The 101,019-nt window shown below is 37.1% G+C and overlaps 12 protein-coding genes, 1 non-coding gene and 3 pseudogenes across 17 annotated transcripts in view; 2 read left to right on the top strand and 14 right to left on the bottom strand.

The window, feature by feature from the left end:
* Positions 1–8,571: 8,571 nt before the first annotated feature.
* On the bottom strand, positions 8,572–12,875 carry LOC137736232 (ABC transporter B family member 21-like; annotated as a pseudogene).
* A 5,593-nt stretch (positions 12,876–18,468) lies between these two features.
* On the bottom strand, positions 18,469–23,963 carry LOC137737717 (ABC transporter B family member 11-like). Its single transcript, XM_068477263.1, has 12 exons — positions 23,554–23,963; positions 23,277–23,331; positions 23,011–23,186; positions 22,708–22,929; positions 22,385–22,623; positions 21,724–22,249; positions 21,335–21,608; positions 20,306–21,198; positions 19,910–20,176; positions 19,515–19,778; positions 19,114–19,407; positions 18,469–18,822 (listed from the first exon to the last, which is right to left on the bottom strand). Exons 1-12 carry the CDS (start codon positions 23,872–23,874, stop codon positions 18,469–18,471), a joined length of 3,885 nt encoding a protein of 1,294 aa, XP_068333364.1. The 5' UTR covers positions 23,875–23,963.
* A 2,532-nt stretch (positions 23,964–26,495) lies between these two features.
* LOC137737501 (uncharacterized) lies at positions 26,496–31,078 on the bottom strand. Of its 3 annotated transcripts, none has more exons than XM_068477001.1 (7): positions 30,791–31,078; positions 28,592–30,097; positions 27,819–28,496; positions 27,658–27,741; positions 27,477–27,552; positions 27,033–27,349; positions 26,496–26,871 (listed from the first exon to the last, which is right to left on the bottom strand). In XM_068477001.1, exons 2-7 carry the CDS (start codon positions 29,906–29,908, stop codon positions 26,668–26,670), a joined length of 2,676 nt encoding a protein of 891 aa, XP_068333102.1. In that variant the 5' UTR covers positions 29,909–30,097; positions 30,791–31,078; the 3' UTR covers positions 26,496–26,667. The 3 variants fall into 3 exon arrangements, with proteins under 3 accessions (XP_068333102.1, XP_068333103.1, XP_068333101.1); XM_068477002.1 differs by having other exon boundaries at positions 26,496–26,894; positions 30,791–31,077; XM_068477000.1 differs by having other exon boundaries at positions 26,496–26,898; positions 30,791–31,074.
* Positions 31,079–33,325: 2,247 nt separating this feature from the next.
* LOC137736502 (pentatricopeptide repeat-containing protein At2g42920, chloroplastic-like) lies at positions 33,326–34,962 on the bottom strand (annotated as a pseudogene).
* Positions 34,963–36,897: 1,935 nt separating this feature from the next.
* On the bottom strand, positions 36,898–38,098 carry LOC137738247 (uncharacterized). The gene has a single exon (XM_068477877.1). It carries the CDS (start codon positions 37,952–37,954, stop codon positions 37,232–37,234), a length of 723 nt encoding a protein of 240 aa, XP_068333978.1. The 5' UTR covers positions 37,955–38,098; the 3' UTR covers positions 36,898–37,231.
* A 763-nt stretch (positions 38,099–38,861) lies between these two features.
* On the bottom strand, positions 38,862–42,228 carry LOC137737657 (large ribosomal subunit protein uL3m-like). The gene is made up of 5 exons (XM_068477198.1): positions 41,682–42,228; positions 40,889–41,098; positions 40,579–40,683; positions 39,607–39,720; positions 38,862–39,302 (listed from the first exon to the last, which is right to left on the bottom strand). Exons 1-5 carry the CDS (start codon positions 42,060–42,062, stop codon positions 39,129–39,131), a joined length of 984 nt encoding a protein of 327 aa, XP_068333299.1. The 5' UTR covers positions 42,063–42,228; the 3' UTR covers positions 38,862–39,128.
* A 3,333-nt stretch (positions 42,229–45,561) lies between these two features.
* LOC137736231 (phytolongin Phyl2.2-like) lies at positions 45,562–46,199 on the bottom strand (annotated as a pseudogene).
* A 296-nt stretch (positions 46,200–46,495) lies between these two features.
* On the top strand, positions 46,496–49,156 carry LOC137736703 (probable GTP diphosphokinase CRSH, chloroplastic). Its single transcript, XM_068475937.1, has 4 exons — positions 46,496–46,941; positions 47,234–48,166; positions 48,267–48,548; positions 48,768–49,156. Exons 1-4 carry the CDS (start codon positions 46,564–46,566, stop codon positions 48,921–48,923), a joined length of 1,749 nt encoding a protein of 582 aa, XP_068332038.1. The 5' UTR covers positions 46,496–46,563; the 3' UTR covers positions 48,924–49,156.
* Positions 49,157–49,857: 701 nt separating this feature from the next.
* LOC137736704 (CBL-interacting serine/threonine-protein kinase 1-like) lies at positions 49,858–55,773 on the bottom strand. 2 transcript variants are annotated; one of them, XM_068475939.1, is made up of 12 exons: positions 55,352–55,773; positions 54,928–54,990; positions 51,984–52,055; positions 51,755–51,862; positions 51,566–51,646; positions 51,295–51,474; positions 50,985–51,194; positions 50,780–50,893; positions 50,544–50,660; positions 50,344–50,406; positions 50,146–50,220; positions 49,858–50,053 (listed from the first exon to the last, which is right to left on the bottom strand). In XM_068475939.1, the coding sequence occupies exons 1-12, from the start codon at positions 55,571–55,573 to the stop codon at positions 49,991–49,993; spliced, it is 1,368 nt and encodes a 455-aa protein (XP_068332040.1). In that variant the 5' UTR covers positions 55,574–55,773; the 3' UTR covers positions 49,858–49,990. The 2 variants fall into 2 exon arrangements, with proteins under 2 accessions (XP_068332040.1, XP_068332039.1); XM_068475938.1 differs by lacking the exons at positions 54,928–54,990; positions 55,352–55,773 and adding an exon at positions 52,757–52,857.
* Positions 55,774–57,860: 2,087 nt separating this feature from the next.
* On the bottom strand, positions 57,861–57,933 carry TRNAF-GAA (transfer RNA phenylalanine (anticodon GAA)). The gene has a single exon. It is a non-coding gene; the product is annotated as a tRNA-Phe (tRNA).
* A 13,042-nt stretch (positions 57,934–70,975) lies between these two features.
* LOC137737497 (late embryogenesis abundant protein 29-like) lies at positions 70,976–72,862 on the bottom strand. Its single transcript, XM_068476996.1, has 2 exons — positions 72,438–72,862; positions 70,976–71,920 (listed from the first exon to the last, which is right to left on the bottom strand). Exons 1-2 carry the CDS (start codon positions 72,772–72,774, stop codon positions 71,151–71,153), a joined length of 1,107 nt encoding a protein of 368 aa, XP_068333097.1. The 5' UTR covers positions 72,775–72,862; the 3' UTR covers positions 70,976–71,150.
* Positions 72,863–73,717: 855 nt separating this feature from the next.
* LOC137737543 (protein FAR1-RELATED SEQUENCE 4-like) lies at positions 73,718–77,164 on the bottom strand. Of its 2 annotated transcripts, XM_068477060.1 has the most exons (3): positions 77,049–77,164; positions 76,170–76,519; positions 73,718–75,847 (listed from the first exon to the last, which is right to left on the bottom strand). In XM_068477060.1, the coding sequence occupies exons 2-3, from the start codon at positions 76,514–76,516 to the stop codon at positions 73,927–73,929; spliced, it is 2,268 nt and encodes a 755-aa protein (XP_068333161.1). In that variant the 5' UTR covers positions 76,517–76,519; positions 77,049–77,164; the 3' UTR covers positions 73,718–73,926. The 2 variants fall into 2 exon arrangements, with proteins under 2 accessions (XP_068333161.1, XP_068333162.1); XM_068477061.1 differs by lacking the exon at positions 77,049–77,164 and having other exon boundaries at positions 76,174–76,307.
* A 1,236-nt stretch (positions 77,165–78,400) lies between these two features.
* On the top strand, positions 78,401–80,614 carry LOC137737796 (uncharacterized). The gene is made up of 6 exons (XM_068477351.1): positions 78,401–78,527; positions 78,641–78,743; positions 79,413–79,552; positions 79,626–79,988; positions 80,162–80,224; positions 80,321–80,614. Exons 1-6 carry the CDS (start codon positions 78,432–78,434, stop codon positions 80,555–80,557), a joined length of 1,002 nt encoding a protein of 333 aa, XP_068333452.1. The 5' UTR covers positions 78,401–78,431; the 3' UTR covers positions 80,558–80,614.
* Positions 80,615–80,618: 4 nt separating this feature from the next.
* On the bottom strand, positions 80,619–87,631 carry LOC137736230 (MLO-like protein 12). The gene is made up of 12 exons (XM_068475542.1): positions 87,410–87,631; positions 86,837–86,953; positions 84,739–84,799; positions 84,542–84,630; positions 83,942–84,016; positions 83,754–83,842; positions 83,267–83,316; positions 83,086–83,126; positions 82,759–82,932; positions 82,219–82,254; positions 82,002–82,130; positions 80,619–81,461 (listed from the first exon to the last, which is right to left on the bottom strand). The coding sequence occupies exons 1-12, from the start codon at positions 87,629–87,631 to the stop codon at positions 80,943–80,945; spliced, it is 1,602 nt and encodes a 533-aa protein (XP_068331643.1). The 3' UTR covers positions 80,619–80,942.
* A 9,082-nt stretch (positions 87,632–96,713) lies between these two features.
* On the bottom strand, positions 96,714–99,185 carry LOC137737887 (protein TRIGALACTOSYLDIACYLGLYCEROL 4, chloroplastic-like). The gene is made up of 5 exons (XM_068477460.1): positions 98,845–99,185; positions 98,506–98,758; positions 98,063–98,417; positions 97,252–97,592; positions 96,714–97,016 (listed from the first exon to the last, which is right to left on the bottom strand). The coding sequence occupies exons 1-5, from the start codon at positions 99,105–99,107 to the stop codon at positions 96,819–96,821; spliced, it is 1,410 nt and encodes a 469-aa protein (XP_068333561.1). The 5' UTR covers positions 99,108–99,185; the 3' UTR covers positions 96,714–96,818.
* A 361-nt stretch (positions 99,186–99,546) lies between these two features.
* Positions 99,547–101,019, bottom strand: part of LOC137737698 (uncharacterized) — a 5,547-nt gene continuing 4,074 nt past the window's right edge. The window contains exons 13-17 of the mRNA XM_068477242.1: positions 100,896–101,019; positions 100,602–100,732; positions 100,445–100,507; positions 100,251–100,329; positions 99,547–99,920 (exon numbers count right to left, since the gene is read on the bottom strand). The exon at positions 100,896–101,019 is cut by the window's right edge and continues 11 nt beyond it. Of these exons, the coding sequence (XP_068333343.1) occupies positions 99,837–99,920; positions 100,251–100,329; positions 100,445–100,507; positions 100,602–100,732; positions 100,896–101,019 (481 nt within the window). The 3' untranslated portion in view covers positions 99,547–99,836. The remainder of the gene's footprint in view (positions 99,921–100,250; positions 100,330–100,444; positions 100,508–100,601; positions 100,733–100,895) is intronic.

Raw genomic sequence — 101,019 nt, 5'->3', positions numbered from 1 at the left:
AAAATTATCTAAATTCTAGACTCCTCACCTAACACATTTATTCACGAATTAAATAAAATTTTAGACTCTTGAATTTGTGAGGAAGAAACGTAGTTTTGCGTATTAGGAGGGATTTAATTATTCATAAAATTAATTTGATAGGAATATAGTCATTTCCACCACCCTATAAATACTCTCTTTTAAATTTTTAATAGCTACAAGTTAGTGATATTTTTTTTATGAACAGTGATATTTTCCTTTTATCAATTAATGCATTCAGATTTTTGTCCGTTGTGCATACTATAACTCTTGTTTTTATCAATTCAGTGTCTTATTTTTTTCCTTAGTTTATATTGACGTTAAAATTACAAAATCGTTTAACAAAGAATCACAGAAAGAGAAAATTAAAGAGAAAATTAATATTAAACTTTCGCTTATACTAAACATTATCAATAAAAACTATAAATTCTCACCGAAAAATGCTACAAACTCAAGTAAGGGTAAAGGGAATGCAACTTATTTCCACTAGAGTACAGCAGAAGATTCGGCCAAAGAAAAGAAACTTTGAAAGTGCCCCGGCCTCTTCTTTTTTTTTTTTTTTTTTTTTTTTGTTGCAATTTTCTCTGCATTTAATTTCTATATGCAGAAACGTGAATTAGCATCTTATAATATTTCCATCGTTACCTTTGGAAATCATGATGTGCCCATCATGGTGCAGGTCGTCGTGAGAAAATGATTGGATTGATGAGGATCAGTGGAGGATAATAGTAACGTAGAGGAATCTAACGGTGAATTTTTTATGCTTAAGGACCAATCATAGTGCACTACAAAATGGAAGATTTTGATTCATCATTCGAGTTACCTTCTAAGCTCAAACTGCTCCCCTCTAGATATTGTTTGTTGGTTGCAAAGTCACAATTATGGGCCATATATTGGATTGTCTTCACACACAAATTAATCCCATTGGATTAAGAACGTTATAATATTAGGGTTTGGTGCATGTTTGCCTTTCTAAATTTGATTTTAGAGCTATTTAATATTATGATCTATTGACATTTCTACAAGAAGGTTTTAAGTTTGTTTCCCGTTGATCACGAGTTTCAATACCAATTTATTATGACTAACCTAGTGTGTAGCTTATACAAAATCTTCCCCCATGATCTAAACACATAGTTGCAAATCGTGGACAGACATTTTTTTTGGCTAAAGTGACTTACTGGAAACACAACAGAAATCTTTTATGCAAAATGTCAAACTGTGAATTGTCTGCAAATTACACACTATTTTTCTTTACGTTGGCCTTCATGCATATAGCTTTTCAAATGAGTTGGGTAAGTCCTCTTTGTAGTAATGGTTAGAGTATACCATTTAAGATGTGTTTGGCCTCTCAAGGGAGTTGAACAGAGACCAGTATTGTCTTTATATAGTCATATTTCCATTTGTTTGTGCAAGAAAAGGAAATGTAGAAGAAAATGTAATTTTTATTGGGGTCCATATTCCTTTTATTCCTCAATGTCCAAATCAATATTGGGGACGGCTTAAATTAGTACATGCTCTGTCTTTATCTCCCAAGGAAAACAAAGAATATATTTACCAGATAAAATGTTTGGGGCTCGTTTGGAAATGCTTTTAAAATAGCTGAAAGTGTTTTTGACACCAATTCTTAGCAAAAATGCAAGTGAACCTTGACAAAACACTTAAGTGTTTCCTGAAAGAAGCACATTCTCGCATGAAGTACTTTAGAATCCAAAAACTTTTTTTTTTCTAAAAACGCTTATAAGCATTTTAAAAACATTTACAAACGACACCTTCAACTTTTGGACATAGACTAGCTAAAACCTGCAGTACTATCGAGGATAAAAAGATGAGAAAAAATAGTTCACAAAGACGAAAGATAAGAAAAGATGAGTGGGATTTAGAATATTTGTGGCTGGGATTTGAGTGGAAACGAAACTTGAAATTGTAAATTAGATATTGTAGTATTGGCAAAACTACACGAGCATTATGATTTGATCAAAGGATTATTTATCAAATAAGTTTGAAGCACTAATTATAAGTTACTTGCATCGAATCTTGATTTTTTATTATAATGTTGAGCGTAAAATGGGAGTCACCACTACTTTCAGCACTCTTTATCATTATTCATACTTTAGCATGGGAAGAAAAGTGCATGCAAATACAACTTGACGAAGTTTTTTAAAACACAATACGGTAGGAGAATGTATAATTTGGAGAGTATTCAACTTCCAAAATTAATCCCCAGGTAATTTCTGAATAATTAAAAACTGGGCTAGGGTAAATATTCCAGACCAAAAATTAAGCTAAGAACATCTAGGATTATTATTAATTATTCTCAAAGCAACATGCAAATCCAAACCCAAAAATTAAGCTAGGAACATCTAAGATTATTGTTAATTATTCTCAAAGCAACATGCAAATCCAAAGAGCATGGTTCCAACTTCCAACTAAATCCCACCATATATAGCTGTAGCCTATATGCTAAGATGAAGCTATGGACTAATTAGAAAACATATAGTACATGAAAAGACACAAAATTAAAGGAAAACAAATTAAAAGGACTTGAAAAGTTTGAGTTTTAACGATAATGACAAAATATATGGTAAAATGAATGGTACTATGATTGACTTTTTAGTGTAAAAATGTGATTTTTCGTTAAAGTGAACAGTATCAAGATCTTTTCATTAAAGTTTCCCAAAATTAAAGCATAAGCACATGTTGATTGCAGGAGTTAAAAGTCATAAGCACCATACCTTAATTAACCCTCAAATCAAATGCAAATCAAACTTCTACTCTTTCTCTTTGTGCTTTTCCATCATGCATAGACGAAAAGTGGCCTGCATGTGAATTATGAAACGATCTGTTTATGCCGGCCCTCTAGCTGAATGAAATGAAAAGCACTTTCAGTTTGGGGCATGCATGATATGTTCATCATATGATTCTTCTGAATCACCAAGAATCACCGCGATTCATGTGTATGCATATATGACAAAAAGTAGTTTTAAGTTCCAATGTGAATCCATGTGATGATAATATGCCTGTAAAAAGGACCGAGGCTGAATGGGCCGGCCCGAGCCCCGATCCATTTTTTGGATTGTGGGATGGCCCCACTCAATCTTAAACCATTTCCGATTTTTAGGTTAAAATTTAAAATTTTTAGCTCAGAAACAGCTTTTCTGTTTCAGCCATTTTGGCTTAAATTTTTTAGTTTGAGATTATTAAAGAATAAATTTAGGCTAATTTCTTCTTTTAAAGTAATTTTTTAAAAAAATTATGCACACTATCATAATTTAATTTTATGAACATTTTTACTTAAAAATATTTAAATTATGATAAATATTAAAAAATCACTAAATTTGGGTGAATTTTGAGTTAAATATATATTTTTAATTATTTTAGTCGTTGAATTTAAATTTGGGCCATTAGATCTTTTTTTACTGTTAGATTTGATTATATTCGATCTCAACCGTTGGATTCATTAAGTCCTGGGAGATATGCCCATGTGGGTGGGGTCCCGCTGGTGGTGTCTATACCATTTTCTGGGCTAAATCCTGAGAGGGGGGATTTGGCTTTTGTTTGGCTTTTAGCTTTTAGCTCACATATTTAGCATGGATTGGATGGGTTGGATCATTTAGCCCAGGGTTGGGTTTGGTTTTAGGTTCGGATTTCATCCCGCCCAATTTAAATAGGTAGGGCCTGGGCCTTGCATTTTAGGCCATATCCAACCCATGGGATGATTTAGGCCCGACTCTTAGGCCCAGTTCTTCGGCCCGACCCGATATGGCTTGATGTAATTTAAATACTTTTATTTTTTTTGAATATTATTAACTTTTTTTTCAATACTTAAACAATTTAATCGACTATATTAACCAAAAAAATACTTAGTTGAAATGATCATTGACAACTAATAAAAATAAAGTCTTAAGTATAATTCTCAACAACATACTATTTTTTATATTTACACAAAATGATTAAAAGGTAATAAATTGGTCGGGGTGAGCATTCTGCTCATAGCCCCGAATTTTCTTGGCCCGTCGGCTAGGCCAGGGACTTACATATTTGGCATAGGGTCAGGCCGACCAGGCCCAAGCCCATTTTACAGATCTAGATGCTAATAAGACTGGTTAGTTTTTAAGTTTGCATGTAACAAAGACTACGATGCATGATTAGTAGAATTACGTGACGGTGTACTACGAAACTTAAGAACTTTGAAGTCTTTTGGCCTAATGTGGGAGCATATAGAGACATTATAAGCCTACTACATGAAAACTCTGCTATGATATCATATTAGAAAATATATAATCCAAGTTTAATAATCATAACTTTTTAAATTTTTTTGCACTTAACTTCTAGACAATTCTTATTAGGTGATGTGAGAGAATGTTGAATGAGTCTGACACTTGAAGACTCTGCAAAATGGGTGAAGAAGTCCATTTTTAAGCAGTTACATGATAGAGTTCTATCGTTCAACGTTCCAAACTCGGATTGGAAAAATGGTATGAAAGAGGAAAAGTGATTTCTCCACATAATTTATTTTTCTATTTAATTTTTAGATTAAACAAATCAAAGAAATATTAAGAGAGATACAAAATGGGGCATCAAACATGCCCAATTAATATGTACAATCAAAGAGAACATATAGGCTTGAAATTTTGTTAATATTATGTATTAGATTGATGTGCATCACACATGCCCAATATGTACAAAATTATAAGAGCCAGCTACCAGTTGCATGCAGCACTAAATACATAGCTGACCCGTGAAACCTTTTGGAATGAAACCATACATGCAACAGTGCATGTGAGAGTGAGTAATTGTGAGCCTGTGAAGAATGGGACTAGTGCTTCTGCATGCGCTGGATTTGAAAGCCACCGCAGAGACTCAAAGGCTCAAAGACAAGAGAAAATTAAAATTCCATTGTGCACTGCATGCCCTCCATTTACTACAAAGACGTTATACTTATTTCTCAATTGCCTTAACTAGCTCATGTTTTTGTCTCCAATTGACAGTATTTGGACCACCTTAACATGGCTGATGGCCTAATAATCTTCATTGGGAATCTGGGATATTGACAAATTTTAATTTTGCACAAGGGGTAGCTAACCTTGATAAAGTTATGGCTATCTGAAAGCGTTTTTACTTCTTGCGAAGTGATTTTCGGAGACATGATTTTTCGTTATGCATATTCTTGTTTATTTTTTAATTGAGTAAAATAAAGAAAAACCAAGAAAGATACAAATAAACTGTAGCGTGCAGAAGAAGAAAAAAAATGTGCATAAATTATTTCCCTTAACAGTTCTAAGACCAACTCCAATGGTGGGCTAAAAGCCAAATTACCCCCCAAAATTTCCCACCAAACCCACTCCAACCCAAGGGGAAATTTTGGGCTAAATGCTAAATGCTAAACCAATGCCAAATTCCTCCCAAAATTTAGCTCAGAAATCGGAGTGGACTCCACTCAATATTTATCAGAATTTAAAATTTTTTAGATTAAAATGTTCATAAAATTAATTTACGATAGTCTACATATTTATTTTAAAAAAAAAAATTTTAATTTAACAAAAAAAAAAAGTCTAAATTCATTCTTTAATAATCTCGGGCTAAAATTAATTTAACAAAAAAAAAAAAATTTACGATAGTCTACATACTTAATTTAAAATTTTTTGTTAAATTAAAATTTTTTTTAAAATAAATATGTAGACCATCGTAAATTAATTTTATGAACATTTTAATCTAAAAAAATTTAAATTCCGATAAATATTGGGTAGAGTCCATCCCGATTTCTGGGCTAAATTTCGGGGGGAATTTGGCATTGGTTTAGCATTTAACATTTAGCTCAAAATTTCCCCTTAGGTTGGAGTGGGTTTGGGGGGAAATTTTGGTGAGTAATTTGACTTTTAGCCCACCATTGGAGTTGGTCTAAGAAGAGTAAATGCTTTTTCATTTTGAGGGGAGCATAAATGACTTTTTCTTGGTTGAATGATTATTAGGGATTAGACATGACCAAACTTTATTCCTTCTGATTCTACTATTATACGAGGAATGGTAGGAATAAGTTTCGTTCACGAATAATTCTTTTCAACTTTCAAGTTAGACGAAACTCCTTCATTTATTCCTTCAATATAGCCTCAATATAATGAATCATAAACACCTAACCAGCCCAGTACTGCGAAACAGCTAAACACAATGCAAAGTAGTAGTAAAAAGAGGTTTAAAATCAAAGCTTAAAGACGATGCATGAAATCTAGATTACTGCATTCAGACCAGTGTACCTGAAAGCTGTAGATCACCCCATTAGCAAATTTAAGTATGCAATTAGGCATCAATATTTGAAACGAATGATCGATCAACTTTAGCTGATTAACAAGAGGAAATTGAAGAATGAATGATCGATCATAGAGCTGGATTAGAAATAGAACTGGGGGAATGGGATTCCCTTTGAAGGGAATAATACTTGAAAAATATATGCAAAGTTCATAAGATATATAGCTCTTTGACAAAAAAAAAAAAAAAAAAAAAAAAGAAGAAAGATATATAGCTGAAAGATATATAGCTGAATAATATTATAAATTGGTTGGTCAGTTGCAATTTCACATCACAGGATGTCTGTTAACTACACTAAGGGGATAAGGGAGTGGGCTAAGCCTTACAATAGACTAGTAATAATGTGGTTCAAATTCGTCTTTGGCGAGAATCAAACTTAAGACCTCTTACTTACAAGGGAAGAAGAATACCACTAAACAGTAGTACTAAGTAACTTTTTTTTTGTTTTGAATGTGACATATATATGAGAGATGATATATCGATGCATTGTTTCGTTTTAAATTGATTAGGGATTTCTCTAATCCACTTGCTTAATCAAATCAAATCCTTAATTAGTGCTTCATGCTTGCATTTACACTGGGAAGGTTGACTGAAACGTCATTTTCTAATTTACTCCCCAGAAAAATATTTAAGCCTGAAACATGTATATATCAGTTAGTTTCACCAAATTAATGCTTGTAGCTAGAGACATTCGTGCTTCTATAAATATTGCATTTCGATGATTTTCTAGAGCATGCTTTATCATAATATCATGCTTATCGCTTGTAGCTTGAGAACCAAGCAAAAACCGACCATTTTTTTTTGTAAAGAAAGTTTGCTGAATTAGTGGGTATTTATTTTAGTGTGTGGCTCAGATTCACAGTCTTTCGATTTAAGTTCAACAAAAGAACGGTACTCATGGGTCCCAAATCATAAAATTTGTAAAAAAGATTAGGGTTTTGTATGTTCATGGGAAGGCCATTTGACCCTAACATTATTATTAGTTTCATAATATTGCATGATGGTGTGTAAAGAGCAAGTTATACTCAGTTTTTATCAAATAACAACGATCCTTAAAACGTGTCCAGAAAGTAGTTGAAAGGTGGTGAAGGTTGTAGTTGTGGGACTTCAAATATATCACATAATAATAAAAGGTCTATTTGATTACCTCATCCTCTCTATTTTTCTCTTACTTGCAACTTTTCCATGTACAGAACGCCTATAAAAACAGCAGGATTTAACCCCACTTGTGATGCCTAAAAGCAGAGAGCAATTTATTTGGAATATGGTCATTGTCACACGACGTTTTGATTTAATAATACAACATTATGGGTTGGGAAATTGTACGTGTTATTATTTAATTGGAACATGCATTATAATGGGAGTGAACTTGATCCATGTAAATGAAGATTTACCTACACCCTGGTTAGCCATTGTGGTTTCCGAATAAATGTTGTAATAGTATGTGTTTTACTTTTTTCATAAAGTAATGCATTATTAATCTGAGATGTCATGTTATCCAAGATGTAGGGAAATCTCTCTCCTAAAAGAGAAGCTGAGATCTTTGTTTAGTGGAAACGGCGGTTTGAAATAGGTGGTGGATCAGATCAGAGGTAGGTGGAAGAGTTCTGTGATGGCAATGGAAGTCTCAGTCACAGTCTCAGTCACCAAGTTAATCTTGTTTGCATGATGAGTTCATTGATGGAAAAAGAAATTTTAAGAAAGGATTTGATAAGAAATGAAATACTTACTGCTATTGGTTTTGTATAAGCTTGCAAAGCAGGTTGCAAGGCAAGAAACTTGGCTTAACTTTGTTTTCTACGATTGCTGGAGACTTTGAGTAAAGCTTAATCCACTTATGCTGTTTTGTGAATGGAAGAATTGGGTTGTTGATGGGGCACTACAAGAGAAAAAACTCACTTCGGATGACATGCTGACGGCATATTAAGTCAATCATGCACTGTTTTTATCACTTTATTATATTTAAATTTATTTATTTATTTATGTAATACATGATTGGGTTCAAATACCATCAATATAGCATTCCAGATTTAGGTAAGGTTCTCTCGCACTTCAAATGTCAAAGGCTCCAACCCTTTCAACCTTTTGAAATGGTAATTCTTGTTGAGCATGAAATCTATGCAAATCAAACTTACTTTATTTACAAAGGGTTGCATTGCTGTACTGCATAAAATTACATTACATACTTTTCTTCCTTGGAGTTTTGTTTTTTTCACTTGTAGTAGTTCAGAAGAAGAATAGAAAGGCCCTCTAAGATGAGGCACTTGCATGCAGTGCAACCAAAGAAGCATAAATGCCATCCTGGATATTGATCAAAGCTTCATGCTTTCCTTTTTCTGCAATCACTCCGTTTTTCACCACCGCGATCAAATCTGCACTCTTAATCGTGGATAACCGATGAGCAACCACCACTGTGGTTCGATCCACCTTAACTCGGTCCAATGCGTCTTGAACAACTCGTTCGGATTCAGCATCAAGAGCACTTGTGGCTTCATCTAGTAGTAATATCTTTGGTGCCTTCATTATCGCTCTTGCAATTGCCACCCTTTGCTTCTGTCCACCAGACAATTGATCCCCCCGCTCTCCTACGATTGTATTGTAACCCTGCATTGTTTTCAAAATTTAACACGTATAATCTTCAACGTTCTTAATATTGTTTGTAAGTTTTTATCAACTAGTCCTCGTCAATGCAACACACTGGTAAGGAAACATGCAAAAATAGAGAACACAGAAACCGAATTGGTAAAATTGAAACGTTTGTGACCAAAATGTGATATCAAGCTTAAGCACAGTGACCAAAATTGTGTGTTTACCCATACTTTTAATCAAAAATAAAACAGGGGAGGCACTATACCGATAATAAGTCGTATATAAACCGTTGTTTAAGTCTACCGTTATTGTCTGTTTAGTAACCCATCAGTTTCTACTTCTAATCAAAAGTTTGTGACCGGTTCTATGTGTGCATATATAGACAAAGTTGTTAAGTTAGTGCCTACCCGTTGTAAACTACAAATGAACTTGTGAGCATTTGCCAATTCTGCTGCAGTTATAATTTCAGCCTCTGTTGCAATCCCTTCCTTTCCATATGCAATGTTGGCTCGGATAGTGTCATTAAACAATACAGGCTCTTGGCTCACCAGCCCCATTTGTTGCCTCAACCACTTCAACGGTAGCTTTTGGATTTCGATTCCATCTAGTGTAATGTGACCCAAATCAGGGTCATAAAATCTCTGCAACAATGAGACTACTGTCGATTTTCCACATCCACTTTCTCCTACCAGAGCAACCGTCTGAACAATATAAGATCGTTATAAGTTCCGGTAACTTAAATTCAATTATGAGGTCCAAATCTTATGCATTGAATGAAATTGATTAATACATGGTAGTAAGTTACCTTGCCATGATGGATGGTCAAACAAAGATCCTTGAAGATTGGCACATCGGGTCTAGTTGGCTATTTGAAACTGACATGGCATAATTCAATTTCTCCCTTCAGATTTTCTATAGTTGTTCCAGAGTCATCACTGGAATCTATTTTTGATTTCCGGTCGAGAATTGCAAATATGGATGCAACAGCACTCCTTCCTTTACTAATATCGGGGGCCAGGGAATCCGACTGAGAAATTCCAACAGTTGCTATAGTGAGAGCAAAGAAAACCTACAAACCAGAAGAGCAAAAATTCAATATGTATTGCATGGAATACAAAGATTTCAATCTTAAGTAACAAAAACTTATTTAGCAGAAGCACTCTGTACTATTTTCTACTTAAAACTTGTAGCGCAAGGGAGAAAATATACCCGGAAAACATCAGCAAATGTTGTCTTGCCTTCTGCAACAAGTCGGGATCCAGCATAAAAAATACAGGCAAACACAGAAAATTGCAAAAATAATGATACACCAAATCCTATCCCACTGATTAAGCCTTGTCTTATCCCCGTCTTAATAGGGCCTTCACATTTTCTCTGGTACAATTCAACCACCTTCTCTTCGGCACAAAAGGAAGCAATTGTTCTAATACTTCCTACAGCATCGTTTGCTACTTCACTTGCCTCCTCATACATTCTCTGCAACCATTTATAATTTTCCGTATTGATAAAACTGGCTTAGTCTTATATTAAATTATGCATGTGAGACTGGATCGTGTTACAAAGTTTGGACTTCGGAGATATTACCTTTGCATTTGCACTGAATCCTTTCATGAACTTGAATTGAAAATAACCATTTACCCCTAAAAGAGGCAACAAAACAATGATTATAAGAGTGAGTTGCCAATTTGCAACAAACGCAATGTGCAAGCCAGCAATTGCAGTTGCTAAATTCTGAACCAGCAAACCAAGAGAATCTCCAACCAACCCTCGCAGGTAAGCCACATCTGCAGAAAGCCTTGCACCAATTGCACCACTTGAGTTCTCAGGATCTTCAAACCAACTTACTTCCATGTAAACCACCTTCTCAAAGCACATTGATCGGACTCGTTTTATTAACCTACTTCCCGCCACAGCGAAAAGGTATTGTCTTGATGGAAATGTTATGCAAGACCCCACACCAAGAACAATGAAGATTAATGCCCAAAACTTGGAATTGTTACGGAGTAGATGAGGTGGCTCAAATAAGGTCTTGATTACATTGCCAAACAATAGCCCAAAAATAGGGAAGACTACCCCATTGGCTATTGCAGCTATAGTAGCTAGTAATAAAACTGGGATCTCTGGCTTGTTCAGGTATGCCAGGCGGCAAAGTGAGACTTCTGGAGGTACTCTTGATGATTCTGAAGCAGGAATATCAGATTCCGCAGGTGCTACTTCAATGACACCTAGTGCAGCGGGCACATCATATGAGATTGAGAAGGAATGACGCCTGTTATTTCCTCCTCTAGATGACCCCCGACTTACAGATCGTCTGTGTGAAATTATTTGACTTTGATTCTGGGAATCCATGCTACTACGCCTTTCCTGATCATTCACAGCAGTCTTGTCTGACGTATTGTTCATTTCTTGCAACCTTATAAGCTCGCTATATGCTCCATCAGGGTCCTTAACAAGCTCAGAATGTGGACCTGCTCGGTTCAAAAAATGGGTATGTGGAGTAATTATTGACGAACATTAAACAGTAATAGCTGTCACACAAATGATTGTTGAACTACTGACAGTAAGATTTGGCACTCAAATGGTAGAACAGGACAATATGAATAACGCATTACCTTTTTCAACGATTGTCCCTCTGTGTATAACAGCAATGGTGTCAGCGTTTCTTACTGTGCTCAAACGGTGGGCTACAATGACAGTAGTGCGGTTAATCATAATTCTGTCTAATGCCTCCTGCACAACTCTCTCAGATTCTGCATCAAGAGCGCTTGTGGCTTCATCTAAAAGTAGAATTCTCGGGCCTTTCAGGATTGCTCTAGCTATAGCAACTCTTTGCTTTTGGCCCCCAGAAAGCTGAGTCCCATGCTCACCAACCATTGTGTCTAGTCCCTAAAAGCATGTCACAAAATGACGATAAAGGAAAATAAAAATATGAAAGATCACTGGATGTCTCAACGAGCCTTCATCATTGCGGAAAAACTTCATAGTAAAAATTACGAGAAACTTAGATAAAAGCAACGAATTTAACCTGAGGCAGATTGTCTATGAATTTAGCAGCATTGGCAAGCTCTGCAGCGGCCCTTATTTCTTCGTTAGTTGCACCGTCCTTCCCATAGGCAATGTTATCTTTTATACTACAAGTAAACAAAACGGGTTCCTGGCTGACGAGGCCTATTTTCTGTCGGATCCATTTCAGCTGGAACTCTTTGAGATTAATACCATCAATAAGAACTTCCCCAGCTTGGGGGTCATAAAATCTCTCAATCAAACTGATTACAGTTGATTTACCACTTCCGCTTTCTCCAACCAAAGCAGCAGTTTCACCACTAGGTATTGAGAGAGAAAATCCATTGAATATTTGTTCATCAGGCCTTGCAGGATAACTAAAATGAACATCCCTCAGTTCTATCTCTCCACGTATATCCTGTAACTGCTGCCCATTAGTGTCATAAACATCTATATCTGGCTTTCTGTTAATCGCCTCAAACATCTTATAGGCTGCAGCTTGTTCAGCAGCAAATGCACTCATGCACGGAGATGCATTCCCAAGAGACCTGAAAATACATATACATGATCATATCTTGATACTTAAACATCAAATATCTAATTTTGGAGTGAAGGGGGGAAGGGGAGTAGTCAATAAAAATTTCATTCCTACTGTGCACAATAAAACAAAGACATGTTACCAAATTTGTTCATCAAATTTTATCGAATGCAACTTACAAGGAGAAAGTCAATACCGCGAAAAGTACAGTTATTACTTCTCCTCCTGTATATCCTCTTTCAAGAATCATCTTTCCTCCAAACCATATAGCCAAAGCATAACTACACATCATAATAAGCAGAACCGAACCAATTCCACACCCAGACGCCAAACCTTCTAGCACAGCAGAGTTGTAAGCATCAATTAAGGAATTGTTGTAATTAGATATAGGTTGTTTTTCTCCTGTGAATGATGCAACCTGCATTGGGTATTCCCATCAGTTTTTGCTCTATCCAAAGACATCATTAATATTTTATGGACAAGTAGGCATACAGTTCTAATTGAAAATAAAAATATATAGTTCCTGAGCACTAAATTGACTTGCATTCCAAGGAACATATGCATATGAAACTAACAATAATAATGCAAATAACAAAACATACCACCTCAGCAGACGAGGAAGGTTATATTCACGACAAATATAACAGGTTACAAATTTTTAATAAAAAAATAGAACAGTAGGGACTCTAAACAAATAAACGGTCGCTAATATACCACTCCACGTCAGTCATGCAAAGCAGGGAAGCTATAGTTGTTGTCAGTATTGTAAATCAAAAGAACTAATTACAACCTCAGCAGAGGATACAAATGCTATCTTCCACAAAACACAATTAAAAAAGTAATTAACATTAATATCAAATGAAGCGAGAGAGAGAGAGAAACCAAGTGGGCGGTTAATGGCATAATGCATGGTAAAGGGGAGACATTTGGAGAACTGAAGAGACATCACCACATCATTTTACTTGCAACTTTCAAAGTGTTGTAAAAAAGTATTTTACAAAAGATGGCGGGAAAAAAAAAAAAAAAAAAAAAAACAATTCTGGGAAGGTTGGGTTGATTGGTTGCTCCGACCTCTGGTTGAGTTGGGTTTTTTTTATGTCCTTCGTTTTTGGAAGTATTGAAATTTAGTGGGAAGGTTGGGTTGATTTAGATGAAAAGTATAGGGAAAAATTATTGTCATTGATTAATTGAAATTAACTAATACAAGAACTACTATATATAGTGAAAACTAAAACAAAACTCTAATTCTTAACTATCAAGAAACTCTAATATCCTTAGCCTACAAAAAAACCATAAACAATAATAAAATAATAACTAATTTTCTAACCGATTTGACATTTGGGTTGTAGTGGTATTAGGATACTTGGATTCAGATGACAGATACTCCCGTTTGGCTGCTGGCAACTGGGGACGCAGACGTCCTCCTTTGGTGTCCAGCGGTCCATTTATATGCAAGGAGTCGTCGCAACGACGATTTGGCTTCATTTTACAATATAAACTTTATAATTAGACTAGTACTGTTTATTATCAAGATGATTTTTAGGAAAAAAAAATATTCAATTTGAAGGCTGTTATGGCACAAGAGTGATTTAATGAATGGTTATGATTATCGTATGTCAAAAATTCAAAAAAGAAAAATAGACGTTTAATAAAGTTTTTGATATATTGTTAATAGCATTTGTAGCAAAGTGCTTAGCGAGAGAATATACCGTATATAAAATACAATTTTATGCATTTTTTTTTTTACACAAAAGCTATTAGTAGTGGATAAAATAGTTAGTTATTAGGAGAAAGAGGAGTCGATGAAATCAAACCCACACCATGTTTTATAGACATCATTATTTTATGTTACTACGATAAAGCGTCATTTATATGCCCCTCCTAAAAAAGAAAAATCCTTCAACAATTTCATAGATTAATTAGAAAAAGAAAGAAATCAATTAGTTTTGTTCTCTAGCATTCCATTATGAATACTACTTGCATCTCCATGCAAGGTTGGGCATATTTTCTTATTTGCGAATGATGTATTTTGACTGAATAAAGCAAAGATTAGAATTGTACGATGATATCAGAGAGCTGCAAGAGACACAACTTATGATTTTGAATTAGCAACTTGTTTCTGAAAGTAAAAATATATAGTTCCTGAGCACTAAATTGACTTGCATTCCAAGGAACATATGCATATGAATGAAACGAACAATAATAATGCAAATAACAAAACATACCACCTCAGCAGACAAGGAAAGTTATATTCACGACAAATATAATAGGTTACAAACTTTTAATAAAAAAATAGAATTGAACGGACACTGAACAAATAAACCGTCGCTAATATACCGCTCCACGTCAGTCATGCAAAGCAGGGAAGCTATAGTTGTTGTCAGTCTTGTAAATCAAAAGAACAAATTACAACCTCAGCAGGGGAGAAATTTTTATTTGTGACGGAAACACAAGTGATACATCATGTGTTTTAATAATGGTAGGAAATTTTATTTTTTAAGCTATTAACTTTTTAGTACACATATCTCACCATTTGTATAGTGACACATGATGTACTATCCCGTGTACCGATCACACTGAAAAATCTCTCCATTACCACAGCATCTTAATTGCAACTTTCAAATGTCTCGTTTAGCAGCTCAGACTGTACTGACTATTTCAATAAGATATGATAAATAGTCATCGGATAGTACTGACTAAATTAGTCGGACATTTGGTGTTCAGTTGGATTAATTTGTACACCAAATAATACGTCGGAGTATAATAATTTTCTTAAAAAATTCTCAAAATAATTGTTGTTAAAATAAATAAAAAGAGAGAAAACCGTAAAATAAAAAAAAAAACTGTAAAAAGGAATTAATCATCATAAAATAAAAATTAAAGAAAAAAGGGGAAAAAACCCAGGTTGAGGTTTATCTCTCAGCTTGCCTCCTTTTCTTCATCTTCCCCACCCTCCCATACGAACCCCTTCCTAATTTCTTCAATCTCCCAAGACCCACATCGATTCATCACCAAAACAATACTACTAATTAAATTGCAGATGCAAATTGACGAAGAAAAGAAATCAATTCGTGGTACTAGTTCGAGTTAACCGAAGTCGTCGGAGTTAACATCAGCAACTTCTTTCATTGAAGGATGATTGCGCCTCTTATCATTCAAGTACGATTGTGCGAGAAATCCCAGTGCCTCATCGTCTGCAATTCTAGCTTGCCAGCTCCCTCCTCAATAACTGAATCAACAATATCCATCAACCTCTCTTCTTTTAGTACCCTCTTCATGTACAACACCAAAATCATATCTTCTTCTCCTCTGTTCAAATCGATAACTTTCTGAGAAGTCAACAACTCCAACAGAATAGCTCCGAAGCTGTAAAAGTCGATCTTATCGGTGAGTTGAAAGTTAATGCAGTGGTCAGGATCTAGATAGCCGAAGCCCCCCGCAATCCAACGCCGTTGGCTGCGGGATGATTGAGCTGCTGAGTTTGTTGTTGTTGACGATGAAGATTGGCCTTCTTGATCTGAACTACATCTTCGTCCACATCGTCGCACTTCGATGTCGACGACTGAGACGCGATAGAATAGGAAGCGGCGAACCAGACAGGTAATTGCTTGGAACTGATTGTAGAGGTGTGGCGGCCGGGGAGGAGAACTCGTCGAGGAACTGCTCGACATCCCACTTTGAGAAGTTGTTAAGGGCGGCTTCGTGAAGGTGGAGAGGATGCGGCCCGACTAATTATCCCGAGCTTTTGGGGTGTTTTAATAGTTCTGAGTCAACCGGATAAATTTGATGGACCGGATAATTAAACGAATGCTTATTTAGTACGAGGCGCACCAAACAACTGCTTCTTCCGTATCATGAATCGTATTCGATCGGTGTGTTATTTGGCGTGCCAAACAAAGCCAAAGTGTTTTACAAAAGATGGCGTAAAAAAAAAAAAAAAAAAAAAAAAAAACTGGGAAGGTTGGGTTGATTGGTTGCTCCGACCTCTGGTTGAGTTGGGTTTTTTTTGTCCTTCGATTTTGGAAGTATTGAAATGTAATGGGAAGGTTGGGTTGTAGTGGGATTAGGAAACTTGCATTCAGATACTCCGTTTGGCTGATAGCAACTGGCGACGCAGATGTCCTCCTTGGGTGTCCAGCGGTCCATTTATATGCAAGGTGTCTTTGGAACGACGATTTGGCATCATTTTACGATTTAAACTTCATAATTAGAACCAGTACTGCTTCAAGATGATTTTTAGGAAAATTTTTTATTCAATTTGAAGGCTGTTATGGCACAAAACTGATTTAATGAACGGTTATGATTATCGTACGTCAAAAATTTTAAAAAGAAAAATAGACGGTTAATAAATTTTTTGATATATTTTTGATAGCATTTGTAGCATAGTGCTTAGAGAGAGAATATACCGTGTAAAAAGTATGGTTTTATGCAATTTTCTATTTTTACAAAAGCTAGCAGTAGTGGATAAAATAGTTAGTTATTAAGAGAACGAGGAGTCGGTGGAATCGAACCCATACCATGGCGCATAAACATCATTATTTTCTGTCACTATGGTAAAGCGTCATTTATATGCTTCTGTTATTTAGTTTATATGATGTGTGCATTTACCCTCCTAAAAAAGAAAAATCCTTCAACAATTTGATAGATTGATTAGGAAGAGAAAGAAATCAATTAGTTTTGCTCTCTAGCATTCCATTATGAATGCTACTTGCATCTCTATGCAGGGATGTGTGTATTTTCTTATTTGCGAATGATGTATTTTGACTGAATAAAATCAAAGATCAGAATTGTTCAATTTCTTAATCTTCATTTGAATAACACTTTTACAAAATCATTTCAATTGGAGATCATTTAGTCATTCAAGTGTATAGAACTAATCGACGGTGTAGGTACTAAGTAACATATTCACAATGAATTATCCATTTATTTGATATGTTTTATTCATGATGAATCATCTATTTATTTGATACGTTTTATTCACGATGAACCATCCATTTATTTGACACGTTTTATTCACGATGAACCATCAATTTAATTGATACGTGTGGTTAATAAAACGATCTTCAATTTGAATGATTTTTTCTAAGAGTGATCTTCATATGAACAAATTGAATTGTTCCAATTGTTAATTTATTTAGTTAAAATACGTTATTCGCAAATAAAGACTATATGCATCCTCCACATTGGGGATGCAAGTATTATCCTTTTATTTTTATTTGCTTATGTGCTACGAAATGAGTAAAAGGAATAAGAAAAAAATCGTAGCGAAACAAAAATAATGGCATCAAATACAACTTCTTTTGTGTCGCCATCACAAGTGATCAGTGACTGATCTAGAAATTTTTCCGCAGCTCCTTATTTCCTTGCTTTAACCCTCTTGGAGGACTTCTGTCAGTTTTATATGGAAGAATGGAGACTGTGTATGAAAGAGTAATTTGATTTTCCCATTGAGGGGGCGCTTTAGATGTCTAAAAAAGTTGAAGTTCTACTGTAAAATTAATTAACGATATGAAAAGTAGTCTAATTTATTTGTAAGTCGTACTTTCTTTGAGGTGGATTCATACTCCCAACAATGTCAAAGATCACAACCCCTTCAATCCTTTAAAATTTACACAAATGAAACTAAAGGAGAAAATCACAAGGAGCTTGTAGTTCAAGCAGAAAGTCATGTATTCGAATTTCTCTGCTTAAATATTGCTTGTATGTATTAAAAAAAGGGAAATAAAAGGGAAAATTTATGTGAAGTGTAAACCTATCAAACTATAATGGGCCAAGACCTGCCACATCATCGTTTAACGAAGAATTTAAAGGCTAGACTAATGAAAGTTTGATTTTGGAAGCAAATCGTAACTTTAAGTATGAAAGAGAGACAAAAAAATAAAAACAAAGGGAAGCAAAGTACAAATTTCACGATACTTGAGGGCAGTAAAGTGAGAATCACCTAAAAAAAGTTTATGCATACTTATTTTCCTTGGAATTTCTAAGTTACTGCAGTATAATAATTGAAAAGCAGATCACTAAGATGAGGCACTTGCATGGAATGCAACCAAAGAAGCATAAATGCCATCCTTGACATTGATCAAAGTTTCATGCTTTCCTTTCTCTGCAATGACTCCATTTTTCACCACCGCGATTAAATCTGCACTCCTAATCGTGGATAACCGATGAGCAACCACCACCGCGGTTCGATCCACCATGACTCGGTCCAATGCGTCTTGAACAACTCGTTCGGATTCAGCGTCAAGAGCACTTGTGGCTTCATCTAGTAGTAAAATCTTTGGTGCCTTCATTATAGCTCTTGCGATTGCCACCCTTTGCTTCTGTCCGCCGGACAGTTGAACCCCCCGCTCTCCTACTATTGTATTGTAACCCTGCATTGGTTTCCGAAGTTAACATTCTGAATAATTTTGTAAAACTTCATTAACTAGTCATTGTCTTGTAAGCAACACCGTAAGATTTTTTCAGTGATAAGTAATACGAACATGCATCACAAACATAAAGATCGAAATCTTCATGTCTGATTTGGCTTGATCTTTATGTTTTGGTGTGGAACTTCGAAATCGTCATCTATTTGAGGTGGCTCGACCAGTATTTTCAGAGACACATGTCCTAGATTATATTGATCATAAACAAATCGACGAAGTTGTCAAGTAAGTGCCTACCTGTTGTAAACTACTAATGAACTTGTGAGCGTTTGCCAATTCTGCTGCAGCTATAATTTCAGCTTCTGTTGCATCCCCTTCCTTTCCATATGCAATGTTGGCTCGGATGGTTTCATTAAACAACACAGGCTCCTGGCTCACTAGCCCCATTTGCTGTCTCAACCACTTCAACTGTAGCTTTTGGATTTCGATTCCATCTAGTGTAATGTGACCAGAATCAGGATCATAAAATCTCTGCAACAATGAGATGACTGTCGATTTCCCACTTCCACTTTCTCCAACCAGAGCAACTGTCTGAAAACACAAAATACATTTCCAAAATCGCATATTAGACTACGAGGTTCAATCTTATGAATTAAGTGAAAACGAGTAAAAGAAGAATCAGCATGCTACTAAGTTACCTTGCCGTGACGAATGGTCAAGCAAAGGTCCTGGAAGATTAGCACGTCAGGTCGAGTTGAGTACTTAAAGTTGACATGGCGTAATTCAATTTCTCCCTTCACATTTTCTATAGTTGTTCCAGATTCGTCACTGGAGTCTATTGTTGATTTTCGATCGAGAATTGCAAATATAGAAGCAGCAGAGCTCTTTGCTTTACTTACATTAGGGGCTAAGGAACCCGACTGAGACACTCCAACAGTTGCCATAGTGAGAGCAAAGAAAACCTACAAACCAGAAGAGCAATTTTTTTTTACTTCAAGTAACAAATACTTATTTAGCAGAGTTCAGACATAGGAACCAGTTTTCTGTGCCGTTTACTACTTAGAGACTTGTAGGGCAAGGCAAAATAACTTACTTGGAAAACATCGGAGAATGTTGTCTTTCCAGCTGAAACAAGTCGGGCTCCTGCGTAAAAACTAGTGGCGTGCACGGAATACGTAAAAAAGAAGGATAGCCCAAATCCTATCCCACTGATTAACCCTTGTCTAATCCCTTTCTTAATTGGGCCTTCACATTTTTTCTGGTACAATTCAATCACCTTCTCTTCGGCACAGAAGGAAGCAATTGTTCTGATATTCCCTACAGCATCATTCGCTACTTGGCTTGCCTCCTCGTACATTTTCTGCAACCATAATGATAAAAATTAGTCTTATACATATCATGTATGTGAGATCGGATCATGTTTTGAACTGCATCGATTACAAGTTGTATACTATAATTCTTTTCCAATTTTTGGATTGCAGAGAAATACCTTCGCATCCGCACTGAATCCTTTCATGAATTTGACTTGAAAATATCCACTTACTCCTAACAGAGGCAGCAAAACAAGAACTATAAGAGATAGTTGCCAATTTGACATAAAAGCAGTCACCAAACCAGCAACTGCAGTTGCTAAGTTCTGAACAACCAAACCAAGACCATCTCCAACCAGCCCCCGCAAAGAAGCTGCATCTGCAGAAAGCCTTGCACCAATTGCACCACTTGAGTGATCAGGATCGTCAAACCAACTTACTTCCATGTAAACCACCTTCTCAAAGCACATCGATCGGACTCGTTTTATTAACCGACAACCCGCGACAGCGAAAAGGTATTGTGTTAATGGATGTGCTATGGAAGATCCCAGTCCAAGAACAATACAGATTAATGCCCAGAACTTTGAATCCTTATGGACTTCATGCGGTGGCTCAAAGAAGGTTTTGGTTACACAGGCAAATAATACCCCCAAAAAAGGTAAGAATACCCCATTGACCGCTGCAGCTATAGTACCTAGTAACAAGACTGGGATCTCTGGCTTGTTCAGGTAAGCTAAGCGGCGAAGCGAGACTTCTGGAGGCACTCTTGATGATTTTGAGTCAGGAATATCTGATCCTGCATGTGCTGCTTCAAGGACACCTACTGCAGTGGGCACACCAAATGAGATTGAGAGGGAATGACGACCACTATTTCCTCTCCCAGATGATCCCCAGCTTATGGATCGTAAGTTTGAAAATCTTGGACTTGCATGTCTCCGAGAATCCACACTACTAATTTCTGGCCTATTTTGATCATTCACAGTCGTCTTTTCTGACACTCTGCTCATTTCTTGCAACCTTATAAGCCGGCTATATGCTCCTTCAGAGTCCTTAATTAGCTCAGAATGTGGTCCTGCTCACTTGAAGAGTTCAGTATGTGCAGTACTCATTAATTAATTCAGATTATGGTAACGATACTTCAAATTTTTTTTTTTTTTGTAAAGTAAGGCTGGGAACTCAAATGGTGGAACAGAAAACAAATGTGTTACCTTTTTCAACAATTGTCCCTCTATGTATAACAGCAATGGTGTCAGCATTCCTTACTGTGCTCAAACGATGGGCTACAACGACAGTAGTGCGACTAATCATAATTCTATCCAATGCCTCCTGCACAACTCTCTCAGATTCTGCATCGAGAGCACTTGTGGCTTCGTCTAAAAGTAGAATTCTTGGGTCTTTCAAGATTGCTCTAGCTATGGCAACTCTCTGCTTTTGTCCCCCAGATAGCTGAGCTCCATGTTCACCAACCATTGTGTCTAGTCCCTGAAAAATGAATCGAATGAGCTGAATTATGCTATGTTTCCATCTTTTAATGTGTCGAAATGGTAAGATCAACAAGGAAACACCCAAACTTAGAGTAAGTATAAACGAAGTTAACCTGAGGCAGTTTGTCTATGAATTTAGCTGCATTAGCAAGTTCAACAGCAGCCCTTATTTCATCATTAGTTGCACGGTCCTTCCCATAAGCAATGTTATCTTTAATGCTACAAGTAAACAAAACGGGTTCCTGACTGACAAGGCCTATTTTCTGTCTGATCCATTTCAGCTGGAATTCTTTCAGATTAATACCATCGATAAGAACTTCACCAGCTTGGGGGTCATAAAATCTCTCAATCAAACTGATTACAGTTGATTTACCACTTCCGCTTCCTCCAACCAAAGCAGCAGTTGCACCACTAGGTATTGAGAGAGAAAATCCACGGAATATTTGTTCATCTGGTCTTGCAGGATAACTAAAATAAACATCCCTCAGTTCAATGTCTCCATGGATCTCTTGTAACTGCTCCCCATTAGTGTCATAAGTATCTATCTCAGGCTTTCTGTTAATCGTCTCAAACATTTTATAAGCTGCAGCTTTTCCAGCAGCAAATGCACTCATGCATGGAGATGCCTGCCCAAGGGACCTGAAAATTTATCACAGAGACATGTTCATATCTCGACATTCTGTAGCATCAAATATAAAATTTTGGGGTGTTAACAGTAAAATCATGCTAGGGTCACCAAATTTATTGATCAAATTTTACTAAATTGCAACTTACAGTGAGCCATTCAACACAGCAAAAACTACATTCATTACTTCTCCTCCTGTATATCCTTTTTCAACTATCATCTTTCCGCCAAACCATATCGCCAAACCATAACTACACATTACAATAAGCCTCATAGCGCCAATCCCAAACCCAGAAGCCAAACCCTCGTGAACACCCGACTTGTAAGCTTTAATTAAGGAGCTGTTGTAATTAGCTATGGCATGTTTCTCTCCTGTAAATGAGACAACCTGCAATGCGAATACTCATCATTTTGTTCTATAACAAGAGATTATAGAAAATAAAATTTTATTTTAAAGACAAAGTAGGCATACAGTTCTGATTGAACCAACTGTCTGCTCTACCACAGTTGATGCCAGTGAATAAGCAGTTTGCCCACGGGATGCCAACTTCGACATAACGATGCCCATCATGGCCCCAGAGAAGACAAGAAGGGGAATAGACAATAGCATGACAAGGGTGAGAAGCCATCCCTTAACAAATGCTATAATAAAGCCTCCGATGAATGTTGCAATTAATTGGATAAAACTTCCTACCTGCAAGAAGAACATGAAAAAAATTAGAGACTGCTAGAGAAAATGGCAATCACTTAAGGCTTTTTTGTGGCGTGTAGATACCTTCTCGCCCATGGCCTCTTGAATGAGCACAGTATCACCTGACATCCTCCCAATAATTTCCCCAGTGTTTATTTCGTTATCAAAAAAACCAACATCTTGCCTTAATATTGTTTTCAAATATAACCCTCTTATTCGTGCAGCCTGTCTCTCTCCGGTGATCATCCAGCAAGACATCTCTGACATATAGCAAAAGCAAATTGATTATCTCAGTTTCCAATAAGCCAAGTTATTTGTTCAATACTGGAAGGGAGCTCAGTAATACTTACGCAGAAATGCAGCAGCACCAGCTCCCACGGCCAAGTAAACATACTTTAGAGCTACCTGAGGATATGATCCTATTTAGCAACTAAACCGCAGACACCAGAAGCCAAATTAAAAGTTCAAAAAAGGGAAGTTCAGACACAAATTGTAATGGAACGACCGTTTGACTAGACAAGGTTTGAATCGAGTCCATGATTCCAAGTCCTATAAAGTCCTTGATTCCTAGTGAATTTGTATTCGTAAAGAAAAGTTTTTACTTGGTTTTAGCCGCAGAATATTTACCTTAGAAACTGCACCCACCACATCTTTGGTATTCCCAGTTCCACCAAAAGAATTAATCATATCTCCTATGATTACACTCATTAGAGGCAGACACAGCCCGTTTCCAATGGCGCTGATCACACCAACAGACATTAGCATGTAATCCAAGGAATCAGCAAAGGAGAAAAGCTTGTAATATGGTACTGTTTTGGTGCCATCCTCCTTGCTCTTGCTCATATCTTGCGCATTGTTTTCGGAATCCTCCGCGGTTGAATCGCCGTTTGATGCTGCCACGTCCCGCTCCTTGACTGCCTCTCCATCCACAGGATTTACCTCAGCCATGTCTTACTGTTAACTTGCTGTTTTTGACGAGCAGCAGCACTTCAGAAAGTTGGTTGCTTTGTTTTACAACACAAAGCAACTCAGACAACTTAGGTGGTGAGATCAGAGCTGCAACAGGAACTATTTATTGTATGAATTGGTCATATGAACTTGTACGGCTTTTTTAATTTGTCATGTAAACTAAAATTTTGAGAAATTTGTCATATCAACTTTCCAAAATCATTAATTTGTCATTTCATCCTAACTCTATTAAGTTTGTCACCCAAAATAAGCCATGTGCCTTGCAAATGACTTGGTTTCAAGGTTATTTCCAGCTTTTTAACTTCGCACACTCTTTCAAGATTATTTAGACATTTCAACTCCTTTTTTAAAGAACAGGTGGATCGCGTTAAATTCTCAAAGCTTGTAATTAGTTAAACTCCATGTTAATAAGCCTAATATAATTTTTTAGTAGTTCACCTTAAGTTTTTGAAACGAACGCGACATACTTTTTATTACTAGTCAAAATTTTTGGGTTCATACCAAAGAGAAGTAGCTTGTGAAAAAAGGTCAAATGTCCGAAATCAATTTCTTCCTCCACCTCCTAGTATAAATATATCCTTGTGTAAAAATAAAAAAAAAATTAAAAAAACTTGTGAAAATGAGGTCAAAAGTCTGAAATTACCCTAAACACAATTAATGTGCAATGCACCTGAATTATTTTGGATGGAAAATTTAACGGGGTTAAGATAAGATGACAAATTAAGAATTTTGAAAGATTGATATGACAAATCGTTTAAAAATTTAATTTGTATGACAAACTAAAAAAGTGTATAGGTTCATATGACATTTCAAAAAAATTCCTTAAAAAAAATATAGTTCTCCAAAGAATGGATGACAAATTTCTTGTAATATAATATAGAGTTTGATTATTCGTCCAAAAATTAAAAAATCATTCAGCCAAAAGTTTGCCATGAAATATTATTCTTAAAAAAAAATAAAAAATTCAAAAGCTTCACATGGCAACCATGCAATGCAAGGAAGCTAATTCTTGTGAGTATTATACATCAAAAGAAGAAAAAGAAAGCTACGGAGAACATATCTTTGCAACCTCACAAGACTAAATTCCATCCTCCACAACACACATGCAATTAAGCCCTAATTAACACGAAAACGAAGAATTAAATCAAAAGACAAAGCCAAGGAAAGCAAAGCTGCTAATGGAGAGAATATATGGTCTATGGATTGGAAACATACTTTACAAACATGGTAGATGCAACTTTAGTATTGAAGAAACAAGCTTTATACCACTTTTTGGGAAATGGGTAGGTGACTTTTTGCGTAAGGAGAGAAAAAAAGGTTGTTACTTTGTTGAACCTGAGTTGGAAGAAATGCAATTCAAGTTCTCTACTTATTTTTGCTTTGATGGGACGAGTTTTCTTTTTTCTTTTTTTTGGGGCTTTTTAGCCAGAACGGTCTCTGAGATTGATATAACTTCTCACTTTAGTCATTTAGATTGACAATCGATAGAAGTGGTTCTGAGTTTGTCCATCGTCAATAAATCTCAGTTAAATTGGGGTATTTTTGTCCAATCAACCCCTTCATATGCTTTTCTATTTAATGGAAATTTTTCACAAAATGATCAAAATGATTTACGGTGAACAAACTTATGGACCACTTCTATCGATTTTAAATGTAAGGGGACTAAGGTAAGGAGTTATACAAATTTCAGAGATCATTTTGGCTAAAAAGAGTGGAAATGTAATGGTAACCTTGGGTTGATTTGACATTTCAGTTATGGATGAAAGGTTTTTTTAGTCAAAATGATCATTGAGATTGACATGATCCTTACTTTGGCCTTTGACAATGAAAATAGATAGAAGTGATCTCTAAGTTTGTTCACCATAAATCATTTTGGTAATTCTGTGAAAAACCAATCAATGTCCTTGTTAAATTGTAATATGAACAACTACGTGACCACCTTTTTAAGAGTATTTTTGTCAAACTAACCGCTCCACTTATCGAGGATATTGACATATTTTTCATGGAAGAACAAAAATGATTTATAGTGGCCAAACTGACCACTTCTATCGTTTTTCATTGTTAATGACTAAAATAAAAAATTATGACAATTGGTAATCTCGTAGATCATTTTGACTAAAATAAACCTTGAATATATCATATCAGATCCTCTGTCTGGTCTACTGTTTGTAAAGGGCGACACACCCGTCCTATATCGATGTCCGGTGGTCAATTGTACTCAATCATCCTGCCCCACCAAAGTTTTGGTTTTGTTTTTTTATTTACAGGCTTTATTAATAACTTAACCAAAATATTAGAACGTCACAATGTTAAGATAATAGTGAGTAAGCTGTTTATAAACATGTGAAGTTTAAGAAAATAATAAATGAAAAAAGAAGAAACTTGTTTGGTAATTTCGGAATCGGCTTATTTTGAAATTTTCAGAAAACAATTTGAACCTCCTATATTTTGCAAGATTTTAAAATTTTAAAATTTTTTATGTATCCACCGTTTAATATTTTTTTTTTCTTCTGAATTTGTCCGATATTTGTATTCCGTTACGTGTATCTGACATAAAATCATATTAGACAACGTAAAGGCTTTGGAAATTCAAAAAGCGGTTGAGTTAGTAACATTTCAGCAAAAAGGATGAAGAATATTTACATGTAAGGACGCCCTGTTTTACTTCCATAGGTAACTTGCAAAACAAGTAAGCTGGAATATAATTACACCACTAAGGCAGAGCTTCCTTACCACCATTGCATCTTGTGTTAGTTGAAGGTCTACAACTTGCTAATCACTCAAGTCATCATGGAAAAAGTTCATCTCACCTTCCGCCCCCTCCTCCTCCTCGTCATCATCTTCGGTGGCAACGCCAGCATTGGCCGGATTGACATCTGCATCAGCCAAGGTCACCAGCTCAATGGATCCGTTCCTAGTCTCTCCATTTGCAATTCCACATTCGTAATCAACGAGATCATTCTCGTATTCATCAACCTGTTCGATTTCATTGTAAAGGACTTCCTAACAGAGAAATGATAAAGAACTTGATTTCAGAAAATGTATAAGATTTCGTGTAGTTTTGTAAGGAAGCTTTTGGTGTCAATGGCACAAAACTAAGCCACTCTGCCGCATAATAAAACCTACACTTGAAATACCTCATTTTCTAGCAAGTCATTTTCCGCAGCATCTACAATCCAGTCATCCAGCAACCGCTCTAACAGCACATTGTCGAGGGAGGTTGAATTTTCCGGCCTTCTTCGTAATTTCTGTTCTCTAAGACGTAAATTGTAATGAACGTAGATGAGGTCGTTTAACCTTTTTTGGGCTAAACGATTACTTCGCAGACAGTACAATTGATCGTATATACTCCAGTTATGCTCACACCCAAAAGAAGAGCATGTCTGACTCAATATACGCACAGCTATACGCTGCAGCTCTAAGCAACTTATCCCATGTTGTTGCCACCATGCAGCTAATAAGAAACAAGAAACAAAAATGGAGAAATGTATCAGCAAGTGGAATAACGCCCAGAGGCTCAATGCATGGGCATACATATACCGGAAATCTAAAACATGTAGCATGGCAGTCTAATGCTATACCCGGATCAAGCTCTGTTCTTGTACTGATTGCCAATTCAGTTCCAAAATCAGCTTTAGCAGAATTGTAATCAGAAATCTGAGATGTTGGGATACAGAATGGGAAAATATAATAAGACGCCATCTCAATAAATAAAACCATTCAGGATCCAAATAATGAAATCGACTACGAAAAAATTATTACCTGCATAGATGCAGAAATCCTATTTGAATGGTCTGGCTCCAGCCGAACAATGCATTCATTAAGTCCACGCATCACCTCAGTATGCTACACAAATTACCATCTGGATTAGGAAAGAACTTAACATCATGATAAAAAACACAAGCAGCCATTGTTTCTCCTACCGCCATAAAATCAGGTCGATATCTGTATGATGGATTTAAGTAGTAAGCAGCTACATATACAGGGTGGTAGAACAGTGTGTTCCAATGACTCTCTATAACGCTCCAAAATGGTTCATATTTACGGACATGAATGGTTTTTATTGCAATCTTTGCCCTGTACATGTCATTATATATAGATGACATTGACAAGCGGTCACCATTCTCAACCTTTTGAAGAATTTGCATTATTGGGTCCACTGAATTCCTAACAAACTGTAACTTCTTCCAAAATGCAGCATTTGAGACAATATTTTCCACTTCTTTTCCCTCAAATGATTTGGAGCACTGAGATGAAATCCATTTGTGTGATTGAAACATTCTTTTAAGACCAGTCTTGTGGTCCAGCAAGCTTTGTAAGGTAGCAAAGCTAGAAGCAAACCGGGTGATAGACGATCTCAAAAGCTCCTTCCCCTGTGTGAAATCACTCTTCATAAAATTTAACAACCAAACTTGGTTGTAAATGAGCTTTGTAACTTTTTGGCCCTTCTCCATGCACTCTGCTACGCATCTTATCCTCAAAAAATCTTCAAGCGTTTGATCGATACAACTGGTGGCGCATGGGGTCCAGAATAAATTCTTTCTCTTCTCCTCAAGCATCTTTCCAGCAGCTTTATAACTAGGAGTATTTGGAGTGATTACCTGGGGATTAGACGCAAAGCAAAGTTAGTAGCGTAAGACAGTTCGAGATGGGCAACTATATGAGAAACAAATAAAACCCAAATAAAATCAAATACCTGAACTACATTTTCCTCCCCCAACTCTTCAACCACTTTGTCCAGCAACATAAACAAATTCAAAGCATCTTCAACTATTTCAGTGGCATCAACTGAAGAAACAAAGTACACACCATTTGGACCGGAAGCCAACAAGTTTATCAATATTCTACCTTCTGTGTCTCTCCAACTGTCGGCCATAATAGAACAGCCAGTGGTTGCCCATGATGCCTTATACTCAGCCAGGTAGTTTCTAATGGTTGCAATTTCCTCTTGTAGAAACCGACCAGATATTATTTGGCTTGGAGGTGCAACCATACCCTGCCCATATTGGCCAACCAATTCCAGCATCTTATGAAAGTATAGGGAGTCTGCTGCTTGTAGAGGAACTCCTGCATGGTAAAAGAATTTGCAAATTCCAGAAATAACTTCCTTGTGGGGAATTTTATTTGACATTGTTCTGACCCTTGCTTGCTTGTAAGATTGTGGTGGAAAACTCTTAGGAGCTGTCAAGAACAGAGAATCGAGCCTTGATCTTTTAAATAATGGTTCAGAACCAGTGCTGGGAGGCAGCGACAAGAATGTATTTCTCAAATTTTGGCCCAATCTCCTATCACCATCGATCAAGCTTTCCTGGCTCATATGCGGTAGAACAGCTTCCATTTGGTCATCGTCTTGGTCTTCATTATCTGACAGAGGATCAAAATTTGACGTGTCCTTGGAATCGGGTTGTCTCTGTCTCCTTCCAGTACGATGCCATTTCATATTCTCCTTTATTTTAACATAGACATCATCAGGAGCATGTTTACAAGGTGCTACTTCTCCAGGAATTCTAGCTAAATGTTGTTTAAACCGATTGATACCACCACTAACTATTTTCTCACAATAATTGCATTTCACCTTTTTCTTTTTCTCATCCTGAGCAACGCCATGTTCCCACCCAGGGTCAACATACCCTAACGACCGAAGAGGAGTCAATTTCATAGTTAAATTCCTCTCACCCACCAATTGCTTTCCTTTGCTTCTATAACCAACATGCACATCTTCTTCATCATCGTTGGATTGGAAATTCAGATATGCTTGGCCAATATCTTCGGAAAGCCTAGGTTTCTTATGAGAACGACTTCCTTTCATATTTTCTTTCATACTAAAGTATACATCATCTGGAGCTTTATCACAATAAGTAACTTCTCCAGAAACTCGGGCTAAATGTTGCTTCAATCTGTATATTCCACCACTAACTATTTTTCCACAGTAATTGCATTTAACCTTTTTCTTCCTCTCATCTTGAGCAACACCATGGTCCCATCCAGGGTCAACAAGTCCAGATGAGCGCATTGTAGCTACCAATTCAATCCATTTAAGAATTTATCCAAGAAACTACCGTTATCTGATTCACACACTGTATCCTCAGCACTAACAGAAGTCAAAATCTTTGATCATGCAATGTTGCATGGTCCATTGACACTAGTAAAAGAGGACGTTGGTGTTTACTGCAGTCACAGTCAAGCAACAGGAAATAGGAACCTGCAGCAGATTTAAGAAAATGAAGGTTGTATTTTCGTGCATTAGCTTAAGGGAAACATACAGGTCAATAACAAAGCATAGCAAGCACAAACAAGAAATCCATGACGTTGAGTATGACAATGGTAAAGGCAGATAACATCAAAAAATAGCTGTCACGATTCTTAAACGTGCTTGCTACATCGATACAACATCAGAAAAAGACATCCGGGTTTTAGGAACATACAACAGGTGGTATTAAAATGTCATTTAACTGTTCAAATGAAAATTTCAACAGAAAAAAGTTCATTAAAAAAAGCTTCTCAAGCAACAAATGGGTTTCAAAACTAAATCCAAAACTTCCAAAGTAAATTTTTTTCTAAGCATTTGAAGCAGCAGAGAATTACTTGAAACAACAAAAACCTCAAGAACTGAAGTAGTTACTAAATCATGGCACAGAAAGCAAACATTGTACGTAGGTAGCTACCAGAATCATCATAAAAATAATCACACCAAAAGTTACTAAATTTGATGCAAATTACAATGAACCACCAATAAATACAGCTTAATTTTTCTAACACCAAAAATTCAAGGCTAAAAATTTCCAACACAATAATACGAAAAGGGGATAATCTGATTCCACTAAACCCAAGAAAAAAACTAGCATGCATGTCTCTGAAAACTGAAAAGTAAAAATCTTGCTCAAATTTTGCGTACCTGGGTCAGAAATTTCGACGAATCTGAAAGTTTTTGGATTTGGGTGAGAGAAATCCGGATTTGGGGATGATTGATACGTAAGAAAGAGGGGAAATCGATGGAAAGTTAGGGTTTTTGAGGGTCGGATTGGTGGGAAAAATTAAAAATTTGGGGGAAGGATGAAGAACGAGCCGGGATCGTTCGGAATCGTGAGTCGCGAGTGGGATAGGTTCGACTCGATTGCTCGACCCGCCGATTTTTAGGGTTTCTGTTCTTTATGGTAAAGATATTAATCTTCTTTTTTATTTTTCACTATTTCCTACAAATAATTGATTGGAGAAAAAAAAAAGTTAAAAGATTAAAATATGGCGCATATAACACGGCTTTTGCCCCAAAAAGTTTTTATTTTCTTTTTATTTTTTTTATTTTTCTTTTAAAATTCAAGACAAATATTTGTATTGCAGAATTTAATTGTGTGAGTTTGACTCAGTGAGTGGATAAATGTTCGTTGAATCGTCGCCAAAGGTCTTTTGTAACGGTTGCAAGTTAGGTTAATCTTTCTTTTTGCTTACTCAGGTTTTAATAGGTAATGTTATTCATATCATATTTTTAGGAAATTGTTATTTACACTCCAAAAATATCATTACACACTCCAAATTTTTTATATTTGGAAAGAAAAATACACTCGTGAGGAGTGTAGAATGAGATTTTTGGAGTGCCAATAACACTTCCCTATTTTTATAAGAAAACTAACGAAAAGAGCTTCAAATCTTTATATTTTAATGAAAAACCATACAATAACTTTATTTAATGATTAGGACAAAAAAAAAAAAAAAACATAAAAAAAATCCAAATCACGTTGAATACTGAGCGCGCATCAGATTTTTTTTTTTTTAAATTTTTTTTAATATTATAATTATGTCCTTTTCATTCAAATTTAAGTTCTTTTGTCATTTTTATTAAAATTTAAAGGCTTTTCATTAAAACTTAAAATTTTAATTAAATAAAATTATAGCATGATTTTTTATTAAAATAAACTTAGTTCAAGCCTTTTTCATGAAAGTTCCCTATTTTTAAAACACCTTATGTGGCATCTGATGTGGACAACCACATTATTTGAAAAAATTGCAAACCCAAGGAAATGAATGAGAAAGACTATTCGTATATCACAATCATCAATTAATTAACTAGTTTTTCTTGATTATTAGTTTATTAAATAATGAACTAAATTTAAAAATATAATTAATTTAAATGATGTAGCTATTTACATCAAATGTCACCTAAGATAGTATGAAAATGTGGTAGAAAACATGGTATGAATATCATTACTTGATTTTAACACTGACACATTGTACGCATTTACATAATATATACTTGGGAAATGTTATGAATTTTTTCAAAAGTGAGACTCTTTGTGGATTACCTGTCACCCTATGTTTTTGACATAATATTTTATAATATTGACACACGAATTGACATTAAATTGTAAGGTGACAGAGAGTCTATGGCCCACTTTTTTCCTTTTTTTTTTTTTTTTTTTGAGAAGCAAAATAACATTAAGAGAGGGAAAAACCCTGAGAACACCCAAGGGCCCTAGAGTCAAACAACAAGGCATTAGTAGCTGCTGGAGGCGCACAACCAATCCAAACATGGAAGTTATCTAAACCATGCCCACACGAAGTGATGACATCAGCTACAAAATTAGCTTTCCTTAAAATATGCTTCCAAGTAATAGAGTCAAAAGAAGAGGCTAACCATTTGATATCTTCAACAATAGCACAAATACGCCAAAGAATCCTACATTGATAGAGGCTCTTTATATACTTTTTAACAAAGAGGAGACATGAATTTTTAAGCACAACTATCGTCAACCCAAATGCAATCAAATTTTTGTGCAAGAAAACCACAAATTTGATTAAACTAATGAGACAATTAAGTGGGAAAAGGCTTAAAATGGGTGTTGCAAGCCATTGAAAATTTAGTTTGACTTTATGATTTGTTTACAATGGAGGATTCATGATTTTTTTTTTTTGGATGGGCGAGATATAAAAGTTTGGTAGTGTGTGGGTTGTTAAGATGGCGCCAGAGTGATTGAGGAAGGAAGTTGGGACAAAGAAATTTGAGTAGAGCGTGTGGGTAGAAAAAGGGATATGCAGCCACACCCTATATTAACCAACCATTGGATGGACAAATCCGGTCCAGTAGAGAGATTTTTCGAGGTATGTGAGCGACTTTTGCTATTGAAGGGTTACGTCCTTGTGTTTACATACTTGGAATAAGTACGTCATGAATTGATAAGTCAAAATGTGCGAGTGGGAAACTGTATGTGGGAACATCTAACACCTAACTCATCAAATTCTTGATATTTCAGGTTACGAATTGTAATATGAAACGTACCTAATGGTTTCTTCTTCTTTCAAAACAATTCACCAAAGAGCTTTACTATTCGTTAGCAATTTATACAGGTACATACATACATACATACATACATACATACATATATATATATATATATATTTTTTTTTTTTTTTCTATCAGTATATCGGTACTTAGATGAACATCCAGGCATATACTATATAGTATTTTGTCAAGCAAGATGTCATGTATTTTCTGGACAACCAGACAGCATTCCCATTTACCAGTAATCTTTACAAGAACAGTCTCCCCTTCTAAAATGGTGGAAGCGATTTCTATCCCTCACGATTATTTCGCGGTGGAAAACCCTCGAGATGAGCTTGCTTGCCTGGTGGCAGTCTTTGCAGACTCGTAAATTCTTCGATATACGTAGAGTTTCCCCGGGTTTGGTCTTCAATAGGCCGAAGGCAATTGCAAGTTTCTCACTGTGGTAGTATAAAGGATTCTCCTTTTCCTCCTCATCGAGATCATGCAACACTCCCTCTGTGTCCGGAACATATCCTGCAGAACACCTACATCGAGGCTCATTGGCATCTCGTTTATTAGCTTTCTTGCTTCCTCCAGCCTCCCGGCTCTTCCAAGAAGATCAACCATGCAGCCAAAATGCTCTGTTCGGGGCTCAACACTGTGGACTTCAACCATGCTGCGGAAGTACTGCTGCCCCTTTTCTACTAACCCTGAGTGAGCACATGCACTAAGAACATTAACAAAAGTAATGTTGTCAGGTGTTACCATGTCCCTTTGCATCTGCTCGAAAAGCTCAATGGTGGCCCTCTCCCTTCCCATGCATTGCTAGCCCACCAATCATGCAATTCCATGAAGAAATCCCTTTATGTGGCAACCCGTTAAAAACTTCAAAAACCTTCTCCAGGCAACCACATTTGCAGTACATGTCAATGATCATTGTTGCAAGTTTCGAGTCCAATTCAATCCCGCTTTTCTCAATATATCCATGTATCCACTTCCCTTGTTCTAGAGCACCTAAACCTGTACAAGCCGATAGCATACTAGCTGCCATGAATTTATCCAATTCTACATTTTCCACTCGCATTCTTTGGAACAAAGCAAATGCCTCGTGAAAACGATTACTCTGGACATAAGAGGAAATCATGGCATTCCAAGAAACAGAATTCTTCTCAGGCATCAACTCGAAAATTTCAAAAGCCTCATCAATGAAGCCACATTGGGAGTACCCAGTAATCAAAGTCGTCCAAGACACAACATCCGCCTGGGGCATCTTGTCAAACACCCTTCTAGCTTCCTCCAAAGACTGAAACTTCACATACATGTGAATCAAATTGTTCTGACAAAACCCATCATCTCCAAACTCGAGTTTGACGGCATGGGCATAGACTTGCTTCCCTTCTCCAACAGCACCATCAGCGCAACAAGCTCGCACAATGGAAGGGAACGTGTACCGATTGGGAGGGACAGAGTCCTGCAACATCCGTGAGTACAAAACAATGCAATCTCTCGGCAATTGGCATTGCAAGTAGCCTCTCATTACAGTGTTGTAAATGAATGCATCCGGATTGAAGCATTGTGTCGAACACCTGGAGGGCATAACCCAAATCGCCGTTTTTGGAGAGGGCGCAAAACTTGATGACACGTCCCATGGCGTCGTTGTCGGCAGCGAGGCCGAGCCTGATGATTTGGGAGTGCAACTGCTTGAGCTCCACCATGGTCGAGCATGATTCAAGGCGGCGTAACGGTGAAATGTGGATTCCAGGCGAGCTTAGGGAGGGTGGGGTGTGTTGATGTACTAGGAGCGAAGTCATTTGTATGTGGAGTAAGTGAGAGAACCTGCAAGCTCGTCAGCACCTTCTACTTTCTGTGTGCATCAGAGATAAGATATTGTGGGCCCCAGAAATGGTTTTTCTTTCTGCGCTTTATTGCAGTCACCGGAAGTAATAATTTGACAACTCATTTCGAAAATTACAAAATTTGACATATTTTTTTATCAACCATTGTAATCTGACTATTATAATTTGATATTTTTTTTAGGGGAGGTTTTATACACTTTTTATTTTTCAACTTCTGTTATAGTTGTTTTATTGGTGTGGGAGAGGAGAAATTTTTCAGTGTGTCAAGTGCACGGGATGATACACCAAGTGTTATAATACAAATGATTGGAAGTTCTTTTTTTTTTTTTTTTGTAATACTTAGGTACATCACATGTTATTATACAATTGGAGGATAAAAAAAAAATTCGAGTGTCTCTTGTATAGAAACATGTGGCGAACCACTCCATATCCCAGGCACACTGAACAATCTCTCTCACCAGTGAATATCATATATACTTACCCTATGATGGCCCAACCAAAAGATGACATGTGATTTTTGTTTTTAACATATGAAAACCTTTAATGGAAGAGATTCCCAATTTTTTTTTTTTTTTTTTATAAAAATGGAGATTAGTTGTGGAGTCCACACCAAATCAAACTTTAACGATCCAAACCGTCTATTTTTCAAGTTGTACCTCATAGGTCATCCTGACAAAATATTACCCAAATCGGAAATGTTTAAGACATCTAATTGATTTCAAAGAAATTAACGAATACTCGTTATATAAAAAATAATGAAATTTTATCTTGATAATTAAATATGCAAATGGTTTTGGATTGAATTGAATTTTTGTAAGGATGATCTATAAAACGAGACTTACAAAATAAACGATTCGGATCGTTGAAGTTTGAAGCGGAGTGAGCCCAACACCTAATCCCCATTTTTTGAAAAAAAATAAAAACCCTTTTGCATAAAGGCCTGTTTAACATATACACTACTTTTTAATTAAATAACACATACTATTTTTTTAAACAATAAAATATGTGTTAAAATATTAAACCAAATCTAAAAAGTGAGCATAAGATGCTCACTAACAAGTACCTAAGTATATCCATTTTTTTATTTTTCAAGTGCCAACCACATGTATTCTAACACTTAGTGTATCGGATTATGTTTCTGGCACACTGAAAAAATTTCTTGCGTGAAAGGCCAATTACGCTAAACAGCAAAGAGGTTGACAAGATCGGCATAGTGTTCGCTGGGGAATGACAAAGAACACACAAAGAAGGAAACAGAGCAACCAGGAAAGAGAATAGTCTATAGCAAACCAAATACGAGAGAGGTTAAATTAAATCGAATTTTGAACACGCAGATATGTAAAAACGGCCATAAGGTCAATTCATAGAGGAATGACACCGAATCACAACGGTAATTTTTGAGGTTTTACCCGACAAAGGGGTTTGCAACCTTGAAGTCGGCACTCTAGGCCTGTAAAATTTTGAGCTTCACGCGATGCAAGCACCAACAAAATGAACAAGAAAAAAGAGAGAATGTTTCGACACCTAAACGAGTCTGAAGAATCAATTGAAACCACAACAGAATTACTTTGAAAACAACCCGCGTCGAACCAGAAACTGATGTCTTTCAGGAGATCACACGCCATGTCAAATGACGCTCATAACGAACTTGCTTGACTCAACAAAATATTAGAAAGAAGACAGGAAAACCGGCAAAGATGCAAGGAAAGAGAAAAGGACTCGTTTTAAGCTAGTGTGTTCGATGAGACACCGGCTCTGAAGTCCTGAAAAACATGTCAACTTTCTAGCATCTCCTTAAAAAAGCATGGAAAATCTGGACACAGCAAGCAAGGTCATCACACAAATTGGATTGGATAAAGCTTAATGAACCACGAAATTTCACATTCGAAATTGGAAAATGCAATTCCTGATCATGAAAAAGAAGTACAATGTAGATACAGAGAGGCCCAGAGAATCGTCACAACATCAAAATTCAGCTACACAAAACTGTATGGAAAAGTAAATATGAGTACAGAACAACGATCTGTTCTACGATGCCCCCAAAAAGGCTCCCAGGCTGCCCTCGCATAAATTACCAAAAAAAAAAAAAAAAAAAAGAACTATCTGCAACTAACAGAGAGACTCACAGGTTGACAGAGGCTGTGTAGCAGCTCAAGCAGAAGCTGAGGAGCTGAAATGAAACCCATGAACTCAACAAGCTCAAAATCCTTCCTTTGAGTTGAGATCACTCTTCCATGGCGTCAACATTACCGATTTTCAATGGATCACTGCCCAACCCATTACTTCCCTCAGCCTTAACAATCTTGGGCGCCGGTGGAATTCCACCTGAACTCTCCAGTTTTGGCTTTCCGTTGAGGCTCTTAGGCCCGGAAACAACGTCTCCAGCTTTCGAATCCTGCTCTTTCTGCTTGTTAACCAGAGAATTGAGTTTCTCCAACGCCTCCCTCGCCTTCTTCTTCGCCATCACGGCCTCCCTGACGCGGCGCTCGGCCTCCGTCCTGGCCGCGACGGCGGCTTTCACCATCGAAGCCGCAGCAATTTTGGCAGCGGCGACAAGGGCCTTGGCGTTGGCCTTGTCGATGACGAATGCCGTTTTGGGGTTGTTGGCGTCGTTTTGTGGGCGATTGAGGCTGAAGAAGGGGTAGCCCTGTGGACAGGTACGGCACTCGAAGCCATGGAAGGAGGAATTGGCGACGAGGACGCAGGCGGGGTGAGAAACGGAAGGGCACTTGACGCACATGACCCGGTCACGTGCCGGAAGGGGTGGGTCGAAGAATTCTAGACAGAAAGGGCAGTAGAGGCCGCGGTAGTTTTGGAGGACGCAGTTGGTGCAGAGCCTCTGAAACGCCCCTTTGTGGCGGATGTAATGGAGGAACCACCGTTCGGAGGAGCCGCAGACGCCGCAGAGTCGCCTCTCGGGTTCGTGTTCGTCTCGCCTCATTGCCATTGGACTCGCATTTGAGGGTGGGGGATTGGATTGCACTGGATTGGACGGGATTATTGGGTAACGGTAACCCTAGGGTTAGAGGAAGAGGGAGGTGGAAATTAGGGTTTCTTTGGGGTGCGAATTAGGGTTTTGAAGCGTAGGAGATTGTTCAGAGTCGAGTGTTTGACAAGTCTACGAGCGTTTGACACTTTGACGGTTTGCGTTTGAAAATTTTGGCAAAACGCCAAAAGCCCAACCCCTTTTTGTTTTTTTCTCTTTTTTTAAATCCCGTCTGCACAACAAAATTAGTTTTTTATATTTTCGACTTGAACCGTCGTACCCACTCACATTGACTAGGGCGAAGCTAATCACCCGAACAAATTTCTCACTTTCACGTGATCTAAATTAGAACGACGGTAATCACTCGTATAAGTTTCTTATTTTCACGCAATCTAATTGGTTTAAATAGAATATCGCTCGTTTACACCTGACCAAAGCAAATGTATTCTCGTATACACACTCGTTCGACTCATTGCTTCGATGCTTCACTGCAGTAAACGCGAATAAAGCTCATATTTGAAGCTAGTATGCGTGTCGAATGGTAGCATACCAAATTCAAGTGTGCATGCTTGAAGTCGTAATGTACTACTACTAGTCCGAAGACCTAAGCTACCACTCTGAACGAGCAATGTACAAGTCCGAAGATGTGAAAGTGCGTCCGCACTAAGCTAGTGTGCATGTCGAATGGTAGCATACCAAATTCAAGTGTGCATGCTTGAAGTGGTAATGTACTACTACTAGTCCGAAGACCTAAGCTACCACTCTGAACGAGCAATGTACAAGTCCGGCGATGTGAAAGTGCGTCCGCACTAAGTGCAACGCTACCATATCAAAGAAAAAACGACCTGTAGGGCACGGGAATGCAAAATTTTCAAGTCGCCACATTTATTTGAAAACATGGTTCCAAGTTCCAACATCAAAAACATTTGTGGGTGTCATTACTCAATTCTGAGGTTGAAATGAACTCAATTATAATATTACAACCTCTGCGCCTGCGTATTCCTATACCAAAAATCAACTTCGATGAAAGAAAACGAGACAAATCAATAGCCTCAGACAGGCCGCGACAGAAATGTTGTCGATTGGCCATAACTCAACAACCTAGTACCTTTGGGAATTCAAATTCAGCTCCTAGTTAATCTGCCACCATGAACGGATCTACTTCTCCGAGATCAGCAACTAGTGTTTCTAACTTGGATGGATCCTCATCCTCTGGAGCAAAGTAGGTTGGAAATGGTAGCGATGAAACATCAGGTTTCTTGTAGAAGGCATCTCTGATAAAAACGAAGTTCCCTTCAGCACCTGGGACCTGTGAGAATAGCCAACATCTAATTGAGTAGTGCGAAACAGGAATTAACAACACAACATACTGACTCCAGAAGAGGATTAGGACCAATCACTGTATTGATTTTAAACCGTGCAGTTGTGAATGTGTATCAACGCATTCATTAAACCAACCAAAATTATCTACCCAGCTCAAAACCGCTCCTTATACAATTCCTCCTCAACGTTCTGAACACTTTGGGAAGATATTAAGCTCACAAAACTATTGTTGAATAGATTCAATAATCAAAATACGTGAACTTGGGAAAAGAAAGTGTGAGGAATCATACTTGGCCTTTCACCCACATCAAATTCCTTGCAGGATCAATTTTGTAGACCCATACATTTTTCACCGTTCTCTGTTTCCCACCCATGCGCCCCGGCATCTTTCTGCCTTTAAAGACCTGTTCATACAACAAATGATTATCACAGTTACAGTTTATAATTATTGGAAACCACCTGCATTTTACAGATAAAGAAAAAAGGGTTAACTGCATTTTACGACACAAGGTTTGGGGGTCATTTGCAAAATGAGCCACAAGGTTTCAATTTTTGCATTTTACACCACGTGGTTTCAGAATTGCACTAATTTAATCTCTCCGTCAAGTTTATCATCTAATTAGGCGTTAGGTGCTAATGTGGCATATACTAGGCCTCATTTTAAGCACAAGTTGACTATCAATTTCATAAAAGGATTAAAAGAGCAAAGTACTAAACATTGAAATTGACGGTCAAAAAGTGCTTAAAATGTGGGCCAAGTCTATGCCACACCAACATGTAACATCTAATTAGATGATGAAATTGACGGAGAGTTTATATTGGTGCAATTAACAAACTACGTGGTGCGAAATGCAACAACTGAAACCTCATGGCTCATTTTGCAAATGTGCAAAATGACCCCCAAACCTTGTGATGTAAAACGCAGTTAACCCAAGAAAAAAATATAAACAAGTAAAACCAATATAGTATATCCAGCATGTCCACGAATAAACAAAAAGTAATGTTATTTAGACACAAAACTAACACACTTGCTGACACATTCTCTAACATATGGTGGGTCCCACATACAATGAAGGGCGCATCTCTAATACAGAGTGTGTCGGTTTTGTATGCTCAAATAGAATTATTGATACACAAATAAGCAACAGATTATTTGATTAAACTAAGTCATCTTCATTAGAAGACAAGAGAAAGGTTTGGTTATATACAGATATCCGAAAAGAACTTCGTCAGAAAAGTTTATGGAGATTTGGAAGCCAAACCTTTCCAGCATCATCCCTCTGACCTGTAGAACCAATACTTCGGTGTGACAGAGATGCACCATGGGATGCTGGCATACCACTAAAACCGTGTCTTTTCATTCCACCCTGGGCACATAAAATAAGAGAGATACATAATGTTTCATAACCTCACAAAAGTGTTACTATTGTCACCATCATATCAAGATTTTTTGAGAGACACAGTTACATAATTCGTTGATTAATTTGATTACAAAGATTTCCTTTTTTTTTCTTTTTTTCTTTCTTGAAATAGCATACACAACCACAGGTGAAGATAAATAAATAAGTTCACCTGGAAACCTTTCCCTCGCGTGATTCCTGTGACATCAACATATTGGCCTGGAACAAAATGGCGAACACCAATTTCCATACCAACAGGGAGAAGCGCATCATTTGATACAGGAAACTCGTGCAATTTCCTCTTAAGTGGAACACCCTGACCTCGGAAATGACCCACCTCTGGCTTTGTCAAATGTTTTGCTTTCTTCTGTCCGCAACCAATCTAACTAGCACCACAACAGAATACAATCCTATAATTAAACCCGTGACCTTGGAATTTTTCAAAAATTAAAATTACCCTATGTTTAGTGGCCACGAAAAATCAATTTGATCAATATTGGAAAAATCAAATAAAACCCCAGATGCAAGTACCAAATTACAGTTCCACTTAATCTAGTTAACGAATAACAGTAGGAAAACAAATTACAAATGATGTTCTCTCGGTGACCAAAATTTTTGGAACCTATCAGTTTTCCATTCATCTAAACCCCTACTAACAACACCTTTGATCCCCCAGCAAGGAATGCATATAGTTTCAAACTGTAAATCGCAACTGAAGCAACCCGATACAAAGCCAAGCCAATCCAGTTAAACAGCTAAAATGCAACTTCTACTGCTTCAATTGAATACACTGTAATCAAATTATAAAACTACAGAAACGCACTACCATATTCTTTTCTCGAAAATTCCAAAAGATCTGCACTTTGGAAATTTCATAACGCCTAAATATTTTAATTAAAACAATAACCAAACGAAGCCAAATCGAATTTGCGACGAACAGCGAAAAATGAAGAGAAAAATGTTACCTGGAGAGCAGGGAAGCCTTCCTTCTCAGGGGTCTTGACCTGAGAGACGATATTATCATCGACCCAGAGCACAGTTATCGGAACCCTAGCGCCCCATTTGTCCCAGAGCGCAGTCATCCCGCACTTGACGGCTATGAGCCCGGTCCTCTTCGAACCCGGGCTCATCGGGCCGGGCTTCGCTTCAATAACCGGTCTCCTGTCAGCCACGGCCTCCGTCGCGTCCACCATGGCCTCGGAGCTGAAGCATCTGAAGAAATGGCACTGGGTCTGCGTCAACGACGTCGTAGCATTAGCGGCAGCAGTAGCAGTGCAAGAAGAATGGGAGGGATTGAGCGAGAGAAGGCGGAGGCGGGAAATGAGGCCTCTCGATAGCGCCGACATGGCCGCCGTGAAATCTGAACAGTGTTTAGTGGAGTGATGGGTTTGATGGCATATCGCGGTGTAAAACCCCGAAAGGAGCTTGCAGAGATCGCAATGGGGATTTGGCGCAGTAGGGTTTTAGGACTTCAGGAAGAGAGAGAGAGAGAGAGGATGTTTCTCTTCTGTGTGTTCCGTTACTTCACTAAACGAAGTCGTTTATGTCAAAATACTGAAATAGGCAGAGTATGTAATTTCATTTTTGGATATTTATAATTTGGTCCCTGTGTCCTGGACGATTTTTGACACACTCCGACCAAAATTAGGGCGTGCTGGCCATCACGTGAGAGTGGCATAACCATGTACACAGTGCGAAAGCTAAGAATAATAATAAAAGTACGAATAAATAAAAACCAAGCTATACACTGAATAAATAACATACATGTGCAAGCGTAAGTGTGAAAAACAATATTCAGAGCACGGAAGACCTAGTGCAGTCCAGGAAACAAACACTAAATAAACACACCCAGAGGTGGTCTTACTCTGGTGATAATCTGTCAGATATGTCGTGAATCCCTCAAGAGCCACCAAAAGAGCTATCCAAATTAGAACCTGGAGAGGCGCAAAACAGAAAGTGTGAGTGGGCAAAAACAAAGCTTTTCAAAATCATTTCAAAAACAAAAGTTCTAACCTCTCGCCGTAAAACCTGTATAGTTTTCCAGAAAATAGAATATACGCATATAAACAAAACATGCTCGGAAATATGCCATATCGAATGCCTCTAAATAAAATGCAAGTACTCAGGTAATGTCAAATCAATGCCATATAATCTGTCAGCCGGAGTCACCTAACGTGACCTGTACGGCTGAATCTAAAGCTCAAGTCCACAACTCACTAACTATACATGCACACGAGTCGGAACCATCTAAAGTGGTATGTACGACAGGACTGGGTGTAAATAAATACGCTCAAGTGCTACGATCACGTGAAGACTGGCGAATAATCGCGGGTCACCTACGAGTCGGAACTACCTATAATGGTCTGTACGACAGGACTGTGCACCTAACTTGGATCCAAGACAAGCGTGTGGTGCGAGAGGTGAACATCACGTGAAGGACTGTGCCCTACTCTGGGCAGGAGCACTAACACCGAGGGTGCAGGTTATGAGCTCTCTATGCATCTTAACTCACTTCTAAACACAACATAAACCATAACTTACCTAGCACTTACCTGTGCGTTCGCAACACCAAACATATATATATATATATATATATATATATATATATATATATATATATGCAATTACTAATGCATAATTAAATTGGCAAAATGCAATGCATGGCATTTAAAACATATAAACGTTTCATTTCATTTTCTGGGAAAATCACAAGTATGCAATTACTAATGCATAATTAAATTGGCAAAATGCAATGCATGGCATTTAAAACATATAAACGTTTCATTTCATTTTCTGGGAAAATCACAAGTATATAGGTATATACGGAAAACCAAAAGCCCACTCACTGGTATGTAGAAGAATCGTAACCCCCTTGCCTTGAGTGACTGCGCTCGTCCTCGGGATAGGTCTTACCTATATGTGAAACAACTATAAAAACGTTATTTTAAAGCACATAACCCAAACTAGGTAATAACTTATCATACAATGCTCAAATGGGATGTATGAATACACCAACGTGATCTACTCAACCTCACGAACATCCCCATATTGTTAAAATAATTTTCTGACGTCGCATGCACCCCCACAAGTCGGCCAAGGCACGGCCACACGCGCAAGCACGTGCCTGGCACACTGACGACGTCAGTTAACGCCGTCAGGAATATTTGGTTAAATTTGACAGATTCCGTTAAAGTTAACCTAACGCCGTTAAGAATATTCCATCCAAACTGATGGAATATTCCGTCGTCTTCTCCGGCCAACCTCCAGTGCCGAAAAACCGGGAAATTTTCCAAACTTCATTTTTCACTCGTTTTTCACCCAAAATTCACGAAATTGGTACCAAAATGAAACTTACAACTAGAGGAACAAAACCTTACCACTTTCAAGCACTAAAACCAACGGAATCTCGCCGGAAAAACTCCACCAAATCCGGCCAAACCTGCAACTCACGATCCCAACGTCCAAAACCTTCAAACGAACCACCCCGAGCTTCCTAAGGACCTCACCAAGCTTCCTACAAGCCTGAAATTCCCAAAAACACATGAATTTACGTGTGCATGAACAGTACCCCGATTTGAACATCTCGAGTTCAACGTGAAAACGAAGGTTCCCTTACCTGAAATGGGTATGGTTGAACTCCTAAGAACCTCACGAGCACAAATGTATAGTTTTCTTCCTTGATCTACCACGTTTTCGAGCAATTGGGTTCTTGTCCGTACATATGAAGAAGAAGGGAAAGAGACAGAGACTCGGGACAGGCAGAAGATGAGACTGAAAGTGTGAGGGTGTGTGTGTGGTCCAAATGCAGCCAACCAAATCCCCAAAACGACCACACAACGAAACAAAATCACTAGGGGCAAAATCGTCATTTCACCCATACGGTATGAAAAATCCGGGACAGGCTGTCACAATTTTCATTTCTGTAGTTTCAATTGTCGCAATTAAAAATTGCAGAATTTAATAATTGTCGCAATTTAAAAAGAAAATTGTTATTTACGTACTCATTTTTATTAGTTAATTTTTGTTAATTTTTTTATTATTGATCATCTTCAATTCATATGATTCGATGGTCAAAATTGATAGAGGTGTGTCAAAAGTAAAATTAGAAATTAGAAATTGAGATGTGTATGCAGAGATTTATAGAGATATAGCTCAATAACCGTATTTGTGGATTTATCTTCCTGATGGATGAGCAATGAGACATTATGTTAAAATGTCAATATATGAGTCTAAACATTTTGACATGTTAAGATGACCTAAAAAAAGAATTTACGCTCCATATGTCACACCCAATCAGTGTTTAAACTGTTGACGAAATTGTCAATATTTTCATCAAATTGTTCCAAAAATTAAGGATCGATTTAGTAAAAAATATTCGAAAAATAAAAAATTAATATAAGAAAACCAATAAATATTGACGATATTTACTGGTTCACTGTAAAAATTTTGACAGAATCCATGACAGATTTCAAAGCTTTTGATTTTTTTCATTATAAAGTTTTTCTACAGGTTTGGTTTGGTATTGCTGTGTGCTTTGGAAAAAAATTGCTTATGCTGTGCTGTGAGAATAAGCAGTTGTGAAATAAAGCAGCAAGGTGTTTGGTAAACTTTTTTGTGAAAGCATGCTTTTGGAAAGAAAAAAAACAGTATTATAGTGTTTGGTAAACTTTTATGTAAAACAGCTGTAACTGTGTGAAATGATAAAAAAAAGAGTATAATATTGAATGTGTCATTAATTTAATTTTCTTAACAAATAAAATAAAGGTGAATTACTAAATTTTCATCCATCTTCAAAGTAAAGTACATTACAACACCGAAACACCAAAACCTCCCAAATCCACCCATTCAACCGTCAATGCACTTGAATCCCTTGCAAACCCACAACCAAATCCCAAACAACACGGCGCAAACAAACAAGTCAAGGATCCAAACATGCCTCCTCCAAACTTGCTTGGCCTTTTGGCGGTCACCCGAATGCAAAAGACCACTCTTTTGTGTTGGCAACGGACAATCTCTAAACTCACCGCCATAGCATCATCGCACACATCCACCTTCTTCTCCATTGCAGTCACATCTTTGCAAAGATCGCCATTAACCTCCCCAGATAACCTCATCTTCTTCTTCAACCCTTTGCTCGGAATCTTCCCAACCAGTGGTGTCAGCACCATTTTCTTCCCTTTACTTACACCAAAACTTGGATTCCGACTGGCTGCCGGCGAATTGGGCAAGTCCGAGGCCATTACTTTTCGCAAAATCGAATCAAACTAGACTTGCAAGCAACTAGGGGCAAAATTATACCGAACCAAGATCGATCTACTTCCACTAACATCCTCAAAACCGGATTTCAATTGGTTTAAGAACAAAAGCGCCTCGGAGTCATCGAGCTCGGCATCGCAGATAGCGAAATACACAAAAGGTTTAGAAGTGAGATGCCAGAGCAAGGAAGAGAAGTGAGACGCGAGGGGTGAGGGTAGGATCGTCATTTGAAAATTTTCATTAAACGTTACTGTTCACCCTTGTTGCTGTGATAAAAAAGCCAGTTTTTGAAAGCAGCAAATAACTACTTCCCATTTCTAGCTGTTTCTCACAATAGATTTGGAAATAAGCGCTTTGTTGTTGAGTTACAAAACACAATATTGAGCTCAATTTTTTTTTTTCATCCCAGCTTTAAAAAAAATTTAATCTATACAAAGCTAGGGCTAAATTATATTTTAAAATTCCTATTACGTAAAATGAGGAATAACTTAGAAAACCACATACGTGTCCTGTCCTGTCCTCACTACGTAGTACTCACCAGTCACCACCTCTCTTTACTTCTCCACCACGAAGAAACCAGTCCATCCATCCATGGAGCTTTACCTTCCCCACCCTCACCACCGTCTTCCTCACCAGGACCCAATACCCAGAACCCTCGACCCTACCGTACGGATCTTCCCTTTCACTCTGACTCTACGGAAATGCAACCAGCGAAGCCGACGGCATGGTTTCTCCAAGACGAGGTCGTTTCTGCTGGAGCAGACCGGTGGGAAGATGGTGGTGGAGCTCGTGGGGGCGTTCAACGAGCTCACGGAGAGGATGGGCATGCTCTCCAGCAGCGGCTCCCACTTGCTCTTCAAGGCTCTCAAGCTCTCCATTCCTTTGCTCCATGCTCTGCCTCTGACCCCAGATGGCCGTTCTTCTCTCTCCAGAGCCCTCTCCATCTCTCTCCTCCTCGCCGACCTTCAGGTAACGGAGACTTTTGGTTTTCCGGGAAATTGGCTGAAACGATGAATTTATAAATCCAAATTGCTGAAATCATCGTTTCTCCGTAAATATTTGATCAATGTGTAGTTGATGATTGATTATTTTTCAGCAAATATTTGTAAAGTATTTGATTTTGATCAGTTCAGCAATTCGTATTTGTATAATGATCGTTTGAGTCAACTCTCTCTTTTTGTAATTTTTTAATTTCTGGTCCTTCAGTTGTGTAATTTGGATGAACTCATTAATGGGTTTTAAGTAAATTTGATTGTTGTAGATGGATGCTGAAGTAATTTCAGCTGGGATTCTCCGGCCAGTTGTGGAGGCCCGTTCAATTTCGATTCTCGATGTTAGGAACCAGATTGGTTCTGGCACCGCGCATCTCTTGCACGAAAGCTTGCGGGTTATGAAAGTCCCTTCAAAAGTTGATGTCTTGGATGATGACAGTGCAACTGCATTGAGGAAGTTTTGCTTGACTTACTACGATATGAGGGCTGTGATTTTGGACTTGGTGCTCAGGCTTGATGTGATGCGGCATCTTGATTACATGCCGCAGTATCAGCAGCAGTTGACATCTCTAGAAGTAATGAGGCTTCACGCACCGTTGGCTCATGCTGTTGGGGCCAACTGGCTGTCATTGGAGCTCGAGGATCTTTCGTTTCAGTACTTATTTCCAAATTCGTACCTTTATGTCGATTCTTGGTTGAGAAGTCATGAGACTGGAAGTAAGCCTCTGGTGGATGTGTACAAGGAACAGTTGTTGCGGTCGTTGAGAGTTGATCCGTTGTTGGCAGACATGGTGGTTGATGTTTCAGTTGATGGGCGGTATAAGAGTCGCTATAGCACAATGAAGAAGCTGTTGAAGGATGGTAGGAAGCCAGAGCAAGTGAATGATGTTTTGGGATTGAGAGTCATATTGGAGCCTAGAGATGGAGAAGATATGGCTGAGGTAGGGGAACAAGCATGTTACAGGACGCGCGAAGTTGTTCGATCTATGTGGAAGGAAATGCCTCACAGGACAAAAGACTACATTGCAAGGCCCAAGAAGAATGGGTACCGGAGTTTACATATGGCAGTTGATGTTAGTGACAGTGGGAGGAGAAGGCCGTTGATGGAAATACAGATAAGGACTAAGGAGATGGACATGTTGGCAGATGCTGGAATGGCATCTCACTCATTGTACAAAAGCGGTCTTACAGACCCAGAAGAGGTTGTTTGATTTATGCACTTGATATTTGCTAATTTTGAATGTTTGTCTTTTACGTTCAGCATGTTTTATTGGAGGCTTATAATCAATCGTTGATGATCAGGCAAAGAGGCTTAAGGCCATCATGATGGCTGCTGCCGAATTTGCTGCGTTGCGGCTTAAAGATATTAATCACGAAGGCATTGAGACTGAGCAGAGTCAGAATAATCGAGCATTCCGCCTTCTTGACAAGAATGGAGATGGTAGGATCAATATTGAGGAACTTATGGAGGTGATGGAAGAGCTTGGTGCCCCAGGGGAAGATGCATGTGAGATGATGCAGCTACTTGATGCAAATAGTGATGGTTCACTTAGCTCGGATGAATTTGAGTTGTTTCAGAAACAGGTAAAGATTTTCGTCCTTCACAATAGGAGTAGTTAGCCGGAAAAACAAATATTAGAAGGATTATTGGTTTTTGTTCAGCATTTCTGTTCCTTTTCGGGTTGTGGGGAGAGAAAGGGTGGTGTTAATGAGATGATTCAAATACCGGATAATAGTGATACTGGTGTAGAATTTGCACATTCGCGCCATTGAAGAACTTATGTTTCTACCTATGTCTTGCAGGTTGGCTTTATGCGTAATTTCGAGGAAAGAGATGAGCAGTACAAGACCGTGTTGAATGAGAAACTTCAAATTGCAGACAGTAGCAGTTTGATCCAGGTGTCTGGTGAAGATCTTAGCAGCAGGGCTTCGGAATTAGATTTGCTTGCATCCGGTTGAAGACTTATCTGTAGTCTCTCATTCACCATGTAAATATAAGGTTTCCAAGTGTATATGCTAAATTTCTCGTCTATTGTTCAGGTGTCCTAATGGTTTAGAACATGTTGGTTCCAAAAGGATAGCCTGATTTGTACCGTGTATACGACGAGGAGTGATGTATCTGTATTCTGTAATTAACTATCCAACATTGTATTCCCTCTCTTTGCGATTATAATAAAGAATGTATACCGTCATTGCAGGCTACTGTCTTTATGTGTTGGTACTTAAAAAATTGATTCGACAGTTAATAACGCGATAGAATGGCTTCAATCTTCCCTAAGTTCGAACCAAATAATGAAATCGACTCATCGATTCATTCCATCTATTCTTTGATTCCATTCACCGGCAATTAACTCCCAACTAAGGTTACAGATGAAGCATTAGGAGGCATCCACCATCATGGGTTAAAGGGTAATGGGCAGGAAAGTAGTCCGAAGTTGTGGGAATTTCAGCACTCCACACATTCTGTTTGTAACTTTTCTGCAGGTCTATCATCGGCAGCTAAAGCAACCTGAAAATGGCTGAAAAACCTGGTTGTACGCAAGCGGGTACAGGAGTTTGCATATGGCAGTTGATGTTAGTGACAGTGGAAATAAAACTTGTTTGGTCTTTGTTCTTCTCTGCATATTGAATCTATGCTTAACTTTAAGCAGAGACGAGAAGTACAAGACCGCGTTGAATGGAAAAATTCAAGCTGCAGAGAACAGCAGCTTGATTCAGGTTACATGGTAAAAATATTGGCAGCAGCATTGCAGCAATGTATTTTCTAGCATCTGGTTGAAGACAGCAGGCACTCTCTTGTTCACCCAGTTACTTTGTTTTACTACAGCATTTTTTAACCCGAGATGAAGGGCTCAGGACATCGGAAACAATCTGCCGGTGCTGAGGGCTAAACTACACAAGTATGTTTTTCTCGCAATCTGAATCATATTTCGCATTTACTCGAGTCTTCCATCCAAAACTGAATATTTACATAAAATTGTAATATATGGATACACACACACACACTCTATATGCATTTAATCACACTAGCTGGTCAGCAACTCTTGGGTTGAGGGAACACCTAAATCGTTTGATAGCTTTTTACACAACTGCACATACCAAAAGAACTGATTTAATGCCAGAAACCCAAGAGAGAAGGGGTGTAGTGGTAAATTTGCAAGAGAGGGGGGGGTATGCGTACCTGTCTATATGCAGAAGAATCACCATATGATTTTCTCAACTCTACTACAAATAAAGATGGGCTTATCTCAAACACCTGATGCAATTATGAACATAATTTATCAGTTGATATTCAAGTAAACTTAAATTTTCAAATGCATGCCGGTAAATATACTTTTCCGGGAAGAAGTACTCCAAAAGTTTGGGAATGAAATTTTACCTCTGCTGCAGCTGATAGACTGCCCAGGCTTCTCACCCCTTTGTGTTCTTGCATCACTTTTAACTGAAATATCGAGAAAACATGACGATATTTTAGTCAATATTGACATGAAAACGACATGATTTATACGAGTTTATATGATTGAAGCGCAAGTATTTTTTTGGATTTGACTAGAAAATGAGGGTGTAAACAATACTAACCCTTCCATTTTTCTTCTGGACACAATATCCCATCTCCATTACGATTTCTTCGATTTTCTTGAGCAAATCTTTTGCACAGTGGTTGGATGCAAATCTGATCTTCCTCTCGGACACATCCTAAATTAACTCAGACAGAATGCAGATATCACAGTCAGATATAATCAAGAACTTTCAACTTCGGTAGAAAAATCAAAACATACAATGCCAAACAAGAAGATAAATCATTTTATCCTCACCTCTTTCTCAAAGAAGCCGGAGAGGTCTAGACACGAGGACATTCCGATTAACTGAAAGGCATTGATATGGGTGTGCGCATGCCGGGCGTCTGGACTCTTCTCCCCCTCAGATGGCTATACCAAAAGAAATAACTCTCAGTTTTAGCACAGATAAAAACGGATAGCCAAAAAGGGTAGATAACGGACAAGAATTGCGAATCCATACCACTTCATGTATTGAGAAAGCTTCATCATCGATGTTTACATCTTCTTCTTCATCAGGGTTTACAGGAGAGTAATCCTGCTTGAACCATTCATCTGACTTGATGCCGGTCATTGTTATTCTGGTAGCAGGGTTGGGATCGAAAATCCTCTTGATCAAGTTTTTTGCACCAGGTGACAACCATTTCGGTATCAAAGCTTCCCCCTTAATGATCTGAAATCCCCTAAAAATATTAGCATCGAGGCGATGGAGTGCAAACGATAAAAGTTCCTCCACTCAACGTAAGAAAGATTCAAAGAGAATTCGTCAATACCTTCTGATAGAGAACTGCAAGATTTCTGTCATCAAAAGGGAGAAATCCGGTGAGAATGACGTATAAGATGACACCACATGACCATATATCGGAGGTGGCACCATCATAACCTTTGTTAGCAAGAACCTCGGGAGCAACATAGTTGGGGCTTCCACAGGTTGTATGAAGCAAACCGTCTTCCTGACATATCAGAAACAATCAAAGGGTTAAATTACTCGTACTTGACCCGAAACTTAACACTTAAAAAGTTTGGTTTGGAAGAGTAATGTACCCGAAAATGTTGGGGCAAAGCACTGAGGCCAAAGTCCGATATCTTTATATTCCCCTTGGCATCAACAAGAACATTTTCAAGCTGCAACCAGAACATACAATATTTGTAAGTGTGAGCAAACTGGAACACAATGCAGTTTGTTTTGGCTCCATGTCGTAAAAATAAATGTTTGGGAAATGCAGGAAGTACCTTAAGATCCCGATGGAAGACGCCTTTGTTGTGACAGTAGCTCACACCGTCGATTAATTGTTGGAAAAGCTTCCTGCCTTCAGTTTCTGTAAGTTTTCCATGGTGTGCCTGCAGCACGGAGAAACTTATTAGTATAACCACTACTTAGTAACTTATATGTTTCCGTCATGTGCTCATTCGATAACCATTTTGTTTTTGTTAGAAGCTGCTTAGAGTAAGAGCTCCTTACAATTTTGTCAAACAATTCGCCGCCGGTAACATATTCTAGGACCATGTAAATCTTGGTTTTGCTAGCTACAACCTGCAAGATGAGCACAATTTTAGTATCAAACGAAGCATTGTAGGTCATTGCTTTGAATACCCTAATAAAAATGATTAGAAACAAGGAATATTATCTTATTTTTCTCAATTCCAAACTATTGCTACTAACAATTTCTTTGAAAATACTTGGGCCGATTGTATGTAAGGAGTCATTCATTCTCGCAGACAAATCACAATTTGACATATGATAGTGTTGGAAGAGGTCAAGAGTTGGAACTACTCCTTCCCTTTCACAAAAAAAGAAATTGAAGAACTGTATTTTTTTAAATAAAAAAAAAAAACTTAGATGAGATTATCTTTTCGTTAATAGTTGTGTGTGAGACACCTACTTGTCCTCGGAGGATCAATTTGGCCTAACAAAAAGCATATTCTTAACCAATATGCTTACACTTCTCCCCTTCCTTTCTTTTTCTTATTAAAATTCATTTATTTTTTACTATATTATTTCTGTCTTGATTAGTCTGAAGCGAAACATAAAGGTATTTATACTAAACAATTGCATAAGACGATTATTGTACATCCTAATATTAATTTACAATACTAAAATATATTTTTAAGGTACTTAATGAATATACTAAGCCACCTGTCATTTTCGTTTTTAATTTTAATGGGGACAAAGTAGGCATAAAGTTACGGCGTTACGAAAAATGGGTGAAAATAATTAAAACGTTATTGATTGACCTTATCCACCACAAAGCTTTCATGTGGGACCGCACTCTAAACTCCGAGAAGCTAATACCCGTTGGTGGGTTTTCCAGATCATTCCACGCAAGAACTACCGCAGCCCGTAGGGAAGTGGGGATGACAACACTGTAGACACGTGGCTTTTAGGGACGGGTTGGTGAAGACAGCTGTACTCAAAAGTGAGACTTCCATGAATTCTCTATCATTTCATGTTTTTAACACAAGGCATGAAGATTAACGTTAAACTATGAGGTCCACTTTGAAATAATCTACTTAGCATTTCTTGCGGTAAGGCCTACGGACATGTAAGTCTTATCTCTAATATAGATATTGTATAAATATGGTAAGATTAGCATTTTTTACGTCCAACTTTTCATTTCAAACAAGAAAAGGTTAAAACTTTTCATTTTAAAGATTAGATTACTATTCGAATTCTAAAAATCAACAAATATTTTGATCACCAAAACCAAAAAGAAGTTTTTTGTTTGGGGATTTTTTCAGTGCCTTCGCCAATACATCTACTTATATTATAATACATGTTTAGTTTCTTAATAATTTTTTAAGTAATTAGTTGATTGGTCATCAGATCATTAGAAAAAAGTTGATTGGTCATCAAGCTGGTTTCCTTGACAAGGTCATCAAATCACAATTTAAAATCAAGGGTCAACGTTCAATCACGCTGATTAACCGGATCGAAGAAAGACTAATAACATTTCATGGATAATCCAATCGAATGAGGATTGAGGATCCCGAGAGAATCCTCATCCCACATAACCATTGACATATTTCTTAGCAGAACCCAAGATTGTGTAATAATGTGTGATGCAAGGTTTAGTTTGGTGTGCTAGATGTCACCGGTTATATTCAATTAAAATGTCTATGATATGTATTTTGGACATGTTAAGACCGACAGGTTATGAATTTAAAATAAGATGGGTTGTGTACCTTATTCTTATACACAAGTTACAAGTTCGTCTCAATGATTTCCTTCTTAATCTGCATGAATTCTTTTTTGTTGCGTGATCATCTTATTTCATTTGGTCGTCAATCATCTTCTTCAATCTTTAGGTGATCTTCTTTGATTTCGCTGTCAACCACCTTCTTTGATTTTTCAAAGATCTTCTTCTTCGATTTTTCTTGCAATTTTCTTCTTCGATTTAAGGTAATACTAGGAAGATTAAATTTATAGCTAAAATTTTAGAAATTAAAGGACATGGAAGTTGATGATTGATTTATTACTTAAGTATTGATAAACGTGTTCATTTCTATTAATGACATATCATTTAGTTTCCCAAGCATTACCCTCTTATCTGAGGTGTGGTGGGTCGACAGTGGGTGGTAGGTGGTGAGTTTACAAGTTCCCATTTATTTTGAATTGTAGGTGTCACATGTATGGGTTTTGGGTTGATGAGCGGGGATTGCTGATTTAAGGGGAGCTTTTTTTATATTTTTTTGACAAACAATATTATTTACATTAAGAGAATGAAGTGTTCAATAAAAATAAAAATAAAAATAAAACGAGGGGAATGAGTTAAGCCTCACAATGAACCAGCAATAATGTGGTTCAAATTCGCATTTGAGAAGAATCGAACCTAAAACCTCTCACTTATAAGTAAAAAAACATACTATTAAATAGTAATACTAAGTAGAATCAAATTTCAATTTTTATTAGAATAACGTGGTGAGGCTCCTACAACCTGAGCGAGAAAACTCCCAACCTATCTCAAACTAAATTGAGTTGTCTGCATCAAACGATAAACACAACTTCCATCCTATCCACTTCAATCATAGCCTAATCAATCCAAAATACCAAAACCCTAAATTAACAGCCAAAAAAAGGTAACATGCGAAGCATAATCTTGAAAGTGACAACTGAGGCCATAGGGGAAATATTGTGGTCCATTTGGGTTACCTACTAATACTATTTTAATCGCGTATCAGCACGGACACATGGTGAACATCAGAAAATGTTACCAAGTAAAACCAAACATCCTACCGATGGACTCATGATCCGATGTGACTATTAAAGTATTAGTGCGCTGTAAGTCCGTAATTAGTGGAGGATTAAAGATTATGTTGATGATGATTATCAAACTATTGTTTAAACAATTATAATTGACTTAAACCAGAAGAACACGATTAGCAGAGTTGTAGTAGCATTGTCGTACCTCATGTAATCTGACAACGTTGGGATGCTTGAGTAGCTTCAATGTTCCAATCTCATTCTTTATCTGCAAATTTTCAGTTCTGTTATTTTCTTCGTCAAATTTGAAACGAACAAAAATACAGATACATGTTAGGCCAGTTTGACACACTTGAGTTTCAATATCTTGCATGTAAATTAGAGTAGTTTAAAATATTATTCCGCAAAGAGAAAGTACGGGAAATTTTTCTAAAACGTACAAAAACTTGAATGCCAATTTCAGTTGCAGGATCCATAACTCCAACCCAAAGTTTAAGAATAATCCCATTAACGAAAGATTAAAACGTTTAAGCAAAAAGATTAAAACTTTGAAACAGAAAAAAATAACCCATTAATTAGAGATTAAAACTTTGAACAAAAATTAGGATTAAAAGGAAAAAAAGAAGAACCTGGTCGGTTATTTTGAGGTCAATAATTTTGTTCTTCTCCAGAATCTTAACAGCAAAGGACTGGCCGGACTCGACGTTCTTAGCAAATTTGACTTTCCCGAAATTACCCTCCCCGAGTGTCTTTCCAAGCTCGTATTTCCCCAGTCGCATTCCCTTGTTACTGTAATTTCCACCGTTCCTCTTGTTCTTGTCCTCCTCTCCTCCTTTTCTCACGATCACCATGTAATTACACGCCTGCTCTGTTTTTTTCCGTGCAGAGCGGTTACAGAAAATCTCCCCGGAAAACAAAAAACCAGTTTCTGAAAATTGTTCGGAGAAGAGGTGAAACGAAGCAAAAGTCCAAAGTCCAAACGGGCGGAAACAGAGAAGTATCTGGAAAGTTATGGAACCGATCTCTCTGTGCGTTGGACGGTTGGAGTTGTATGCTTATATAAAATGGGGGGATGAACTATGAGAAGGCAACTTGAGTTTCTAATAATTTGAGGAAGCCAATGGAGGAGTCCTGTATTTATACAGATGGGCTGTGCGTACAATGCACGTGTTGTGTGCGATAAATGCCAGAGGGGGAGGGGGAGTTGAACTGTAATTATGATAGAGACCGTGGTAAAAGTGGTTGTAATACTGTGTAATAAAAAACATTTTGACTTCAAGAGAAATTCTCGTCTCTTATTTTGACAAGAAGAAATTTTTCCAAATGTCATGTATGAAGTCAAGCGGTACTTCACGTGTCATAAAATAAGTAGAGAGATATGAAAAAAATATATTGTTTCTTTATTTGTATTGTGACATGTTAAGTATCGTTTGAATACACGTTTCTTAAAAAAATCTATGATTAACAAGGGACAAATATCATTTTAGAGGGATACATCAACAATATCTAGAAACTAAAGGTGACCAGAGAAATCTTTTTACTCGGATACATATATACATATATACATATATACATATATATATGTGTGTGTATCCTACATACATTGTGACATCCCACATCGCACAGGAGAGTGATCCTTATATGTATATTCTCATCTCTACCTAGCACGAGACCTTTTGGGAGCTCACTGGCTTCGGGTTCCATGGGAATTCCGAAGTTAAGCGAGTAACGCGCGAGAGCAATCCCAGGATGGGTGACTCATCGAGAAGTTCTCGTGTGAGTTCCCAGAAACAAAACCGTGAAGGCGTGGTCGGGGTCCAAAGTGGACACTATCGTGCTACAATGGTGGAGCGGGCCTGGGAAGTGATCCACCCCAGGCCGGGATGTGACATACATGGTATCAAATTCATGGATATCTAATTTTATTTTAGTTTATGAATTTAATACCAAAATCTTTATACAAATATTATGATTTGGTGATGTTCATCACTATTTATAAGTATGAGGTTTTAAGTTTGACTATCATGAATAGAGAATTCCGAGTAGAACCGGTTACACTAATTTGATGTGTTATTCAATAACACACATGTAGTCTCATATTCTAGTGGATAGGTGTTGGGTTTCTAACCATGGTCTTGAGTTCAAAATTCTCCCTCACCTAGATTATTGTAATGATTTCAAACTCTCCCATGTCCCCTAATAATAGTAAAAGAATTTTTCCCCAATAAAAAAAACACAACAAAAAAGTTTCAATGATGTGTTCATCCTTTCTATAGAGCGAACTGAAATTAAACTAAAAATTTTGTATAATTCTCATTTGTAAGAACATAATAAAATTAAAAAAAATTACCCATTCAGAAGTACATGATGAATATTTTGCAGGCTCGATAACAATTTTACTCCTTATCTTTATTATTTTACATATGAAACGTTACCTAATCCTAGTACAAATAATCAAAATTATAAGATATTAATCAGTTAGGATTGTCACGGAAGCGTGTCGTTGGTTGGATGACGGAGGGTTTGAAGATTACGGAGACACGGCAGTCGTGTGGGACTTGGGCAACGTCACGAGACTCACGACCAATACCGTGATTCTATTACTTTTTAGCCTCCAAACCCTAAACTATTAGCGACAATTTGCATCTTCTTTTGTTGCCAACCACCATCTTGTCATTTCACCCACACAAGAGCCTCCCATGCACTCTCAACCCTACACCCTTCCAGATGCTTTAATTTTCTACCACTATTTTATATTCCAACTTATCACGAGATTAAAAGGTATTACAACTAAGCATACTTGTTATTTCTTAGGTGTGTAGTTGCCTCACGTCGCTCATGTGACCGATGACTCTATTTTTTTTAATTTTTTTTCACGTATAGTTTCATGGGAAGTCAATGCATTTTGAATCCATGATGTTAACAAGGTGAAAGCATCAGGTGATGGATTATTCTTATTTTAGTGTCTTCTTCTTTAATTCTCCATTATGCGTTTTGCGTTAAAACTTTTCTATTTTAGTGTATGTTAGTGTAGAATATCGTTTGTATACTAAAAAAATGATTTATACTATTAATGAATATGTATGTCGACTCATATCAATTAATTTTTAGAATATATACTCATACAAATTACTCATGTGCCAGGAACCAGATTTGAACTGGTGACACGAGGATTTTCAGTCCTCTGCTCTACCAGCTGAGCTATCCCGACCATTCACGACGCATCATCCTCATTTTATTTTAATATGGGACTTGGGTCTAATGAAAAAAATAAAGTTATTGTAAAATAATAATAATATGACCTAATTCAATGCCAAAACATAACTTAAGGGATTAATCTTATTGAGGAGTGTTGGGAAGAGATTGGTTTGAATTGTGGACAATATTTTGACTGCTTCTTTTGCTTATGTAGCTATAAAAAAAAATAAAAATAAAAAAAGGAAAGGACAAAGCATGGGATAAACCACGTGTTGACAAAATATGACACTTGTATTGATCTGGTTTTGTGGCTGCCTTTTATTATCTATTTTTCATTTCCTTTCGAGCAGATGAGACTATTATTAATTGGAATATACTAATACATTAATATATCATGGGATATAACAGCCATCAACTACTGTATTTATCTAAAAGTCTTATCGATGAAGTTCATCTTTGTGGGAAAATAGAGCCATCAACCAAAGAGGTGGGGATTGCGAAAAACTTGACAATGAGTGGCCATAATAATTGGTTTGTATTCACTTTTAACGTGAGTCGAGTGTAAAATCTTTTAAGTACAAATGAAAATGATATCATTGAGTTGTAGTATTAAGTAGCCGTATATTACAACTTCTATTCACATAATCCCATATTTTTAATAGTCTGATTGAGATTGCTTTATTGAATATTATTTTATTTCATTTTTTGAATATTATTTTTGGTACAAGTTTCTTTAAAAAAATTATGAGGTTTACCTTCTTATGATATGATTAATATTTTAATTAAATCTTTAGCTTATATGCTACCATGATTGTGATACATGATTAATCAGATCAGATCAGATCTGATCACAACAATATGGAAGGTAGGAAAGGAAGTATTTACCATAAAAGATAGCAATGACAAAATCTTCTCCTTTCCAAAATGTTCATTTATTGTTTTTTAAAGATGTAATTAAAAGAATATTGAAAACTAGAAAGAACATGCTTTTTGCGTGCATATTCAGCCGTTAGCCCTACCCATTTGACATAAAAATATGAAAGTTGATGAAGAAAAATAAATAAATTATGAGATTGATTCGATGCCACTTTGCTTGGAAAAAGCGGATAGAAATGAGATGCCTATGCAATGCAAAATCATAGGACTCACAACTATGAATTCAAACACGAAATTTAAACACGAAATTTAAATATAAGATTAAATATTCATAATCACACGAGCTATACAGACAGTTTTCAAAATGCATGACGTACGTCCAAAACATTTCGTTGATCTATTTTATAATTCTCTGTATTATTTTATAGCCCCCTATACAGATTGAGCGTGAGAAGTGACGACACTCATGGAGCTGCCGTGTTACTCCACCACCTTGTTTGGTCTGTGCCGACAAATTCTTTTTACTCATTTTATTTAGCTTCCAAACGAAACTGAAAGCAAAAAAATAACATATCAAATATGATTGCATAGAATAGGCCAATACGGATGACTCGATATACATATTTGTCTCCCAATCAAGTTTCTATGATCAGCTAAAGTTCCATCATGCAGTAGTGTTTTATAAAGTTAATATCGGTGTTGCCAAGAACTTGTGGCTTTATTGGTTGAATCGTTTGATAGTGTATGTATTTTATTTTCTTTTGATAATTTGCTAGACATGTCGAATCTTGTATAACAACCGAGCTTTTTACTATCAAATTAAATTTGTCGGTGACAGGAGTTTCATTTTAGAATAAATTAGGTTATCATCTCTTTTTTTTTTTTTCCTTATTAATTGAAACCTTATTCATTCTTCATTTTTTATCAAAATTGACTTGTCCACCACTATTGTTCGCCACAGTGTGTGTCATGTCCATTGTTCAATTGCCTTTGTGTTATCTTCTCTTTATATTTTCTTAAAACTCAAAAGGACAACATAGAGTTCATCCAAAGGGCAGCAAATAGAATGCTCTAAAGTCACTTAGTACTCCGGTCTAGTGATACTCCTTTTCACTTGTAAGTGAGAGGTCTTAGATTCAATTCTCACCAAAGATAAGTTGAACCACATTATTATGGAAAACCCATTGTAAGACTTAGCTCACTCCCCCACCCCTTAATGTGGATATTATCGTGTGTTCAAAAAATAAATAGAATACTCTACAACGAGGAGCATGAGTTCTTTTTGTATATTTGTCTCAAATTAAAGAGATCAATATGCTTTCCAATTTTTCAATCCGAATTTTTTTTGTTTTTTTTTGTATTTTTGAACAAAAAAGTTTAGGGGGAGATTGGCTAATCTAACCACTAGCCTCAGGGCATACCAAAATCTCAAGCTGGAAGAACTTACACGTGACACCTAATTGCGATCTGTCGCTGATATGAATTTTCGTAAGAATTTACAGATCGTCTACCAACGAGAATTGTTGACAGCGAAGACCGAACTTGGATTGGAGGTTAACCACAAACACACTCTTACCAACTGAACCAACCTCGTTGGCATCCAGAAGATTCTTTTCTATTATTCAAGGTACAAGACAATAATAAAATCCAATACATAATTTTCAAAGATCACATTAAATAATAACAATAATAATAGTTATGGGACCTAGATCTATCGATCATGTGACCGATGACCCTCTCTTTTGCTTATGTGGCTACAAAGATTAGGATAAACCTCTTGATGAGAAAATATGACACTTGTATTAATCTGGTTTTGTGGCTGCCTTTTATTATTTATTTTGGACAAGAATTAATCTAAGATCTCTTACTTTTAATTAAAAAAATTATTATTAAATTATAGTACTAAGTAATTGTATATGTACAACTTTCTATGCACACAATCCCATCATTTCGGGGTAGCCTGACCAAGATTGTCCTACTGCCAACAGGGTCCTCTCAGGATTCTTTTAGTAAGGATATTTAAAATTTGTAAATCGTGTCCGTTTATTATACATCGTGCAGATAGTTTTTATTAGGTATTGTGTGTGTTTAATTTTAAATAAAAATATTTAAAATAATTTCTGACTGCACGATGTATGATAAATGGACACGATTCACGAATTTCCGATATCCTCACAAAAAGAATATGTCAAAGATCCGGATTCGTCCTACTGAATATATTATCTTATGTTCATCTTTCTATACTTATTTTGGTACAATTTTCTTTAAAAAATTATTAAATTTTACCTTCTTTCTATGCATATTATGATGTAAATAATATTTTAATTAAAATTATTATCTTATATGCTACCATGATCGCGAATCAAAAATTTCTCCTAACCAAAATGTTCATTTATTGCTTTGTTTTTTTTTAAGCTGTAATTAAAAGAATAATCGAAACTAGAAAGAACATGGTTTTTACGTGCATTCAGCAGTCAGCCCTACCCATTTGACATACAAATATGAAATTTGATAAACAAAAATAAATAAATTATGAGATTTATTAGATGCCACTGTGCTTGGAAAGAGTCGATGGAAGTGACAGATGCATAATGGTTACCTAAATTATAGGTACCATCCAAAACCCTAAATGATTGATTTGGTTCCACTTAATATTTGTCAAACATTTACTCATACTTGGAAGCAATTAGGAACAAAAATAACTCATCATCCAAAACCTCATATGAGTCTTTCAAGCGTTTTTCTATTCAAACACCGCTACCCATCTAAGTTCAACATGCATGATTTTCATAACAATTCGTTGGTCTATTTTATAATTCATATTATTTTATAGCTTCATATATAGATTAAACGTACATATTGCTTTATTAAGTTAATGATAGTGGTGGAGCGAGAATTCGAATACGAGTTTCAAATAAGAGTAAATATTTATAACCACTCAAGCTACGATTTATTTATTTATTTTTAAAATGCATGACTTTTAAAACATTTCGTTGACCTATTTTATAATTCTCTGTATTATTTTATATCTCCCTATACAGATTGAACGTGAGACGCGATGGTATTCATAGAATAAGCCAATATGGATAACTCGATATACAAACTTGTCTCCCAATCAAGTTTCTATTATTAGCTAAAGAATTTTGGGAATCTATCCTCAGATCCATTGTGATGTAGTTTTTTATACAGTTGAAGTTCTATTGGTGCAAGGAACTTGTAGCTTGAGCGATTAATTTTATTTTTTATTTTTTATATAGTGTATGTACCTTGTTTTCTTTCGATAATTTGTTGGACGCGTCTTTCAAAATACCCATGAACGTGACTTGCCATTATATTTAGTTTACCTTTTAATTTTCTTAGATAATATCTTAAAACTCCTAAAATCTTGTAGATAAATATTGTAGTATTCAATTTTAATAAAAAGTGTCACATCTCGGCGCGGGCGGGACCACTTCCCGGGCCCGCTCCACCACCGTAGCACGATATTGTCCGCTTTGGGTCCCGACCACGCCCTCACGGTTTTGTTTTTGGGAACTCACGAGCAACTTCCCAGTGGGTCACCCATCATGGGATTGCTCTAGCCCCTCTCTCGCTTAACTTCGGAGTTCCTACGGAACCTGAAGCCAATGAGCTCCTAAAAGGCATCGTGCTAGGTAGGGATGAGAATATACATTTAAGGATCACTCCCCTGGGCGATGTGGGATGTCACAATCCACCTCCCTTAGGGGCCCGACGTCCTCGTCGGCACACACGCGACCAGGGTTAGGCTCTGATACCAAATTGTCAGTTAACGCGTGAAAAGACGATTTTGCCCCTAGTGCGATTTCTTTACGTTTTGTGGGTATTTTTGGTTGGTTGTTGGCTGATGGTGGACCACACATTCCCCTCACCCTTTCTCCCTATCCCTGCACCCTGTCCTGAGTTCCCTTCCCTTCCCATTTCCTACCCATGTGTACGGACACACACACAAACACATCAAGCCTTCACAGATCGGAGAAATAAAGTACATATCCATGCTCGTGAGGTTCATTGGAGTCCAACCATACCCATTTCAGGTAAGAATACCTTCGTTTTCACGTCGAATTCGGGGTACCCGATTTTGGGTACTGTTCATGCACACGTAATTTCTTATGCTTTTGGAAATTTCAAGCTTGTAGGAAGCTTGGTGAGATCCTTAGGAGGCTCGGGGTGGTTCGTTTGAAGGTTTTGGACGTCAGGATCACGAGTTTCGAGGTTGGACGGAGTTGGGGGTATTTTCCAAGCAAGATTTCGTGGATTTTAGCACTTGAAAGTGGTATGATCTTGTTCCTCTCGTTGTAAGCTTCATTTTGGTACCAATTTTGTGAAATTTGGTTTAAAAACGAAGAAGATAGGACGATTTGAAAGTTTCCCGATTTTCCGGCGCCGGCGACGGCTCTGGAGTCTCGCCGGAGAAGATGACGGAATATTCCTAACGCTGTTGACGGAATCCGTTAAAGATAACGGAATATTCCTGACGGTGTTAACTGACGTCGTCAGCGTGCCAGGCACGTGCCTGCGCGTGGCCGGCGCGTGGGGGTGCGTGCGACGGTGAAAAATTATTTTAAAAATATGGGGATGTTCCTGAGGTTGAGTAGATCACGTTGGTGTATTCATACACCCCATTTGAGCAATGTATGAGAAGTTATTTCCTAAGTTTGGTTATGTGCTTTAAAATTAACGTTTTTATAATTGTTTCGCATATAGGTGAATCCTATCCCGAGGACGAGCGTGGTCACTCGAGGCAGGGGGGTTACGACCCTTCCACATACCAGTGAGTGGGCTTTTGGTTTTCCGTATATACCTATATACTTATATTTTTTCCCAGAAAGTGATTTAAAACGTTTATTCGTTACATGCCACATTTATATTGCCGGTTGTTATGCATGATTAGTTGCATTGTTAATTGTTTATATATATGTATATGTGGTGCTGCGGACGCACAGGTAAGTGTCAGGTGAGTTGTAATTTATGTTTACAGTTAGTAGTGATTTGAGATGCATAGAGAGCTCATAACCTGCACCCCCGGTGTTAGTGCTCCCGCCCAGAGTTGGGCACAGTCCTTCACGTGATGTTCACCTCCCGCACCACACACTCAGCTTGGATCCAAGTTAGGTGCACAGTCCTGTCGTACAGATCACTTTAGGTGGTTCCGACTCGTAGGTGACTCGCGACTATTCGCCCAGCCTTCACGTGATCGTAGCACTTGAGCGTATATATATATGTTACACCCAGACCTGTCGTAGAGACCACTTTAGGTGGTTCCGACTCGTGTGCAGGTCTAGTTAGTGAGATTGAGATTTGAGCTCTAGATTCAGCCGTACAGGTCATGTTAGGTGACTCCGGCTGACAGTTTATATGATATTGATGTGATATTACCTGAGCACTTGCATTTCATTTTGAGGTTTTGGCATAGCATATTCTTGAGCATTGGTGTATATATCTATATATCTATTTTCTGGGAAGTATACAGGTTTTACGGCGAGGGGTTATAACTATTTATTAAATGGTTTTCGAAAAGCTTTGTTTTTGCCCACTCACGCTTTTGTTTTGCGCCCTTCCAGGTTCTAGTTGGCTAGCACATTTGGTGGTTTCCCTGAGGATTTTCCCGGCATATCTGACAGAAGATCACCAGCGTAGGGCCACCTTCGGGTGTACTTTTATTGCGTCATTTTCTCCCGGACTACTTTAGGCTTTATGCTCTGTACTTAGCGTCATACTTATGCTTGCACTTGTTGTTATTACTTTATGTAAAACTAGCTTTTATTTATTCGTATTACTATTTCCATTATTATTTTATTAGCTTCCGCACTGTGCACATGGTTACGTCACTTTCACGTGACGGCCAGCATGCCCTGATCTCGATCGGGGCGTGTCAAAAAGTATTTCAAAATACCCATGAATGCGACTTGCCATTATATATGGAATTTAATAATTAACATTTTAAATTAAAAAAACACAATAATTACATATAATATAAATAAATATAAAAATGCTGACATGGCTATTTTTTAGGTGTCCTAATCAAATTTCCAAATAGAACCAATGTTTAATCTAAAGAGTATTAGAAAAGTGCAAGGGATTCTAATTTCCCTTTTTTTATTTTTTATTTTTTATTTTTTATTTTTTTTGGTTAACGAAAATTTAGGGAGAGATTGGTTACTCTCACCATCATCATCAGAGGGCATACCCACAATCTCAAGCCGGAATGACACTTAATTGCCAGCTGTCGTTAATATGAATTTATGTAGAAATTTACAAATCATCCATCAACAAGAATTGCAAACAGCAGAGATCGAACTTGAATTAGAGATTAACCACATGCACACCCTTACCAACTAAACCAACCCTCACCATCCAGAAGACTTTTTTTGTTATTCAAGGTAAGGACAACAATAAAATCCAATACATAATTTTCAATGGCCACATTAAATAATTACCTTGTAGAAAAAAAGAGTTTCCTTTCCGTGTGGGTGTCTATGACGTGGATTAAAGTATTATATTTAGGATCATGTCGTTTGCATATGGATAACGCATCATTTTCTCAAAAGATCGAGTCCTCACAAAATACTGACTTCCAATACGACATGGGATCCACTCAAACTAATGAGAAAGGATCATCGCAGGATTCTCTTTGTAAGGATTATGAGGATGTTCTAATCACATCCGTTTATTGTGCAATCAATTTTTATCAGATACTATTTATATTCAATTTTAAATATAAAAAAATTACAATGATTTTTTACTGCACGATGTACGATGAACATATATGATTGGAGGATTCCCATAAGTCTCACAAAGAGGATCTGGCGGCAAAATAATATTAAGTACCTAAAATTCTATAATATTTTTTTGTATTATTTTAAGGAGAAATTAGGTTCTCATTTTTTTTTTCTACTCCATTGATTAAGACCATATTCATTTTCAATTTTTAATCAAGGTTATGAGGTTTTATGAATCTCATTAATTATTTCAATAATAAAATATTTACATGTGACATCCCACATCGTCCAAGGGAGTAATCATTAAATGTATATTCTCATCCCTACCTAGCACGATGCCTTTTGGGAACTCACTGGCTTCGGGTTCCGTAGGAACTCTGAAGTTAAGCGAGAAGGGGGCTAGAGCAATCCCATGATGGGTGACCCACTGGGAAGTTGCTCGTGAGTTCCCAAAAACAAAATCGTGAGGGAATGATAAGCCCAAAGCGGACAATATCGTGCTACGGTGGTGGAGTGGGTCCGGGAAGTGGTTCCGCCCTAGGCCGGGTTGTGACAATTTGGTATTAGAGCCTAAACCTGGTCGTGGTGTGCCGACGAGGACATCGAGCCCCTAAGGGGGATGGATTGTGACATCCCACATCATCCAGGGGACTGATCATTAAATGTATATTCTCATCCCTACCTAGCACAAGGCTTTTTGGGAACTCACTGGCTTCGGGTTCCGTAGGAACTCCGAAGTTAAGCGAGAAAGGGGCTAGAGCAATCCCATGATGGGTGACCCACTGGGAAGTTGCTTGTGAATTCCCAAAAACAAAACCGTGAGGGAATGGTAAGCCCAAAGCGGACAATATCGTGCTACGGTGGTGGAGTGGGCCCGGGAAGTGGTTCCACCTGGGCCGAGATGTGGCATTACATGTCAAGATAATTAAATTTATTTGTATTTCTAAATATTTTTATTTAGTGTTAGAAACTTTACAATTGTTATATTTATATTTATGGCTAAACTTTGTATCATATATTTTTACTTTTAGTTTGTACCCATTTTTAATTTGCAAGCCTTTCTTTTTGTTTTTTTTTTAAATTATACCAAGTTTCTTTTCAGTTTCAATTTGTACTCATATTTTAATTTCTTTTTGTGCCAATATTTTTAAACTTTTATTTTTTAACCTTTTATTTGTACCCGTAATTTATTCACAATGTACCCATTTTTATTTAAAAATGTACTACTTTATTGCATGCAATATGTACGAATTTCTTTTTTGTTTTGTAATTACCATTCCTTTTATGTAAAATGTAACAATTTTTTAATGTAAAATCAGATGTACCCACTGTTTTTATATAAAATCCACGTCTTGTTTTTTTTTTTTTTTTAAATTTTTTTTATTTTTAAATTTTTTTTATTTTATATAAAACGTACCCATTTAATTTATATGGAACGTGCCCACTTTTTTGTATAAAATGCACCAATTTTTTGTATGTGCAATGCACCCACATTTTTTTTTTATATAAATGTACCAATTTTTTATATGTAAAATATACCTAAATTTTATTATATAAATGTACTCATATTATGAAAATAAAATAAAATAAATTCTAAAATGCACCCATAAGCAATTTTTTTGTTGTTGAAACCCATACACAAATTTCAATAATTAATTGGTGGTGTAAATAAAAGAAAATTAACGGCTTGAGTCTTTATTGATATGATTACATATCTTTTATTATTATGCCAATTATGCGGAGATGGACTTCAATCTAAAACCTAAAATGCATAAAGTTTGAGTTTATAACAGTTAGAGACTAGGATTTCAACTAAAATATCCCTATTTTAAATTAGTATCAATCTTTTTAAATATTCTATACAAGTATATAACTTATCGAAATGTCACATCGGTTAGTTCCAATTAATTTTTTTGTTACATGTACACTAGAATAATGGTAAAAAAAAAAAAAAAATTCTAGAAAGACATGAAGATGAAAAGAGAAATAAACAAATTCACGAATAAAATGGAAAATAAAAATGAAGATTGGAAATCTCCTAACAAAGAGGGTTAAGAATTCAGATAGGATTTCAAGGAGCTTGTTTCTACTCGAGGGATTTCCTCATTTGCCGATTTTCAGCTAGTAAAGCTTCCAGTTCTTCTTTGTGGATAGTGAAGATGATGGTGGCTGCATCATGGTAGTCCATACCATTTTAGTAACCTCCATGACGTTCTTCTTGATGTTGGCAGCTTGAGTTGTAGGTGGAATTTGTGATTATGCGTTGTGTTTGGAGGTGATGGTCTAAGGGGGTGATGGTGACCGTGTTTGATCCACTTTGCCCAGGGGAGAGGATCCTCTATGCCTTATATGTATATGCCCACCTCCATATAGCATGTGACATTTTGGGAGCTCACTGGCTTCGGAGTTCATCGGAACTTCGAAGTTAAACGAGTTTGCGTGAGAGCAATCCCAGGATGGGTGACCCACTGGGAAGTTCTCATGTGAGTTCCTAGAAACAAAACTGTGAGGGTGTGATCGGGGCTCAGAGTTCATTGAAACTCCAAAGTTAAGCGAGTTCACACGAGAGCAATCCCAAGATGGGTGACCCACTAGAAAGTTCTCGTGTGAGTTCCCAAAAACAAAACCATGAGGGCGTGGTCGGGGCCTAAAGCGGATAATATTGTGCTACGACGGAGTCGAGCTAGGGATGTGGTGGAGCTGGGGTCGAAATGTGACAATTTGGTATCAAAACCAATCCCTGGCCAGAAGTGTGTCGACGAGGACGTCAGGCCCCCTAAGGGGGGTGAATTGTTAGATCCCACATCGCCCAGGGGAGTGGATCCTTTATGCCTTATATGTACATGCCCACCTCCATTTAGCACAAGGCTTTTTGGGAGCTCACTGGCTTCGAAGTTCATCGGAACTCCAAAGTTAAGCGAGTTCGAGCAAGAGCAATCCTAGGATGGGTGATCCATTGGGAAGTTTTTGTGTGAGTTCCCCAGAAACAAAACCATGAGGGCTTGGTCAGGGCCCAAAGCAGACAATATCGTGCTACGACGGAGTCGAGCCCGGAAAGTGGTGGAGCTCAGGTCGAGATGTGACAGATCGTTACTTGGTGGAAGCCATACTTCCATGACATTCTATTGATGTTTGAGACAAAGCAAGCCCTAAATTTAATAGAAATTCAATTGGGGCGTAACATATGTGACATTTTCAATAAGTTAGGTACTTATTTGGAATGTTTTAAAAGGTTGAATACAATTTAAAATGACACTAAAAATTTGAGAAATTTTAGGTATTGAGTCCAACAAAATATTGATGCTTATTTATGATCAACATCTACCCAACATCTTCCATGAGGGTTGTGTGAATCACATGCCTATATATGCACTAACACCCCATGAGAGTTGTGTGAATCATATGCCATACATGCACCAAAGTATTGATTGTTATACCCAACTCCCCATAGTTGTAGCACATGAAATTTACTCGTGGCTGAGCGTTTTGGGAAAGAACTTACCTATCACGTATTGTATCCCCCATACTTTAAACCCAAATGCAACATGTTGTATGAGATTGGAAACCTTACTTATTATTAGGGGCGGATTCACCTGGGATAAGGTGGGTCAGCTGACCCAAAGCTTAGAATATTTTACTAAAAATGTTGGGCACTGCCTTTTATAAATAAGGATGCCTTTGAAAGTTGTCCTCTAATTGTTAGACGAATTGCCTCTATGGGCAATGAACAAGGTAGCTACTCGTCACATGCCTTTGTATGCCAGGTTGTGGCCATCTTTTGATAAGTTTGCTCAGCATATGTTGGCATCTGTAAGCATGCTCGCTCTAAAGCTATTGATATCAATCGACATACTTGTTCGGAAATTGTTGATATCTGAAGATAGGTGTGCAATATGACTTGGAAAATGACATCAGGTCTAACAAGACTCGATGAAATGCTAAGTTGCATGCTATTCCGTCCAAACAAATTTGCGCACCGTGCAAACATTCTTATTGACCCCACCAATGATAGTTTCTGACTTTGCTACTGCTTATCACATGATATATACCCTTTTTTCACTATAGCAAAATGCAAGTTATATGAAAACCAGTAGGAAAATAACTCTTTCAAAGTACATTTACACATGGATATTTAGCGTGGTCGGGAAAAAAATATATTTATGCATCATGTTACATGAAAGTTTCTCCCATCATTTTTAGAACGAAAGACATAGAGGATTAGGTAAACTATCCTTGAGACTGGAATATAATAAACGGGATCCAAACAACCACTTATGCTTTTTATGATCGTTGCATTATTGTATTGCCAAACACCCGATATGAGATTTGCGAGATTCATATGCCTACATATGCACTAAAATATTGTTAAATGGCTCAAGGTTGTAGCACATGAAACTCACCGTGGCGGAGCCGGAGCCTTCGGGGACTGTATAGTATTTATCTCCAAGAGAACTAACTTACCTATCACATATTATATACCCCTCTCTTTGTAGCAAAATGCAACATGTTATATGAAATCTGATGTAAATAACTCTCCAAAAGTAGGTTATATGAAAATTGCTCGAATGAAAGAGAGAGAAAAAAAGGTAGTCAACATTTTACATGAAAGTTTTCTCATCTTTCCAACAATGAAGGACCTAGATAATCGTAGAGTTAGGCATTACAAAGTGGGTCGGAGACTTAAGTATGATGTTGATAATATAAGAATCACACTCCTAATAAACTGAAAAATTTGAATCTTAGAAAAAGAATTTAAATCTCAATATATCAAATTCATGAGTTTGATTTATAGGATAAATGACTAATCATTTAAGAGAGGAAAGAGCATGGCCAAGTATACAATAGTGAAAAATAAAAAAATAAAACTTGCCTGAGCTCCGCTTAAAAGGTTGGTTTGACTTCACTCTCTGGTTCATGTTGTCCAATTCACACCACTGTAATAATATGATATGCATCAAATTCAAACCTCATATATAGAAATACACACCTCGTTTCACCTTCAACGCGCCCTCAATTTCTTGGTCATCAAATTGAATATCAAAAGAATTGAGGATGATTAAATGACAGAAATTAACAGTGTAGAAGAAAGGTAAAAAAAAGGAGTGCACCACCCTAGAAATAATCCTCCCCCAAGTCACTGCGAAATGCAAGCTTTAGGTCACTTCTTGTCCTTTAAGCCGAAGCCATGTTGTCTGTTAATCAGTTAGGAGCATTGTCGGCTGGACCAGAGAATCCTGCGAAGAGTGCAGCCACAACACGGAGGCCTCCAATCACATGCTAGTTATCCAGAAGCGTATACTTCCCAAGTTCTACTTCTGCCTGGATCCGGTATCGTGTTAGTAATCTTACTAAAGTCCATTTATGATCACATTTGGGCCGGTATCACAATAATCCGAGAAGGATTGGCCGAAGAATACTGTCCAGACAACAAATCCCAGATGTTCAAGTTCGAAATATTAACTAGCCATATTTCCAAGCAAACTTGCGTTACATCGTTAAATACAACAGCACAATCAGAGCATTACACAACAAGACACAAAACAAAACTTCCATACAACAACAAAAGCCGACTCGTAACATCAGAAGATGCAACAACAAATGGAGCAGCTAGCACTCAGAGCTCCTCGTCACGGCCGCGGCCAGCAACTTCGTCCTTAATCTTCTGGGACTTCTCCTTTGCCTTCTCCTTTGCCTCTTTAGTCTCCTCTGCTTTCTCATAAGCCTTGTTCTTCACCTCCTCTGCCGTTTGCGCTGCTTTTTCTTTCGCTTCTCTTGCTTTCTCTGCCGCGTAACCGGTAGCCTCATTCGCTTTCTCTGCTGTTCTTCGGGCCGTCTCATCAGCTGCGTTCTTCGTCTCATACGTTTTGTCTTTCGCCGCCTTTGTAGCCTCCTCAGCTGCATTCTTGGTTTGATATGTCTTGTCTTTTGCCGCCTTTGTGGCCTCGTATGCCTTCTCCTTCGCTGCACCCGCCGTATCAGAAGTCTTGTCCGTCGCCTCCTTTGTGGCCTCATAAGCCTTCTCCTTAGCTGCACCCGCCGTACCATAAGTCTTTTCCTTCGCCGCCTTCGCCGCCTCATAAGCCTTTTCCTTCGCTGCCTCTGCAGTATCATAAGTCTTTTCCTTCGTAGCCTCATAAGCCTTGTCTTTTGCTGACTTTGTGGTCTCATAAGCCGCATTAGTGGCCTCATAGGCCTTCTCCTTTGCGGCATTAGCAGCATCGTACGTCATGTCTTTGGCCGATTTAGTGGCCTCATACACCTTCTCCATTGCTGCATCCATCGTCTTGCCGGCCTTCTCGGCGGCTGTTTCTTTCATCTCTCCAGATTTCTCTGCAGCCGTACCTTTAATGTTTCTAGCCTTTTCTGTGCTATGCTCACCAGCCCCTGAATTTTTAAAGTAAGTGCCTCATTAATTCTAAATATATATCATTCTTAACAATACATTACTAACTTCACTCTAATATGTTTTGTCTAGGTCACCCACATTTCAACATTTCGTTGTTTCGTGGGAAATATGAATAAATAGAACTAGTTACAAACTTTAATTCGAATAAATAAAACCGTTACAAATTTTCAATTAAAAATACATTTCGAAGGACACAAATCATATAAAAGTGATGGTTTCGTGCCACTCAGTTATTGTTTATCCAGTGTCCATCCATTTCTAATCAATTTATCTCTACACATTTCTTCGTCACCATGTTGGAGTTCATATTGAAAACACTTAAGAAACACAGTACAAATGTAAAATCCTCAAACGGTATCCCAATGAAAATTTAAAAAAATTAAAAAAAACCCAGTTCCTGGACAAAATTTAAAAATTGATCCAAAATAAAGCAGAAAATTTCACATTCCATCACAAATTATGTAGGAAATAATTTAAAAAACAGTAGTGACTAACCAGAAGCAGTGTCATAAGTAGCATCAGAAGCCTTCTTAGCACTATGCTTCAAATAATTCTCATCATCCTGCTTCAGCCCAAGTCCTCCGGTGATTTTCTCTTTAGCCCACTCCGTCCACGACTCCGACCCTTCTTTACCCTCTCTCGCCTTCTCCGCCGCCCTCGCGTCATCCGTCTGCCTTGACTGGTCCTTAAACTCCACAAACTCATCAATAACTTCCTCGTTCGCAGACGGCGTATGCCCCACGCTGGAGCCGCGGCATAAGGTGGCAAGCATCACCACCACCGCCGCCACCGCAATGGCAAGAAGTAGTTTGTAAGGTTGCTTTGCACCCATGACTGTATAAATGTTTTCTGAAGATTCAAATCTGAAATGTATTTTCTGAAAGGATCAGGAAGCAATGTGTGAGATTATAGGGTTGGGGAGGGGGTGGTTTTAAGAAGGTGGTGCATGAGAAAAAGGACAGGTGTTACACAGGGTGGCAGGTTCAGAATGCGTAGAGATGGACACGTGTCATACCGGTACGGTGAAGTAGGGCCCACGTGTCGGCATGTTAGCGCTCAGTTTGGGGTTTCATGGTTCGTGTCCGTTGCTTAATGGAACACACGATGAACTTGTACACTTTAATCTTTACGAAAAGAACTTTTGTTTCCGTTTGACCTTATCTATATTGCCAATGTTGTTTTAGGTGTCGACATACTTTGGCATTAATTTGTATCTTGGTAAACATAATCGGGGGCCTAAAAAATGTAATTAGTAAGAGTTCGAACTCGACTTAAAAGATTTAAACCTCATTCAATACTTCTTGGTGCTTAAAACATTCAAGTTATCATTAAAACACAACTCAATGTAATCAAGCGAGTTTTGATTATCGAGGTATTAAATTATGAATTATAACGTGATAATAAATATATTTTTTTCTTTTTAGTAAATACCAAGAAAGTCGTTATTTAGTACTACGTCTAATGATATTTCTCTTTGTTTGTAAATGAGGGGTCTTATGTTCGATTTTCACCAAAAGCGAATTTAAACCACATTATTCTTAGCTCATTATAAGGTTAAGCTTCTCCTTCTCTGTTAGTGTAGATAATATTGCTTGTTAAAAAAAATACCGAGAAAATAAGGAATCAGAAAAATATCATGTCATTATAAGTATATAAACATGTGTCACAAGTAAACTCAATAGGTTCATGCGTGAGGATGGGAAAGAAAATATGAATCATCAACCAAAAGATGATGAGAGTTATGAAAATGAGGTACCATTGGATCGGAGTACATAGAAGTAAAAATGGCATAGCTCTGGATCAAATTTATTAAAATTATGTGATAGGAAAATCATTAACCTTGTTCTACAAGTAAATTAAGAAAAAAAAGGATCCTAAAAACTCCAACTCAAAGCTTGGAAAATACAGACTCCTAAACTGCCAATAAAACTGGTCAAAAATATAGAGAGGTTGAAAGCTCAAACACCCTAATTTAACAATGTCCCTAAAATGTCCCTAAAACAATGCTAGAATCTTTACATGTCTTCTTGTTGTGGCCAAGCCCCTTGCACTTGCTACATTGCAGCTGCCGTTTTATTATGTCGTCTGATTCCGTCTGCTTCGTCTTTGGCCGCCCTGGCGGCCGCCTGGTGGGCGGAGGGGTAACAGTAACTACTGCTTGGTTTGATTCACATGTGTGTGGTCTGTCTACATTAGGAACAGGGTGAATTGATTCTGCATAAGTTAAACGGTAACTCTCCACTGTGAAGTATCTGGAGCAGTAATCATAAGGGTTCCTGCCAATAACTAAAAAGACAGCAATAGCATGGCAGCAAGGCAGACCAGTGAGATGCCATTCCTTACAGGTGCAATCCCAATGGTCGATGTCAATAGTGTCGACAGATTCTCCACGAACCTCGAATGTGCTACCATGTGAGAGTAACACTTGAAGTGATCGAGCAATTTCTGTTTCCTTTTGAAGCTTTTCCTCCTTAGATGGTGTTAATCTTGTCACCCACTGGTTGGACTCTACCCCGCGTGAATAGAAGGCTTCCATCATATTGCCTCGTAGTACATCAATCATCTGCGTAATTGGCAACTCATGCGCCTCTGATACCCAACTGTAGAACTGCTGTCCGAAGTTCGATGTCATGTGGTTGTACCTGCCTCCTCCGCAGAATGCATTAGCCCAGTGCACGGGCTCACTTTGTATGACCCAATTGTAAGCATCCGGTGAAATATTTTTTATGTTGTCAGCACTACGCTGGAAAGCCTCCCGAGTGGGTGCATAAGCAGCCGCATAAAAATCATTGATCATGAATCGTCTTGCCTCGTGAGAAAATTGGCCCTTCAAGTCCTTGTTAAGTTTTTCAGCAAGATGCCTCAAACAATAGCAGTGGTAACATTTATCAAATACCTCGGGCAATGAATTTTTCAATCCATTCTGAAAATCTGCTACGAATGTGATCGGCTGAGATGTTGCCACTGCCGATTTCAGTTCTAGTAAGAACCAGTGCCAGTTCTCATCAGTCTCATTATCCACAACAGAAAATGCAACCGGAAATACACCATCATCAGCATCTGCAGCTGTTGCAGCCAACAAAACTCCTTGATATTTTGAGTTCAGAGGAGCGCTATCAAGAAAAATTAGAGGGCGGCAACCTTCTTTGAAACCCACAATTGATGCATGGAAAGATACAAAGAAACGATGGAAGCTCGAGTCTTCCTTAGTAGTAAATGAAGCAAAACTCCCTGGATTAGTTTCCTTTATCTTCTCGCAGAAATACGGCAACTGATTATAGGCCTCTTTATAGGAGCCTTGAAGCTGCTCCCTGGCAATCTCTTTAGCACGCCATGCCTGAGAATAATTCAACTGAATCCCGTACTCCCGCTTAATGTCCTCTGCTATAGCCTTTGGCTTGTAGTTTGGGGAAATTTTCAACTTCTCCTTTATGATACTTCCCACCCAACCTCTCGTTGCCCGATACCCAGCTTTTACAGCAGCTCCTTCACATGTATGATCCGTGTTCATTTTCTTTATACAAATCAACTGGGTTGTAGACAACCTTGATGCATATATCCTCCATGGGCAATTTTGACCTTTGCATTTGACAGTGACACGATGACTGTCATTTTTCTTATACCTATAAGCAAATCCATGTGCAATTGAAAACTTATGCAATGCTTCTCGGAATTCGCTAAAACTATTAAACCTTTGGTCCACACCAGTGATGGTGCTTTCCCACTGTTGTGCAGCTTTATGATGCGTATCATCACTAGAACAACTAGGAACATGAAGCAAAGGGATTTCATGCAGTTCCATATCAATTTGGCCATCAGCATTGTCAGTATTGTCAGTATCAACTTGCATATCAACGGGCTCAACAAAAGGAACCACTGCTTCCGATACAGTTGTCCTGCTTGACCTGCATGTCCAAGCGTTCAAATGAGAATTACATGCAAAACACATGCAGGGAAAACGTTGCTTTTGTTCGGTTAAGTGCTTCTTTTTGGGTAAACAAGCACAGTACAATCGCATTTATAATGGGATATGAAAAGGCATGCATGTGTTGCAATCAGTGTTCAACAAAAACTGAAATAATAAACACATTCCATGGTCTCTGTTCCACATTGTGATTGCTGCAATTGTGACCCAAACCGAACTACAAAAGATTATTCATCCAGGGAAAAACACACAAAAGCAGATATCAAAACAGCAAGAATAAGATGAATTAAAACAAAATGTACCTACTAGCAGGCATGTTGGACAAATTTCGAATGGCAGCTTCCTCTGTCATGACAAAAACATCGACGGTGTCTGCATCCCCGAGAAAATTGACCATACGTTGCAAGTCCTTGTCTTTAGAGATCGTAATGAGAGTCTTCTTATTGCCGGGAAGGAAGTACTTGATGGACATTGTATCAGCACTACAATTAAACATATCCTCTATTTCGGACTTAAAATCACCAAGCAGTGCTTTCTCATCAATGCCAATCGCATGAGCGTCACCCCCAGAGTACGATAAATTTCCATCCTTATCCATCACAAACTCTGTGCCCAATTTACATATTGCTATAACCTTCTTCGCAGCCATGGCCTACCCACCCAAAAAGAAATTTGTATATGTTTATACACAAGAAATCATAACTAAAAGTTGAAAACTACAAATTGCTCGAAACAATTTATACAAGAGGGTCGAATTTCATAGTTCATAAGAAACAAAATTACACAGAATGAAGCTAAGTTTCTGAAATTACATAAGCAGGTTTAATTTCACAGTTGAAAAGAATCTAAGTTCCAGCTGCATTCACAAAACTAACCCCAAAGTTTGAAACCTTTGCACATATCCATACCCTAAATGTTGAAATTACACAAATCCCAAATACCCAATGTACTTATTTTCCATAAAAACATGAAATTATCCATCTACACAAGTAAAAATTTCAGAAATTCATGAGCATAACAAGTACAATAAAATCTAGCGTATAATCAAAGGTAAAAGAAAAACAAAAATCAATTATAGAGTAAACAATATTAAACAATGACAAACAAGAACCCTAATACGAAACAATTGCAAGTAAAATACAAATCGAAACCCTAGATTTTGGGGAAATTAAAAATCAAACCTTGAAGCCAGACTGAGATGAATATCTCTGGTGAATCTATGGAACAGATGAAAGTCGACGGAGAGCTTCCAGAGAGGGAACGAACCGGGTAATGAGACTTTGCCCTTGTAATTGGCTGCACCCGTGTGTAGATTAGACTCGTTGGATTTGGTAATCTATCCAATCAGATTGCAGGGGCCCACATAACATTGACGTGGGCCCTCACGTAATTGGAGGGACAATGTTTCACTGTTTACAATCCGGTACACAGTGTACCTGCACATTGTGTCACGGTGTTCCAATCATCTGATTACACATGTCCCGTAGTTTTCATTGGATAAAGTACGATTAGACCTTGGGTTAGGTAGGGTAATTGGACCACTTTATTCATAGAACTCATACCTCTTAACATTTTTTTTTTCTTTTTTCCTTTCGTGTTTGAACGGTTACAGACTTCAACATTTTATATTAAATTTTTTATAGAGACAAAAGTAAAATGTGAGAGGACAGAAAGGGAGGGGAATATGAAAAGAGAGAATTCTACTCTTATTTTGACTTCACATCTCACCCATTGTACAAAATGTTCTATAAGAACAATCGTATCGAAATTTCTCTCGTTAAGTACATAACATGCTAAAATTGTAGTGCTCATTTAGATTGTTACGTGATCATGTAAGACTCAACAAACTCGTACACAAACACAAAGAATACCTACATGTATAGCCATTTGTTACTCAAATTGTGAGACTCCAGCTTAATTGTTGACATGACATTTTTTAAGTTATTATTTATACAACAAGATATTCACCATAAGAGGTAGAGAAATAAACTGATAACAAACTTCACGAAACATCTCATTTATAAGTAAAAATAATATGATCACTCTACAATGACGCGTTTGAGTTTAAATACAATCGCAACATTGTGCATCCTGAGCCAATAATATGATGCATGTGTTTCAACTCCTCCACATAACATACCTCACACTATGGTGACATCTCAATAGGTTTAGGGTAAGTTTCTCTCTTAAAAAATAAATATTTCTCACCTTTATCACCAAAATAAGTGTTAACTTAAATACTTAACACGAATTTACTGTCATGTAACATTTCGTATCAATAATGTAAAAACATATAAATAAAAATTCACACATATTTTTATTTATTAGCACGAAACCATATGGTGACGGTAAGGCCTTTGTGATTCACTGCATCTTTAGACCGTTCATCGTGGACTCGTGGTACATCCGCGTCTTTAGACCGTTCATCTTGCTTCTTCATTGCTTTTGACTTTTCGAACGGCTGAAGATTTGATCTCCCGTGTCTTAAACCCTTCGGAATTGCAATGTAATGAGTAAAAACAATGTGACAGACATTTGTGGGTTTTGAGTGGAGAGATGAGAAGATGGGTAGTCCCGCAGTTGTAGTAGGCCTTCCTTCTCCTCCAAATCTTAACGGCTCTCTCTGTCCTCCAATTCCCACAACTTCTATAAGCAGCTCGGTAGTCTCTCTCTCTCTCTCTCTCTCTCTCTCTCTCTCTCTCTCTCTCTCACACACACACACACACACACACACACACACACTGGTGATAACAGAAATGGGTAAATTTTGCAGAAGAAAAAGGATGGAATTGGAGAGCAAATGGTAAGGAAGCAGATAGGGGATGGTGGGTACAAGTGGCGTTTGGTGATTGCTTATGACGGCACTCGTTATGCAGGTTATTTCTTTCTTCCATTAATAATTAAAGCTTTGAGCTTTGCCCTCCTTCTGCTTCAATTGTGATGTGCTTTGCTTTGTTAGGCGTTGGCAAGTCTTGGGTTTTGCTAATTATTACGTTTGTGAGGAACCCAATTGCTAATATTGAAGGAAAAAGTGGTTTCTTTATTACGTCTGTGCACCTGATTTCGAATCCCTTCCCCACAAATTTGATTAGTTTAAGGTATAATATCGCTTGTATATAAAAGAACAAAGTTTCTGCAGACAATCTGCTCTGCTTAGAAAGTGATTCTTTGATATATTTGACATAACGCCGCTGAGAAGGATTTTACATTTTCCTCAACTTCCAACTTTGTGCATCTTACTTGTGCTAGTGATATGTTCTTTTTGTAATCGGGCATCTTATAGTCGTGAAGGTCATTCTTTGTTGTCAATTTGAGGAGAAAATCTGCCGTATTACCAGTTATATATAATCATGTGTCTGGCTTGGATCTATCTCATCACGTCTGGGACGAGAGAGAGATAGGTTTATGGTTGTATACAACCGTGGACACCCAAGAACCTCTCCAGTTTGAGATATTTAAGATGCCCATTTCAAAAGTTCTCAACTTGATGTTAAGCTCCAACTTTCTGCATCAATCATCTCCCAACACCTCAATGAATGTGACAGGATGGCAATACCAGAGTTCACCGCCTACAATACAGTGCTTTGTGGAGAATGCTATAATGAGCGCAACGAAACTGGAAAGGAAGGATCTTCATTTCGTTGGTGCAAGTAGGACGGATAAAGGAGTACATGCCTGGGGTCAGGTCTGACTTTCTCACAACAAGCATTTTCACAACCAACAACATATCACAGACTTACTTGCAGTTGAGCTTTCAGGTTGCACACTTTGTCACACCTTTCAACTATGACAGCATTGAAAGCATTCATGCTGCTCTTAACGGTCTTCTTCCTGATGATATCCGAGTTAGGGAGATCAGCCCTGCAGTGCCTGAATTCCATGCTCGTTTTTCAGCAAAAAGCAAGATTTATCATTACAAAATATATAACGACACATTCATGGATCCATTTCAGCGTCACTATGCTTACCATAGTGCTCATAAGCTAAACGCCGCTGTTATGCAAGAAGCTGCAAAGTATTTTATTGGAAAACATGATTTCTCTGCTTTTATCAATGCCTCCCAGAAGGAAAGAGTGCGTGATCCAGTGAAGGATATATTCCGTTTTGATGTCATTGAAATGGTAGCAACCAAAACCCACAAGATTTCTTGAACAGTTGTTGAATGTTAGAGTTCTCTGCATTACTTTTCATTGATTGATATTTCTGTATAATCATCTTAAACCAATTTGATTAGCACTTGTCCTTCATTTTTGTGTCAAGAAATAACTGATTCTTTAGTCATATCCTTGTTTAGGGAGCTCTTTTACAGCTAGAAGTTGAAGGCTCCGGCTTCTTATACAGACAAGTCCGGAACATGGTGAAGCATTCATTTTAACCATTTTCATCAAAAGTTAATGTCTTTCTAGTTCCAAGCAACGGATGTATAAGCATTTGCATTTTTACACCACTGCAGGTTGCTCTGCTGATTCAAATTGGAAGGGAAGCGCTTCCTCCTGATATTGTTCCCAAGATATTGGCAACACGAGATCGGAGGGTGCTTGCCAAATATACCATGTTTACTCCACCTCATGGGCTTTGTCTTGTGACGGTCAAGTATAACGAGGAGCATCTACGGCTTCCATCCAGTTGCTCCGCAACCAGTTTTGGTAGGCATTATACTATCGGCTCATGTAAGCTTCCATTTTACTAAGAATTTCACTTGTACCAAGCAGTTTACAAGAAGTAATAACATGATTATTCACCATTGATATAAGTATCATATAATTCTTTCCTTTGGATCTGGTGATTTGTTGACAGCTTTAAAATTTTCACGGTCACTGAGGTTTCTGAAACTCAACACTTTGGTCCATAACGTTGAACATTGCTTAATAAAATCCTCCACGTTATGCTCTGAAATCTAGCTCTATTAGGAAAGACGGATTATATGTTCTAGGAGATTGTCGATTTAGTGTTTACAATGTTAAATGCAAAATATCAACAACGTATTGCCCCTCTCTATCATTACTTTCTATTTATTTCATTTTATTCAAATAGTAACATGATATCGTAAGGCATTTTACAAGGTGCACTAAGAGTTATGTGCTTGTAGATGGTTGTTGATCAAAAGTAGCTAATATATCAGAGTCATGGTCTTCATCAATCACTTCAGTGATTTCTCTCCCATGACGCTTGCTATTTTCAAATTTCCAACTGCTCCCAAAAGATATCTCACCATCATAAGTCACAGTGCTTGCAACGATCTTCGGATTTTCTTCCTCTTTGGTGATTTCTGGAATAATGGATAAACTTGTTATATATGGGGTTGGAGGAGGTTTTTGTGGGACTTCCTCTTCTGTGATTTCAGAGGTTGAAGAAGAGCTTATTGCTGCAGGAGGTGGAAAACGCTGATCAGAATCTGGAGCTTCCTTAACTATTTTATCCGCGATTGAAATTTCAGTTGTGTCACAATTGTGTGCATGATGCGACGATGAGTGGGAGTGGCTCCTTGAAATGGATCTGCTCTTGGAAAGTCTCTGTCTTGCTTTCTTGTGCCAGTTTTGGAGGCCTTCAACTACAGATTCAGTAAACACTGCTCTCCTCATGCCACAACCCATCTATCAAGTAAACCAACCATTAATGAAAAGGAAAAACAAAAAAGAAGAAGAAATGTCATTGCTTTTGAAATTATTATCCATTACTCTCTGTATCTCAATTCTTTCAATCTCATATATATCCACATTTTCTTAAGGGAAGGACCTTCAGATGACGTTCCACATTTCACTGTAAAATTAATTGACAATGTGAAAGGGAACTAAACTCCTTATGATCACATATAAGGTCCCTTAATTTCCCGATGTGGGAGTCGGATTCGCACTCTTGTTTGGTGCACACGATTAGATTGGATTGAAGAAATCATATAATTCAAGGTATGTGTAAGGGTTGAGCTGAATAATTTTCATTTTGTGGGGATTGGAAGGGATCAGGTCCTTTATAAGTAATCTATCTTCTACCTTCAAGTTGAACGGAAATTTCGTCATTTCTTCCTTCAACATATCTTGAATACTGTGAGTTTTCCGATCCAATCTAATCCACTCCCAGGTGTCAAAGTACATATGAAATCATAGTCACTTAGTTAAGGAGGGATAAGTCCTTACCTGGGTAACAAGGACATGGAGAGGCAGGGTCACATAACCACAAATTAACTGCACAACCACTCCCATGGTAATCCTTATGGCTATGATTTCACTTTTGCGATTTAAGCAAGACCCTGAACCAGACTCAAACTGTAACAATTGGCAATATATACAGGATCAGCTTTAATTACAGGAGGTAAAAATTGCTTGAATTTGTCAAGTTATATAAGATACCTACCCATGTCCAGGTTAAGAATGCCAGGTGAAAGGAGTTCTGCAAAACCAGTTCAAATGCTATATTCAGTATCATTCTTATAATTTGGAAATACTACAAGGGAAATGTTTCGTCGCCACTGTTTGGCACATGTTGTCAGACTGTAAATCCAGATCATTGATCGAATTGGTTCTTAAAAAAATATTAGAACTGAATGAAATATCCGTACGTAGTGGCCCCTTTGTTGCAGTGGTTCTTGTCTAAAATTCAAATACAAGATTTAGAGGCTGCCATTAAATCTTGATGATAATTAGGAAGATCATCAAGTGAACTTGTTTTGTAACAAGCAGATCATAAACTGTCATTAATTCTTACTTATGTGCGTGACCAAATTCTCAGTCTGGTAACAACAGTAAAACGTTTGACAAGAACTGTATTTTATGAATACCCTATTTATAGTTATCCATGCATGCATGTGTTCGTAACGACGTTGAATAACCTAAACCGTCTAGTTTTTAAATATCCATTTAAGAATCATTCCTAATAAAAATCATTGAAGTATACCTGGATTAGGACGAGTTGGATGAGGTGAAGAAGCCATCTGGGTCGACCAAACCAAAACAAGTCATCATTGAGCTGCACTAAAACACGTCCTCGAACAACGGAAGTATTCTTGCAGCTCTCCATACACATTTTAGTTATTATCACCTCCAGCTTGGCTCCCACGACTATAACAATCTTTGAGAGAAGGAAAAAAGTTGGCAGTGTTATATAATCTTTAAGAAAAGGAAAAAAGTTGGCAGTATTATATAATATCTATATATGTAATTGAAAAAATAGAAACTTGATGCCTTGATTAATTTGTTTTGTTTTGTATAATAGATGCCGTACCAGTAAGGGAATGAATGGCAGCCAATAATGATTATAAAACACTGCAAATAATTAAAAAAAAAATATCATAACAAAGAAAATGTTAAACGTCAATCAATATAATATATATATATATATATATATATATATATATATATATATATATTACTTTTCTTTTCCAACAAGCTTAAGCCACTCTTACCATGCGAACTGAGAAATATGAAAAGGATAGAGAAGAGCCAGATCCAAAATCTGCAAGAGATTACCAAAATGTTATATTCTACATATAATTTGTAGCATGCTAAAGCATCTTGTGATCACCATGAGTAGCAAGATACGAAAAAATGTATAATATTAATGGTTGTGTTGTTAATATGGCGCAGATGATTTAAATCAAGTTGGTGATCGATTATTAGGGATATATGATTGTGTATCACTACTTGGCAAATGATTGATGAGTAAGAGTCTCCCAAAATATTATGCTTTTTGTTTCTTTTACAAGATATTCTAAACTACTCTAAATTTACTTAAAACAATGAAAATTTGAAATTAATTAGGGAGAAAGAAAAATGATGCATTTTTCTAATCAATTGACATAGCTCACATCTGTATCTTATTCATTTATTAAAAGTATTATACATTATGTATATAATATTGTCTCGTTATTAAAAGCGAGTTTTTTTCCGTACCTAATGCCAACCACTTGCTCAAAGTCGTCATCGAAAGCTCTTGCAAGGAATCTCAGGAAATTGAAGTTGTTGCCGTCTGTAAAGTTGGCCTGTGAAGTCAAACATGAAACATAAGAAATTAGTCACACACGTGTTTTTTAATTTTTTTTTTAAATCGAGGCCAACGCAAAACATTTGATCTTGCTTACCCTAATGAAACCATTCCGCAGAGTCATGTAATCAGTTTTTGAGATTGAACCACAGAACTGTCGAGCAAAACAAACCTATACAACCCATGCAATGCAAGGAGAGAAAACAAGAAATATTAATAGTTGCATAACATCAAAATTTTATGAACATATAGTCGTATGAAAGCTTTTTGGATTGAATTTTTAATTTGGTCTGCATTAATATATATACTTACAATATATATAACCTATGAATCTACAACTTTGTACCTGAACTATATGCTTACATATTAAAATATAGCACCTAAAAGGAACAAAAAGAAAACTCAAACTAACACCCAGTTTTCGACTTTAATGAAAAAGTCAAAACATTTGTTTAGTATGAACTAATTTCCTATTAAATTAATCTCAATATATGTAAATGTTTGTCTAGTATTAAACTAACAGAAAATTACTATAATCTTTTGTATATTTTTGTTTGAAATATTTCTCTTCCATAATATTGGAATAAGTCCCGATTTCGAATCCCTATTCCTTTAATTAAAAAACAGTATGAAGTATTGAAATTACTGTACGAAATTAAGAAATCAGGCGTAAGGATCCAATTATATTACGACTTACGGGCCAAAGCAGCAGAGGATGTTTACTCCAGAACTTTAAATGCCTTTTCCCAAAAGGAGTTTGGTGGATGAGTTGGAACCTCCTTGAATCTGTATATATATACACATAACAAAATTTCCTCAGAAGCGTGGAGCGTAAATACATATATACTGAGTAACTATTACATAAAGTCTTACAGAACAGAGGCAAAGAGTTACCATTAAGGATCTGATATTCAAGTGTTCGAGTCTCATTCTCCCACGCATTCCATTTCCCCATCTGTGTTTTCCCAGAATCAAAATTCGATGAAAGTTATAAACTTATAAGACGCAAATCTTTAATTATAAGAAGAAATCACATGCATGCATGCCGACATCATTAACCGAGCCCTAATAAGATTGTAAGTGAGAAATACATTTTATTAAAATTTAGTTGCAAAACTAATTATCATTTGGAGAGAGCATTCTCGAAAAATTAAGTAGCTCAAACAAAAATCATAGGATAATACTTGTGTTCCCCCTCTGTGAGGATGAGCTCATTCTCCCCATATAATGTATTCATCGTACAAATTTTATAATCGGAACCGTTTAATTTTTTTTAATTTAATTTCACTGTTCTAAAAATCTCTGCCTAGTGCCGCGCTGGCCACTGTCCCGATTAATGCCTAGGCATTTGAAAATTAAGAAAGGGCGCCTAGACCTGTTGAGGCACCGCCTAGCCCGTCTAGACCTGCCTAGGCAACTGCCTAGGTTGCGACTCACATAGATAGAAAATAGATAAATTTCATTTTGCATATTATTTTTTTCAATAAATTGTAAGAGGCTTGTTAAATACTTAACACACACTATATATTTGTTTCCCATATTTTCATTATGTTCCAATACTTCATAATATATATATATATATATATGTCATTCTATTTTGTAGTTTATATATATTTTAAGTATAAACAGACACTTATTTACACGAAATATAATAAATTTACTTAAATCTGCCTAGTCTGCCTAGGCACCCACCTAGTTGCCTAGGCGCTAAGCCTCAGCCTGCTGTCCGACTAGTGCCTAGCATCTTTTAGAACCTTGTTTAATTTAAAGATCACCCCTAATACAAAAATCATTTGAGTTGAAGACCTTTTAGTCACTGAAATGTATAAAAAAAAAAATCAACGGTGTGGGTACTAGTAACATATTCATGATGAACCATTTTATTTATTTTATACGTTTAGATGATTAAACGATTTTCGAATCAAATTATTTTTTTTAGGAATGATCTCCAAGTGATGATTAAGAAATTGAATGGTTACGATTGTTGAGTTTATATGCTCAAAATACGTTATTCGCAAATGAAAAGATATGTGCATCCCCTCATGGGATGCAAGTATTCTCCAAAATCATGTAGGTAGTCATTTAATTTTGATTAGATAAATAGACAAATGTGCTGTTTCCAAAAAGAATAAAGTTAGTCGGGCACACAAAAATTGACACAACTTGATGGCAGACTCTAATAAAAGTGGCTAGTTTGTAAACAAATATGTTAATTTTATGTTTCTAGCATACCATCCTAATAATAAATACTAATTATGATGATAACTAAATTATGGCTAATACCGTCATAAGATTACACTAAGGTAAAACATGGGTAATAATAATCTTAGTTGTTGCAAACTTTATCATCATGTGCTTGCAAATGAAATGATTTTTCGTAGGGATTGATTTTTAAATGAAGATTAAGAAATTAAACGGTTTTAATTATGAAATTTGAACGGTTAAGATACGTTATTCGCATGGGGGAAATGAGCTCATCCAGCAAGAGAGGAATGCAAGTATTATCCTTCTAAAAGAATAATAAGAATATTAATAATAAGTTAATGCTTGTGTCCCCTCCCCGACTTACGATAAACGAACTTTTATCGTTTGAACATTATAATAGGAACCGTTCATTGTCTTTATCATCATCTAAAGAACATATATGCAAAAAATTATTCAATTTGAAGATCTGTTAGCCATCCATATGCATAAAACAAATGGACAGTTCATCATAAATATACTACTTAATACTAAAACCGTTGATTTTGGTTTAACACGTATGGATGATTAAACGCTTTCCAAATTGAATATTTTTTTGTATATATGATCTTTAGATGATGACAAAGAAAATGAATGAATTGTTCGGTTATATGTTCAGACGATAAAAATTTGTTATTCGTAAGCAAGGGAACACAAGCGTTATCTTTAATAATATTGCTAGTATTATTAGCCTTGTTTTAAGTATATACATATGAGTTGCCCACACATTGCAAAATACTTGTTTTGATACCTTGGCCATCCCGAGAAACATGGTTAAGATGCAGTAGAGCACATGAAAAACTGCCACCAGAGAGATTAAGATGTTCAGCTGCAAGACTCCTGCCCTTGGCAATAAAGGAACCATCCCCTAAATACCACATTAAAAAATGTATATATTAATCCCAAATAACCATATCCCATGATATTATTATTATTATTATTATTATTAATTAAGTCATATTATTATTATTAGTATTATTAACCTGACGCCAGTTACTTTATATGAGCTCCACATGAGAAGAAAGAAATTAAGTGAGGTCATTAAAGGGAAAGAAATTAACTGCCATTGACTCTACACTACTGGCACTAGTAGTAGTAGTACAATGGATGAAAGAATACAATATAATGGATGGTATCATGGTAGCTGTATTTTTGGACTGATTAATATTGGTTGAACCAAATTAAAAATTCTGGTCTTCTTAATCAAGGGTTTGTATAAAATTATACGTCAACTGTCATATATATCAGCTACTATATTAAGCCTGATTATGTCCATGATTGTTATAAGTCATTGCATATATTATATATAAATTATAAATTGTACCTTTGCCTCGCAATAGTTTTGATCGTTGACTTCCTTAGAGTGATTGGTGGAATTTGAGCCTGGGACTTGCGTGGCTGATGAGACAGCAGGGTCTACGTCTAAGGAGTTAACGGGATATTTGCATAGAAGAAAGGTGTTTGCCACAGCTTGGCCAACGCAGATTTGTGATATTGGTTCTTCTGATATCGTTAGAAGCAGTGACATGAGACCCAGTTTCATCATTTCTATATTTAAAGTACAAGAAAATGAGTTAAGAACAAAGTAAATGGTTATTTATTGTGCATCTTAGCTCGAACTTCCACTGAAAAAACAATCATAAGAGACTTTCGACTAATTGAGAAATGCAGAAAGACAACTAGCAAATCGTGGCAAATAGAATAGAGTGCAATCAAAGTCAAAGGCTTGCAATAACCTGTTTTGAACTTCATCAAAGCCCTGTTTAGGGATTTTCTTCTCCCCTTGTTAATAAACTGATCACGATGAGACAAAAACCAATTAAATTCGAAACTATCTCATGTTTCATGATTAATATGACAGTAACGTAGTATAAATACAGTAGTAAGTACATGCATACCCTTGTTAAAAGGTGAAGAGAACTTTCGATGAGGAAGGATAGGAAGAAGAAAATCAAAGCAAAAACTGATACAGCCCATGTTGGCGTTTCTTCAAGGGAACGTGCCATCTCTCTCTATCTCTCTCTCTCTCTCTCTCTCTCTACAGACATCCATAGACATCCATGTATTTATATTTGCTTTCGGTAATAAGGTGAAATTATATTTCTTTTCGTTCTTTTTTCGTGGTCTGACGATATATAAGATTTTTGCTAGGGTTTGTGGAATTTGTCAACCAAGTTATCTTATTACTATAAAAGACAACGTGCAGATACTACAACTGGTACGTATAAGTACGGAAAAATGTAGTTGTTTGACATCAATCAATTAATTAATTCTTTAAACAAGTAATATTTCCCTGTCTAATAAAAAATGTACGGTGTGATCGATAACTGTCAACTTCTATGACAACCGCATGCAACCAAATTAACAATATATATAAATACTAATCAACATTTTCGCGCTGAGAGATTATTTTCTCGACGAATGCGGAAGCAAAAGTCAAAGTCGTGCATTTTTAAAAAAAAAATTTAAGGATCAAAGTTTCCTTCCACGTATATGGCCAGTTGTTGTAATAATCCAAAGTTCTTATGCTTATCGAGTTATCAACCTTAGTTATTTTGTACGGAGTCAACGAACAAGGATTCATCAGTTTGATTTTCTTTGTTTTCAAAAAATTTCGTAAATAGTGTTGAAGGTGATCCTTCACTAACTATCAACTTCATCAACGGTCAGTGACTCAGTGTGTTTCTTACTTTCTACCCATCCCTACATTGGTGAATTGGTGAATTATGCTGTTCATTTTCTGGTATGAATGGAATAGGGTGAACTTGGACATGCACATTCTTAATAAGTTTGAAGAAAAAGTGTTTCGCACTAAAGAACATTACAAATTTTTATTAAATGAGATCTGCAGTAACGTCAAGGGTGATTGTAAGACCATCTCCAACTTTTGGGTTAAAACTTAAAATTTTTAACCTAAAAAATTTAGGTTTTAATCCAGAAATAATTTTTCTCCTCCAATCCTTCTGGGTTAAATTTTTAGTCCAAGATTATTAAAGAAGGAATTTAGGATAATTTTTTTTTCTATAGTAACTTTAAAAAAAAAAATTATGTAGACTATCCTAATTTAATTTTATGAACATTTTAACCTAAAAATATATAGATTTCGATAAATATTAAAAAATCATTAAACTGATACCATGAAACTCGTGAAACAAAAGAATATGAAACACACAAAATCAATTTTTTTTTTTAATTACTTTTGCTGTTAGATTTAAATTTGAACCATTAGATCTTTTTTTTTTTACCGCTTGGATTTGACCATGTTAGATCTTAACCGTTGGATTTAATGAATTTATAAATATAAAACTAAAAAAATACAAATATATGGTGGGCCATCCCCCACCAACCGGGGGGAATCCTGAGCTAAATTTTCCCCAGAAATGAGTTTTGGGTTAAAACTCATATTTGCCCCAAGGGTTGGAGCAAGTTGGGGTAAGTTTAGAATCTAAATTTTGAGTTTTACTCCAATGATTGAAGTAGGTCCAAGGGATTTATAGCATATTATATATATAGCTTTTTTTTTTTTTTTTTTTTGGACAAACGATAGCGTTAGTGGATTAAATAATTTAATATTAGTGGGAAAGGTAATTGATGGGGATCAACCGTGATGCAGGACAAACCAAATGACCAGGGGAGATAATCTGGGAATCATTTAATTAGGAGCAACAGAACTCGCTCGCGTTGCTAATCGTGGATTCGTTCACACGACCAAGCCAAACACTTGATTGTAGAAGGAGGAAACATTCACTCCAAATGCACAAGGCAAATAAACTATTTTTCATTCATTCAAGTCCCATTTCTCAAGGGTTTAGTACATATATTTATAAGGAATACAACACAATGAAACTCTAGTTCGAATTGGACTTTTGCTCTACCCCAAAAATATTTAAAATGTTCTTAAATGACTACTTAATTATTTGTGTTGCCCCAAAACTCAACTAAATATATTTGATGGTTCCAATACGCATGAGACTCTTGGTAGATTCCAATACATGCATGAGAGCTTTGGTTACTGCATCATTCTCCTCTTCTCTGAAGAAACTCGTCCTCGAGTTTAAATCTTTGTTGACTCTATTATAATCTTGAAACTGGTTTTTGCCTTTCCACGTGAATAAGTACTTGGAGTATTTTCCTTATTCTTGAAGTGGTAAATTCATGCTCCATGAAATATCTTGCAATCCAACTGATATCAATCTTCATTTGATTGATTAAATCAACTACAACTTGAGAAGCCTTCCAATTAAAAATATTAAAACCAACAAAATCAATGTATTCATAAATACTATCTTCTTTCATATCAACAATATCTTGGAATTTGATATCTCCCACTTCAGCAACATTACCGACTTCGTTCAAAGATTCGTGAGATGAAAACACTTCTTTTCTCCCACCGAAACTTTTGTTATTACTCAAGCTAAAACCATCACAAATTTCACAATTACTCAAGCAACGATCAAATAAGGGAGGAATACTCAAATGAATTAGAGACGAAGCCTCAATATTTTCACACCCATAATTTGAACTAAGATAATCCAAACTAACTGTATCTTGTGCCACTTCATCGTAAAATGCTGAACAAAAATCTCCTTCTTCAGTTGACTCAAACCACAGAGCGTAATCATGAAAAAGGTCAACACATTGCAAACAAATGCCTCCCTCCCCTTTGGAAACCACAACGCCTCGTCATAGATTTTCGATGCAAAAATTTTGATTGGTGAGATGTCGATGCATCCTCTTAATCTCTTCCATGTCGTCATCAACATACTTGTCATAAACTGGTGGAGAATTCCAATCAACCAAGCTAATCTCTTCAACCATTTGATGTTCAAACGGATGAAAAATATCAGTCTTGATCTTGTAACGTAGCGGAAAACCAAAGATTATAATGGATTCAACAAAGATTTAAACTTGAGGACGAGTTTCTTCAGAAAAGAGGAGAATGATTCAGTAACCAAAGCTCTCATGCATGTATTGGAATCTACAAGAGTCTCATGCGTATTGGAACCATCAAATATATTTAATTGTTTTAGAGCAACACAAATAATTAAGTAGCCATTTCAGAACATTTTAAATATTTTTGTGGTAGAGCAAAAGTCCAATTTTGACTAGAGTTTCATTGTGTTGTATCTCTTATAAATATATGTACTAAACCCTTGAGAAAGGGGATTTGAATGAATGAAAAATGGTTTATTTGCCTTGTGCATTTGAAATGAGTGTTTTCTCTTTCTAAAATCAAGCGTATGGCTTGGTCGTGTGAGTGAATCCACGATTAGCAATGCGAGCGAGTTTCGTTACCCCTGATTGAGTGATTTCCAGGTTATCTCCCTCGGTCATTTGGTTTGTCCTGCATCAAACCTGGCCAAGGTGTATAGATATTATTGTTTTTTACCAGTGCGATAAAGCACCATGCAAATACTAGAAGTAATTGAACTTCAAATTCTAAGGTTAACTTTTTTCTTAAAATTCTTGTGTTAGATTGGATTATTAGAAATATCCAGGTTGTAACTGGAAAATAAAACATCAAACAAAATCTATAAAAATAAAATAAAATAAAAACTTAACAATTGCATCCAGACATGACTCTAAAGTTTAAAGAAGTCGAATATTTCACCCAAATAAACTTTCAATAATTCAACTATTCATACAAAATATATGTATTCATACCAAATAAATTTTCAATAATTCCACTATTCATACAAAATATATGTATTCATACTGTCTATGTGATCTCCTTATTTTGCATTCTTTTAGATGAGAAATTAAAAGGAATAGAGAGGGAGAGAGAGAAAGAGAACTGCATATGTATAATCAGGATTTGGAGACACATTTTTTATGAGGTTCATTCCGTAATTTATTTTAATGATTCGAATATTTATCTTTTAGGTCACCACTCAAAGATCATGTCTACTAAAAATCACTTAAATCCGAAACTATATGACCGTATGATTAAATTTATGGTTTCTTTGTAAAACCGTATTCGTCCATTTTTTTTACTATAAATGAATGTTTTAATGGTTTTAAATTTGTATAATTTCTTTTGTAAGAATGCTGACACACCCCAACCCGGAATGTCCGCTAGGACTTCGAATCGAGCTGTGTTAGGCGACACCTGGAAGGTGACGAAGCCATAAAGTATAGTGATGTGGAAAATGTGATTAAATTTAAACCTAAAAGTGCCTAAAGACAAGAGTGCGCTGTGAGTGGGGATGAATCCATTTCACACGCGACGTCAGAGCATAAGTAAAGTACAGTAGTGTGGATAAAGATCATACCCTCAGAGGTAGCCACCAATACTGAGATTTGCCAAGAATCCTCGTCAATACGGACTTTCAGCAGCTAAAACCTGGAGGGGCGCAAAAATAAGGGTGAGTGGGCCTGAAAATAAAGTTTTTAATAAAAACATTTTGAAAACGTTATAACCCTTCGCCGTAAAACCCCTATAATTTCCCAAAAAGTAATATACATAAGTATATAGAAATTATGCTCGAGAGTAGTGAAAACCAAGTATATGCCATGTCAAGTATCTCAGCCATAAAATAAGTAAGCCAGGTGAAATAAATCAATGTAAAATGATATGCCAGTTGGAGTCACCTAACGTGACCTGTACGGTTGAACCTATAGCTCATTAACCAATTCCTGCACACGAGTCGGAACCACTAGTCTGACGACAAGGCTGGGTGTAAATAAGTACGCTCAAGCGCTAAGTACCCACGAGTAAGAACCACCTATTGTGGTCTGTACGACAAGGATGTGCACCAAACTTGGATCCAAAGTGAGCGTGCGGTGTGGGGGGTGAACATCACGTGAAAGATTGTGCCCTGGCCATGGGCAGGAGCATTAACACCGAGGTGCAGGATAATGAACTCTACATGCCTCTACGTATAGCCATAACCATAACCAATGCAACCACTAACATCATGCAGTACTCACCTGAAACTTACATGGCCTCCGCAGCGTCATACAATAGTATGCATATACATACCAATGCATAAATAAAACGAAATGCAAGCATGACAGGACACTTAAAAACATAATTCCATTTAAAACCATTTCTGGGAAAATGAAAAACATATATACGTATATATAGAAAACCAAAAGCCCAATCACCTAGAGTCCGCGCTACTACTCCCTAGCACAAACATCAAGGCATCACGAACGATCGGCGCCTAGAACAATTACCAAATCATGTCTTAGAATTCTTATCAATAGAACATATAACTTACATATCCTATTTGGGGAGATCCGTACGTTGGATTTCCAATCCGTAATTTCTAATATCCTTAAACATTACTTATTATAACGTATCAAAGTTTGGTGACGATCCAACAGTCGGATCGTCGATTGCTATAATAATCAAGCGGCGGACCTTAATGGAAATAGGTTCAAATGACGGAAATTCGTCAATCAGACCTCACAAAAGGAATCAGAGTATTCAAATTTAACCTAGGAAGGTCAAGGGACGTCTAGGCCCACATGCCACCGCAGTTGGTGGTTGGCCGTCCCGAATTGCTGAAAATTCAATTATTTCTAAAAATTACCAAATTTTACAGGGATGCAGATCTCAATGAGAGGAACAATTTTAATAATTGTGGCCAAGGCCAATTTGGCTGGGAAACACCTCAAATTCCCCTCGATCCGTTGGAAACCCTATAAAGGGTGATTCTTGATTCATCCTCAAATTGACTCCGACGCTCCAACCAATGATTGGGCTTTGTTCCTGACCTCAAGGGAAGTCTAATGATGGTGGTAATTGAAGGAAAACATTTCGGAATTGGTGGATTTGGAGCAAGTCTTCCGCGGCACCCACGGGGTATTCTTCGTGAAATCTCCACCATTTCGTGTCAATTTTGGCAAGAATTGGATGTTGATATATGGTGATGAGGTTTGGTGGTGGTGATTGGGTGAAAATCACCTGAAAAATGGGTGAGAATCGCCAAAAATTGCTTCAAACCCAGCGGCACCGCTGGTCAGATCCGTGGGTACAGGGGTGAAGGGATGGAGATCTGGGTTGGGTGCCACTCACCTCTCTCATTTCCCCTCCTTTCCTTCCTTTCTCATTGGTCCTCATTTTTCTCTCTTCTTTCTGGTTGGGTGTCCCGCCCCTCCTTTCCCTCCTTTATAATTCATCACCACCGCCCATCTTTCTTTCCTTTAATTTGGACCACACACGTGGCTCACCAGATTTTACTCCAAAAATCTAGAGCTTTCTAGATATTAATTAATTTACTACAATGCCCACAACTTTAAACGTTAATATCTCATTCGTTATAACTCCAAATTACGCTCCGTTTGCGCCCACGCATCTGTAGCGACAAGTACTACGAGGATACGCCAAGAAAATGAACCTTACGTGACACGACATGGTAGTTAACATAAGTCAACACTTTTGCCTCGAAGGGCATTTTCGTAAATTCTCTTATTAACATTATAACAATCATAATAATTGGGGACGGGTCGTTACAATGCTCTATGAATGATGTACTAAAATAAGACGGTTTAGATTGTTACGAAGTAATTCCTACAAATGAATGTCAAAAACATGTATCCCAGATTTTAACCTATTTATACATGGGGTTCAGCTGCAGTCATAGCAGCACCCATGTATTGAAACCATGAATTTGAAGGGTTAATCAGTGCAATTTGTAGTGTCTTGTATCATCGGTCTTATGCATTTGCAATGGCCAGGATGCTAAGACAACAAAACAACTCAACCCAACCACGTTAATCCCAATTGTCAGGGTATTGACTAATTAGTAACACACAATATACAAAGTTAAGACAACAACCTTACCAAATTTATGCTGCAACCTCTGCAATTAAGAATTGGAGTGACATAGACAATCTTTTATATTCAACGTCCATTAAAGAAAAAAAATAAATAAATTATGTCTAACGATGAATTACGTACGTTAAATAATTATAATGCATAAGTCATGCATTTCGTTATTTGAAAATGTTATCATATGACAGCGGTGCAGGAGTCTACAATTTGTACTGTACAAGTACGGAAGATTCTTGAGGTGTTTTTTTTTCAATTTTTTATTTTTTAGTACAACGATATATTCTACATTAAGGAGAGGAGTTCGGCTATGCCACACAATATATAACCTAATTTGATAATGAATTCGCTATTTACGAAATTCAAACCTAAAACCTCTAACTCATAAGTAAAGAGGAATATCATCATACTATAGTACTGAGTAGTGATTCTTGAGGTGTTTTCAAAATTAAGAAATTAATTAATTCTTTTTATCACAACAGTTGTGTGCATAAAAATTAATATTTAATTGTTAAAAAGAAAAAATTAACGTTGCAATTGTTAATGTCTGCTTCTATGAATGAGGATCCTCTTTGGATCTGCTTTATGAAGATTCTAGAGATTCTCTAATAATGTTCGTTTATTGTATATCATACTGTCATAAATTATTGTAAATTTTTTTATTTAAAATTAAATATAAACATTACTTGATGAAAATTGATCGCATAATATATGATGAACGAATGTAATAAGAGGATCTCGAGATCCTCATAAAAAGGATCCTCATTATGCTTCTATGACGATTGCCAAGTGCATGCACCAAATTAAAAAATTAATGAGGAGGATTATATTAACATAAACCTTCACATCTCTGTTGCTAATTACTAATTACATCCCACACGGATCTAACGTGGTTGATCATCGTATTGCACATCATGAACACCAATGTCTGTATACACCATGATTTTGTGTCGTTTACGGATAAAACATATTTTATTGTAATCCCTAATATAGGGGTCTCTTGTTCCTTAATCCAAGTTGTTTTATTTTTGCATGTGTCGTTATCGATAACGACAAGAAATTACGTACGAGCTTTTTTTTTTTTTTTTTTTCTTTTTTTGTTTTGTGTGGGGAAGGAAAGTGAATACCAAAGGGGGTGGAGAGCTTCACTTCCCTCTATTTTCTCGTGAGTTAGGAAATCATTTCTCAAACCTGAACTTATAAATATGGAATTGGCAAAAGTATTCCATTCTCAAGCTTTTTTGGCACATACCAAACGTAGCTTATGTTGTCGACCAATGGAAGCAAATGTCAAAGTCTTCCCCTTTAAAAAAAGAAAAAATAAAAAATAAATATAGAGCAAGAGTTAACGAACAAGGATCCATTGGAGTTTCGTAAATTTTCAACTTTCTTTGCGACAATGATGGAAATGGAGCAAATAAATTTTCAACTTATTTGGAGGAACAAATGCGGAATGAAAGCTCACTGCCACAATTAGGTGGTCATGGTTAAGTATTGTTAGTAATATGTGAAGGTATTTGTCGGATGAGAGAAAAAAAGTTAAAATTCAAAGAGAAATTGACTAATTATAAAAGTTAAAGTTCAAGGTGAGGGAAGGGGGCAAATTGACAACTTCTTCCAAGCTCGGGAGAAAAATTGGCAATAATTTTTTTTTGGGAATTTTAATGAAACACTTCCAGTACTGTTCATTTTTAACAAAAAAACCACATTTTTACCTTTTCTAGTACTATTTACTTACACCTTTATTTGTCATTTTTCATTAAAACTAAAGTTTTTAAGAATTTTCATCAGTTAGTTAGTTTTTTTTTTTTTTTTTTAATTTATTTTTTTTAACTTTTAACTACCCAACAATACATTTAGAAATGGTGAATAAATTTTTTTTGCAGTAATGGGAGAATCTCCCTCAAAACGATCCAACAGTACAAACCCTATCACTGCACAATACGACATGGTTTTATGTCTCGTAAAAACGAAGCTCTATCATGCATTCCTGGTGCTTTGGGGAATACCAAGCAACAGCTTTGGCTGAACCGAGGACTTGCAGCGCGTATTCAAGAGCAAACACCGGCTCGTCCACGCGTATATTCCAGTCTCGGTTCTTTAGTTCAACTGCAACTCCTGAATCAACCCTGAAACTGACAGGTCCACAAATCTGCAGGAAATGCAGAAATCGTTACGGTTCAGAGATAACATTCATGTCAACACCGTTCAGGTTCAACATCCAAAACAGAAGCAATCCTAGTTACTACGATGGTGCAGCCCAAGTTCAACACAGGAACATACGGTATAAGAACAAGTTATTCAACTTATAAGCTTTTCTGAAATCGCAATTGACGTCAGTTCTGCCAAAGTGGAAGATAGAACTAGTACAAGAGAAGTATAGGTACCTGCTGCTGAAGAGAAAGTGTGGCATTGGGGCAAATGTCCTGAATAGCTTCCAAATTTGGCTGTTGAGAATTGAAATAATCTTGTGCTAGATGTGCTGCACCTGAAAGAAACTTAGAACCAGAAGGAAAATCCAGGCGGGCATGAAAGCGAGAAAGATCTAGGAATAGCTTTTGGAAGTTTCCATGCTGGGCTGTAAATGTTGCTGATGCAAATATATCTGCTAGAAAGGCAGATTTTACTCCAGGAGCCCGAAAACTAAAACCTCTAAAACCCTGAGGATCATCGTCTGCAATTTGTGACCTAACCCAACTATCACCAAACGAGGCAGTCATCACAGCACCTATGTTTGAGAAAATGAAATTGAAAAATATCAATTAGTAAGAGTTGCATGCACCAGTTTGGCATCATAAGCATCCGCAATAAAACTACTCAACCCAACTGACCTTAAACCTAATTGTCATAGGTTTGTAAACAATGAAAATAAGCAAAATTATACTGCAGTTTCTGCACACAAGACACAATCACCCCCTACTCCTCTGTACAGTTAAGAGTACATGCCACTAGACAACTCTGACAAAAATTGTATTCGACAGCGAAGGGCACAGGACTACTTGATCCCAATTTACGAGCAAATATCTAAATTACTAATGCTACAACTGGTGGTTTCTTATAAGTTCCGGAAAAAGATTTCTCTTTTATATACGCCAAAGGGTGTTTAACTAAATTCTTATAGAAAAACTCATCCTCTTCTTCCTTCCCTAATCCTTCCTTATCAACTACCTGCACAATTCAGCAATGGCAGTGCCTTACCAATAATCCCAGAAGCCGAAACATGAGGATTTGAAAGGAATACATCAAATGGTTGGACCATTCTCAACTTCTGAGTATGACTCCTCCAAAGCTCAAAGTTCTTCTTAAAGGAAAATGCACTTGTGACAGACAAACCGGGAAGCAGGGTAACAGGAACTCCATCGCTCTGGCCACTGTCAAACAGCTCGGGTGTCCCTGAATTATGACGTGCACATACACGATAACTGGCCCCGGAATCAGAAGCAACCGAAGCCAGATCAAGTGACATTGAAAATGGCACATCCCAATAGTTTCCGGGCTTGTCAACGAAAAGCCCGGGCCAAACTGCCTCCACTGTCAAATTATGATGAGGAAACTGCAATGTACATGATTATTCACAGCATTACTACAAATTCAGCAACTAGGGCACAAAATTGAGAAATTTCCAAATAAAAAAAAAGTACCTTGTGCTGAAAAAGTGCTTTCTTTCGGGGTTTCTTGTCGTCGCCATAACCGTCCACACCCAAAACCAATGTGTCATCAGCTGTTAGCCAAAACTCAGAACAGAAGGAAAGGGCGTACACGGACTTCTCTCGCAGGTGGGTTCCAATGCTTTGCATCCACGTGGATACAGAGTCCGGCGGCGCCTCCTTCCCACTCTTTTTCACGGCGGAGATGAACCGCTGCAAATTGAACTGACCCAAAAGCGTCCCGAACCTACAGAGAGCTTTTCAATTCGAGAATTAGTGATTCAACTTTGAAAATGCAAAAGGGAAATTGAGGTGGGTTTTGGCGGCGGGTACCAATTTTCGCCAATGGGTAGGGTGAGGACTCGCTGGAGAGTGAAGCCATCAGCGGCGGTGTAGGAAGGGACGAAAATGGAGGCCATGAAGCGCTGCATGAAGTCGATTTGCTTGGGCCGGGATAGCCTGGGGCCTCGGGTGAGGCCCAGAGGAAGTGGGTCGCCGGGAACAGGTCGGACGAGTCCGTCGAGGGTCCTCGGAGTCGACACGTCGAGGTCCCAAAAGCTGCCGTCCATTGCCCATCTCAGCTTCTTCATCTCCATTTCCAGATTGCTTCTTGTTTTCAGCTTCTGCCTTTTCCTCTTAAACCCATTTGATCTTCGACAAGTCGTATAAATTTGGAAACGACAATGCTTCCTGAGGGGATAGGTTCGATTTTTCTACTCCTATTTAACTCTCTCTAATATAAACCCTAATAAATCCTAAAAATCATTTTTTTTCTTAACAAACGATGATATTATTTACATTAAAGAGATGAAGAAATGGATTAAAACTTAAATAAAACAAACTCACCATTATCGTGGTGTCGTGATTCAATAATATAATGTTATGTTCAAACCTCTTTACATGTCATATACAAAAACTGTCACATTACATTATTAAATTGAAATGTGATGTGGTAATGAAATAATTAATCCCTTTCATATGAGTTGTTATCAAACAATGCCACACAGGAGTGAGATATTCGGTTTAATATGTCAATTTGCCTCATTCGCTTGAGCCATGACATAGCTGAATTGATAATGGTTAAATTAGTAAAAATAAGTTAAATAACATTTGTGCAGCAAATCCGTCACTAAAGATAAATGCTCGAGGAGATAAACAAGCTACTCATCATTGGAGAACTTAACAGAGTTAAGGTGAGATGGAAAGCATTATTTGTTTCGTGCTGGATCATCATACAGACCAACACTCGATTTAGGATAATCTAATAAAAATCAATGTGATCAACTTGGTCAACTTGATCAATATTTACAACAAAATTGCAGTTTCTACGACATAAAGTTGACCTCATCGTCCATGGCAGGCCCATTAAACCTCGAACAGTAGTATGAGTACGAATCATGAGCAAGTGTCTGCAGGGATGAAAGGATATAAGTGTTCGTTCAAAGGCTGTAGCCATGAAAACAATAGGGTTGTGTGTGCGTGTAATATATTGCTTATTTGCGTCTTCTTCGAGTTTGTAGGTCTCTCTTTTTACATTGTTATCACGGCATCAGAATTTTGGTTACAAAAAATCCCGAGTTTGAATGCAGAGTGGAGGTACACCCACATGTTCTGTGTCAGCATTTCATCGTGCAGGGTTGCACGAGAAGAAGACAGTTTGGTTCATTCTACAATTTAACCTATGGTGTTTAGTAGTTCACAGAAATCACGATACAAGAAAGCCGTGATAGTTGAGTTACCTGTTCCTGTGATCGGAAATACATGAACGGTGTATAATGTAGGAAATTGGACACCCTGGAGGTATATATATCAGCATACCTGTAAAGATGGAAACGGAATTGAGAGAATCACTGTCAATGAGGACACTCATAATTTCAATTTTAACGTCTGTTCACATTAACGAAAGATTAACATGTCGGAAGAAAGTACATACTTCTCAATTTGCCTCATTAAATGGCTTTTATCCCAGAAACCTGCACGGGAAAGAAATCCCCACCTAATGCACAGCAGGTTCACAAGGTCAACTGTATGTTCACATGACTGAAACATTTTCCACAGATAAACCCTCGAAATGAAAAATCAATTCTTACCTTTTGTTGAAGAGCTCTCCATCTGCTTCTAGCATCGGAGCAATTTTCTGGTCTAGTCTTTGCATAACGATAAGTAGCTTTTGCATGCTTTCTGAGAGTTCTTGATCCTCCAAGTTTGTTGCAGCAAGGGTCTAAAAGTACAGAAAATGTCAGATAAAATTAAGAAGCACTACGTTCCATAACTCTTCGATTAGGCATTCACATTGCTTGCTGAATGCTGATGATTCAAAACAAAACCAATTTAGCTTATAGCTAACTAGAAACATAGGCAAAAATTCATAAGATAAAGCTTACTTGAGCAGGGCGCCCTTTAGTTCGCCTTTGTGAGGCGAGCCGAAGTTGGTTGAAAAGATCCCCTACGACCTCCTTTTGGTTTATAAGATCTACTAGTGCCGCTCTATGACCCCGGCTCTGAATC

Source organism: Pyrus communis, chromosome 6 (genome assembly GCF_963583255.1).
Source record: "Pyrus communis chromosome 6, drPyrComm1.1, whole genome shotgun sequence".
NCBI classification, from domain to species: Eukaryota; Viridiplantae; Streptophyta; class Magnoliopsida; order Rosales; family Rosaceae; genus Pyrus; species Pyrus communis.
Note: the sequence above shows the minus strand (reverse complement) of the source record. Positions and strands in the feature narration are given on the sequence as shown.

Coding starts and splice junctions, on each gene's coding strand:
- LOC137737717 (XM_068477263.1), bottom strand. CDS start 23,874: ATGGCTGAGGTAAATCCTGTGGATGGAGAGGCAGTCAAGGAGCGGGAC. Junction 22,624..22,707: donor CAGTTGGTTCAATCAGAACT/GTATGCCTACTT, acceptor TTCGCATTGCAG/GTTGTCTCATTTACAGGAGA. Junction 21,199..21,334: donor AGGGACAATTGTTGAAAAAG/GTAACACATTTG, acceptor TCAAGTGAGCAG/GACCACATTCTGAGCTAATT.
- LOC137737501 (XM_068477000.1), bottom strand. CDS start 29,908: ATGCGCTCATCTGGACTTGTTGACCCTGGATGGGACCATGGTGTTGCT. Junction 28,497..28,591: donor GGGAGGAAAATGTAGTTCAG/GTATTTGATTTT, acceptor TCTAATCCCCAG/GTAATCACTCCAAATACTCC. Junction 27,350..27,476: donor AAGAACAGAGCTTGATCCGG/GTATAGCATTAG, acceptor GTTTCTTATTAG/CTGCATGGTGGCAACAACAT.
- LOC137738247 (XM_068477877.1), bottom strand. CDS start 37,954: ATGGCAATGAGGCGAGACGAACACGAACCCGAGAGGCGACTCTGCGGC.
- LOC137737657 (XM_068477198.1), bottom strand. CDS start 42,062: ATGTCGGCGCTATCGAGAGGCCTCATTTCCCGCCTCCGCCTTCTCTCG. Junction 41,099..41,681: donor AAGGCTTCCCTGCTCTCCAG/GTAACATTTTTC, acceptor GGTGCTAGTTAG/ATTGGTTGCGGACAGAAGAA. Junction 40,684..40,888: donor CGCGAGGGAAAGGTTTCCAG/GTGAACTTATTT, acceptor TTATGTGCCCAG/GGTGGAATGAAAAGACACGG.
- LOC137736703 (XM_068475937.1), top strand. CDS start 46,564: ATGGAGCTTTACCTTCCCCACCCTCACCACCGTCTTCCTCACCAGGAC. Junction 46,942..47,233: donor TCCTCCTCGCCGACCTTCAG/GTAACGGAGACT, acceptor TGATTGTTGTAG/ATGGATGCTGAAGTAATTTC. Junction 48,549..48,767: donor TTGAGTTGTTTCAGAAACAG/GTAAAGATTTTC, acceptor TATGTCTTGCAG/GTTGGCTTTATGCGTAATTT.
- LOC137736704 (XM_068475939.1), bottom strand. CDS start 55,573: ATGGTGATCGTGAGAAAAGGAGGAGAGGAGGACAAGAACAAGAGGAAC. Junction 51,475..51,565: donor CTTTGCCCCAACATTTTCGG/GTACATTACTCT, acceptor CTGATATGTCAG/GAAGACGGTTTGCTTCATAC. Junction 50,221..50,343: donor GTCTATCAGCTGCAGCAGAG/GTAAAATTTCAT, acceptor TAATTGCATCAG/GTGTTTGAGATAAGCCCATC.
- LOC137737497 (XM_068476996.1), bottom strand. CDS start 72,774: ATGGGTGCAAAGCAACCTTACAAACTACTTCTTGCCATTGCGGTGGCG. Junction 71,921..72,437: donor TACTTATGACACTGCTTCTG/GTTAGTCACTAC, acceptor TTAAAAATTCAG/GGGCTGGTGAGCATAGCACA.
- LOC137737543 (XM_068477060.1), bottom strand. CDS start 76,516: ATGGCTGCGAAGAAGGTTATAGCAATATGTAAATTGGGCACAGAGTTT. Junction 75,848..76,169: donor TCCAACATGCCTGCTAGTAG/GTACATTTTGTT, acceptor TTGGACATGCAG/GTCAAGCAGGACAACTGTAT.
- LOC137737796 (XM_068477351.1), top strand. CDS start 78,432: ATGGGTAGTCCCGCAGTTGTAGTAGGCCTTCCTTCTCCTCCAAATCTT. Junction 78,744..79,412: donor TGACGGCACTCGTTATGCAG/GTTATTTCTTTC, acceptor TGAATGTGACAG/GATGGCAATACCAGAGTTCA. Junction 80,225..80,320: donor ACAGACAAGTCCGGAACATG/GTGAAGCATTCA, acceptor ACACCACTGCAG/GTTGCTCTGCTGATTCAAAT.
- LOC137736230 (XM_068475542.1), bottom strand. CDS start 87,631: ATGATGAAACTGGGTCTCATGTCACTGCTTCTAACGATATCAGAAGAA. Junction 83,127..83,266: donor CATATTTCTCAGTTCGCATG/GTAAGAGTGGCT, acceptor AATTATTTGCAG/TGTTTTATAATCATTATTGG. Junction 81,462..82,001: donor TCCATGTCCTTGTTACCCAG/GTAAGGACTTAT, acceptor TTTACTTGATAG/ATGGGTTGTGGCATGAGGAG.
- LOC137737887 (XM_068477460.1), bottom strand. CDS start 99,107: ATGGAGATGAAGAAGCTGAGATGGGCAATGGACGGCAGCTTTTGGGAC. Junction 97,593..98,062: donor TTCGGCTTCTGGGATTATTG/GTAAGGCACTGC, acceptor TCTCAAACATAG/GTGCTGTGATGACTGCCTCG. Junction 97,017..97,251: donor CACTTTCTCTTCAGCAGCAG/GTACCTATACTT, acceptor CATTTCCTGCAG/ATTTGTGGACCTGTCAGTTT.